Raw genomic sequence first — 144179 nt, 5'->3', positions numbered from 1 at the left:
GAGGCGTTTTATCTCTAATCTTTTCATGGAGCTCTGTTTTATGAAAATCCTGAAGTAGAAGAATCCAGAAGACAAAACCACTATAATGCATGGTCAGTATTCATGGTATGAGGATTCTCTACTCTGCAAAAGGTTTTGCTGCAGTGTTGTCTTGAATGTGTTCCTAGTGTATTTTACAAATGGTTTTATATTAAAAAATGGCATGCACTTATATTTCCAAAATCATCTGTTGCACAATCTAAAAACACTGTGTGAAGATTATACCAAAAATCTATATATTATGTTTATCATACAAAAAAAATATGACCACTAACTGCCAAAAATTACAATAAACTTTCCAGAGAACTTGATAGTTTTTCATGGAATAAGTAAATTGAGATATGAAGAAAATAAGACAGGTTTACATATATAGGTAGAAGTTTGTTTTCAATGAAATCATCCGTTCTGATCAGATAAAAATACTAACCAAGGATCCAGTTTCCAATCTCTAATAATTTCAAAGGTTATTCCATTAAAAATTTTGTAACTTAGTTCATTAATTATAAATGATTATCAAAGGGAATAAACTTTACCCTAAATACATGGAATATAGTTAAAAATAAAAATAGCTCTTTTACTGAAGGAATTGACACTAAAACTTCAAAGAAGGGAAATACAAGCACATGATATGTGCAGAGAAAAGCACATGTTTGCAAATCATGTACCAGTTATTAAATAAATGAGGAAATACCAGAGAAATTAGAGCTTAAAAGTTGGTAACTACAGTATATATTATGCCAAAAGAAAAAAGAAAAGCCAAATCTAACTGTATCGGTACGCATGAGAAATCATTCTCTCACAGTACATCTGTGATTACTTAGAGCACAATTCTTTGTGAGTCTGAGTATCAAAGATCATCCAAAGCTAGAAAGCAGAGCAGGAACCTTGCGAGCATTTGCTGTGCTCTCAATGATGAGGCCTAAGTCTGGCTTAGCATTTAAAGTTGAATTTCAGAATCTCTAAATTCTGTTCCATTTTAAAACTAGAAGCAAGTCATCTCACTCAATGACCACTTTCAACATGAAGGATTAGGCCCCTCCTGGAATGAAGCAGTCTTCTGCTCTCTTTACGTCATGTTTCCACTCTCCACATACAGGGGATCAGGCGTGAAGTCATGCAAAAGCTGTCTGATTATGTAAGAGCTGCAGTCCACCACAATCTGCGGCTGACAAATGGTGTCCATCCAGGTTCAATGACAACATAATGAAGGGCTTAAAAGGTACACCTATCTGAAAAAATGAGGCTAAGTGGGAATAAGTAGTGAGATTTTATTTACTTTGTTAATGTCAGGACTTCTACCTCAATAAACAAATTGTTTTGGTTTGGTTTTTATTTTAAATAACCTCAATTAAATTTCTCTCAAGATTTTCTGAGATATATTGCAATTTGTCACTTTCTCATAAATCCTAAAGCTTCATTTAGAAGGTTGATTTCAGAAAGGAAAATTTCCACAACTGGCAAGCGGGTTGTAAACCTGCTCAGAGAATTGGGGGTCATGAGCCAAAACAGCAAAACAGGAGGCAAGGTCTCCCATGGAAGCACAGTTATGTTTGCTGCGTCAAGGCCTGAGTGGATCAGAAGTCAAAACATGGACAAGACAGGAGAACACGCTGCCGGTAGGGAGGAGAACGCTCAGGAACCCCTAACAGCTGACCCCTTTCATCCATGAGGAGGGCCTCCTCTCTCTGACCTGAGGAACCCAAGTCTCTCCACGGACCAGGTTTAGCAAGGCGCAACCAGCACTCCGCTTTCTACACGCCCACGTGTGGACTCGCATGTGCATACTCAGTCCTGGAATATATTTCCCAAGAGCCTTGATGTGTTTTCACCTGCTTGAAGGGAGCTGAGCTTCTAGAAGACTCCCACCAAAGAACTGAGCGAAATTCTACCTTCACCTTGTGTCACCCCATCCCAAACCCAATTTATCATCCACAGGTTAACCCTACAAAGTGCACATTTGATCACATTCTTCTGAGTTTGAAACCTTTCAAAGCAAAAATTTAAAAATTTGAAATTTTTGTCAGCAAAGCCTTCTGCTTTGCCCTGTTAGATTGATTTAGGGGCCCTGGGTGTAACCCTAAAATACTGGCTATAGTTTATTATTATTTTTGTTAAAATTGTTATTACTGTTATAATGATTAATTTTATTATAATTAATATTATTATCCTTCTTATTATTTTCCATCTTCCTCTGCTAAACTATCAGCTCTGTAAATCACTGCTTGCTCAATGCTGCTTCCCAGCGCAGTGTCCGGCATCTAGCAGACGCTCAAAAATAGTTGTTGAATGAATGAATGAAATGTACTGCTCTCGGCTGTTGTTGCTCAATTCTGACAGAAGGTCTATTTTGGAAGAGGGGAATATTTGCCCTGGCAAATTAAAGAATTAAAGAATTTCTTGCTCTTGGATTGGAAGAATTAACACAGTTAAAACGTCCATATCTCCTAAAGCAATCTACAGATTCTACTACAATCTACAGATTCAGTGCAATCCTGTTAAAGTCCCAATGATATTTTTCACAGAAATAGAACAAAGAATCGTAAAATTTGTATAGAACAACAAAAGATCCTGAATAGCCAAAGCAATCCTGAGAAAAAAAGAACAAAGCTGAAGGTATCACACTCCTTGATTTTAAAATACAGTACAAAGTTATAGTAATCAAAACAGCATGGCACTGGCACCAAAACAGACACACAGATCAATGGAACAGAATCAAGAGCCCAGAAATAAACCCACACATCTACGGACAGCTAATCTTCAACAAAGGAGCCAAGGGCATACACGGGAGAAAGGATTGCCTCTTCAATAAACGGTGCTGGGAAAACTGGACCGCCACATGCAAAAGAACGAAAGTGGACCGTTATCTTACACCATACACAAAAATTAACTCAAAATAAATTAAAGATTTGAATGTAAGACCTGAAACCATAAAACTCGTAGAAGAAAATATAGGCAGTACACTTTTCAATATCGGTCTTAGCAGTATCTTTTCAAACACCATGTCTGACCAGGCAAGAGAAACAAAAGAAAAAACAAACAAATGGGACTACATCAAACTAAAAAGCTTCTGCAAAGCAAAAGAAACCATCAACAAAATGAAAAGACAATCTAACAATTGGGAGAAGATATTTGCAAACCATATATCAGATAAGGGGTTAATATCCAAAATATGCAAAGAACTCATACAGCTCAACAACAAAAAACAAACAATCCAATTAAAAAATGGGCAAATGAACGGACGTTTTTCCAAAGAAGATATACAGATGGCCAACAGGCAGATAAAAAGATGTCCAACATCCCTAACTATTAGGAAAAAGTAAAACAAAACCACAAGGAGATATCATCTCACACTCATCAGAATGGCTATTATTAAAAAGACAAGAAATAACAAGTGTTGGAGAGGATGTGGAGAAAAGAGATGTACACCTGAAATTTATATTATAAACTAATGTTACCTCCATAAAAACAATATTAAAGAACAATACTTTAAAGACTATTTTCTTTCACATTTACATATAACATAGATAAGACACTATACTATATGTAAGAACATACACAGGTAGAAAGATTCAGGACTGCTGGGGCTCTTGCCATCTGTACATTCAGAGGACACCAGGGCCTTTCCCTTCTTGGCACTGTGGCCTCATGAACTCAGCACAGTAATGTAACCTTGGTGTGGTGCTACCTAGGAAAATGAAGCCAGTGGGACTGCCGCAAATTACCCCTGGTGGATGAATGTTCACGTCTTTACACCATAAGAAATAAAGAGCATTAGAAGAACAGCATAAAAACACCCTTGCTTAGACCTTTCTTTAAATGTTCAGAGGTTTAAAACACCATGTTAGGGGCAGATGCAAATTATTATTGGCATTTGTCAGCTTTGCATTTCAGCTCTCCTCTTCCTCATTACAATTTCAAACTAAATTTTTTTTTTTTTGGATTCTTGCCTACACCACTCCCCAAACCCATTATTGTAGGACAAATCGATTTCCATATGGTGCCTGTAGCCCCCAACAGGAAGACCTTCAGCTTCCCTGGGCTTTCTGTGTTTTCCTGATTGTTACAAACTACCCCAGTGAACTGGAGTCCCTTGACCTTTAACATCTCTCTTCCTGGTCTCCGAAACAGAATCACTTACAGATGAAAAATTGCAAACATTTGGGTGCTAAGAAGGCTGAGGCTCCCTCCAAGGTAGTTTTGTGGATTGTGTTTTCTCATCATCTGTTTGATTTTCAGCCCTGACCTTTCCCAAAAGTCACAAAAGGAAATTGAGGAATTTAAGGTTAAAAATTGATTTTTTGTTTTTAGAAAAGGAAGAAATCTTATTACATCAAAATGCTTTATTTTTGAAAATTAATTCACAGGCACCTGCATATATAGACCTTAGAGTTCAGGTCTCAAAAAATCCTATTCTTATAGAAAAAAACCTCAATAATTTAATTAAGTAAACATTTAAAGGGTACCTAATTTGTACAAATCACTAGACTAGGTACTGTGTAAAGAATGCAAAATAAATAATACATAGTTAATGCTCCATTGAAGATAGAGTCTAACGGTGGAGACAAATACACATATGAAAAAATTTAATATACTACACTGAACAAATGAACATTTTATAGAGCGCTACTATATAGCAAGCACGAGTACATATATATGTACCCACACACACATAGATGTGTATGCACTAGTGCATGAATAAAATTTTCTGTAATTATCATAAGATCCTTGCAATACACGTTATCACTAAACAAGGAAGTTAAGAAATTTGCCCAAGGTCACACAACAGGTAAACCAGTGAGTGACAGGGCTAGACTTTGAAGTTCAGTTTCTCTAGTACTAAAGTCTGTGCTCTTCCCGCCAGCCTCCAGTCACAAGCAGGACACCTTCTAAGAGCCCAAGCGAAGGGAGATGAAATTACAGGAGAAAGAAAGACAAATAAAAGAGGAACAAGCTACTGTCAACACAAAGAGTTAGTAATTGATGTTTGTGACAAACCAAGACACACACAAAAAAATCTTTTCAATCCCAAGTTTTTATCTTTCAGCAAGTGAGTTATAAAACTTGAAGAAGGAAAAAGGGAGTTGTTCTCACCTCACACATTTCAATTTAAACTGAACATAAGCTGGCCCCTGAGAATTGTTCTCTCAGTCATCATCCCGTTCTTCATAACTTAAATTATTTGAAATTTCACCATAATTTAGCCTCTCTGACATAATATGTAACCTGGGCCTAATATAAATTATACTGGATGCATATGTGATATGATTTTATGTACTAAAATACTAAATATTCCAATGAATACCATGTTATTCATCTCTCTGATAGATGCACTGAGGACTCCAAAAATTAGACAGCATCCTTTTTGATATTTAAATGAGGCCCACCAATAAGAGAAGCCATAACATTTCCTACCACAAAAATCAGGTCTCTGCTAACACAGAAAAGTTGGGAATTGAAGCATTGACCTGGAAAATTCAAGGTGCTCCACTGTGACCCGAATTGAGAGCCTGGGGCAGAATATATCATAAAGACTAGGTTCAAACCCATCTCAGCTGCATGTGTACATGGGTCAGACTCTCAAGACCTTCAGGGTTCACATGGATTCTCAGCAGGGCAATCTCCATGTGGCCACCTTCCAATCACCATCAATCACTCCAAATGAACATCTACACACTCTTTCCAAGATCACAACTGCCTGATCAACCTCAGAAGAGAACAAAAAGCCAGGGCATTTAAGAAGTTTGAAAATAGTCTTCTAAGACCAGAGACCATGGCTACTTGAATCCCCTAAGATTAAAGTTCTGAGTATTGATCTCTCAAGATCCATAGGGTAAAAACGATATGTATATTTAATTTGAGTAGCAATGGCTCAGAACTCTAGAAGCCACACTGAATGTTCCCAAAGCACCTATTTGGCCACAAAGAACCACAAGGTGAAGGGAGAAAAAAATAAATTCTCTACATTTCCATTTCCAAAAATTCACTTTTGAAAGCAAGGATTCCCCTCAGAGCTGTACCAATACACTTAAGAGCAAGTGCGTGTTATGACCTCAACATGTGATGTTATCTCATGTTTAAGCTTCCCCCAAACACCTGGTTTTGTGTTAGCACTAGTTTTCCTTAAATGAAAAGCCTCCTGAGAGAATGTGGAACATGGCAGCCACCACGGTCTCATGGGAAGATCACCTTGTGGAGAAAACCATATAAGGCTGCTTCCTGGCATCTCCTGCCAGCAAGGGCTACAGGGCAGGCCACATCCCAAAGAGATTTTATTAGTCACTCTCTGGGGCTTCTACCAAGTTGACTTGTCAACACATGTGTCCACGGATATCAAGGAGCGCCTAAAGTACAGTTTTACCAAAAGGGACAAGTTTGTCCCCTTGGACCGGGCTGTAAAGTAAAAGCGTAAAGATAAACCCGCATGGATGCATCATAGCCTACGCCAGAGCCAGGGTTTCAGAAAAATGAGAGGATTTATATTAATGAAGATAAAATCCCCCTCGAACATCTCCCTTCCCCATTCAGGGCGCATCCCCCAAGACAGCCACTGCTCCCAGCTTGGTACAGATCCTCCCGAACTTTTTTCTATACATTTGCACACAAAGATGAAATCACAGAGCAGACACAATCATTTTAAACAAAGATTGCATCATATTATTTATTCTTAGTTAATGTACTCTTCTTTTTTAAAATTTTTTTCAAAATAAATATAGAGTTGTCCCATAACTTTTTCCCATTACATTGAAATGCCACATTTATCAAATATTAAATTTTGCTTTACACATGGTCTTTTTTCAGGATTCTGTGGTATTCCATTGATTCATCTGTCTGGCCCCACACTGCTTTGATTATTATTAACTCTTTTTATGTGTTTTGGTATAGAGTATGGCAAGTGTCTCTTTTGTTTTCCTGTTTTTAAAAAATGCCTATTTTCTCTTCCACGGCAGATTCAGCTTGTCGATTTGTAGGGAAAATTACTGTGAATTTTTAATATGAATAATATTTAACTTAGAGATTAATTTTGGGGGAATTCACAATTTTCTCATGATTGAGTCTTCATATCCATGATCATCATATGTCTCTATGTTTATTTAATTCTGCCTCTCTAAGCCTCTATAAAATTTACTTTAATTATTTGACTAATTTTATTCATTTATTTTCCATTGTTAATATCTGATACAGTTAATACCTACTAAGCTATCTCCTACTACTATTACTATTCTTTTCCAAAAGTTTCCTACCTCCTATTGCCTATCTATTTTACTAAACAATGCTTAGCATACTTCTATCTAGTTCTGAAATAAAAGCCATGTTTATCTTCCTTATTATGAAAGGCACTTATACTTCAAGTAGAGGTGGGAAAAGGGACAGTGGGGGTAGTTTTCTGTTGTTAGCGCCTTTGAGTGGATTCTGACTCCTAGTGATCCTGTGGACAGCAGAGCAGAGTCCTGCCCGGTCTTTGTGTGCCATCCTCTCACCTTCCAGTGCTCCGTCAGGCAATGCTCCACTGCTATTCGTAGGGTTTTCAAGGCCAAGTTTTTCAAAAGTGATTGTCTAGGTTCTTCCTCTTATTCTGGAAGCTCTGCTGAAACCTGTCCACCACAGGTGACCTGCTGACATTTGAAATCTCAGTGGTATAACATTCAGCATCACAGTAACATGCAATTGCCACAGGATGACAGCCGACCGACGGGTGGTATGGTTCCCTGACTGGGCAGTGAACCAGGGCGTTGGTGGTGTGAGCGCCAGATCTTAACCCCGAGACCACAAGGGCTGGCTGGTTGAGGGGAGTACATTCCACCAAAAGGAAAAGCTTGTGCAGAGACAGAAAAATAGGAAGCTGCATGGTATGTTTGAAGATTTAACTGTGACGTTAGGAGCATAGATTTGGGGGTGGCAGGCAATGACGGGAGGTCAGACTAGAAATGTAAGAGTGAGTTGCTCATGGAGGACTTGTGTGTTGCAGGCTTATAATACAGGATTTGACTATAACTCTGGGATGGCACAAATTTAAACCTAGAGTTCCATCACTAACATGAAATCACCAGATCTTTTAGATGGCATTTCAAATATAGAGACTCCTAGCATAGACGAGGGATGCATGCTCACTGACAGGTCAGTCGTGTTCTGGGTTAAGAAGTCCATCTTAGGAGGGATGTGTAAAATCAGTAAATGAGCATCATCAGAAAAGAGAGACTGAGTCAAGTCAGGTGGATAGATTTTTCCTTTTCGTTGTAGAAATTAGAGAAATAAATACCCTAAGGATTAGCAAATAAATATTATCCCGATCAGAAAAAGCAAATGAATTTTAAAGAAAGGGGAGGATGAATAATAGGAAGGTCAGGGAATGTGGCAAGAGCAGAGGTTTCTAAGAACCACAAGGCAGGTAGAAAAGGCAAGTGTGCTCAGGTAGCCTCTGGCTTGTGCTTGGTCCCTCAGGTGATCTTTCCTCCTCTGTCTAGCCTCTGTCTTCTCCTGCATCCACTTGCTGTTTGCCCAGATGCTGCTGAAGAGAAGCACCTTTCTTGGCTTCTCCCACCGAGAGAGAAAAGTCTGGATGACAATAAGTGGTCATCTACACAGTCGATGAAGAGATCCTCCTAGCGAATGATTTCCCTCTCTGCTGCTGCTTCTTGAGCACTCTTGTGGCTTATCTCAGACCAAATGCCCACCTTCAAAGACTCCAGAAGACAATTTTCGTCAGGGCAGCTTTTAGCATTTCTATAACCAAAATAAGCCACTCAGTAGAGTGGCCCCGGTAGGAATTTTTTGAGCAGAAATGTTGTCAAGAGGGGAAAAAAAAAAAAAAGAAGGCTGAAATCTAAGATGCTGTCTTGCCTAATTCAGGACATCTGGTTACCTTATACGAATGTAGTCAGTACATCAGAAAAATGGAAAACACAACATACTGATGGCCAAGTTAACTCCGTCATATGAAGCTTAACCCTGGAATTTCCTGTATTTGTATTTCAATTGTAATTCATTTTCTCGATTTATTCTCCTCATTCTTCCTGAAAAGAGGTGGGGGAGGGGGTTGTAGGGAGGAGACAGGGAGGACGACGGAAAGGCGAGACAGAGGGGGAAGAAGGAAGCAAATAGAAAAAGAGAAAGTGTTCAAAAGATTTGTGGAGCTAACATTTAAATGATCATTCCCTCCCACAAACCAGAAAAAAAGTCCTTAGCCTGGGCAAGAGGTACTCTGGGCAGACATTTAAAGAATACCAGCATTCAAAAGAGGTGTGAGGCTTCCGTGTTTTGAATATAGCAAACACCATAAAACACTTAAGTGAATACTCTCGTAAATAAGACTATTAAGTCAGCAGTCATCAAGTTTATCTTCAGAGTTTTTTGACAGTCTTTTGACAGGAATGTCAAATGCCAGAATACTAGTTTTAGCTGGTCTTTGTCATGCACATAGAAATAAGGCTCAATTCGGACCTAAGGGTAAGGAAAGAGATTTGACTATGCCAAAACATTACCCAAAGGTGCGCCCAGGTCACATGGCACAGCCCATGGGAGTAAAGTCCTAGCTCTCAGGTTTCTTTTCTTCAAAGCTGTAAGAAGCTGAACTGGCTTAGATGTGCAGGGCTGTCTTCATTTAAGAGCTGAGCAACAGGACACTCTACTTCTCGTGTTGCAAACAGTCCAAGAACACTCTCCAATTTCACGCAGGGAGATCCCTGACATACACAATTGTGAATGAAAATTACACTATTCTTAACGATCCGGTGGTAAAAAGCCTTATCAAAAGGGAGTTTCATCTGGATCTTAATCTGCTTTGTACAGAAGGTTATTCTTAATGTTCTGAAGTAGGCAGGGATGTCTGTGAAATTGCTGGGCTTGCCTCACTGAACCTGAGAAACAGGCATTTTGCTTTGTGTTTATGACTCAATGGCCCTGAGTTCGCCATGTGGTCTTTGTCTTTCTTCACTCACATAATGGATGTAATCAGTGGTGTGCTAGAGCTTGCTCATGCTGGCTCCTGAGGCTGACTGTGGACATCTCTTCCCAATTCCACATACAGTAACCTGCGTAGCCTGAAATTGGCCATGGTGGGAGTATTTACACCACAGACATGCACAAACACAACAAAAGTCAGAGCTTTTCTCCAGAAAGCCGGCTATTAAACATTTATCAGTCAACTGAGTATAAAGTATGGTATCCATGTATTCACAGTGTGCTGAGAAGTTTTACAGACTTGTTGAAAAGTTGAAAAGTGTTTGATTTTGCTATTTCCTACATGGATTGTAACTATTCTGACTTTAAACATGATCACCAAAGCAGTGTCCACATGTTTACTTGAGCATGGTTTATTATAAACCATTAAAACCATTATAGAAAATCATTAATGAAGAGCTTGATTGCTCTTTTTTTTCCTGAAGATGAGTCACACTGAGCTAACATCCACTGCCAATCTTCCTCTTTTTTTTTTTTTTTTTTGTACATGAGCCACTGCCATAGCATGGCCACTGACAGACAAGGGGTGTAGGTCTGCACCGGGGAACTGAACTTGGGCCACCAAAGCAGAATGTCCCGAACTTAAGCACTAGGCCACCGGCTGGCTCTCCCTGTTATTTTTCAAAGCAACCAACTTTCAAATTGGGATTGATCCCAGTCTACAGTTGAACATGAAGTGACGTGTGCTTGTTCATGACACATCTGGCCCATCACAAAACTCCATTTGCCTCTCAGCATAATGGGGATTTACTAATGGTGTCATTAAAGACCTTCAAAAGATATCTCACCCTGTACCTTTAAGGGTTGGTTAGAGCTGCCAAAAGTTCCAGAAGCAAGGAGTAGGAAGTTTGTAGTATAGTCTGGAGTTTGGGTAATTTGCTTCTCCTTCTTCGGTCAGCAAGGATAACAGAATGGACCAGACCAGACTGAAGTGACAGAACCTTTGTGCAGAGATAATGATGTTTCTCTTATGATCAGGGCAAATCTGTCAAGAAGGACTCCCAGAAGGAATTATGCACTTGCAAAACCACAAACCATGGACTTGAGTCTGTTTCTATTAGAGAATTCTTTCCCAGACATTATGTCACTTTATTTTTCTTTTAATGTTGTTTATGAACAGGTCTGCAACTATAGCACAGGAAATGTGTTGATTATACTTATCACAATGAAACTGTTTTCCAAACACTTGAAAACTTTCGAGCCAATAAAATAACTTGGAACAGCTTAGGCAGATAGACAATTTATTCGTTAAATAGCGTATACATTCATTTCTGAGATTGTTTTCTATTTCAAACATGCAGATCTCATAACTAAACTATTCTCTCCCATGGGATTGAAGCAGTCATTTTATCTAGTTAAGAAACACACACACACGCAAAAAAATGCATCAATTTTTCAAATGAATAATTAAACACTGAGATATTTACAAGTTGTTTTCTCAAGCTGGAGAAATACATAGCTAACATTTCCTGAATTTTCAAAGAAATATCAGCATAACATATTTACATACAGTATATTAGCAATACAGAATCAATGGCCTTATAGACACAAAGGATGAAGCCTTGAAAAAAATCAAACTACAGAATTTAGAAACTGGAGTCATAGAAATCACGTCTGATTCTTTAATGTAACAGATGAAGAAGCCAATTGGTGAGATTAAATTGTTGATGGTTGTCCATCTGGTAGGTGGCTGCAGCCTTGGTACTAAACCAGACATTCTGATTTCCAACAGCATTTTCCATGGCACCATAGTCTTCCCAAGATAGGCAGTCAACAGTCCAACATAGCGTTTGAGTGTTACAATTGTGCCTCCATTTCTCCAGAGGAACTTTAGTACATTTCGAACAAACTAGTTTGTTTGGTGTCTTCATTTTTAAAGTTATATATTATAATGAAGCACCTTTACAATGCATATTTTGAAATATAGAGTTAACTCTTCTAGGTTAACCGTGTTATATCCTATTTTATCAGAAGTAAGCACTGTATTTCTCGACACACGTTCTGAGTCCAATATAAGTCAATATATTTCAGTAAAAATTATGATTCGCAATTAGAGAAATTAAGGCAAAAAAGGTTACTAAACATATCCAAACCACAGAGTCATAGTTAGAGTCAGGTCACTGCTTTTTTTTTAAATTAGATTGCTTTCCACTTAACTACACATCAATTTAATTTTTAGTAACAGAGGAAAACCACAAGAGCAGCCCAGTGGCTTCAATTACCCACAGCAAACACTCACTTACAGATTCCTCTTCAGGGACGATAATAAAGACTCATTCTGGGGAAAGTCCCCAATACAATGGAGATATCACCCTGGGAATTCAGCCTTGAGGTGGGAAAACCCTGGGACTCGCTAATATGGAGGTCATCCTTTGGGAGTCGATTCTTTCTCGTCTCTGAGCTCTCCCCAAATCTCATATTCATCGTGTGTGTGTGACTTTTTATGTGTAATGTTCACATATTAGTTAGATACTTTGAAAGCTGAAGAGGGTCTGAACGATCCTGCTTCATGCCGGGATTCCTCCATCACTGCAAACCCTCATCCAGCTTTTGCTTAAATACATCTATTGAGAAGGAATACATGCATTCCATTGTCAAAAATCTCACAAAGGCCCTATTGCGAGGCAACAAGAAGGGTATATCATCTCTGTGGTATACTTCCCAAAATTCATAACATCCATCTAAGTATAAGAAAACATCAGATGCACCCAAAATGAACGACATTCTACCAAATACCTGACCACTGGTTTTTTAAGTGTCAAAATCATGAAGCCTGAGAACGTCACAGACCAGAGGAGATATGATGACTAAATGCAATGTGAACCCTGGACTGGACATGGGTCAAAAAATACAGAAGTGGAATAACTGGGGGAAGCCAAAAGTTAATTTCTTAGTTTTGATGAATATACCATGGTTATGTAAAACGTTTCCATGAGATATTGCATTACACAGATGTTAACATTAGAGAAGCTGGCGAAGGGTATATAGGAAGTCTCTATACCAACTTTGCAAATCTTCTCTAAGTATAAATTATTTTAGAATAAGGTTAAGTAAAAAGAAAAATCCTAAAGAGATATTATTTCGATTTTATGGCGAGGAAACTGACTGACTAAGACGTGAGAGTTAAAGAGCGAATTTTAACCTTCAGCCTGTCTCTTACCCTTTTTATTTGTGTCTTAATCATCAACACTTTGCTGAGAGGCAGCATAAGAAAGAGTGGTTGGAGGCTCATTTCGAACTCAGTTTCTGCCGCTCACAAATCTAGACAAACGTCCTGGGCTATAAAAGGTCATGGTGATTGGCACAATGTATGAGCTCAACAACTATTAGCCACCTACTGAATACCTAGTGAAAGCACAGAAAACTCTGTAGCTAATATCCAAGCAGCAACATTAACAGCAGTCTCCAAACCTGGTTCAGCATCAAAATCAATTGGAAAGCTTCTGAAAAATATAAATTCTCAGGCCCCATTGCATTTTTATAAGTCTCCCCAGGTGATTCAAATGTGCAGCCAAAATTGGGAGCACTGTTCTTGAGTACTCAGAGACTCACCAAGGGGGAGTTCTTTATCCAGTGTTCCTTGAAAGTCAAGAGTTTAAAACTAAGCCTCTGAATAAAGAAGCAACAGATCCTTTATAACAGGTAACATTATACAGAGTTCTACCTTCCCTGAGGGAGCATTGGAAAAAGGGCATTTGTGCGTTATTTAAGGAAAGGTATAACCGCAGGAACTTAATCTCCTAGCCAGTCCTAAATGCTGTTACATATTTATGTATTCTCATTGTAATCACTTTGCATTTAGTCCTCTTGCTTTCATTTTTCAGTTTGCTAGAGCCAGGAACACGGCCTTTCGTTTAGCTTGAGTTTGCTCATTCAGTTACTCAGCTGTCATTTTTCAGAAAATGGTCATGATAAATTTGGGCCCAGGTGGGACAACCTGCCTGGGACACAGGACAGTAAGATAACATTGAGTGAAAAGAAGGAATAAAGAGGGGACATTGAATAATGATTTACCTTCTCACCTGGGAGTCAGGCTTATTGGTTAATGAAGACAGCATATATTTAAAATATCCCCCAATGCACGTGTTTCTGTATATATGTATACACATGTACATATATGTAAATATATATATGTATATAGAAACCTAGATAAAGCCGTGTAGATGGTTTTCTGACTTTTCGAGTACAGGGAAGAACAGAGAGCAAGACAGAACCTACCAGGGGCAAGAAGAGAACAGCATGGTGAGTAAGTAAGATTGGGGTTTGGGGACGGGACTGATAAGGCCAGGATAAAAGACAACAGAGAAGTGCTAAACAAGAAAATATCAAACAGCAGGTGGGTTCCCAAAGGAAGCAAACCATATTTTCAGCTACTGAGTCATTCCTCCACCACTTTGGATCTACTCACTTCACTGGTTCTGGCTTCTGCTTCAGGAATTAAGATGTTTGCAGAGGACTCATTCTGCCTTTCGTTCATAACGTACCTTGAAATTCCCACATTCATGAAAAATACTGCTTATTTTGTTACTTCATATTCATGTTACAGAGTGGTCTGTAGGAATTGTGAATAAAAACAACATTGTGTGTTGTGACTTTTAAGCTTCTGAACGTCCTTTGCAATCTTTGGCCTAATTTCTCTTCTTGCTGTGTCCTCCTAAAAAGCTGCTCTGAGAACACAGCTTATTCAAAATCAATAGGCAATCCATGTGTGGATTAGCTTCAGGGGTTTCTTACAAACATCAGGCAGTGGCTTATGAATGAGCAAAGGTCAGGCTTGAGTTAGAGAATGGTTTCCCCATTGCTTAGCCCCCTGCCTTCTCTCATCACATCATAAAAGCTTCTAAAATGGAGGTACTCCCATTAATTAACTTCTAAAGAAAATTTGGAGTTTATTTCTAGATGTATTTTTTCAAAATTGACCTACACTTGTTCTAATTTAGAAAAGTGTGGCATTAAAATGTCTTTATAGCAAGCAATAATTCTACTTCTAGAAATCTATCCTAAGAAAATTATCAGAAATGCTAACATTTATGTAAAAATAGCTTCATCCTAGCATTATTTATAATATCAAAAGTCTATAAACAAGCTAAATATCTCACTTAAAGGGAATAATTACACATAAGAGGACACAGTCATATAATGATGCATTAGGTGACTAAAACTATGTTTATGAAGAATTATTAATATGGGAAATCCTTATAATCATAAGTTTGTGAAAAAAAGCACAATGTTACATTGTTCCTAAACTATGATTTAAATGAAATATGAATGAGCATGTATGTGAGGCAGCAGAGAGTAATAGTTAAATGTTCAGGGGCTGGCCCTGTGGCCGAGTGGTTAAGTTCATGCTCTGCCTTGAGGGCCCAGGGTTTCGGCCTTTTGGATCCTGGGCGCAGACCCAGCACGCTCATCAGGCCATACTGAGGAGTCATCCCACATAGCACAACCAGAAGGACCCACAACTAGAATAGACAACAATGTACTGGGGGGCTTTGTGGAGGAGAAAAAGAATAAAATAAAATAAAATAAAATAAATGTTCAAACTCTGGGGTCAGACTGTTTGGATTTGTGTTTTGACGCTCCACCATGTTACTCTGCGCTCTCAGGCAAGTTACTTAACCTCTCTGTATTTCAGTCCCCTGTAAAAGGGCAACAGGAATATTATCTACCCCATAATATTTTTGTGAAGATCAAATGAGGAAATTTATGTAAAAAACATAGAATATATATAAAGCACTACCTATGTGTTTATTAAATTGCATCTTTTGATAAATTCAATAATAAATTATGACTTTATTGGTTCCATAATTCTCAATAAATGTTAGCTGCTGTTATAATTACTATTATCATTATTTTTATTATCCTATTATTGTTATTATTAACATTTTTTTAAATCTAGGAGAAAAGAAGCCCCAAATGTTTACAGTGCTTACCTCTACATGGTAGGTTTAACATGGGACTGTTAGTTTCTATTCATATTTTTCTGGTTTTTATAAATTTAGGACAAGATGCATGCAAACCTTTTAAAATCAAAGAAAAAGAAAATCACCTAATGTAAACACACAAAAAAATATAGCTCTGACAATTTTCAAACCTTGAAATCCCACAATGTCTGCACTATGTGATTCCCACTGCAAATGAGGAACGCACGTCACACACTAAACTTCTAACTCGCTAGTGTTATTTCTAAGTTACTGACTTCAGCTTCTTAGAAGAAGGGTTTCCCCAACTGCTGGGCTATAATTTTAGCCTGTTCCTGCCCACATAATTGTTAAAGGGAGACCAACCCATGCCTAATTGATACACTTTATTTATGTCTTGTCTTTGAAGGAATACCCTTAAATACAACATAGTCAGCAATGAGTATTGGTTTGTTTTGTTTAGTTATGCTCCGTCTCTATCATCAAAAAATATCATTCCAATGAAAGACAAGATCCACGGAATAGAAAAGAACTTCCAATTCTGAAACAAAATTGCATCAACCCAAACTAAATAAGTAGGGCTATTACCACAGAAAAGAGTGGAAAGAACTACCATGGAATTTAGATACCAACGGTGACACATCTTAATTCGTTATACATGCTGCCATCCTCAAGAGTGTAAATAAGATTTGATAAGACCTATAAGCTTTCCAAGACTCTGATTTATTTGTCCCTTCAGTCCAACCATCTAACACTCTCTGGAGAGCTCAAATTTCCACTCTGGGAATCCCACGTCATGTTTAATTCAATTGACACATGCAGAACCTCCCCTTCTAAGAAAACCTTAAAGGCTCAATTTCAAAAGAATCTTTTCATATGTTTTATATTTAAATCTATAAAACTAGAACGAACCAAATTCTGGAACAAATAACATATCAGTTCTAGGATACGTTTGTTTTTATTTTTATTTTCTATTACTTATGCCTTATTCAGGATATGGTACATTGTACCACGCAAATGTTAAAGCTGAAGGAGTCCTCTAAATCAATTCTCTTGACAAAGAGAAGAATTGCAAAATAAACCAATTATAGCTGGTTTATAAGATCACAGTAGAGGCAGCAAGCGGAAACAGTATTTCATTTATTGGGCAGCCAGATCCTGTCACATATGGAGGGAGAAAAACTTTCAAACAGACCCACATTAGATCATCCACAGTAATAAGAGGATGAGCCTACTGTTTGAGGCCAAATACAATAAAGTATGGGTATACATTTAAAGAAAAAGCAGTGAAAGAAAGCATCCCCACGTTTAATGTCAAGTGCTAATTGTATGCCACCGATGAAGCTCTAGAATTCAAGACAGAAAATCTCAGTGGTAGCTTCTGTTGTGTTCTCAACCAGCTTTACGACCCAGAACAAGTTACTCCAGATCTTAGTTTTTTTCTTCATTCTGAAAATGAAGGTTTGAGGCAATATATGCAAAATATGTGCTATATGCGTAAAATATATGTAAATGAAATTAGCTTTTTCTCTAGGGCTGCCTCATGAATTAAAACAAAAACCAGCCAGGTGGATTTTTACCACATTCGGAGAACCTTTTGGGATGATCTGACTTAAGATATAAGCTCCATGGAATATTCACTTTGGAGGCCTAGTGGCATCTCAAGAGTAAGACAGTCTCCACTGCCCAAGGACTGAGACAAAATGGACCATTCCAGTCAAAAGGGCAGAAAATCCAAATTTCAGGGGTTGATTAGTAATGGAGCCACTCCTGACCCAGGTAATTTCAAGATCTAGCTCAAGGGTGAAGAGTGGTAGGAACTTATTAATTTAAAGATTGCTAATTATTTTTCTCAACAGTGCGAGTCCAGTTGTAACATCGATTTCAGTTGGCATAGAGAAAGAGAGGGAGAGAACCGTGGCTTTCACGTGAGTTTGCAAAGCACTTCAGGGTGGTCGTCTGAGAGGAGGATGTACCCCTCTCTTCTTTCTACGGCCAATCCTCTCCCACTTCACTCCCTAACACCCATTATCTCCATATTGAAGTATTTTCAACCATTCTTTCTTCTCTGTCTCATTTTCTACATCCTAAAAACATGCCATGCTTCTTTCCCCCAGTCTAAAACACTCAACACCTCCTATCTACCAACATTCTTAAGAGAGTGGTCTGTCTTTGCTGTCGCCACTCCCTCACCCCCATTCACTACTCAACTCACTGCAATTGGACTTTTGATCCTGTACCCTGACCGAAGTACCAATGACTGTCCCTACTGCCAAATCAGCGGCCACCTCTCAGTCCTTGTCCTGGCCCTCTCTGTAGCATTTGATGCTGTTTGACCTACTCTTCTGGGATATGGCACCCATTGCCATCCTTTTCACCACCACCTCCACATTGGTCTTTACCACTGGCCCTAACCTCTCTAATGAGCTCCAATCAGATCTACCTGCTGACTGGCTATTTCTCCCTGGATGTACTGTAGACATTTGAGACTCAAAATCTAGATCCATGAATTTTCACTAAATCTGCTCATCTTTATTCCATTAATCAGTTGGTGACAACACCATTCATTCCTTCACTCAAACCAGTAGTTACCTGGGAGTTATCCTCATTTCCCTTCTTCATCACCTCTCTAACTCAGTTTTACACGTCAATAGTTTTTACTTTCAGTGTGTAACTCCATTCCCAATGTCCTCAATAACTCACAGAAGAAATGCAGTGCTAGCCTCTGAAACTGACTCCATGCCCCTAGTCTCACCCGCTCAAATCCATTCCTTCCTCTGAGTTTCTCAGGGTTCTGTCCTTGGCTCTGTTTTCTCTCTGGAATCTTTTCCCAGGCCATCTCACACCTCTCAGGGTTGCAGTCATTATGCATCAGACAGGTAGCTCCCCTGTGATCATCACTCCCCTTAACTTGTATTCCAAACACCAGTATAAAATTATCAGTTGTCTGGTGGATATTCAGCATATAACTAACCTGACAACAAAAATTTAACAGGTTTTCTTCTCCAAAAATCTCCTCCTCTTTCTCCTGCATTCAGTATTTGGGCTAATTGCAACACTCAACAACATCTAAACTGAACTCAATTATCTTCCTCCCCAAATCGCTCCTCCTCTCATCTTGGAGAATGTGTGGCACTCTTCAGAAAAACTGAGAATCTTCTTCAGCTCCTCCTTCCTGATCATCAGCCATACCTACAGGTCAAGAAACTATGTTGATTCCAAGCCTTAAACGTCTCTTTCAAATACATTCTTGCTTCTCAGTTTCAGTTTTCTACTTATCATTCTTTTCTATTATAAAAGTAACTTAACTACATTACTTAAAACTCATAAGAAGAGAAAGAAAACATCCCATCAACTTGACACAATCGCTTGTTAGCATTTAGTGTACTTCTTGTTTTTCTTTTTTGCAGACAGAATTATAACATATATGCAACTTACATTGCACATATGCCAATTAGTGTTTTCATCGTTTTTCTTCATGATACTACACAGACTTGTGTTATCATCTTAAATGGCTGTGATAACTAACCTAGTGCATATTCCCACATTTATTTCACAGCTTCCCTAAAATGAACTCTTTGGGGACCTCTTTATTCTGGTATCCTTGCTGGACTTCTATAGGCAGTTAGAAATTTGACAGATAAGGCCTTATTTCTTATCAGATCTTTCATATTTACCACTGGTCACCCATCCACACAGCATAGGTATTGGCACTATATTTTTAAATCAAACTGATTGCAAATATTACTATCATAACATAAACAAACACTTATTCTTGGTATCCCAGCAGAATCTCCTACACTGGGAGTTGCTTAGTCTTCCTTACCCCAGAACCATAGTAAAGGGTTTAAAACATGAGCTTCGGAATCAGAGACTTAAATTCAAAACCTCACTCATTCATTTACTTAGCTTGTGACCTCAATCTGATTTATTCAGCTTCTCTTGGCCTCAGTTTCCTCCTCTATATCATGGTGATAATAATGGTAAGTTGTATACAGTGTGGTCAGGAGGATCAAGAGATAGTATAAGAGACAGGAAGTTCTTAGTCAAGTGTCTAGTGGATCACAAGCACTAAAAAGTATTGACCATTATAATCATTTCTCAGTCTTGTGGAGTGAAGATCAGACTCTGTCAGTTATGTTCTTATTGCTACGGAGTTAATAATCCTGAGCCTACTTCTCATTTGTCACTTCATTCACTACACTCTCTTGGGTTTACCTGTCTATCATATTCCTCCTTCCTTCATCACTGAGAGACAGTAAACGGTTGTAGCGAACAGGGATTCCAACTCAGTCCATGGCTTCCATATCTTGTGCCACCCTCAGAGAGAGCTGCGGGCATTGCAACCACTTGATATATTTTTACCATGATGGGTAACTATCCTCCCAAACCGACATTAAGGTTGACTTCTTGCTACACAACTCTCAGAAAGCAAAACATGCTTTCATGTGATTTATTTTGCCTAAGAAGTTACTTTGACTAGATTTTACCAAGCTGAAACAATTTTTCAATTGCGATGATTGAACGTACCCATGCCTTTAATCTAGATAAACATTGCTTTGGTTGCCACCTATTTTCTCCTAGTTTTGAAGGAAGTCATGAAATATTGTTGTTAAATTTTTCCAGTGAATGAGTTCCTTGGCAAGAATATCTCTGATGTTCCATGTGTATTTGTTTGATCTTTTCCTTTTCTCATTATTTACTCAGATGGACATATGAAAACCTACATAAGAAGAGAGAGTGAGTGTAAACAATTATAGTTAGAAGGGATCAACTTATCCCCCTACACCAACCAAGCCCCCCAAATTGCAAAGACGAGCTACATCTTTAGGAAAACCTAGTCTTTCCTCTTATGTAAAACACACACCTACAAATAAAGCCCTGTATATATGCTAGTTTGGTGATTAGTGACTTACTATTAAAATATTACAAATATGACATTAACAGATCCCCTGTTCGATCAGTTTGAGAAAATTACTAGAGAAACTTTTCAGGTTTTCATAAAGAAGCAAAGTTTCTGCTCTCTTTGTCTTTATTTTAAATTCTTTCCGAAGTTAATTTCTTATAGTAGCTGTGTATAGCCCCAAGTGTTAAACAATCTAATTCAAAAGTCAAGTAAGATTGAAATAGTATCTCCATAAAATATAATTAATAATTTAAAGGCAATATTTCAGGTTTCACCTTGAAGGCTGTATGTCTCCCAAGGCAAGGAGTATTTTTAAAATCCATTCATGTAGTTAAGACATGACTATTGTTCTTACTATTAATCGGGGGGGAGGAGGGGGATTTTTGAACCATTAAGGGTTTAATGTACCCAATAAAAAATGAAGGAAGAAATTCAACTATTATCGGTTCAATTTGAGTTGAACCGATAGGCAATTATCAATCAATTACAGGCAAACGATTTAAATTGTTTACTCCAAACAGCAAGTCTTCTTTCCTTCATAAGTGCTCTCACTTTCTTTCCATTTACTCCCTCTATCGTTTATTGTAACTGAGCTCCCCACAGGAAAGGGAAGCTCAGAACTCAGAATTTAAATGCACGTAAGCCCAGCTTTTACGCATTTAGCTCTTGCAATTGGTTAGGGGTGAGGTAGGTATGTTCAATTTTTTTCTCTAAGGACACACCCCAAATTACGGAAAAGTGAGATAAGCTCTATGAGAGCATAACTAGCCTTACTCAGTGAATTTGCCTTTTCCAAAGTCATTGAGAGAAAAGCAAATGTATCAAAGTATGAGCTAAACTAACCAATTGTATCAGTCAATGTTTCTTTAAAGCGATGGAGGAAAACAGCAAAGAGCAAAGCCAGGCGTTGATAGTTCTACTTGTAAAAACATAAGCGTAAATAGATCAAGATAATTAGAAAAAAAAACCTTAGTTATTTCTTAAAAAGACACAATTGTTCCTAATTATATTTTATATCATTATATTCTACCTGTCTGTCATTTACCAAGTTTTTATTGCGTGCTATGCAATGCAGTCACCACATTAAAAACACTGTTTAATTCCCACAAAAACTATCTGAAATAGAAATCATTATACCCACTTCACAGATCAGAAACTGAGCCGTAGAAATATTAAAACGATTGCCAACCATCACTCAGGATTTGAACTCACGATCTTAACCACCGTGGTAAGTGGATCACATTCCTCCCTACCTTTTCATATTCTAAGCAGCTCTTTGCATGGTGCCAGGCATTTGGTCATTATTCATTAAATAATGCTAACGTGATCTATTCTTTCATTATTTTATGTCAAAATGAATGTTGCTCAACTTTCCTTGGGAATTTTTACAACAAATTTTTGGGTTTTTTCTATTTTGTGTTTGTTCCAGTAAACACTTCATTTAGGCTCTTCTGGGGGCAAAATTGCATGATTAGATCACTCAAAAGTTCTTCAATAGTTTTTTCCTCACTTTCTTATTTTCACCAAGTGCTTAGAAAATAAAAAAGAGGCTCAAATTGTCAACAACATCAACACCAAAGGTATTCGCTAGGCTCATCCATCCTTCCCATCACCTCTACCCAACACCTTCACATCTGTACCTCAAAAAGTCTCTCAAGTTCACTCTTTTCTCTCGAATCACATGACCCATGCTCCTTGTGCTTGGACTACGCTAATGGTCTCCTAACTAGTCTGCCTGATGCTTCTCTCCTCCTCTCTGCTTAGTCCCGCATACCCATACCAGAGTAATCTTCCCAATTACTTTACTTAATCACACACTGTAGTTGAATTGATATTTTATTACAAATATCACATGGACAAAGGTCTATAAAATACATAGTTAGCATTTAAAGAATAAAGCAAAACCAACACCCGAGGATCCATCAATTGGGTTAAGGAGGAGAAGAGCTTCACTACCTTGGACGCCCTTGTGTGGCCTTCCCGGATCACATTCTGTCCGTCCCCCAAGCGGTGAACATTGTCCTGTATTTTGTATCAATCATTCTATTGCTTCTCAATCTAGTTTTGTCACCTGTATGTGATTCTAAAAACAATATTGTTTTAGTGTTGCCTCTTTTGAAGTTTATTCAAAGGGGTTCATACTCTATGTATTCCTCGGTAGCCGCTCCTTTTTCTGAACACTATGTTTTTGAGATGCCTCCATGCGACTGCCTCTAGCTGTGCATCCATATTCTCTATTGTCTAGTATTTCTTTGTATGAATACTTCAAAAGAAACATGCGTGTTATTGATGATATACATTTGAGATGATTCTAGTATTTTCCTATTAGGAAAATTCTCACACAGGCACGTGTACACAGGCAGGGGTACACGTGCTGGAGTTCTACATGTGAAAGCACGGATTGTGCAAGGACTGTTCTAGGAGATAATTCCCAAAGGTTTATATCAACTTATGCTCCCACGTGATTTCTCTTTCCACTGCATCAGGGGTCAGCAAAGTACAGCCCATTGGCCAAAGGAAGCCTGCTGCCTGTTTTTGTAAATAAAGGGTTACTGGAGCACAGCCACCAATTGGATGCACATTGTCTGCAGCTGCTTTTGTGATAAAAGGGCGGAGCTGAGTTGTTACAAGAGACCTATGGCCTGCAAAGCCTAAAATATTTACTACCTGGCCCTTTACAGAAAAGGTTTGACAGTCTCTATTCTATATCCTTGTAAACACTTGGTATTTTCTGACTTTTAAAATCTTTGCCAATTTGGTGCATATGAAATGGTCTTGTTGTGGTCTAACATGTAAATACACTAAATTGAGTTTGATTTAATTACTAATGATGTTTACCATCTTTTCATATGCTTAGGAGCTCTTCCTGTTTCCTCTTCTGTGAAATGTTTATTCATGCCTTTTGCCAATTTTTCTATTAGCTTTTGTTGGGTTTTCCTCCTGCCTTTTTCAGCCATAGTTCTTTATGCATATAGTAGTTAGCAATCATTTTTCAGTGACCCATGTTGGAAATATTTTGTCCCGGTTCCTGGCTTAGATTTTACTCTTTTTATTTATGTGTCTTTTGCTAAACAGAAGTACTTAACTTAGATGCATATTAAATATCTTAAGAGACGCTTCCATACCCCAACACCAGAATATAAAGATATTCTGTTATATTGTCTTCTCAAAGTATTTGTTTTAAATATTGCATTTCACATTTAAGTCTTTAATCCATCTAGAATGAATTTTTATGTATGAGATGACACAGGGCTCCAACTTCACTTTTTCCACAGAGATTATCACTTTTCCCAGCAACAGTTATTACATTGTTCTTTCTTCTCCCATTGATTTACAATGCCTGTTCTTCCAAAAGTCAAATTCCAACTCAGACAGGATCTGTGTCTAGGTTCTTTATTTGGTCCTGTTGGTCTAATTGTCTTTCTCTATGACAACACACACTGTCAGAACATCTGGTGGGGCAAGTAACACCCCAATGATCATCTATGCTCTTCCATATACATATATTTTAGAATTAGTTTATTTAAGTCCGTGACCTACTAAGTTGGAATTACTTAGAATTTTTATGTAAAATTTGAGAGAATTCACTTCTTCGTAATATAGGGCCTGAGCACATGGCATATGTGTCTCTATTTAGGTCTCATTTAATATTTTACAATAAGATGTTATAATTTTCATAAAAGGCATGTGTATTTTGATAGGTTTTCTTTGTTGGTGGTGGTTATTGTTATTGTTGACTTTGGAGATACTAGAAAGAATGCCTTTTTATGTTTTATTTTAATTACATTTGCTGATTTTACAGGAATATGAATATAGAATTGAGTTTTATATTTTGATTTTGGCGTCAAACTTATAAAACTCTCTTATTGATGTAACATTGGTTAGAAGCAATGATAGTGGGCATCTTTGGCTTTTTCTGGATTATAAAAAAATACTTCTTACATTTCACACTGGGTATCACCTTAACTGTTCACTTCTCCGTATGACTTTTTCAGATTCAAGAAATTCCATTTTATTCCTGGCTTGCTAAAACCGTTTATCATGAATGAATGTTGAATTTTGTCAAGCGTTTTGTACTGTATTTATTAATATAATTAAACTTTTTTCTCTTTTAATCTGTTAGTGTAATAAATTATACTAATTGATTTTCTAGTATTAAACCACCTTGTGTTTCTAGGATAAACAATCTAGTTTATTGATTTTGAGCCTATTCTGATGAAAGCATCTAAGGTTACAAAATTCATCCCAAAGTTTGCTTTAGTTTCTATGCACAAGTTTTGTTTTCTGTTTTTGTTTTTGTTTTTTAAAGCTTGGCACCTGAGCTAACATCTGTTGCCAATCTTTTTTTGTTTTTCTTTCTGCTTCTCTTCAAAGCCCCCCAGTATATAGTTGTATACTGTAGTTGTGAGTGCCTTTGGTTGTGTTGTGTGGGACGCCACCTCAGCATGGCCTGATGAGCTGTGCCGTGTCCACGCCCACGATCCAAACCAGTGAAACCCTGGGCCACCGAAGCGTAGCGAGAGACCTTAACCACTCGACAATGGGGTTGGCCCCACAAGTTTTGTTATGTAACATTTTTGTTACCATTTAGCTCTACTTACCATTTCAATTACGATTTTTTTTTTTAAATCTATGAGTTCTTTGAAAATGAATTTTTAAGTGTTTCATCCTCCTAGATTCATACTTGTTTTCAATTTCTAACTTCACTCAATTGTGTTTAAGATATACGAGCTGTATGATATCAATCTTTTGAAATTTGTGGAGGGTATCTTTATGCCCTCAAATGTAGTCAGTTTTCATAATGTTCCCTGTGTGTTTGAAAAGACTATTTTCCAATTGTGGAGTGTAGTATTCTCTGAACGTTAAACAGATCAAACTTGTTAATTGTACTGTTCAAATTTTCTATAGCCTTGGTGATGCCTTTGTCTGCTTGACCTCGCAGCTCCTGAGAGAGGTATTAGAAGATCTCCTACTGAAATGTGAGACTGCACTATTAGGTACATATAACACTAGATCTGTTATATCTTAGGGGTGACTTGAATCCTTCATCTCTAAGAATGCCTCCTGACAAAGTTTACTTTTTCTGATAATAAAATAACTACACTAACTTTGTTTTATTTACCACTGAAGGATAAACAAATTTATTTTGTCCTTTGACTCTAAATCTTTACCCAAAAGTTTTAAGCATATGTCCTGTGAACAGAATATAGCTGGACTTTTGTATTTGTTTTAAAATCCAATCTGACATTGTTTTTAACTGGAGAGTTCAGTTGATTTACATTGATTGTGAATACTAACATATTTGGATGATTATTATACTCTTTATATGGGATTTCTACTTTTCCTATTTCTTTTTCTTAGTCAGGGAAATGGGCATTATTGAAACTTTAAAAAATAGAAAGAAATTTAAAAATTTTTTACACAGGCAAACTATACTCATTGTAGAAAATAAGAAAACACAGATAAGGAACAAGAATTTTTCCAATACAATCAAACTTTCCATATTCATTACTTTTGTGTATACTTGTCCATATTTTTTATTATTTTTCATATATTCAATTAGATTGGGTATAATGAGATTTGTACACATACATAGTGTTGAAGATTTTTGAGAATAAAAATTATACTATAAAATAATATTTAAGGAGATTGCCTTAACAATATAGGATAGACTGGAGGAACGAGATTAGCACCAGAAAATGCAAAATACAGAGGTTGCTGTGGTTTTCAGAGGATAAGATAAACGCATGGTTAAATGTGTATTTGAACACTCAGTATATACTTGTCCTTGATAAATATGTCACCAAAAGAAAAGCCAAAAGAGTCACACTAAGTTGGAAAGCAAATCTTCACATCCCCACCATTATTAATGTGAGACATTGTTTTAAGTCATGATTCAAGCTCAGTTTAAAGTCATTGGACCTTAGCTCTTTAATGATATCATAAATCTCAGTTGTGTGAAATAGAAATCAGCCCACTTCCTCAACATCTTGACAAGTGATTGAAAGGTGAATTAGTTAATCAAAGGTCTGTTCATCTACATGTCATCAAATTAAATTGAGGTGATCGTTTCACTGAATTAACCCATTGTTTAAATGTTGCATAAATATAGCCTTAGTTTTAAAATTAAAAATTGGCAGCATTTCGTTTGAAGGTTGCCAAGTCTGTGGCTATTTAAGTTTGTCCCATCCTGAGAACTTTCCACTTGTAGCTGTCAAAGATCTTTTTTCTTAATTAAGCCAAAATAGCTTGATGTCTGAGCTACTTCCTGATTACAAATTAAGTGTCTTTGGAAACCATTCTGTATCTTCCAGGCCTAGAGGCCTATCCACAGTGCTCTTAAGATTTATGTAGTAGGGAATGTGGAGGGGATACATCAAGCAAAGAAGGCACTAGGCCGTGGGGCAGGTGTTACCACGGGAGGAGACGTGGCCATTGGGGGTTTGTCCATGTCCTGAACAGTTTCTGTAAACCGTCAGGCTAGCCTTGTTTCCACACTGTGAGGAGCTTTTAGAAAGACATCCAATGTCCTTACCTTGTGGAGTTCACCATCTTAGTCCTGAGCACCCACACGGATCTGTCCTGAGTTCAACCGCCTAGTCCTTCCAGTTCAGGGATCTGTATCGTTCTCTGAAAAGGGCCACATACGGCTTTTCAGTCCTGATACTCAGCATCATTTTCATTTCCCACTTTGTCTCTTCCTTGTCCTTTTATTCATTTCAATACACACACAACCCTTTTGAGCACGTAGAATGTGGAAGGTGCCCGGCACTTGGCTAGGTTCAGCAGACATTGTGATAATTAATTTAGAAATAATTTATGCGTTCTTAGAGCTCACGAATCCATGACCTCAGAACACAGACGGCAAAGGCTTTATCCACATTCACTCTTGAGCCGTCAGCCATCCTGGATGACCATCCTTCCCCATCCAGCCCTAACCCAGGAGGCTTTATTTTTGCAATGACTTGAATAAACAGTCCTTCTGCAAAATGTGTCCAAAGAAGACCCAGACAGATGTCTTGGGCAAAGGCCACAATCTGCTCGGAGTCACATCCCATCAGATCTGGGCACACAGGTGAAGGACTCAGAATATAAGGAATGACTTCACTTCCTCTATGCTAAAGATAGCTGCTTATTTTTAGTGGCTGGGTGTTGTTTTTTTTTTCCATTTTGGGAAACTCTCTTCAATGAAAATTCAAGGGTGAATCATCGAGACCCCACAAGCAGAGAGTTGTTCTCCGTGGAGGACACCTGGGGAGAGGGCCACCATGGCAGTTCCCGCAGACTGGGTCTGCTGGGCACACAGCCATCCCCCCCAGGCCGGCTCTGACCCAGGTTACAGTAATGCTAACGATTTGCTTTAATCCAACCAAAATAAGAGCAGGCAATCTTAAAGCTTTTAAAGAAAAAGAAATCTAGTTCTACCTTTGACCCCGGCTATTTTTCTTCAAATATTTGAAGTTCAAAGGCACTGCGTGCTTGTGCTTTTATATCAAACCAGAAAATCGCCCTCATTGTGTCTGATCACTCCTTTACTTTAATTTGCAGATTCGCTTCATAATAAAGCATGGGCTGGACTTTAGCCTAATTTATCATGTGTATAATAATATCAGAACCTTTTTCTTTTTTTTTTACTTATTAACTAGTAAATACATCAAATACTGACCTTGTGGGTAAACGTCTCTTGCATCCATTTTTACTCATTATTATGTTGCTAAAGAGTTGCAAGAGTGAGGTTTTAACATGGCTCCTGGGAGAATTAGGCCAGTCTTTATGGAACACATTGCTCACAGCTGCGGTGAAATAGCCGTCACTAAAAATCGCAGCACTTTTTATTCCACGTCAATGACATCACTGGTATAATTTAACTATAATTCACATGTGGGAAGCAGTTGTCTACCAATACGAAATTATCCTCAGACTGACTCTAATGAGGGGAGGGGGTCTGTAACATACAGCAATTTTATGATTCTGTTTGTATTTACCACGAATGTCATTTTCCAAACATTTTGTATAATACTGTCAGAAGCCATAACTTCTCCTCCTATGACAGCAGATGATATTTTTCAGATACTTCTTAAGATATTAGTAGGAAAACACCTTTCTGTAAGACCACTGTGCTGCCCGAGATGCCTCAGCTTTTCAACCACGCATGTTCTGAAGTGCTTGTTCCATAAAGCCTTTCTGTTTAGATATGTGACAGTGGGGCAGCGAGTGCCTGAAACCTAAATTGGTGTCCTCTGAGAATCTGATGAAGATTCTGAAATTGTAATGGGAAGAATACGAGGAACAGGTGGATTATTATGGGGTATTTAGGTTCTCAAAGGTACACAGAAAGGAAGAAACAAGTGGAAAAGGCCCATTACCAAGTCTCTGTTGTCTTATCTCTGATACTGACTTGCTTCCTGATAACTTGAATGTCACCCTATAGCCTTCGGTTGGGCAAAATTAATTTTCTGATTATTTTACAGAATGAAATAAGCCCCAAATTACTTTTTAGTTAACAAGAACTGGGCTTCTCCTTGACTTCTTTCATCCAAATAGGAGAACATAAATCTGTTCCGGTGGGAGAATATGATCAAGGAGGCAGAGGGAAGGGGAGTGCTAGGAAAGAGTGCACGTTTGCAAGGGGCACACTCTGCTCAAGGGGAATATTTGCAACTAGAAACACAAAGCTCCCAACAGGCGCTCATTTAGAACTCCAGCCCACTCGGACAACCTCTGATTACTTGACAGCTCTGGGGATTCAGACAATTAGTGAACTTTCATGATTCCTACGCCACGGTTCTAGGCATGAAGTTTCAGTGGAACAGGACCAAGTTCACAGTCTGCCGGGGGGCTTACCTTCTCCTGGAGGACATAGCAATCATAAGAATTTTTAAAAATACTTATATAATGTGATTTCCGGTAGTGATACTACAAAGAAGAAAAACGAGTAAGGTAAGGGCCAGAGACCGGAGACCTGCAGGGAGCAGGGAGCAGGAAGCAGGGAGGGGAGAGGGAGGATATTTTGAAGCTGTGGTGAGGAAAGTTTCCCTAGGAGGTGAAATGGAAACAGAGACCTTAATGAGGCAAGGATGAGCTACGGGGTGATCAGGAAAGCTCGTTCCAGAACCCCGGCCAGATGAACAGCAACGGAAACTGTCTCAGGTGGGAATAACCTTGGGAAGCTCCAGAAATTAAATGGAAGGGAGCAAGTGTGGTGCTGCCAGCCAGAAGGAGAGCGGTACGGGAGGGAGCAGAGTAGGGGAGACAAGGTTGGGCAAGTCAGTGGACACTGAGGGCCAAGTAGACCACGGTGACAACTTTGGATTTTATTGCAACAGTGAGAGAAACCACGGGAAGATTTTGAGCAGGAGAGTAGAGGAATCTGGTTTATGTTTAAAAAGAAGACTTGGGCTGCTTTGTGGAGAAGCGATTAGAAGAGTTCAAGACAAGCGTCAGAGATTGGGTCACTAGCTTTTCCATCAATCCAGGTGAAAGATTATGGAAGCTGGAGTAGGGCGGTGGGAGCGGAAATGCTGAGACTGGTGAGAATCAGATATATTTTGAAAATAGAGCTGACGGGACTTGCTGATGTGGAAGGCGGATTTTGTAAACTGTGAGGGAAAGAGAAGAGTAAGGGATAACGTCTAGGAGGTGGAGTAAGTGACTAGGTGAAAGATGCTGCCATTAGAGAGCCGGGTATTCACAGATCACTAAGACAGTCCCTGGCCTCAAAGAGTCAAGGAGCTCACATCATGGGGAAGAAGCCAACACACACTCACTCACACACACACATACACACACACTCCTGACAAGTGTTGTAATAGAAATACACTCAGGAATTTCCTAATCTCTAGATTTTCCTTAACTTTTATCTAAGTGCTTCTTCTTTTGCCTTTAGCATAAATAGACAACTGAATAGTGTGGCCTGTTGAGATGTCTGGTGTTTCAGCGCTGGCTGATTGCACAAATTTGTTTGTACAGCAGCATATTCTTTATTGTTGCATATCCTATAACTGTCTATTGCTTCTCACCACAGAATGTATTCTCCTTGTCGATGTAAATATATGGGAGAGTGTTCCTCTTTATTCTAAATTTCCACACTGGACCCAGGCAACCGTGATTACTCAAGATAGAATCATAGTGTCTTTTTCTGTACTCCGTAAGATTTGTCTGTATTTGACAGAGCAAGGGGGAAAGAGAGGAGTTTCATGTGAGGTTTTCATTACCCATGGAAAGAAACCACAAGGAAGGCTACATGGTAACAGGAAAATTAGTCCCTTACAGTTCCAGAGTAGCAACTTGGAGATTCTCAAAGTTTGGAGGGTGTGATAATTGTAGACCCTCCGTCTCACCCATCTGTAGGATTCTTGATTCAGTAAGTTGGGAAAGGGGCCAAATAGTTTTTTTATGTATTAATCCTCCCCGGTGTCTGACGCTAGAATTATACTGACCGCCCTTGGAGAAACACTATCATCTCTCAGTTGTTTCACTTTATCCTGTGCCTTCTAAACAGTAGACAGAGGAATCACATTCAGTATAAAGTTTTAGAACTAAGATGATGAAAGATGAGAGATATTTTAAAGATTCTCTGACTTAAACCTCCTTTTAGTCTTTTAAACATCAGAATTTTAAGAAGCTGATTGCTCTTAATTTCAGATCTAGTCACATATAAAACACATCTTAAGGAAGTAGCTATAGTTACCAAATATGGATTGCCTTAGGATATTTTAGTTATTTTTAATGGAGGCAAGCATGCTACATTGGAGTGATTTCATAAAAGCTGATTAAAAATTTTCTTTTTTTGCCCAGGGCAAAACTTTTAGAAAGAGCTTTTGTGACTGCAATCAGTATGTTCAAATTATGCATAATTTTGTTTCCAACATTCTCGTCTTGGATCACAAGAAGTCAAGCATAATTACTAACAAGATGGAGAATTCTACCCTCACCTTCAGACAGTTAGCATGTACTCTCATTAACACTGTAGGAAAATATCCAAAGTTACAAGGGAAAAACTATAGTACATTTCATTGTTCCCTTCATAAGCATATCAATTTCAGTGAATAATCACAAACTTCAGGAAAACGCTCATCAACTTCTAATGCTATAGAATCCTTTTGGGACAGACCCATCAACATTTAACATAATTAATTATTCATGTTTCTATTAACTTCCTGTGGTATGCTCCCATTAGGTGAAATAAAAGTTTGGTCCAAATTCTTGTTTTTAAGATATTCCTGGGCTTTTAAAAGTTTTACCACTACATTAAATAATTTAATGTTCTAGGACAAACTGTTCAAATAAGCTTTATTTTTAGTAAGATAGTTAAGAAATATCTGAAAAAATCAATACTTTTATATGAATTATTTTTGTGTACAGACTCATAAAATCATAGATGAGAGCTCTTAATATTGGATGATAATAAAAACTCAAAAATGAATTTACAACTTTTAACACAGGGGAGCTTGTGTCTCTAGCACTTTCTTTTATAATATTAGAAAGTCTAGATTTTTATCAGAATTCTAGTAAGTTCACTTTCATGATGTCTGCTATATTATTCATAATAGAAATTATTTGTCATAATGATGAATGGCTTAATAAGTATAAATTAAGATAATGAAAGTTACTCTCTTCTAACTTGAGTTGGGTCTTTGAATGTGAGAAAGACTCAACCTCCAGCATCATTGAGAGGACTTGGGTAGAGTCCCCTAAAGAGGAGAAGCCTCAGAGATGTTCCTGGGGCAAAAAACTTGAGGGTAGCCTTAAAAAAAAGCTGACTGGGAAGCTAGAATTTAAAACTAGACAATTTGGGACACTTTAAAAAAATTTTCTCCTTAAACTCTACAAGCGTTAGAAAAGCACAAAAATTAGCATTAGGTAATAAACCAAAAGCTAAAAGAAAATTCTGCTACCACATAGAAAGTATCTCAACAGTTGAAATATAATCTCTAGTATTAGTATTCCATTTCTCTGGGCTTCTTGGCTCACATGTATCCCATTCGTGGCTCCCCTAATCAGGTGCAGCCCTAGACAAAATTGTAATGAAAGCAAAGCCTGTATCCCTTTCTGCATCTTTTTCCTCTTCTGATTATCAACCACCTAGGTTCTCCTGCAAGCTGTATATAGTTTTATAGAACACCAACCCTAACATGCCAGTGACACCTTATGCAATGCTCCTGGAGAGAGGGATATATCGACTTTGCAGAAGAGAACGTTAGGGAGACAGTCATGCCTGAGCACATACAGGTAATTTCTAATGGTTAGATTTCAAGCACCGCTCTGATACCTAGGCAAGGATGTCAACGTTACAAATCAGAAGCAAAAAGGGACTGGTTCATACATCCACATAAGACAAATCTTTTTCCCTAAACTTGGATCAATGAAGAGAGAAGGGGAAAAGGAGGGAAGGAACGGAGAAGGAGCGACTGCAATCACCACTATCAAGAATTACCAGGCAAGTGCCACGCATTCCTCATTGATCCAATCTAGTGACCGGAAATCCCTTCTCTTGAGCATGAAGGAAGACTTCAGAAACCTTGCTTCTTCTGACTCTACTGGAAAGCAGTGCAGCATAGTGGCTAAGAGGGGGCGCTGTAGAGTCAGATTAACTGGGTTTGAATCCCAACTTCACCATAGGCAACTTCTTTAGCATCTCCATACCTCAGTTTCCTTATCTGGTAACCTGGGGATGATACTTTACAGGGTGCTCATGAGAAATCAATGAGTTAATACGTATCAAACATTCAGAGAATAGTAAGAGCATGACAAAGTTGAATAGCATCATTTGTGGAGTTGCAAGAGTCTCTCACTTCCACTTTACCATACTCATCTGCACAAGGCAAATAAGCAGACAAGAGACATTCCTGATCCTCATGAGGGTGTTAGATAGGGAAAGAGGACTGCTGGTGAAAAAGTGTTAAAAGAATTGCATTCATTTACTTTGCAACGAGAAAAGCTAAGGAATATTTTTGGGAATAGCTTCTATTTTGTCCAGAAAAAGCAGAAAAGCTCAATTGGCAGCAAGAGCAAGAGGAACTTATTTATGTGGGCTGTAGAGGCGAATGCTCTCACTGAAAACTTGTCCACGTCTGAGATAACTGCCGTGGGAGTGGTGGAGGCTGCTGCTGCAGACACGGTTGTGCCTGGGGCAAGTGGATGAGCAAGGTGCCCTTGGAAGCTCCTTCATGCTCTGTGTCATTATTTCCATGGAAATCTTTTTGTATGAATGTATGAACATAATAGAAGTGTGAAAAGCTTTGGGCTAAAAACTTAGATTTTAGCAGGAAAGTATTTGTTTCGTCTTCACTAAGACAGGAGCACAGTGTCATGTTGAAACTGATCCCACATAACCAAAATTCTTCTTGATTCTCTATTTGAAAATACTTACCCAGAACGATGTTGTGAACACTGTAGCTTGACAGTGACCCTCATACTTAGGAACAGAAGCAGAGTTTTTAATGCAGGGAACTTGATTTTGAGAATATTCATGACAAAACCACCTTAATAATTTGATAGTCAGGCCTGGGTAAATATCAAATGTGTAAGAGGATGAAACTATAAATAAAAGTAATGAACAACTCATTCATGAGCACTCTTATGGTTTGGAAATGCAAATTAATTCTTAAAATAGTGTATAGGCCAACTGTTCATCCAAGAAGTAGGAGAAAAATATTCTGCAGAAAAGTTCCCAGGAGGAATACACGAGTCCTTTTAGAAAACATGCCTAATGATTCTTTTTGACCTCGTGGCATAAATCATAACAAATTGAGTTATGCAGTAACTTTTTGAGACGGCATAATAAAATTCCTACTAAAAATCTCAGGATGTGTATAGGATGCTGTCATCACGCAGAGCTCAAAGGTCTTATATTAAGGCTGTAAAATGTTTTTTTTTGTTTTCTATTTTAAAATAAAGTATTATTGTCCTCATTTCATTCAGGACTGATAGTTGAGTGTTTACTTAATTCCAACATTCCATTGGTCAATAATCCCAGCAGCAGAATGTTTCTGTAGTTAACTCACTTTATCTCCCAGAATAATGAAAAGAAAACAGCAATCTGAGACGTAAGTAACAGGAACTAGAATCTATATGGGACTTTAGAGTGACACAATACCACTGTGCAGCCATGTATCATTCTTCACCCCATTTTACAGGTAAGGAAAATGTAGTACAGAGTCGTTCCGTGAGCCAAAGTTACAGGGCTCATGACCCCACTGTCAGACTTCTGACCACCGGGCGTCCTCTATAACAAATTCTCAATCATTTGGACGTCCGCATTTCTGACACGTAGGCTATTTTTTGTGTGTCGAAATTCCCAGTGGAGTCTTAGTATTGCTTCTGGCTAGAGAAAAAATTGAGCAGGGATTGGAATAAGAGGAGAAAGAGTGGAGAAACTGGAAATCGCTGAAAAGATCTGTTGCTGGGGAAGGAAACTCACCACTCAGAAGAATCTGGTGGCGGTCAGAGCCCCAGAGCCTTCACCCATTCCCCACCCCCACCTGGGGGCTCCCAGCTCCCAGAAGCTCCAGGCCACACCCAGGTGATTTCCGGAGGACCCACGTTTATCCACAATACAAGTTTTCCTCAGAGCCTACATGATTCCTTAGAGACTGACTTGAGAAATGAGTAAAATAAAAGACAACATATGTTTAATTTGTGGTTAAGTGAATGTTCAGATAAGGCTGTTTGTTTTCAATTCAAGGAATATCGCACAGTTGGCCAACTTGAGAGAAACAGATGGGTGGCTATCTTCATTTTTCTAAATATTTTCTAAAGCGTTAAGACACGTTCATAGCAGGGGTTTTGTAAAGTAAGTTTCTACCCTCTTGCTGTCTAAGTGAAGCATTGCATTTTTTGTGAGAAAAGGGGGTTATCTCTTTCTTCTAAAATGCCTTAATGAATGGGCAAAGATACGGTTAGCTTACAGAGCACAGCAACATTTGCTTTTGGCATCATTATCTGGGGATTTTTGTGCTTTTTTTCCTCCTTTGCCTTATCTCTTTTCCCTTTTCACAGTTCACACTTACACAAACTGTGTCATTCATTGTAATGATAAAGCAAGGCCTGAGTGTTTAGCTTTCATTCTTGTCCTTGGATGTTAAAACTGACAGCTTAGCACCTCGATTACTTTTTATCGGTGAGTCATTGCCCTTGCCAGCACTCAAGATAAGAGAGTCTCACACTTGCCAGAGGGAGAAAAAACTGAAACCAGGAAAACTGAAAAGAGCACTAGGCTAGGTTATACTAACCACAAAATGGACGGTAGGACGCTGTTTTGAAAATGGATAGGCCTTGCTATTCACCGGGACAAAGTTATAAATGAGAAACTGTCTGCTGTGCTGTAGGTGATTTCCAAGGGAGAGTCAATTTTCAACTACCTGGTTAACCAGTGTAAACCTCTGGAGGAGGAGAGAAATTCAACACTTTCATTTTAATTCAAATGTTAAAAGACCTCCAGTCAAAATGAATCTGACTGCCTAGCACTAAATCCTTATTTATGAGAGATTAGCCACAAGAACTAAGAATCAACATTTGATACTACTGAACTCTGTGTGTGTGTGTGTGTGTGTGTGTGTGTGTTTGTGGGTGCGCACAGAAAAACTACATTATGAGAGGATCAGAGAATTCAGGGACACATCAACACTATTTCTGGGTCACTGCTGTTCTCTGACAAATTTGGGGAGAGTGAAACAGAATTTCATGTTCCTTTTTTCCCTCCAGTCCAGACCCTCTTCCCTGGCACTCTGCCTTCTTTCCTACTGTCTACATACTACAAAAGAAGCTGCACAGGGCTTTGAGGGACCTCAAAGACTTTCCACCCCTGCCAGCTCAGGTGAATACCCAGTGAAAGTTCTGCCCTGTGGTTCATGAAGGGTTTGAGAAGTCTGTGAAAATATTACACTGAGTTAAAGTCCCCACGTGAGACTAGATCCTCTTTGTCTGGACTGCTTGGCTGAGAACATATTGAGATGGAGAATAGCCATATTTAACGTGTGCTACATCCTTTCCACATCATCCTAGTTTGCTCTCTCAATGACCACGTGAAGTTCTGAGTAAGCATAAGCCACACCATAAAACATCCTCTGCTGATTGATTCCCAATCACGATTACTTTAGGTGGAACAAGAACTGAAAGACGCTTGCAAAGCACTCTGTGTGAAGAAATCCCCTAAATTTATAATTTCTCCCCAGTTTTTACAATTCTCTTGCCCATATCTAATCTGGTAGCATTGTGTTTTAGTGATTGCATTAAAGAATCTTTCCCAAGCTTCAAATTCATTATTACAGAAATGAAGTACTTTCTGGGTGCGCTTGTATTTATTTGATTTACACAATATTTAACTTAATTGTGTAATTATAGATATGAACTTGGAACTACTATGGATCCACATCTGACTGCTGGGAGCAAACATGCAAAGGGTGTACTAGGGAGGGGCTGGTAGCCTCTAGATTTCAGCTAGTCATGGGCATTAGTCAATAAATCTTACAGAGGGAACAGAGAGTGACAGCTAACCTAGTGAACTAATAAATGGAAATCAGACAAGAAAGTCTTTATTGTATTCCCAATTTACAGATGGAGAAATTGAGGTACTGAAATTTTAAGTAACCTATCACATTGCCACTAAAACTCCTAAAGGATACATGATTATGTGCAAATTCTAAGCATCATCTAGGCAGCAGTAGAGTAAAAATGGCCAATTATATTCCAGTGAATATTGGGTGTGCCGGGAGTGCCCTGGAGGGATAGCTAAAGCAAGACTCAGGGAAGCCTTCTCCAAAAAGGGGATGCTTAACATGAAGCACAGATCAACCAGGCATAAGAGGGGCAGAGTATGATGTGGACAGAGGGACCAGCATGTGAAGGAGGAAGACCAAAGGTAAAGAGCATAGCATGGGATGCAAATTGCAAGTAGTTCCTAGAGTAAAAGGGAGATAATTAGACAAAATGAACTAAAGAGATAAGTAGAGGCCAAACACATAACAGGTTGCATATGTCACCCTACAGAAATTAAATTTTGGTTTGAGGACAACAGAAGCCCTTGCAAAGAAGGAGCGTGTTGAATTACAGGCTCAGATGTGAGCTTTCGAGCTATCACTTGACTTCATTGTGGAGAAAGGACTGGAATGTCAGATAGGAAAGAGGCTGTGGCAGTAATCCAAGCAGAGCTGATGGTGGTCTGAGTTTGCATAATGTCCACGGAGAGAGAAAGGAGATGCATTTAGTTGCTGGAGCTTCCACAGGACTTGCTAACTGACTGAATGCAGAGGTGGTGGTGAGAATGAGGAAATCGCAAGGGTGAATCAGGCTTCCGGGGCAGGGGTCATCTGGACAGGCGGAGGTATCACTCTCCGAGAGAGTGAACTCAGGAGGTAGAGCAGCAAGCCTCAGGGATGAAGAAATCCAATTCTAGACATGTGACATTTGAACATCCAATTGGAGATGGCCTATGAGTGGTTGAACACATGGGTCTAGAATTTAGGAGAAAGATTGGGCTAGAAATATGGATGTGGTAAATATCAACATATGGGTGTAAATAGAATTCACAGAAGATGAAATAATATAAGGAGAGTATAAAATGGGGAAAGAAAATGAGCCAAATCTCCCCAAAATGGTAGCCAATGTCTAACTATCTCTGTCATGTGACAGGAGTATAATGGCATAGTTCTTCTTTTTAGAAACTCTAATGCATTGCCTGGTTTTCCTTATATGAAATAGATGAGGGAGACTGAGCTGGAAAATGCATAGCATGACTGTGGCATGTCTTGACCACTTCTAAGCAAGCAAATTGATCACTCAAAACCGAGGTACCATCATCATAAACATTTTCTAATTGCACATCATCAAAACAGCTGGCGGGGTTGAAGCTAATGCTAGCTGGAAAGAAGAGGCTGGAATATCATATCTAAAGCAACGTGCTTCAACTTCAAAGTGATCTTTTCCCTCCCCCATGAATTGGCGTGCTTACACGGGTGATTTGCTATGGTGGAATTCAACGGGCATTAGAGTCGGAGTTAGAGTCTCCACTCTACAAGCCTTCACCTTTTCTCAATCACGAGCAGTTGAAGCAGCCCCAAGGAATGTTCTGGCACATAGCATGCAACAATGACTGTAAAACTGGAAGTTTAAAATAAGCTTCCAGTTTTTGCCACATACAAATGAGTTACCCTCTCTGGGTCTGTTTCCTCATCCAGAGGACGGGGACGTTCGCAGATCACCTGAGGTTTCCATCAGTTCCAAAATCCTGTGGCCGCAATCACCCGCAGGAGTAAGCCAAGGCACAGACTGCGCTGGGAAGTCCTGTAAGCCTGAATCCACCACCGCCTGAGGAGGCAGACGAGTACTTGTAGCCTGTAGCATTCTCAATCAACATCTGTCATCACTCAAAGCCCAGGTGGACCATGTGCATATATTCATTTTTCCCTCCATGGTCCTGGTTTTCATTTGCTCTGAAATACTAGTGTGACTACTTTTATCCCTAGCTATTGAATACAATCTAGATTGCCATTCTGGTTTATTAGAAGGTCATTTCCCATAATTTCCCCCCAGCTCTATCAATGCACTACGGCTGGCCATTTGTAACTCAATATACCATTTCCAATACCGTAACTTTTACATTTTAATATTGTTTTTAATTATGGAGCACACATATGGGAAAAAATGATGAGCATTAATGTAAAGAAAACTATATTTTCATTGAAACCATTGTTTCATCTGTGGGTGGCAGGATAACGTACATTTTTAAAACTTGGAATTGAAAGGTTTGCTGATCACAGAGCTAATTTAACTTGACTCCCCTAAAGTTCCCCTAAATACCTCCAACTCCGAGAGCTGGCCTAATATTTGCTCATTTGTTTCTTCACTCCCTTTTCCTCTTCAACTCCATTTGATGTATGTTTCCCAGGACGTAGCGGAGACTTCTGGCCAGAGAAGCTGGAAAATGTAACTCCGAATTTCCTACAATCTCAGCTCCACTTTCTCCCGCGCTCCCGCCCAGGGGCTGGAGCTTTGTTATTGTCACGTGGCCCGGGTGGACGCTGGCGGCCAATGGGCGCGCGCCGGGCCTCGCCGCCCCGCCCCGAGCCTCGCCGCGCCGGGACTGCGCGCTCCGCGGCGGGGAGGAGGCGACAAAGTTTCTTTTGCGGGCCGGAGGGGGCTGCGCGCCGGCGCCGCTCGCCCTGCAGCTCCGCCGCGGCCGGCCGATCCTTTTGGCTTCCGTCTCGCTGCTCCGGGGCATGCAAGGGCCCCGCGGCTCGGAGTGAGGGACAGGAGCTGCCTTGGGAGTGCGCGCGCACGCGGCCCGGAGCGAGGCGGCCGCCCTCGGCGGGACTTGGGGACCCGAGTGCGCAGCGCCGGGCCGAGCGCGAGGCCGCAGGAGCGCGATGGGCGCGCCGAGGCTCCGCGCGCCCGCGGCGGCGCTGGGGCTGCTGCTGTGCGCGGCGCTGGGGCGCGCGGGCCCGGCCGAGGGCGGCCGTCGGGGCGGGCGCGGGCCGCTGGGGAAGCCTCCCGGCGGGGCGGCCGAGCGCCCGTGCCCCGCTCCCTGCCGCTGCCTCGGGGACCTGCTGGACTGCAGCCGCCGGGGGCTGGCGCGCCTGCCCGAGCCGCTCCCGCCCTGGGTCGCTCGGCTGTAAGTATTCCTGGTGCGGGCGGGGGGCGAGGGGCCGGGGCGCGCGGCAGCTTTTTCCGGGGCAGCTCCTCGTCCGGGCCCAGGCCTCGAGCGGCGCTCCGTGGGGCTGGAGAAGGAGCCGTCGGGGCCCCAGGCTCCCTCCCCCGGGGCCTGCGGGCCGCGCAGGTGGGCGCTTGGCGCGCCCCGCCTTGCCGCAGGTGGGCGAGGGGAGGGAGCCCCTGACAACTCCAGCGGAGAGGCGACCTCCTGCGACTGGAGCGCGCCCCGGGGGTTTAGATGCGGCGGGAGAGGTGGTCGCCGGCGGACTCCGGGCGTTGGCAGTTCTGCCTCTGAGGGTGATCCGCTGGCTCCCCTAGACTTCCTGAGTGGTTCAGGGCCCTTTCCTGCTCCGAGCTAGTCATTAAACGCTCTCCTTTGCTCTGGGAAGGCCCCTCAACAGAGTTCGGTCACTCTCCAAACTATGGTCGACATCTTTTGTTGTTCCCTTCCGTGTGCTTCATTTCGCATTAGAAAACTCCATAAACCCCCCTCCTCGACCGTTTTGTGACACCTCCTCGTTCTGGTAAGGAGTTGGGAGGACTGATCAGTAGGTGTGGAAGGGAAGGAGTTGGAGTTTTCCGAACCAGGGGCGTGATTTCTGTAGCTTCTCAGCGCGCCCAGACGGTTTAGGAGAGAGCGCTGGGTGCTGTTATGCAAGTTTTTGGACGCCAACTGTGAAGTCTGAAAACCTGAGATCTCTGCCAACTGCGTGGAAGAACAAGGAGGAAAGTGTAGTTTAGTTGAAAAGGCTGATTCTCTCCAAGTATCGTCTCCTTATTCTCTTCCAGAGTTAGTTTTGTTAAAATTAGAGGACTCGTGTAAACTTGTGTTTCTTTTTTTCTTTTCTTTTTTTTTTTTTAAATAGTTACCCTGTTTAAAAGCAATAAAAGTGCAGTCCATCTTTAATCCTTAGATTTGGGCCTGGCGGAATCGCAATGGAAATTCTAAGTTCTTCAAACAATTCTGGTCAACTATCCTAACGCCCTCATAAGAGGGATAGAAAGTTTGGTCAGTAGTTTAAGAAACTGTGTTCTTAAATCGTTGTGCTAATCAGAATCTTTATTTGTGAATTGTAGGATTGTTGGCCACCAAAAGCGTGTTCTTCGTGTTAATAAACTTTAGTTTAATCGAAAGGTAGAATTAGAGAGTTTTAGAGTGGTGTTTAATCTCCGATCATGGAATGTCTCATTTAGTAGTTTTTATTACAATTGAAGAAAGAGATAAGAGCTTTAACCTAAAGCAGGAAGACTTTCAATTAGTTGTGGCTAATTCTGTTCAACTGCCTCTAGTGGAGGTCATGCTGCCTTATTCATGAAATGTGAATGGCTCTATTGACAACATATGGGACTGAACGTTTGAATGATTGGAGGTGAACACCTATGAGTAATAGAGGGATGAGAAGAAGAAAATGAATCTAGTACTTCCTGGGGTGTGTTTAGAAATGCTGGATCATTCAGCAAATCTACCTATATTCAGTAGTTTCTCAGTATCAGGTGGCATACTGGATCCTGCCAGCATGCAGTATGCTTTTTTTGTGAATTTGGATGTTTTTAAAAAATAACTGTATTGCTCTTGATTGGAAGTTGAGTTAAACCAAAAGGGGTTTGATACCTATTTCAACATTGTCTTAAAAGTAGCTGGCCTAATTAGGATTTTGTTTTGCAGATAATTTGGTGGCACACTAAAAACAAATTACAGTTTATTTGGTTAGCACAATCTTTAATTACATTTCCGCTAGCAGTAAATTGTCTTGATACAAGGCCACATTCCTTGAATGTATGTGAAAATAAGTTCCACTTGTATAAATAAGCTCTAGGTTTGTTGTCAGAAGCCCCACTGTGATCACTCATCGGACAGCTCTGTCAGTCTTGTGCTTGTGTGACTTTTAACCAACTTTGTAGTTGTCACCAAGCCATGTGGCTAAATTCTTTATCGTAAGTGTTTTTTCTGTTTGTGCCTAAAGTTCTAGATGTCTAGTCTCTCCACCTTGGGAAGAAGTGAAACACCTGGAATTGACCTTTAACTTCTCTATTCCTTGGTGTCTGGAACGGGAGACATAAGAAAGCTGCTGCTTAATTTTGCATAGTTAGAAAGGCTTTTAAGTCGACTGTTTCCGAGTTCAGAAATAAGTAGAAAAATGCATATTGTTCTTCGCCGTATCTCAACTTCCTTTTCCTTAGGTAATGAAGATAGTGAAAGTTTGCCTTACGATTAGTTTACGAGAGCACTGTTCAGAAAAAGCTTGGTAGACCTTTTGTGCTACCAAAGACAAACAGAAGTGTATCTTTTGTTCTATTTGTTGAACTTGCAAGTTAAAAAATCGGTGTCTCTACCTATGATACATGTGTGTATGTGTCTTTCACTTTATTCAGTTGTCGTTTATTGCCATAGGAATCCCATGTGTGAAAAGTTGAATAGTTTGAGCTGTAAAATAATAACATTGTAGTTAGTTCTCCCTTCAGAGTAACTTCTAGTACTTTAAGGAAAGTGGCTCTTAAAACAGCAACTATGTGAAGTGTTGCTTACAACTGCCTTTAAAGGCAGACTTGAGTTTACGTTTAGAGTTATGGCTTGTGCTTCCCAAGAGGTCTGAATCTAGTGGTCCTGAGAATGTGGGACTTCGCCAAAAGAGGGAAAAGTTACTCAGTTGCCAATGAGAATTTCAGTATTATTAAAATCTCACTGAAATTTCAGGATTCTTTATCTTATCACATAGAAATGTTTGAGTGAGCTGAGCTCAGGCGAGAGTGCGGAAGGTACACACTGCTGGTGTGGCTCTTTGGTGTCTGCATGTTATAAATCCTCTGTTCAGTCCCCCAACTGGGGCTGGGGTGGGGAATAGTCCTTATGGTTTTCACAGCTGCTTTTCTATATTTTCCAGACTAAAACTTGAACATAGCAGGCTGATTTATGAGTCACTTTGGATCCATGTCTTAAAACAGCTACAGCCTGCCGTCTTGTTTTTCAGCTTTCCAGATTTCTGCTGAATTAGCAGCTCCTCAGGCCCCACTGGGATTGATTAAGAAGCTGGGCTGGATTTGCATTTTACAATTGGACTTGGAAGTCAGATTTCCAAATGCTAAAAGGAAGAAAATGAGAGCTGGAACCGAATGTTGTAAATGAATTATTTTCATAGATATTTGTTCTCTTGCTAATATGCAGGAAGAGAGACTGCTGTCTCCCACATAGAGTTTGATTTTCAAGTATTTGGCCAGCTGAGTTCTGGGTAAACAGTTAACACCTCCCTCCGTCACCTCCTTTCCCATTTATGAAGCTCACTTCAGAAAACTTTCTCAAAAGGTTTTCTGGGGAAGATAGTCAGTGTTGGACATTTAAAAGTGAAGACTCTGCCTTCCTGATTGACTGTTCTTATGGGTTTAAGAAAGCATCGATATTGTCCAACTTGAGTTTGTTTTTAATGGTCTAGCCGTAAAAACAATATAAGGAAGATTTAGGAAAATGTGACATCCTTTAACTGGAGAGTAATCGTTTCTGAAACGTAAACTGTATTAAATCTAAATTTAGGTGCATTAAAAGTTTCATGGCTTTAAGTATTTAGCAGTAAAAGTCACTTAAGGGGTGATTTTTTTTTTCTCCCACATATAATGTGGTTTTAATAGTACACAAAACTCAGGAATGGAAGTGTGTTGCAATAACTGAAATATTTAAGGTTGCCAGCTCCTGCTTCTGCATCCGAAATAAGTGGCCCCCAGCACGTGCACTGTTCTCTCAAGGCAGTTTCTCATTTTAAAGGCCTTTTGTTGGAGCTCTCATCCCATTACTGTTTGAAAAAACAGTTAAGCACTCAAATCTCTTTTCTCACAGGCTTGCCCTGTGAAATAATCCTTAAAATGAAGTGGAGAGTGCCGTCTTAGTTTTTCTAATTAAAAAGAAAATCACCTGTATTAAATGTAAATGCCAGATCGGGTCCCCCTTTCCTTTTAAAACTTGAAACAATGGGAGATGCCGTGGCATGTTGGTTCAGTGTGCTTTAGTTGAATGGGTCCAAGTGAGCCTTTCTGTTGATTCAGGCCACCTCCCAGGTGAAGGACTCTTTGCCTCGGTTGTTTTTTAAACCCTGTGGGAAATCTGTGACTGTCTGTGGTGCAGAAAGCACACAGGTTTTGTTTGAATCCTAACGTGAGTTGTTGGGCTCACGGCTTCCTTGATGAACTCCAGATGGACGTGAGCTGGGCTGTGAGGGAAAGTGTCTGGCTCCAGCGTGGTGAGTATGCACAGCAGTGGTTGTAATTGCAGGATTTTTATAGTTTAAAGACTGTGCCAGATTTTTTTTCGTGTTATAACTCTACCAGAACAAATCTACTCATGTCTGTTACTGTCTGGTAGGTCTTTAGGCAAACATGTTTCAAATAAAACCTTTGCAGATTTTTTTTTAGGTGAAATAGAGAAATCCAGGTTTATTCTCAAAACAAAAATTCAAAGATGAAAGATCTCTTATTTCTAATTGTTAACTAATGGACATGCACTAAGGCATACTGCCTCTCTGGATGTGATTTCCCTGCCTTTCTCTCTTCTTTTTTGGGCATACTTATGTGTATAACAAATGGTTCGTGCTTTTCTCCAATCCAGTTTGGTTATTTAAAAATCTTCATTTCTAAACACTGAAAGACTTAAATTAGTAAGGGTTAGTTAATCTCTTTCAGTAGGAGAGCTTTAAGACATACTGTGTGTTGGCCTGTTTTTCAGTAGCTGTTCAACCATTTCATTTCATTCACCATTTTGAAGGTACATATTCAGTATGTAGACTGACACATAAGGAATATAACAAAATATTTGCTGGGTTTTGTTTCATATTTTGAATCTTAAATGCTGAATGAGATGACTTTCCTAGCCTAGATTATTTCACATGTAGGAGTTTTGTTTTGCTTTTTCTGTTTTAAATGATGTCCTGTGGAAATTGTTACTAAGTTAGATTGAGTCTTTGAGTAAGAAGCAGATTTATTTTAATGATTGAAAAGAAATCTGATCACAGGTTTCTGTACACTCTGCTTAACTTTGTTAGGTGGTTGATGTGGTTTAAATTATACATTACATTGCCAGATAGTGAGATTTGGGAAAGTCAGGAAAGCAGAGGGTTCAGGTTATTTTCAACGCTCTCAACACACACACACACACACGCACACATGCACACATGCACACATACATACATACATACACACACATGCACGCACAATGATACTTTGAATAATTTGGTGCCTTAACCCAGGGAAATAAATATCTGTGAAAAGCAATTTCTATTTTGTTTGACTGTAATAAGGACACTGGTGCTTAATTTCATGATAATGAAAAGGTTTCTTTAGAGGTTTTAGTTTCAGCAGCCTGCCTAATTAGCCACTTTTTGTAAGCCATGACTTCATCATATCACGTTGGGGGTGAGGGGATGGTAGGGGATGGGAGGGTGAAGCGAAACAGCCAGTTCACAAAAGATCTGTTCACCCTGTGCCAAAACACATCTCCGAAAACGTTTGTGGGCTGAAAGCATTTGAATCTGCCAGCCTCCTAAACTAATTTTGTCCTCAGAGTTTGTATTTTTGAGTTTGGTGTTTGGGTTGCCATCAAGTTTATGGAACAGGATAGACCGGTTATTTCTTATGTTGTCACTAGTGTTGATAGAGATGTTTCGTAAACCCACTCTGTCCTGCGCATCATTAGGGACTATTAATGATTTTTGGAAACTGCTTATAATTTTATTTTTGTTTTCTCACAGGGATTTAAGTCACAACAGATTGTCTTCCATCAAGGCCAGTTCCATGAGCCACCTTCAGAGCCTTCGAGAAGTGTGAGTCTTAGTGATTTTCTCTTTGAGGTTTGAATAAAATATACAACCCATCACACTGTTTAACTGTAAAGAACATTTGCATTGTAATAAATTATTTAAAATTTTTAACTTGGGAGGTATCTTTAAATAATTTTATAAATTTTTCACCTCTATGAATTACAGATTACCTAATCAGCTTTTTTTCCCTTTTTTGGCGTTTATAGGAAACTGAACAACAATGAATTGGAGACCATTCCAAATCTAGGACCAGTCTCGGCAAATATTACACTTCTCTCCTTGTAAGTGAATGTTGGCAGGGTTTCTCACGTGTGTTTGCAAGGACTGCGGGTAGCAGTTCCATCTGGTCTAGAGCAAAGATCTTATGAGCAAAATATGAATGCTTCCTTCAGTGGATAACGGAGAAGCATTCTTTAAATGGGTGGACTTGTTTTCCAGCTCTCTCTTTCTCCTCAATTTTAAGTATCGTTGTAACAGCCTGCTTTCACACTTTGCCATCATTGCCCAACTGGTCTCCAAGATTCAGAGAAGCCGCCCTTGCCCATTAGAGATGTGTATTTGGTTATATTCTGTCGACTAGGACTTTAATTCTGGGGTTACTCAATGGTTGGCCTGCAACCCGTGGATTAGGTAGGACAGAGTTCCTACTGGAGAATGAGCGGAGTTGTTTTGTAGGAGAAATGGGAGCTGCTAATAAGACTTGGGAGTATCCTCTTAAGTGCGGTGCCCGCAGTGGAAGCCAAGGTGCAGAAAGATCAAGTCAAAATAGCAGCTTTATACAGCTAAAATTACATTTTGTGATTGAAGTTTGAAATACCGTTGATGGCATTTTGCAAATAGGAGCTTTCAAATAAAATTAAAATTGTGTTAAGTTTTCTGTATTTTTAGGGCAGATAACATGTTTATATTCATGCATTGGAGATGTTTTGGAATAATTTTGACTTCCAGCATTTAAAGGTAGTATTTAGAATGTGCATGTTTTTAATTTCTAAAATTAAGTAGCTTACCTTAATCTTGAATACTTAAAAAGTATGTTTAAGCCACTAAAGTTAAAAATGTTTTTATCTTGTAAACAACTTAAGGAAAAACCCACCATTGTTAGTTGCTTCTGGGAAGGCGTTGGGAGGGTTGAAATTATACAGTAAATTTCAGGAAAGCTGTTCAATTAATTAAAGTGATCACTACCCAATTGCTTACATCTGGTGATTTATAGAGGTTTGTTTTTACTGAGGGCCCAGGTCAGCTAAGTCATGGGTGCAGCCGCTGTGTCTGCTCTCCTCTGTTTGAATAAGAACTAAGTGACATTTGATACTGATGTGGTTTTTGCAAAGATCAGAAACAGAAAGGAATGAAAGAAAAAGCAGTTGGTGTTTGACAAATAAACACTGAATGTAAAAAACAGTTTTATTCTAGCATTAATACCTGTTTTCTTTGTCTTTGACAATTGCTTAAAATTTTGGAGTCTAGATGGAGTACTGGTTTTGGTGTCTTAAACATCTTTAGCTGTTCTAATTTGACCAGTGGGGCCTTTTTACACCCCGGGGAATACTACCTCACCCTTCCGTCCTTGCGTTGTGTATTGGCAGATTCTGTCAGCGTGTTCAAGAGAGCCTTGAGGGTCCTTGCATGCTTCCCGGCTGAGAGGGTCTGCAGTGGCGTTGGGGAATCTGAGTGGGTGGGGAGAGCAGTCTTCTCTTTGGCATGGTATAGAGTTGGAAGCATGGGAACTTGTAAGGAAATTAGCAAGCTCTGTTGGAAATAAATGACCTTGCTATTTTATACTTTAAAGCTATAATTTGTCCTTAGAAAACTGAAATGAAATCTGGAAAGTTAGAAACCTTTGAAATTTGAACTCTTCTCCATATTTCTGTATTTCACTCTAGCGAGTGCTGAATTATCTTTACCGAACTTGAATCATCTCACTTTCTTTCCCCTTAATTTCTTTCAGTGCGTCTAACCAGGGATTGCTTTGTTCATCTTATGTAACAATAGATGCTATTTATTTATTACCGCCTTACATGGAATCTGGGAAGGGTCATTTATGTGATGGGCCTGCTTAAATCTGGATAGTGAAAAATTGCTTGCATGCCTATGAAATGTCTTGAAAAATTCACTCTCTGGCTGTTTTCTTCTACTCATTTTGTTTTCTTCTGTAGACTTCTTTGGATATTGCAATACACAGTTATTGTTTCCAAAGCATTGTTAATTTCTGTCTTGTGCTGTGTAGGGTAGAACATTTTCTTTTATACAGAAGTGCTTGAAAATCGTCAGAGCTAAAAGTCAGTACTTAAATACATTTCTGAAATTTCAAAAAAATTTGTTAAATGGTATAATATGATTCGGATTAGAAGCGTGCTGTAGCACCACAAGTAAGTCTTGTATCTTTCAAAGGAGTTTTCAGGACTGATTGACTTTTATTCTATCAAGACCTTTTTTTTTTTTTTTTTTTTTTTACATTTTGTGGAGGAAAACATTTTTATGAGTAATTTGCATAAATTAAATAACTTGAAAACATGTTAAAGAAAAGGAGAAATTAGGGCCAGCCCCATGGCCTAGTGGTTAAAGTGCCATGTGCTCCATTTTGGCGGTCTGGGTTTGCAGGTTTGGATCCTGGGTGTGGACCTACACCACTTATCAGCCATGCTGTGGTGGTGACCCACATACAAAATAGAGGAAGACTGGCACAGATGTTAGCACAGGGCTAATCTTCCTCAAGCGAAAAAAGAGAAAGATTGGCAGTGGATGTTAGCTCAGGCCAATCTTCCTCAGCAAAAAAAAAAAAAAGAAATAGTTGGAGTCTTGAGCATAAGATTTGATGTCAGTGCTCCATATTGTTGCTGCTCTTTATAGTAGGGACTCCCAGCTGGAGGAGCTGGACGCAGAGAAGACAATATCTGGTAAGACCTTCCTCTTCCCGCAGCTGCAGGAGCCCAGAGCTAATATTGGGTCAGAAGGCACCTCATGTCCAGAAATGAATTCATTTAGGCACCCATCCTGATAATGTCAGGGAAGCTTGGCAAAATGCCAGTATCTTGGGTTGATGGCTGGGTGGGTTTTGGACTTCCTTGGGAATAAGGCTCCTCTCTAGCGTTTTTCAGGATCTTTCAGAATGTAGAAGACCTGCGTAGACTTGCTTTTCTTTGAATCCCACGCAACACTAGCTGAGCAGTCAACTGGCATGCTAAGGGCGAGACATGGTTTGTGTTTTTTGTTTATTTTTCTCTCACAATTTCCTAGCTGTGGCAGGAGGTGTATTTTAAGGGAAGAAATGGAATAATCTTTGGAATGAACATGTCTTGTAGTAAAACTGTTGACCTGGCGTTAACTCAGTTGATTTTACCAGATGTGGTAGTTCTGGCTTCCTGGGATTGGCATGAGCTGCCCAAGCATTGGGGTTTTTTTTGAAACCTATGACCTGGGTTTGGGCAGGTTTGAATCTGTGAGTTCTAGAACATTATTATTGAACAAGAGCCATTAGTGGTCATTAAACAGAGGTAGCTGGGTCTGAGTCTTGACACTGCTGGTTTATACAGTATTGCCAACATGCAGATACTTGCCTGGTGTCTTAGAGTTGAGAAGGTTTGGGTCAGTGAATGTCAAAGGGGTACTTGTTAAAAATGTAGATTGCCTGACCCATCCCTAGGGATTCTGAATTAATGGGTTTGAGTGGGGCCTAGGAATATCCATTTTAATACATCTACCCTGCTGATTCTGATCAGATTGTATAAATATTTCTGGAATTACTGATAGGATCCAGTTTATCATAATCAAATAAGCCTTTTCTCATTTCTTATCTCAAAGGGATAGCATTTCTCTCAAGTCCATCATTTTCTTCATAAGCTGTCATTTTCCCAGAGATGACATCATCATTCTTCTAAAGAAGTTATTATAAATATTGGTCACCTTTGCTGGAGGGACCAAGCACTGACGTGTGTTCTCTCTATGGAAAGCCATTGAAGAAATTTAAAGCACAGCGAGGGGGTCAGATTTGCTGTTTGAAAGTGTCACTCTGGCTTTTGTGTGGAGAATGGCTTGGAGGTGTCAGGAGGGCGGTTTGTGGGGGGAGATGAAGAGGAGACCAGAAGTGATGACAGCACTGTCCCGCCTCAGTGCAGCTCTGTCATGTTACTCAACGGTGATCAGAAGCAAAACTCAAGTCAGATGGCTTGCAATCAATTGCTGGCTCTTCCTTTTGCTAGGTTTGTGACCTTGGGCAAGTTTCTGTTTGTCTGTCTGTGTTTCCTCACCTATAAAATGAGAATAATAGTAGCAGCAACTCATAGGGTCCTTGTGAGGCTCTGGAGAGAGAATACACGTAAAACCATCCGGGATACACTGAGTACTGGGTGACCCTGAGCCGTGGTCGTGGTGGTGACGATCATTCATTCAGCTAAAACTTAAGGAATAAATGAACAGGGCCAGCTCTGCTTTAGTGCTGGGAACGCAGCAGTGAACAGAGCAGGCAAACTCCCTCTTGTCATGAAGCTTCCATTCCATTGAGGGACGAGAAAGACAAATGAGCAAACACTTGGAAAGGAGAGAAGACTTGAGCTTGTTGATAAATGCTGGGAAGAAGGATGGACAGAGGGGTAGAGCAGTCTGACGGGGGCCTTGGATGCTGTCAGGAAAGGCTTTTTGAATATTTCGCAAATCCTGCCATGTGCTGGGTACTGTTTTAGAGTCGAGGTTCAACGAAACAGACAGAAATCCCTGCCCTTGTGGTGCTGACACTCTTGTGCAAGGAGAGAGATAAAAGTAAAACGAGGGCTGTGGTCAGAGGGATAAGTGCTGGGAGGAAAGGAAAGCAGAGAGTGCTGTGTGTGGTGGGAGACGGTTCACAGTTTTCAGTGGGAATGTGCCAAGGGACGGACGCACTAGGAAGGCGACACTTGAATCAGGGCCTGATGTGGGGGAGGGGGTCATCCCCTTAAGCCTCGCCAGCCCTGTCCAGGCCCGTCTTACCTTGTACACGTAGCTGTTACACGGTCATGAAATGATTTTGTTTGTATTTTTCTTCCGAACTAGACTAGAGACCTCTGTGGCTGAGCCCTCTTCTCCCCGGCATTTAATGCAGGTATATGGCATACAGTTGGTGTGTAATTAGTGAACGCATTAAAGAATATTTATGGAACAGCCACGTGCACTTAGCATAATTCAGCCTATAAACTGAGTCTAAACTAATGGCTAAAGATTTACAGTGGGGACAAAGCATACTTACGTTTTACTTGTGTTCAACTGTGTGTGCTTGGTAAAAAAAATAATAATTAATTATAACAATAGCAATAATAATAATTAAAAGAAAGAAAAAAGACCAAGAGAAGTAGTTTAAGTAGCGTCAGGATTCAGCTCTCCACTCTAGCCAGCGAGCACATGCCCCGGAGTGTGTGGGAAATGAAAGTGTGTGGGGAATAAAAGCCCCCTTTTCTATTTGCCTTTCTAAGCGTGAATGTCTCGGCCCACCAAGGATGACTTTGGTCTTCAGGGAGACAGGATTTTCATAACCCTTGTGCCCAGCACACATGTGAACTACTTCATCAGGTCCTGAGCTAAAAATTCAAAATACGAAACAGCAAGAACATCAACAAAACACTGAAGGAAAAACTGGCCCTATAGAACTCATTGAGAAGAGGGGAGAGGGAGGGAGGGAGGGGAGGAGATGGGGTGAGAGAGTATGTCCATATAACAGTATGTTGCCAGTGTGTTAATGGCTCTTCCAGGGTGTGTTCATGATAGGTGGTTTTCCCCCATCCACTGGCTTTGGAACCTAATGCCGTGTGGGATGTGGTTCTGTGATACCATGTGCCCTCCTGTACTGGAGATGCTTTGGGGGTGCAGGAAAGTATGAGAGTCACGCTCTTCCCTCAGAGGTTTGTATGCTCCTGAGAATTGTCCTGGGTGGTAGGCAATTCATGTGGCATGAACAATAGTGTAAAATTCTGAGAAGGGTGGTGACTTTTCCTTTCTTCGGTTTTGAAACTCCCACAAGTACAGTGTGTATACTTCTCCCATGGCATTTGTCACAAGTCTCGTTCCAGGATAGGACTCATGTCTTACTGAGCTTTTGGTCCCCCAGCAGCCCAGCCAGTCTCTGGCACATAGGAGGTGCTCATTAAATATCTGAGTGGACGAGAGATCATGGGCCCTTGGGCGCTAGTGGAGAGATCTGGGCTGGGGATGTGTCTTGTCTCACTCTAATGACCTGTCTGACCTCAGGCAGAGTTAATTAGCTCTCCTTTGTTTATCTGTAAAAACAGTGTAAGATGTCTGCCCGGCTATCTCCTCTGGTTCCGGTGAAGGATCAAATGGCATAAGGTACATGAAAGGGCTCTGAAAAGTGTGAGCAGCAGCAGCTGCTCCTGTTACACTTGCCGTGGGCTTAGCAGAGGAGCCAGGACTGGAGGCAGTGGGCCAAGGAGGATTCTTGAACAGGAGGGTTGCAGGAATCAGATACATTATCCTGGCGGCAGTAGATGAGGGACGGAGGAGAACTTTGCAGTTGGGGTGAATTTTTAGGAAGACTTTTGCTCTCTGCAAATAGTTCAAAAAGATTGGTGAGCACTCATTTATAATTAATAACTGAACAACCTTTCTAGCCTGAGGGCTTGTGTACCCTATACAGTGGATTCTGAGCTGCTCACAGTGCCCAATGGACCACCTACTATGTTAAGTGCTGGGGAGCAGATTAAAATAGGACTTGGCCTCTGCCCTCAAGGGGCTTTGAGTAAAGAATAACAGGGGAAAACAGGCCATGGAGAGATGCTCCCAGTGGGATGACGCTCTGGATGCTAGTGAGATGCCTGGGGCTGTCCTGTGCAGAGGATGGGTGTGGTTTCAGTGTGTGTAGAGTGTGAGAGTGAAGAGAAGGAAGGAGGCTTGGGTAAGCTGCTAGGGATCAGCTTAGGTGGTTTACATGTTTGGAGAAGTAAAGGACTTTTTCTTTAAGCAGGAGAATGAAATGACTACATTTCAATTAAGCACAGCATCAGCTTCTGTCCTTTTTTCAAGTAGTCATTAAACAATGTTCATTTTCCAAATCAAGTGCCATAAAGACAAACAGAAAATGTAATTTTGGTAATTAACAGTTATTGGCTTGCCACATACCTGCTATCCATCCGTCCTTAGAACTGTTCTGTGCTCTGAGCCCTGCTGTATATTAGTGCCACGTCTCTTTTTTCCACAAAAGGAAACTGGCCGTGGGGTGGTAGTCCTCTGAGCGTTGACTTCGGTATAATGAAAAGAGTGGGGTTGAATTAGTGGTTAGAAATTGGATCTGCAGTATTCTGTTACCTAGATACTGAACACAGCACCTTATTAAGTGGGAATTGCATTCTTAAGCATACATTTCTCATTACATTCCAAAAATCAGACTATTAAAAAAATAAGTTTGGGAGATAGTGATTTCAGAGACTGTTGCTTGTTGCATGGCATAGAGTTTATTTAAATAACTCATCAAACTCAATTTATAACTTTTAAAACATACTGATATTTTAATAGGTCACAGCTCGGAGACAAAGTTGCACATAGGGAAGGCAAATGTTACATAGGTTTTCAAGTGATGATGTAGCCAAGTAATTTCATAACCAAGCAGTAAAGCTCAGTTAGTTGCTTTTTTTAAACCACAGCATATATAAGTCAGTATTTGAAAGGAGGTCACCAGCTTGTCACATTAATTAAGGAAGTTGGGAAGAAGCTTTCTCCAAAATTGGAACTAACGTTTCTGGGGAATCAGCGAGCTTTGTTCTGATTAAGTGGACACAGACCATATCCCATCTTTACCCACATCTGGGTATAGATGTGCCCATGGAACTTGACCACCTTACTGAAAAAATTGTCCCAGAATGTATGTTCAACTGATATGGATAAATGCACTAGTGTCTTCAGACGCAAAGGACGTTGCATTAGGGGCTACAGCTTAACCAGTGCAAACAAGCCAGATGTTATTCTGTTTAATGAAATACTCTCGTGAAGCGTGAGTCTTACAAAATAAACTCGTAAACATCTTACTATGATAAGTTATCGTCTTGTGTTGGATTTTAAAATGTTTATATATGATTTGCACATAAAAGAGAGTTTACTGTACACAGAGCTGTATTTGTGACAAACAAACTGTCTTAAGTTTATTTTCGCATTTAATCATAAACCGGTCCCCAGAATACAAGTTTGCGAGGCTTTTGAATTCTCCATTCATAATGACTGTATTCGAAACCCAGATTTGTGATCATGTCACAGCTCTTTGAACCCGTCAGGAATTTCCCACTGCTGTTAGATCAGGAACAGAATCCTTCTCGAGACGTGATGCCCTGCGTGATCTGAGTCTTCCTTTCCTGTGGAGCCTTCTCCAGACTCAGTCCTCACTGGTAGGAGTGTGCCAGCTTGTTCCTGCCTCGGGTCCGTTTGCGCAGGCTTTTCCCTTTGCCTGGAATTCTCACTCCCCCAACTTTTGTTAAGTCAAACTTAGCTTTCCCCCCAGACACTTTCATGTGTCCTTTATTTATGTCATCTACTTATTATCATACACGCAGTCACATTTTTCAGTGGCATATTTGTGATTCTTTAATGTCCATTTTCCCCTCTGCAATGAAACTTCATAAAAGCTGACATCATGGCTGTTTTTATCCCATTGTAACCCCAGCAGTGGCACAGAGCCTGGCACATCGTGGACACAGGATACGTGTTTGTTAGGTGAATGACCGCATGGATAGCCCAGTCCAAATTAGTGTATTTACCTAATTGTAGGAAAAACTGTTCAGCTAACCTTTCTGCTCCTGCCCCTTCTGGCACACTTAAAATTTTCATTAATAAAACTTGCTTTTTCCAAGGTAACAGCATTCTTAGATTTGGCTCAGTGAGCACTGGGCAGCTTTTTTCATGGTGGTTCTTGGAGCCCATAAAGTTGACCCTCATCCCTTGAACTTGAACTTGCAGGATCGCTTGTCACAGAAACTCCTGCATTACCAATGTTTATTCTGAACCGACCCCATCTTTCAGCCTTTCCCTTAACTTTGTTCTAGCCTTTGAAGTATCAGGTACAACTTCTGCCAGAGACTTCTCTGTGCAAAGTGAAGCTTCTGCTGCCAAGACAGACAAAGCAATAAAGTTACAGCCAGTTGCTTTTCATGATCCGGGTGGCAAGATTCAACATGTGTCTCTGTCCTGGCCTACTTACTTGTCCTCCTTCTCTTCCTTGTTTGAGTATCTCTCCTATCTTGCATAGACCAGAGGTTCAGGGCTCTAGTTGGGTAGAGAGACCAAAAAACAAGGAAACAGGCCTCTAACCAGTACCACCCCTTCTTTCTCTGGCTGAAAATTGCTTAGGTACTAAATTCAAACCATGAAAGGATAGGCAATTATAAATACAAGCACCTCCTTTCTAACACTTCACGTCACCTGCCTGGCGGCCTCCCTCCCTCTCTGCGATGCTTTGGCCAGTGGACAGAGCAGTCTCCGGAGTGAGGTTGAAGGCGCAATGAAATAGTAAGGTAATGTGCATGCTGCAAGTACCGTACAGCGCAGGATAAGCATATCATTCGACTGTCAGTTTTACTCTACATGAGCAGTTTTAAATGTTTTTATGATAAAATGAACATATGGAGTAGAGTCAAAATGAGCATAATTTTTTAGGAAAAATAAGGTACTTGTTGAGGTTAGTCACTGTTTGCCATGTGGTCCTGCGTGCAGCATCGGCTAGGAGTAGAGAGCTGTCTTCCTTAAAGGTGAATGGATCTTCAGAGAATCGAGAGGGTAGCCGATTGATTGGTCAACCCCTCTTTCTCCTCTTCTCCTCCTCCTGTCTTTCTTGCTTTCTCTTCCTCACCACCATCCCCATGTAAGTATCAAGAAAAAGGTGAGGGGAATTAGAAACAGCTTGCTGTATTATATAACTGGTCATAACCCATCTTTTGGTTAGTTTTGACTGTCTGCATGCAAGCCTAGTAACTTAGAATCAGAAGAGATGTTTCTCTCTGTGGAGAAATCTCTGGAAGAGAGGTTATCCAGCCTCCCCTGAGCACTTACAGGGACAGAAGCTCACTTCTTGGGGAGGAGCCATTCCACTGTGAGGAGTTCTAATTGCTGGGATTTTTAATCTGTTAACCTGAGCTCTGCCCTTCTGCATCTTCTCCCTGTTGTCCTAGATCTGTGTGCTGGGGAGAACAGTGCCTTCTATTTTCTGCATAATAATACTTACAAGTCTTAAAATATAAGGTTTTCTTAAAGCCTTCTCTTCTCCTGGCTCAAATTCCGTATCCCATTTCTTACGTGACATGGGGTCTAGACCAGTGCAGTCCAGCAGTACTTTCTGCGATGATGGAAATGTTCTGTATCTGTGCTGTCCACTATAGTAGCCACTAGACACATGGAAAGGGAACCCTTGAAATGTGGCTGGTGTGACTGAGGAATTGAATTTTAACTTAATGTAAATAGCCACATGCCCCTGGTGGCTGTTGTCCTGGACCCTGCGAGGTCTAGATCCTCAGTCTTCCCCTCACACGCCTCGCCTAACGTGACAGTGTAAAATATGGGGCCCAGAGCAAGATATTTGAGATGTGGTCTAATACGGAATATGAAGGCATCATCTCTCTTGACCAGAAGCTTGGACATTAATGAAGTTTAAGATTATATTAGCATTTTGAGGACCCTGTTGTATTACTGGTTCATATTGAGTTGTGGTCAGCTGAAATCTGTAAGTCTATTGTCGTTTTCATAAGAATTACTTTCAAATAGGCCTTTTAAAATGATTGATTGAAAATTGAAAACACTGCCTTATTCCAGCTTAATTTTTCTGATTGCTTCTAGACTATCATTTTACGTTGAGAGGGTTGGGATCATGATTCATCTAACGGATGAGTTATAGTTCTGTGGCATCTGCACTTGGTTATTCGTGTCTCTCTCCATATTCCTGCAAATGTTGACAGCCCAGGGCCGCAGGCAGACCCAGCAGCAGCTTCTTCCCTGAAGTTCCGTGCCAGGCTGTGAATAAAGACTAGGGATGTGAACTCAACTTGCCTGTATGACCATCACCACCACCTTTTCTATGTCTTATTCCCAAGGAGAAGTTAAATACTTGATGAAATCAAGACATTCTCTGTCTGTGAGGTTCTTAGCCCATTGGTCTGTGAACCATATCGGAGAATAAAATGGCATTAATTTGGCCTGATGTGTTCGCACAGAAGTAATTCTCTGTATGATTACTATTTATTAATTTGAAGTTCAGAATAATGATGTCATGTTTTCTGATTCAAACTATCACCTTAAGTGAAAATTCTTTATGGAAGCTAATTTGCGGTTAAAATCTCATATACAAATCTAAGTTGGATGATTTTTCAATTAAAAAAATTACAGTAACTTTTTTGAGGGAAGGTTTTGCAGTTTATTATGGATTTTGGAGAAAAATTGATTTTATTCATTGATTCGATTTCTGTTGAAGACTTCTTATTAAGCATGGTGAACTGAATGCACTCATTTGACTCTGTTCCTCCCTAAAACCCCTTAAAATACAAGTAAAGGAACAAAAAAATGCACACTGACAGGAACAAAGGAAATAGGAGAGGAGACAGTCCAAACGAAAGATGTCGTAAAAATTTTGCAAGCAAACGGATAAATTGTGACTGACTTGAAGGAGAGGAAAGTGAAGTGGATTGAAGCGGAAGCAAACAGCGTTTTGCTGCAGACGCTCGGGCTAGTTTGGGACTTCACGGCCTGTAAGGGTGACGGAGCAGAGGAGGACTGGAAATGGGGGCTGGGTTCAAACTCTTTCAGCACGATCAGTCAGACCTCCAGCTTCCTCCACCGGGTTCCTCCTCCACAGCTCCGAGCCCAGTGACTGCCCCCCAGAGGCGGGCAGAAGACTGGAGAGTCACTCCCTGGAGAGCTGAAACGGAAAACCCCTGGAATTTGGGCCACAGGCCCAGCTGGGTAAGGGGTAGGGATTGAGGGCAACATATTCTGCCATCAGGGAAATTAAGTCAGGTCTGAATACTGAGGGCCACCCCTGCCCCCAGCTGATTTTCCCGTTGGCCCTCCCAGACACCGGCAGTTACGCTGACCCTGCTAGACAGGACATTGGAGGGTTTGACTGAGAAGATGTAGAGAGCCCATCATGAAACAGGTCCCCGCTCACCACCTGGGATGAGAATCACCAGGCAACACGTCCGTTCCATGCACAGCCCTCAGTCAGCTATTGAGGGCTGCTTTTTGTTAACTGTGAACAAATAGCCAGTGATCGCCAGACTTTTAAAGAAGTTTCTAACAGCGAAGTCAGAGTCTGAAACATGAGCAAAGGGAACCAGAGCCAACGGAAGGAGAGGGAACTTCAGAACCACCTAATATCTCTGGAGAGAGAAGAGAGATGTTGTAGCTACAAAATAAGAAAAGGAAGGTGAAAAATAATGATAAAAAGGAATATTCAGAAAATAAGGAGGAACTCTTGGAAGTTAAAAATATAGCAACAGACACTTCAAGAAGGTCATAGAAGAAGTGTTGGAAGAAAGTTGAAAAACTCTCAAAAGAAGAACCAGAAGACAAAGTGATGGAAAACCAGAGAGGAAAAAAATGAGAAAAGAGGACGATCAGGTGGGAAGTCTAGCGCCATCTAATTGGAATTCCACAAAGACACCTGTGGAACTAAGAGGGAGGAAATTATCAAAGATACCAAAAAATTTCCCAGAGCCAAGAAACTCACGTTTCTAGGTTGAAAGGCCCTAGGGAGTGCCTGCAAATGAAAAAAGATAAGACAGACTACTGTGCAACTTCAGAATAGCAGGAGCGAAGAGAAGCTCTGAGAGGAGGAAAAAATTAAAACACAAAGCAGGTCCCCTGGAAAGATTGACATGCTTCTCCAGGTGTGCCCCCAGCAGTGTCAGCATCACCTGGGAACCTGGTAGAAATGCAGATTCTCAGGTCCCACCCAGACCTGCTGACCGAGGAACCCTGAGGGTGGGGCTTAACAGTCTGTGCTTCAGGAAGCCCCTGCCCTTCAATTCTGATGCCAGCTGAAGTTTGAGAAACACTGGAATGGAGAATCAGAACGGCCTCTGCCTCCTCAAACTTACACCTGTGAGTGCTGTGACAGAGTGAAACAATGTCTGCGAACCACAGGGGAAAATCATTTCTAAACTCTGTATGCACGCAAACTGTCAATCCTATAAAGACATTTCCAAACATGAAAAAAAAAAAACCCACTTCCACGCTTGGTTTCTTGGAAAGCTAATGGAGGATACGCTCCAGGGAAATGAGAGAGTAAACCAAGGAAGAGGAAGACTGAGCAGCCAGGCAGTGGGACTCCAACAGAAGAAAGAGGTGAAATCCCTCCCAAAGTGAGGCCAGGTTCTGGAAGAGGCTGTAGTTTTTACATGATGGTTGTATGAAGCCTCTGGAGCAAATCTGGTCACTCGCAGTGTTTGTCATCCAGTTCCAGAATCACAACTCCTTAGAGCTGAGAAATCATTCCATTCCATTTCCTCCCATTGACAGATGAGAAAATCAAGATTCACCAAGTGTGGTAGATCAAGACAGAGAACCAGGAACAGAATCACAGTCTCCTTGCTGGGGAGCTGTGGTTTGAATTGCTGCTTCAAAGGGATCCTACTTTTAACGAGTAGATTAATGGAATCACAGTTTTTTGTAGCCTTTTCTGGATGGCGGCTCTAATGACCATAGCATTTTCTGATGTACCTGTGTGTCTTGAGCCACGGTTCAGATAACTCCTTACGAGCCAATCTGAAGCTTGACCTGGAGTTCCGGGACTAATCAGGATTCCTTAGTCACTTGAGGCTCTTGAGCCCATTCATTGAATCCTGAGTTCTGGGGGACCTAAGGTGAATTAGAAGTTCTCTCCACTCGCAGTAAATCACAAGCTAGTGGGGACAATCAAACCCACAGCTTCACCACAGCAGCTGTCTGGCATGTGAAAACGGCCCTGGAAGGCTCTCCCTCGAAGGAGAGGCAGGGAACATGTTTAAATCTTACTAAATTAGAGTAGAGTTAGTTTTTGTAAATAATTAATTTATTTCAGATTAAAAGGATTGTTCAGTAAGGATCTTCTTTAGCGTCCTAAATTAAGGGACTTCCACATAAATTTCTCTTTACATAAAGGACTAAATTGAATTTACACTTGGGGATCAAAAAGGGTTGTTTTGTATGTGGTATGAATGGATTTTTAGCCCATATTTCTTTTTGTGTTTTTAACGTGTTATAATTGGCACATAAATAGGGACTGATTCTTGTAGGACCTCTGTATTAAATCGTTGTGGCCATTTTTATCATGATTCTGATCCTAAAAGATCATCATATTTTATGTTGACCTGGCTTTTACCAGAAGAACTGACTCATTGCCCCTTCCAGTGGCTCATTTGCTGCTTAGTTAGTATCATTAATTCTTAATCAAGAATCTTTCTCCTTGCAACAGATTCCCCAATTGGCTTTATTCTTTGATGCCACAGTAGCAGTGGACCAGTCTAAACATGTGTTCGTTTAATGAAACTTCTTAATTATCTTTTTAGAAAAAAGATGAGCAGAGACAGTTTATTTTTATCTGCTTGGGAGAGGTTCTGTGCTTGCCAAGTCTCTCTTAAAAGAAGCCTAGTATTATGGGGTGTTAGTTATTCCAGCCAAGGTGGTTTTCAGGGAAGCTTTTTTGGGGGAGTGGGTTATTGTTGGAAATGTAAGCGACCTTTAACATGTTTGCAAAATGCAGTGTTTTCTTTAACAACTTCTAATTCCTTTATAAGTGGTGCTCAACTGGTTGCTTGCAAGTTATATCTAGAAATCAGTATTCCCTTGGGGCCCGGCCGACGGTCCCAGTCAATACGGTTAATATGCCGGCTCTTGGGTTGTATGGAATGACCACGGATTCAGCAATTTGTTAGCTGCAACAGCTGAATTGACTTAGGGGATGTGGTTACAGTAATGCATTCTGAGAAAAGAGGGCATTGCAACATTTAAAAAAATGGTTTCAAATTAAATTTCACTGCACACACCATCTCTACACGGAAAATGCCACATGCACATTCCTTCTCTAAGTAGCCAAGATTGCATGTCTTTACACATCACAGCTGCAAAGCCTTAAGCTACCTGTTATCTTGTGCAACAAGTAGAAGACAGTGCAAACTATTGACAGGTATTTCTTATTCTTCAAGAAGCTGCAGTTTAATTGGTTCAGGAATTCCAGTGTGAAAAAACCTGATATTCTGGTTCCTCACTAACAAAGAATATTTCACTCTGTGACTCTCCTTCCAGACTCTGGAAATAAACTAAGACCATTTATATATCCACTTAAGAGTGCATGAAGTTCTTTTGAGACTCTCAGGCTTTCTGGAGATCACAGTGAGTCAAAAAGTGGAACCGCTCGTTGTCATAGCAAGCAGTCCTGTCACTAACCTCATAAATTATTAATTTAGCCCAGGTTTACATTTAGTGCAGGTGTTCAGAGTATCAGAACAAACAAGCACATTTCTTGTATATGGGAATAACACATTTGTCCATTTTCCTGCTGGTTACAGACACATGAAATCGTCAGTACTGAGCTGTTCTCAGGAGCCATCTCACTCCTGAGCAAGAGGGAACCCTAGTGTGCGCTCCGCGCTTTGGAAGGCCTCCTGTACCAGCGACACACAGCACAGTGGTGACAGAGGGAATGGGACTCCAGTAGTGCTGAACTGGGTCCCCAGAGGCTGCAGAGCTGGAAACTGAGCTTGTATATTGGGAGGAGAAGAGCACAGTGTGCGCCCTGGGAAACCAGAAGAAGAGTGGTGCTTCACCCCAAAGTGGGCATCTAGGCAGATGGTCACCATTACCCCGACGCACCATCGTCTGTCCTCTGTGCCTCCCAGATGCTCCTGCACCTGGTCTTGCCTGCCCCCTTCCCAGTCTTTCCCCTCACTGCCGCAGCCTTTCTAAGATGCACATCTCTACAGTCACCCCACCATTTGAAATCCTCCATCCTCCTCCCCTTACTTAATCTTGAGATAAAGCCCAGATGCCTAACGTGGTTTACAGGGCCCCACTTGACCTGCTCTCATCTCCTCCCAGCTCTACGCTATCTTCACACTCTGGGGACCGCTCCCATTTGCCGGCTGGTTCTCCTCCACTAGAATTTAAGCTCTGTGAGGTCAGGGACCACATCCTTCTTGTTCATTGTTAGATCTTCAGCACTCTAAAGAGCAAATATTGTTGTACGGAAATGGCAAGTCATGTTTGCTGCTGCATTTTAAAGGTATTTGGCAAAGAAGGCTGAAGAGTGAAGTTGGCAACCAAGTGAAACCATTATTGTTGGGCCTGAGAAGCCAAAGCTGAAATACCTGGGAATCCTGTTTTTTCTGTGGCCTCATAGAAACCTGGGGCAACCATCTTCATTCCTACTGACCAAGCTCCTGGGGACAAGTCCACAAGGGACTAATTATGCTTGACCTCAGCAATGATTTGACCGTGGAACACCTTGTACTGTCAACAAACATAGATGACCAAAATATTCGTAGTCCTTAAGATTGATTTGCACAAGGCTGAAACGCCTTCCAGTACATACAGTACCATATTGTGATGTTTGAACAATGGAAAGATGGCCTTTCCACATTAACTTAAGTTTAACGGAAAAAAGTATTCACACAGTTTTGTTTTTTAAAGCATTGCACATTTCCTGCCAAAACCATTAATTAAGTGCAATACTTTTAATGTATTCATCAATTTTGGCATTTATCCATATTTGGAGAAAAATGAAAGCTAGAGTTGAATTGAACCTTTGTCTCCTAGAAGTAGCTATTTATGACCCATTCTGTTATGAAATATGTTTATTTTGAGGGTTTTAGGTGATTAAAAAGATTGTTTTATCTAATTATTAATGTAGTTGTATCCTTTTATTTTTAACCCTTCTTTAAAGGGTTTGCTTTTGATATAAAGCAAATTTTTTTAAACTGGTATGTATCAGGTGGTTATCTGCTAGTTTAGTCTGAGAGCTAATATGAGACTGGTATTGGGTTTAATTCACTTCCATTAGGACAGAGTTACCATTTTGTGATACAGGGACTGTTCTCCTGGCAGTTGTAAGGGATTTTTGTGCTGGGAAACATTGCTCACAAAGACGGCAGTGTCCACGCTCCATCGCTAACTGAGCACTTTCACACTGCAATTTAGGAGGTGTGCAGTTCAGGAAATTGCTGGCTTTGGCTGGAGCGTACTTTAACTGCAAGGAAAATTTTATTCGTCACTCAAGTAATTGGCAGTTTTAATACCTTGTTCATAATTACCTTATAAACAAACGAATATATAAACCAAAGATTGTATGGCCTGTAATCTAACTCGTAGCCTTATTTGACCAACGTGATAGACACCTGTGGGTCTCCGGCTCCCTCTCACAAAAAACCAATTTGCTCCATTTATTGCAAAACCTATAGCTGAGCGTTTTCTTTTGTTGTTGTTAAATGTAAGTGTAGCTGTACTCGCCCCAGACAGCCTTGGGGCCCAAACCAGATGCCGAGTTTGATGGGAGGTAGTGGCTAGGGCCGGGGGGCGGGGGCTGGAGAGGGGGGTACTTCAGGGTTACTCTGCTGTCTGTGGGAGGACATCCTGGTAATGCACACATTTGGGTTATGTAGTTAAGAGAACATTTTTGTCCCCGAGAGTGTGGTTTTGTTTAACCCACACACCCTGACCCTAAGGCCTTGTGGCTTGTCTCTGGGACTAAATCCATCTCCGGGACCTAGAAATTGACTAATTGTCTCACTTGCATTACCCTGTACCTCACAGCTAGATCAAGGAGTTTAGACACTGGCGGATCCAGATGTGGGAAATGGTCACAATCAGAGGTCATGGCTGACTTGACTCTAAACAAAGTCTGTAAGGCTTTATGGGAATCTGAGGGGCTTGATATTTGTGACTTGCACATAGGATTGCTAACCCTTTTTTGTTTTTTTAGCCTTACTATTATCACAGACAAATTTGCCTCTTAAGATATATATTGCCTATGCTTGTTACCTTGTGTAGGATTACTTCAAAAAATGGGGTTAAGGTTCTTGGATGATTTGCATCAAAAAAGATGATTCCCCATGGTCCTTAAAAGTAACCTGTGGAGGCTTTTAATATTTTGAGAAGTTGTGTTAGTTTGTTGTTGTTTCAATAGAAAACGTACAGCCTGTTTTCTCCACTCATTGTTCGTTCTTGTGGGGAAAGCAGCGCCTGACGTTTGCACACGTTTAGGAAGTCAGTCTTCTACTCTGGTGGATCCCAAACACGTGCAAAGCCCTAAGGGTCCCTCTTATCTACCTGGGGTGTGAGCACAGACTGGGGGACCCTGTTTCCAGGGCGCCCTTAGTGTTGGCATATTGACGGCTCAGTGAGCCACTGTGTATTCCCACGCTGGTGTGAAACCAGAAGGTCAGCGTTCTTGCAAGAGCGGGAGGTGGCAGGCCTTTCTGGAGGTGCATCTCCACGGAAGAACTTAATTTCCAAAGTATGTTTGAAACGGAATGCTGTGAAACAGCCTTCATGGATTGCTTTGGGACCAAATGGGTACTCTGCGAGGTGGCTTGGGAATGCTTGGACTCATTTGGTTAGAAGCCCTAGTTTCCTGGTGTTTTGTACTATCTACACCAGAGAAGTGTCCTTGAGTAAATGGCATAATCTAGGAAAAATGCTGGGCACAGGGCTTGGGGTCTAATCTGTCCTCAACTTGATTAGATTCCACACAGATTCTGAGCCAGAGGGGCGGAGACCTCTCCCTGCTTGGAAGGGGCTCCCAGTGTGGCGGGAAGACTGCCAGGGTGGGTGCTGTGTCAGGATGCAGCACAGGATTTTGTGAAAAGCCTAAGAGTGTACCTAACTCAGGAACCTCTGAGATGGTGAGAGGCCTGAGAGTTATCATAAGGCAGACGAGCTGGAGAAACTCAACGCACCATAGAAATCCACATTGGTAGGGAAGGAAACACGTAGGAGATATATTTATTTTCTAAGTTTTCTCATTAAATGAAGGTTAGCTACATTAAACTAATATCAGTTTAATTCCTGTTTGCTAGCAAGATGCTCATTTAATGCTGAATTTCCCCTTGGAAGCTGTTGTATTGATGACCTTTTAAGGACCTTGACATGGCCCCTTTTTTGTTTTTTCCTTTGTGGTCTAGTGGAGTGCTCACCAATAGGACTTCCACAATGGCGGACATGTTCTGTATGTGCACTGTCCCGTTTGACAGCCATGAGGCGTATGTGGCTATTAAGAACCTGAAATATAGCTACTGTGACTCGGGAACTTAATTTTAATTAATTTAAATTTAAAGAGCCACATGTGGCTACAATGTTGGACATCATGGTCTGGTGTTTGACTGTTAATGTCAAAATTATTAAAATCTGGTTTCCCCTGGGGTTATTTAGACTGGGCTGCTCTTATGTAATACTTTTATAACGTTCAGAGCCCTGGAGAGTATCCACTGGTTTTGAAGACTATGGCGATGCATTGGCACTTTCTGTTTCTGAAAGAAATATTTGTGTATTTCTTAAAGAAAAAGCATTACTTTAAAAAAGCCCCGATCTGATGAGTATGTTGAGTTCATTGGCACCTGTAGTGTGGTTACTTTTCAAGAGAAGAATTAGAAATAGATTAGGAATCAAGAAGAAGGAATAGGGAAGTTACACATCAGTGCCTGGAATGCCAACTTGGCACTAGGCATTTCACATACTATTCAATAAAATGATAAAGAAGAGGGACTGTTAACAAAATCACAGAAAGAAAAATCAAACCGTTTAAGTGCATAGTGTTTATAATAACCACAGCTGTTCAACACACCCATATTTATGTAGGAATATTTTTCACATATTCTAATTATTTACTATTTAATGCAAAATCAAAGTGAGTAAAGAGTTGCTATTTAACTTTTAAAAGTACTGTTTAGAGCAATCAGTTTTCCGTATTTCTGAAGAACAAGTGAGGAATAGAAAATATTTTTCATGTTTTGGATTGTTGTACCATGAACCCTGTTGTGACCTGTGCTATCCTTCAATTCCAGAGCTGGAAACAGGATTGTCGAAATATTACCTGAACATCTGAAACAATTTCAATCCCTCGAAACTTTGGACCTGAGCAGCAATAATATTTCAGAGCTTAAAACTGCGTTTCCACCTTTACAACTCAAATATCTGTAAGTCAGGTTTTCTTTAACAAAAATTTTCACCTATGCTGAAAATACCATGTTATAATAAGAAAAATCAACTTTAAGATATATCAAACTCTGCCTGTTTTACTGCTGATGGATCAAAAATGTGACTTTCTTATCTTACTGACTTGTAATTTGCTGTAAGCCTGAATAACTACAGTCTTCATTTTATTCTTACACTTTTGAATTAAAAAAAATTAGACATCCTTTGGTAGAAAAACTATAGGGTGAAAAGTGCATCTTCTTGAAAAGTAATCAAAATTAAGCCAGTTGTGTTTCATTAATAAATGAATTTCATAAAAAGTGGATACGTATCTCTAACAAATGTTTGTCACCTTCAAATATTCCGGTATGTGTGGATCATACAGTATTGGTCCACAAGGATCTAAAGAGTAATTATTTTAGGTGTCCATCGTTACAAATGATAGGTTCTCTGGAGATTCTTTATAATACAGAAAATGCACGCGCTTCCACTTCCAAGGAAACCAGAAAGAGACGCTCATCTTTAAACTTCCAACAGGTATATCAACAGCAACCGAGTCACGTCCATGGAACCTGGGTATTTTGATAATTTGGCCAACACGCTCCTGGTGTTGAAGCTGAACAGGAACCGAATCGCAGCCATCCCACCCAAGATGTTTAGACTGCCCCAGCTGCAGCACCTGTGAGTAAAATGCCCTCTTAGATGTTTCCTCACCTCCTCTAAACATTTGGAGTCTGTCCCCAAAAACCTACAGTGTGGCAAAAGGAGTTTAGAAGCAAGGACGTGGCCGGCTTCCCTTTGAGAGCTGGAGTTGTGGAATCTCCGAATCAGAACGAGCTTTGAAAGTCACCTAGTGCAGGCTCCTGCCTGACGAGGCACGTTGGATTGTTACTGAAAGAGTCAACAGTGTAATCATTGAACGGTCTCCGTACAAAGGCGTCATTGTGGCACTGAAGAAATTATGGGGACTCTCAACAGCTGTGGTTTATGAGAATAATACTGACAACTCCAGGAGGCTCTGATAGCTTAAGTGGCTGTAAAGAACTGTCTCGTTAATAATGGTAGAATGATCTGTGAACAGGCTCCTGCAGTATGGTGGTTTTCAACCTCAGCTGCACATTACAGACACTTGGGGAGCTTTCAAAAATCCCAGTGCCCAGGCCACACCCTAGAGCAATTATATTAGACCTTCTGGGGGTAAGAGCCAGGCTTCAGTAATTTTTAAAATGCCCCAGGTGATTCCAGTGTGCAACCAAGGTTGAGAACGACTGCCTTAAAGAGAAAGTATTAAACATAAGATTGTGAAAAGGAGGAACCACCTTTTGTAAGCAGCTGGAACAGGATAAACTTGACAGCCCTACTCTTAAATAGACCTCATGTTTTAACAGGACTTTCACTATTCTCATGCTGGATAATTTAAAAACAAATATTAATTCATTTGCTTCTATACTGATGGACACCAGTTTAGAAATTAAAGCATAGAAATTAAAGTGTGGTTTCAATATTTTATTATTCCAAAAATACGTCACACTTTGCAGAAGGAAATTTACACTGCTAATAAATCGAAATGCTTCTCAGTAAAAAAGTTTAGAAATTCAAAACATTCTGTGTAATTTAACACTGGCTGGTTTAACTATATTATAGTAATGTCACATTTTATTACCACCTCCAGAATTTGTCATATAAGCTGACCGTTTAACTGTAATTTTCAATGCAGGGAGCTGAACCGAAACAAGATTAAAAATATAGATGGACTCACGTTCCAAGGGCTTGGTGCTCTGAAGTCTCTGAAAATGCAAAGAAATGGAGTGACAAAGCTGATGGATGGTGCTTTTTGGGGGCTGAGCAACATGGAAATCTTGTAAGTTGGGTTCTCCCAGTTCCTGCTCAGGTCGTATGATCGTAGATGGCTCAGTGAACATTCAATAGCTTTTATTTGAAATTCTATGTTAAAATAGCATCATTTACCATCTTATTTATAATTTAATATTTAGTTTTATTTCATTATTTAATGTGACTGAGAATTTATAAGCACCTGGTATTTTTTTGCTGATGTCTTTCTGTAACAAAAGCTAAGCAGTCACAATGGGAACATGGAGTAGGTTGTAATCAGGTGTCCCCTTTGAAGAGAAGGGATAGTGAACTTTTGATCCTGCTTTTATTTCTTATGGTAAATGTAGGCAGCTGGACCATAACAACCTGACGGAGGTTACCAAGGGCTGGCTTTACGGCCTGCTGATGCTGCAGGAGCTTCATCTCAGCCAAAATGCCATCAGCAGGATCAGCCCCGATGCCTGGGAGTTCTGCCAGAAACTCAGTGAGCTGTGAGTTGCCTTTCTTCTCTTCAGGTTTGAGAGCTGCGATCATGCCAGAGCATGAGCTTCTTGCCACTGATCTGTGAAATTTTCATAACAAAGTTTCCAAGGTGACAGCTCTTTTCACATGCAACCCAGTCATATTTTTATTGTGATAAGTTGAAGCCAGCTCTGCTGTTTCAGGTCTGTGGCACATGGGCTAAAGCAATGACGGTTATTTTCAAAGAAAGAGAATGTTTTTTATTTAATTACCAGGATTAGTAATGTTTACCTGTGTGTTATTAAGAAGGCAGTCTTAAAATAAGGATTATTGTGGTTTACATATATTATCTGTTTTTTGGAAAACAAACTAGTATGTTGCACTGTAAAATAAAAGCTGTTATTTGTTTTTTGTTCCTTTTTTCTTTACAGGGACCTAACTTTCAATCACTTGTCGAGGTTGGATGATTCTAGCTTCCTGGGCCTGAGCTTACTAAATACACTGCACATCGGAAACAACAAAGTGAGCTACATCGCTGATTGTGCCTTCCGGGGCCTTTCCAGTTTAAAGACTTTGTAAGTTACACATTTTTCTCCCCATCCATGAACCTAATTGGTTCCTAAATGTGCCCACTTTTCTCCCAGCAGATTTCCTTTGTTGTGAAGGAAATGTGTGCAGCCTCAGAAGTAGTGTCTTAATCTTTCCCAGATCAGTTTGATTAAAATCCGTCCATTTCATCCATATGTGTTTCTTAAAGGGATTACAAAGGACAGTGATCAGATTGTTTGGGTGATTACAGTTGGCCTTCTCAGGATCTCCAGGAAGTTGGTAACTGCTCAAGAGGGAAGCAGTTTCAAATCCACTAATTTTTCTTTCTAAAATGCAGATTAAAAATTACCCCAAGTGAAATGATATACAAAGGGCAGCAGAGGAAGATGGCCGTTGATCGTACTGGTTATATCCAGACTTGATCTCTGTCCTGAGAAAGAAGAGGGAATTGGATTAATTGACCTTGGAGAAATCTCTCCAATGTTCGTTTTAATATTGTGCAGTGGGCCCTTGATTTCTGCACTGTCAGAAACTTTTGCTCCGTTCCCTATTTGAAGCATTACATAATTGAAGGACATGCTGTATGCTTTGGCCAACTCCTGCTTGTGTGGTTGGAGCAGTGGTTTTAAAGTTTAACGTACTTTTCAGACTATTCAAGTCTTTCAGAATTTAGTCATGTTGATAGAGGAATTAATAGGGCCAGAGTCAACTGTCCTGATTTGGGGTAAAACCTTGAAATGTTATGGGGGGAGGAGGGCAAGGGTGTAAGAGGTATGTTGGAGAGAGAAAGAGTTTTCTATTCTTTTGAAAGGGGTGGAGACGATGTGGGGAATTAGGAGGAATTTATTACAAATTATATGCCACCTGGGTGGTGATCTTAGACTTCTGAGCGTATCTCTAAAGAGAAGGCTTGTGTCTTGTGTTCGGTACCTGGTACTAGTTTCAGTAACATTCCTCTTCTTAATTAGGGACCTGAAGAACAATGAAATCTCCTGGACTATTGAAGACATGAACGGTGCTTTCTCTGGGCTCGACAAACTGAGGCGGCTGTGAGTATGGCCTCACTCCCTGACCTAAACGTTTTGTTTTGTCATTGGAGTCAGTCCCACAAGTTGATGTCTTGAAGAGTTTAGAAATAGGTGCTTAATCTGGGTGCTACCCTTTGTCATTTCCCCAAATGAGAGCTGTTGTCTAGGAGGATGGCTTTTCTCCCTGGGGTACAGTGGTTTTCTGCAACACTTTGGTTAGGTTAAGCTTATTTTAATAGCGAGAGAATTTTAAATTGTTCTGAGTGCTTAGACTGTTGGGATTATCATTTTGTAAAGTTAGTGTACCTACTAAGTTCAACATTCTGAAACTTTCGATGTTGCCTTCTGCTCAGAGGAATTATTAAATGAGGTGATCCAGTGTCCGCTGATAATACTGCAGTAGGGTTCAAGCAATATAAGGTAAAAATATGCTTATATTAGCCATAAAATGGCCTCGTAGATGACTGGATTCTGGTCTTCCAATTGACTTACACATGGCCCTAAACTCCTGTGGAGGGGAGGGAGGGCAAGGAGAGAGTCTCCACCATGATCTGCCTGTTTCTTAGAGTTCTGAGACAGCTTTCTTGGAATAAAGTTTCTTCCTCCCCCTAAAAAGACTGAAGATCAGTGCCTTAGTTTAGCCATCAGAGGAATTTATCGAATACCTATTTTTGCTGTGTTCTCTGTTGAATGCTTTGAAAACCATGCTGCACTGTATGACTGAAATGGACGGCATGGGTATGTTTTTACAGGATGTATCGTTTAATTGAAGGAAATAAAATGATTCACAAAGGATTTAAAAAGCAGTGCTTTTCATGAGAATTCCACCTCAGGATGGCTTTTTAACTGTTCCAATGTAATTTTCTTTTTTTTCTAGAATCCTCCAGGGAAACCGGATTCGATCTATTACCAAAAAAGCCTTCACTGGTTTGGATGCATTGGAACATCTGTGAGTAGCTGAATTTAGTCACCCTAAACGTTATTAGAGATTGTTATCGACTCGTGTGATAAAAGATAAACTAGAATGTAGTTTTATTGGTATCCTCTCAGTACCATAAATTATATTTACACGTCTACCTGTCCTCTACCTACTTAGCTCCCTACCTACCTACCTACCCATCCATCCATCTATCCATCTACCTACCTATCCATCCATCTATCCATCCATCCATCTATCCACATCTGTATGGAAGGATGCAGCTACATATTTTCCTTTGCATTTAAGGACATCGCTACCTTGCATTATTGGGTTTTCCTTAGTTATTTTTCTCAAGTAGTGATATATTGAGAAAGAACCCTGTCAGTTACTGTGCATCTACCACATGTCAGGCATTATGCCAGGTATTTATATGTATTGTCTCATTTAATCCTCATGAGAAAACTATTCAACAGCTATTATTACCTTTATTTTAAGTTAAGAAGTGGTCGTTCTGAGGGTTCGTTGATTCCATTGGACACTTAAGGAGACTTAGATTTTAAAGATCAAAAAAAGGCAATTCCCACAGTCCTTGACTGTGACATTAGGAGGGTACTAACACTACCTGGAGAACTGTTGTTCGTTCTTTGTTGCTGTTGTTTATAAAACAGGCAACCAACCTCACCCCTTTGTTCTTCTTCTTGTTCTCTTTGCTGATAACCCATTGGTTAGCAACTGGCCGGATCAGCCTGAAGCCAGGGCTGCCTCTGCTTTCACAGTGTCCCTGCTTCACGCGAGCTCAGGTCTCACAGGCCCTACCTGCTCCCCTCGGTAACTCTGGCACACATTTTTGAAATGACATTTAGGGGCTCAAATATTTTCAGCCCCTAGCAGAGCAAGCTAGCCGCCCTCGGTAGGAGTCAGTCCTGCATGAGCACCGAGCCAGCCAGCTGCTCAGAACCCTGGGCATGTGTGTTACACTTGTACAGTGAAGGTGCAGAGTGATGTAAAACATAGGCCCTCTGTATTAAGGCACGCTTGCAGCCAGAGATTTTAATATCCATTAACTTGGATGAAAGAAGGTCTCATGTAAAATACGTATTTGGTTTGTACCCTGGCCTGAGCTGTTGTCTCCTGAGCTGTGGCTCCCTTGTGTCGTGTTCTGCCGTGCCTGTCAGTGTGAGGGAGGCTGGGATTGTAGACATACGGACAGTGCGCCGTTCAGGTGCTGGGGAGATGACTCTGCAAAGCGGCAACTGGCAGGGCGGACCTGTATTGCTGGACTTTCTGAAACAAATTATTTTCAAAGGGAAACGAGCCAAAAGGGTTTGTCATCTGACCCATTCCATTTCTGGGAAAGTGGAATTAGTGTATCAGTGGAGAATTAACCTCTGCTTCAATTTTCTAAACCTTCTCGACTCTGGCAGCCTCTTTCCCTGCCCACGTTTGGTACCTCATTCTGTCTTCTGCTACTTGTCTCACTCAAAATCCCTTTCTGTGCTCTGACCCCGGTAAGGAAGAGCAGAGCAGGAATCATGTGGAGAGTCCTTTCATTCACACTGCTTGTAACTCCTAGTTAAAAATAAAATTGGCCCAGAGTATTCTCTCATTTTATAAATGTCCTGCCTGAAGTGTTTGTTTGTTTTAACAAGTACATCTTGTCTGAACACCTTACTGCCTCTCCTGTGTGTGGCAGAATAGAGTAGTGACTGAGGGCATGTTTTTTGGTTTTCTTTTTTTTTTTTTTGAGGAAGATTAGCCTTGAGCTAATATCTGCTGCCCATCCTCCTCTTTTTGCTGAGGAAGACTGGCCCTGAGCTAACATCCATGCCCATCTTCCTCTACTTTATATGTGGGACGCCTGCCACAGCATGGCTTGACAAGTGGTGCCATGTCTGCACCCGGGATCCGAACTGGCGAACCCCAGGCCGGCCACCAAAGTGGAATGTGCTAACTTAACCGCCACGCCATTGGGCTGGCCCCATGAGTTTTGAAATTGAAAGTAATTGAGTTCAAATCTTAGTTGCTCCTTTCATGTCAAGCAAGGTAGTAATACCATCTTCTTTTGGGTTGCTGTGAGGACTAAATTTAATAATATGTATGTAAATATGAATCACTTAGCATAGTGCATATCATAAAAGGTATTTATACATGATGGTTTTTTAAAAGCATAATTACGAGGAATTTTATTTGCATATTTAGAAGTTAGTAATGGTTACTATTTTGAATAATGAGAAATACAATAAAATAATACAGCAGAACACCTTAGGCCCTTATGCATCAAATAACCTGTCCATGGTGATGAGAAGGGAATCCATCTCACTGTAGCAGAGCCAGCCTCGGGTACAGATATCCTTGTTCTTCAGTCAATCCAGGCTTCCTTATGGGTTCTTGCAGAGTCACACCATTTGTGTGTTTCAGCACATGGAGTATTTGGTGAATGGGTTTGGCAGTGTGGGCCCAGGCTTTGCCTGAAGGCACGCAATGACCATAATTTGCTCTAATGTATTTGATTTGGTTGTTTTTCAGAGACCTGAGTGACAATGCAATCATGTCATTACAAGGCAATGCATTTTCACAAATGAAGAAACTTCAACAATTGTAAGCTCTTTTTTTCCTTCCAAGAGTTTGAAATAAAGCATGGAGGGGGAAACCATCATGGGGTGTGTCATCCTAGATTATCTACGACAAGGGTCTAACATATTCTTAACATTACTTAATCTTTATGCCAGAAAGCAAAAGGAGTTGGTTATTTGCTCTCTTTGCTGAAAAGAGGAGTTCCTTTTTCTTTCTGTTATGAATTTGCAATTTGAATTTGTGGGACCTAGTATAGCGCGGTGCCTAATCCTAGCGACGCGTTTTCAGTAGACAGGTATTTTTGCTATGTCAGCACTTCCAGCTCAGTAGGTCGGTAAGAACCACAGCAACAAGCCGTGCGAGTTGCATTTCTTGCATTTTAAGATGGACTCTAGCGTATTTATTACATGGGATGTATGTATTTGGTTTCCACATTCATTGCTTTGTTAATATTTACTTGACTTTAGTTTACTTGTAGAAATCTGCATTTCATACAAAACAAATTGAATGTAATTACTCTCCCCAGGCATTTAAATACATCAAGCCTTTTGTGCGACTGCCAACTAAAATGGCTCCCACAGTGGGTGGCGGAAAACAACTTTCAGAGCTTTGTGAGTGCCAGTTGTGCCCATCCTCAGCTGCTGAAGGGAAGGAGTATTTTTGCCGTTAGCCCAGATGGCTTTGTGTGTGGTAAGTATAACTATTGCCTTTGCCTTTTATTAAGGCCTCTTTTTTTTTTTTCTCCCATTTGTACAAATAATGGTTTTGAATAAATTTATATTCTCTTAATAAAGCTTTTATTTCTGCAGAGGTAGATGAAAATGGATCTGTAGTTGGCTGACTGTTTTAATTTTACAGATGAGAAAGAGAGTTTTCTAAGAGTTTTTCGTCTTTGTTCTGGCATCAGGGTGGTTTGCTGGAAAGAGAATGATTTTGGGTCTTGGGAGGATTGAAGGACAGTCCAGCCCTTCTACTTAAATCCCTGAAATCTCCGCCTCTGCTCCTGTGAAATGGGAGCTCTGCTCTCCACTCTTCCCAGCTCCGAAGGTTGTTGAGAGACTCATGTGAGCTCAGTGAAGAGACCTCACAAAGCCCTGTGCACATGCTGTTTATGTGGAGTAGAAAGAGACAATTACTAGCCGGTGATTTATAGGCTGCTAAAAATTTTACTATGGGTGGGTAAAGCATTACAAGTAATAAAGAGTTTGAGTTTATTATAAATATATATAAGGTCCATCATCTTAGCATCCAAGCCTCTCAGCATTTCAGACCTGCTCACCCAGCCTGCACCCAGCTGGTGAACAGACATGGACTGAACCCCAGCGCTCACCTCCCGGTGCAGCCTCCTGTCTCGTACATACCCTGCTGCTTCCTGGTCACTGCCGTGGAGACGGCTGTACAAACAAATGTGCATCTAGGACGTGAAATCAAAATATGCTTGAATTTAAGCATATGTGTTAAAATATTACAGAACCTAATTTTACATTGGCCTTTAAAAAATTTGTTTGTCTGTTTTGCCTACAATTGGTAAGTACAAGAAAAATATATTTTTTTAGATTGCAGTATTAAACAGTGCCAACGGTTTCTGGAAACAAAACATCTGGTGTAGCTTTTGGATCTAAATAAGCTTTTGGCATCCATCTATAAGGGCCTGAGCTGTGTCTTTCCCAGGGTCCTTCTTTTAGTTTTCTGGTCCCAAAATATGAACTCTATAACTTTGAGACATTTGTATAGTACCTATAGACTTTTCAGTCCCTCCGTTGTGAATCTGAACGTCGATTTACCAGGTGAGAATTTTAGAATAATCGTACAGAAGCAGCAGCTGTGTTGCTGGTAACATGCAGGCTTGGCGTCGCAGTTATCAGAGCATCCGCCACGCCCGTTCACACACACGTCACTTTTTCAGAGCACCCAAGTGGTACACTGCTGTAGATCTGCGATGTTTCCTTCTGGTTTTAGATCATCTCTGAGAAACTGAAGTTCAAAAAGGTAACTTTTCCAAAAAGTAACAGAGAACCAAAAATAACTGTTTGGAATGAAAGAGTTGCTAAGCTCTAATTACACTGCAGCTCTGACAGTGCAGCCCAGCGGCCTGATTGATTGTCCGCTCTGAATTCCGGGCTGAAGCCAGGGGCTCACTGTGAGTTTCGGAGATGGTTTTTCTTTCACTACAGGGTTATTTTTTTTGCTCTACCTAAAAATTACTGCTCTTTAATATGGCTTCTGCTTTTGGGAAATGGGGGTGTTCATTGCTGTCCTAATGATAATTGATTATCATTACTGATGTTTCTTTCTTAATTTTGCTGCTCCTTATTTGTGGAAATTTCTGGTTTCTCATGTATTTATATAAAAAAAAGCACAAGGGGTCTGGAATAAACTATATTCCAAAACAATAGTCCCCTCTCAGGTAACGATTGATAAGTAGGTCTCAGTCTATTTGAAATGAATGGATTACTTTATAAACACTCTCTGGGGCCATCATCTCAATGTTGGGACCGTGGGCCCATCTGTGAAACATACCCAAGGGTAAACCCTGAGCCGCTGTTTGTTTGGAGTTTCTTGGTGTTCAAATCTGGGCAGCATTTGGACTTTCAAGACTTCAAGTCGTTTTCTTTCCTCCTCTCCATTTTGAACAGATGATTTTCCTAAACCCCAGATCACGGTTCAGCCAGAAACACAGTCGGCAATAAAAGGTTCCAACTTGAGTTTTATCTGCTCGGCTGCCAGCAGCAGTGACTCCCCGATGACGTTTGCTTGGAAAAAAGACAATGAGCTCCTGCATGATGCTGAAATGGAGAACTACGCACACCTCCGGGCCCAAGGCGGCGAGGTGATGGAGTACACCACCATTCTGCGGCTACGCAACGTGGAATTCACCAGTGAAGGGAAATACCAGTGTGTCATCTCCAATCACTTCGGTTCGTCCTACTCTGTCAAAGCCAAGCTTACAGTAAATAGTACGTGGTCTGACTTCTCCTTTTGCATTTAAAGACACCTTTAGGAAACAGAAGGCTGGTTTCCTCTCTTCCTCTTCCTCCTCACCCCGTCCTCTGCTCTCATCATTCTCTACCTAACCTTTCCTTTCCCTACCTCACACTCCACAAAATGAAGATTCTTGGTTGTTTGTGTCTAAGCAAGCAGTTACTGTGTTGAAGACACCATCGATAGTGTGGTGCGTAACCAGAGATGAACCAGATATTTTCAGCTCTGGGAGTTCACACTGTACTGGTCTGATGTGGGAAGCCATGAAGTATGGTGTCAAAAGCACACCGCCTCCATGCAGACATCTGGGTTTGAATTCTGCCACTCCACTCAAGGCTCTGTGACTCTCAGCAAGTTACTTAACCTCTCTGTGCCTCCATTTCCACAACATTCAGTTAGGATTAGGAATAGTAGCACCTACCGTATAAAAGTACGATAATAATTAAGTAAAATAAATTGTGTAAAGGACTTAGCAGAATTCAGGCATTCGCCTGGCATATAGTAAGTGCTCAGTAAATGCATTAAGTGTTAGCTACTGTTAATAAAAGTATGTCATCGTTTGCTTTGTGTGGCAGGTAGGCCACACAGTAGGATCCTTGCCACTTTATCGCTTAATCATTTGTGTCTTCCATGGTGGAGGATTTTGTATGTGATTCGTTGGTGCATTCATTCAGCAAATGATGCTGAGGCCTGACACTGAGAACAATTTTGAATTTAAAATTGTAGGACAGCACCCATATCTAAAGTCACAGAATGATAGAGCCAGGAGGGACTTTAAAACAGAAAAGATGGAGTGAATGGTCAAGGTGCAAAGAGATGAATTGATTTGCCCAGGGTCTAAGAGATAATTATCGAGGAAGCTAAAAAGTGGCTGGAAAATAGCAGAGAGCCCATCAGTCTGCAGATCCGGTGACCTGGGTTTCATCCCGACTCCATCGTTTCTGGACCTGGGTAACCTTGAGGGAGTCACTTGATCTCTCCATCTCAACGTGAGATTCCTTGTCTTGGGATCGGAAATGACCCCTGCCTTACCTGTGTCGGCGACATTTGTAAGTATCAAAAAGAGGAATGAAAATGAACCTCCGAAACTCCATAGCTGACACCCACATTGTTTTCGGATTTCAGTGCTGCCTTCGTTCACCAAGACCCCCATGGACCTTACCATCCGTGCGGGGGCCATGGCACGCTTGGAGTGCGCTGCCCTGGGACACCCAGCCCCACAGATAGCCTGGCAGAAGGACGGGGGCACAGACTTCCCTGCGGCTCGCGAGAGACGCATGCACGTTATGCCTGAGGATGACGTGTTCTTCATCGTGGATGTGAAGATAGAGGACATCGGGGTGTATAGCTGCACAGCTCAAAATAGCGCGGGAAGCATTTCTGCAAATGCAACCCTGACTGTCCTGGGTACGTGGATAATTTCAGATTCGGTGATCTAAATCTGTCTTAAAGATCCTAGCTCACCCGAGAACCCTAAGTTTCACACCCTGTGATGGGGAGAGATGATTCGTAGGACACTGCCGTTTCCTGGAGAAAACAAATGGCTTCTCAGAAGCTTTGAGTCGGGAGGGCATTACGTCTTCCTGTGTCCAGTCAGATGACTCTGCTCTGCCCCATCGGCAGAGAGGGGAGGTGATGCTCTGAGGGTTCCCTTTGCGGGAATCACTGTCCTCTGTGTTTCCCCTTGTGCAGTCTCTACCCCATAGTCCTGACACTATAAAGAATATGGAAGAAAATAAGCATATGAACAAAGCAGGAGGGAGCTGCTCTCTTTTTATGTCTACCATGCCACTCTGAAAATCAGAGTTCGTCTTTTATCTTTTACCTAAACAGATGCTTTTAAAAAACATGAACGTGTTAATCAGACATGTATCTTTGAAAGAGTTAATCAGAGTAACCTATGAATACCAAATAATAAAAGTGAATTATTTTCAGGGTTTTAATATAGGCCTGGTCATCTAACACTAGAAAGTTTCCCCTTGAAAATTTAGACGTTCTGATTTTTTTTCATCCATCAACCCACCTTTGTGCTTGAAATTATTTTTGTGCATTTTCTATTTCTAAAAATTGAAATGTTTTGCTTTGCCATCCTTCCTCCATACCCCCAGCCTTGTCAAGAGTGAGGGAGACTGAGATAAAAAATAGTAAATATTATCCTTAAGGGGCACTATAAGTAAATGACAGCCAGGTAATGAAATGAAATCCCAAATGTTGAGTACCTGTTTAGGCTCTTAAAGAAGCCTGTGCATAAATTGTGGGAGAATACAATTTTAAGTTCCAGTTTGAATAAGGTCAGGGGCTAGATTTGGTGATATGCAAAACCTAATTTCATTTAGGAGATTAAAAATGTAATTTGTCGTGGGCCGGCCTGCTGGCACAGCAGTTAAGTTCGCACGTTCCACTTCGGCGGCCTGGGGTTCACTGGTTCGAATCCCAGCTGTGGACATGGCACTGCTTGGTAAGCCATGCTGTGTCGGGCATCCCACATATCAAGTAGAGCAAGATGGGCATGGATGTTAGTTCAGGGCCAGTCTTCCTCAGCAAAAAGAGGAGGATTGGCAGCAGATGTTAGCTCAGGGCTAATCTTCTCAAAAAAAGACAAAATGTAACTTGTCGTTTCAGAAACACCTTCGTTTTTGCGGCCCCTCCTAGACCGCACCGTAACCAAGGGAGAAACGGCTGTCCTGCAGTGCATCGCGGGGGGTAGCCCTCCTCCCAGACTGAACTGGACCAAGGATGACAGCCCTTTGGTGGTCACTGAAAGGCACTTTTTTGCAGCAGGCAATCAGCTGCTGATCATTGTGGACTCTGATGTCAGTGATGCTGGGAAATACACGTGTGAAATGTCTAATACGCTCGGCACCGAGAGAGGCAGCGTGCGCCTCAGTGTGATCCCCACCCCCACCTGCGACTCCCCTCCGATGACCGCCTCGGCGTTAGATGATGACGGATGGGCCACTGTGGGCGTGGTGATCATAGCGGTGGTTTGCTGTGTGGTGGGCACCTCGCTTGTGTGGGTGGTCATCATCTACCACACTAGGCGGAGGAACGAGGATTGCAGCATTACCAACACAGGTGTGTCAACAGAAGCTTGGCACGAGTGCGCTAGTCGTGTGTTTGTGGTCTCGTGGTAATTTTCTTCTAGAATGTGTGTCTCACAGTCTGAGGCCATGTCAGAAGCGTGACTCATTTGTTTCAAGCTGCAGAAATATGGTTAGCTAAAAATAACAGCCCAGCCCAGAATAAAGCTAACGTTTAAAAGTTAATACTTTTTGTTAAAACCTCATGAGAGTATCCTGTTGGCTGTAAGATATAGTCCAAATCAGAGTAAAACACTCCTTCACAGGATGGTGATGGAGAGCCAGGAGCCATCCCTCAGGCATGAGATGCACCCTCTGCCATAGTTTTTGTTTTGTTGTGTGTGCATAGATGTGTGCAGGCATGTAGAGAGGATGCTAGTATTAGTGGGAGAGGGGCTATGGCTTGACTAATATGTGCAAACACCTATATCGATGAATGATGCTAAGTCGGCACAGGGCCGAAATCAAGCTTAAGTCAAGAGCTTATATACTATGCCAGGAAAATTCCTAAGCCTTTATCTTTTTAAACATTTGTTATTTTTGAAATTCGGGAGGAGCATCTCACAGGCAATAAAATAGAAAACCAGCTCATGCTTCCCAGAGCAGCAGAGCCCTGGTTCACCTTACCTGCATCCTGCCCCATCAAGTTGGCTTTGCAGGAATGGATTTATTTGATTTATATGGAAACCAAAACAGTATATACCGTTCATCAGGGAAGCTGTGGGGCGTTGACGATCCTTCTTGTTAACAGAATGCTGTTGTTTGATTATAGATGAGACCAACTTGCCGGCAGATATCCCCAGTTATTTATCATCGCAGGGGACATTAGCTGACAGACAGGATGGGTACGTCTCCTCCGAAAGTGGAAGCCACCACCAGTTCGTCACTTCTTCAGGAGGCGGATTTTTCTTGCCACAACATGACAGTAATGGTAAGTGTTTAAAATGAAGATGGGTGTATTGTTTTGAAATAATCCGAGGGGAGGCTCAAATATAATATTAGTTTTCACAAGAAATTGATACACTGATATATAGGACCTGGCCCAAGATCAGTAGCCAAGCTGAAATTAAATAGTTTTTTGCACGTCTCTTAAATACTAGAAAAATCTTTGTTTCTGACACTAAAAGAAGACAAGTAGGTTAAGTAAAATTTAATTCCTCCATGCAATGTAGTATTTCCATTACCCTGTGAATGTTCTTTGTCCCTGAACAATCTCTACTTAAAGGACATTAACTGGTTTCATGCATAGTCTTAGAAGTCAAGTAATTTAAAACCATTCTATTAGAGAAATCTAATTCTGACTCTTGCTTTCAGAACTGTATGGTTTTAAGAATAGTAATAATAGAGGCGACACAATTCAGGAGCACAGGCCTGGTTCAAGAGCACTTCTGACACTCACTCCCTGCACATCCTCGGGCAATTGCAGTCCTTCCCTATTAGGTGTTGTAAAAAATAAAATGATAATGGAGAACTACCTGGTGTTTGGCACGCATTGCGGGCTCAACAGGTGGAAGCTATTGACGTTATTTTCAAACATGTTGCCATCTTTTCCCACAAGCATGTCTTGAGTGTCTGCTGTGTGGCAGACTCCACAGTTGGGCGGGAAGAATATTTGTTTTCTGTTTCACAGTTTCATCAGTGGTGAGACAAAAAATTTCAGCAAATGATTACAAAGTGCTTAGTAAGGCAGTGATGGGGGGTGTGGAGATAGAAGGGAAGATCTGAGCATAAAAGTGGGTCTTCCGGTTAGATTCATTAGGTTGCAAAGAGCAGAGAACCAGGCTCGTTCAGATGTAGCAGGGTTTACTGAAAAGACCTTTACAAAAGTCTAAAGGGACAGAGCAGGAGTATAATAGCGCCGTGTCGCCCGGATGCTGGGCTGGAGATGGTCAGCATTTGGAGCAGCTCTAGAGACTGCAGCACTCTAAGTCTCATTTGGGACCTTTCTTTCCCTCGGAGACCCCCCCCACCCCCTCGACTGCCCAATTTCTGCTTGCGAGGCACATGGCTCCTCATGGCATCTCTAACCCTTACAGTATCTCTTGTCTTTCACCTGCTGTGTCCACTGCTAACTGGCCTATCATTTCTCGGTTGTTCAGCTCGGATACTCACAATAGGACGTTTTTCTTTTGGCTGAGCTTCTCTATGAGCTGAGCATTAGGAGGTTTTTGGTTAAGTGCCAATCCCTGGTCCTGGTCATCTGTGACATTGTGGAGGAAGGGAGCAGTGCTGATGGCATCATGTGGTTTAAACCATGGCTGCTTTGTCTGTAGTATTTGCACACAGATCATTTTCTCTTGGAAACCAGTTTGGGCCGGCAGCCGGGTTCACACATCCAGTACAATGGTTATTCAAGTCTATTAGAGGTCTCGAATTTCTTCAATTACTAATCTATAGGCCTCAACAATTTTTTTTAAAACCCTAATATAAATTTCTGCAGTTTTTTCTTTTATGTGTTATTCTATCCAAAATTTTCATCTGTAAATATGGAAAATACCAAAAGTGGAGAGAACATGGAATGGTACTTGAATAAAATGGGCTCAGTGACTGAGGTGTCTGTTTTAAAGGGACATGCCATGTTGACAACAGCAGTGAAGCTGATGTGGAGGTTGCCACGGACCCGTTCCTGTGTCCCTTTCTGGGATCCTCGGGCCCTGTGTATTTGAAGGGGAGCGGACACGGCTCAGGTCCTTTTGAAGCCTATCCTACAGGTATGTGGCTCTCTTCTCTGAGTTCTGTTTCCTGGACAGACTCCTAGAAGCTCTAACTCTCTCTCTTTCTGATGCTGTCCCCAAATGTAAAAGGTTGTGGTGCTGACCTGAGAACAGCTTTAATGGACCACTATGAGCCCAGTTACATAAAGAAAAAGGAGTGCTACCCATGTCCTCATCCGTCAGAAGAGTCCTGCGAGCAGGGTGTCGGTGACGCAGGATGGCCTTTCCACGTGAGGAAGTTCGTCAGCTCCACCTGCTCTCAAGGTGAAGGACCCGGAGTGAGAAACGTGCGTCTGAACAAGTCCTCTGTAGATTTCAGTCCAGGTCCAGAGCCAGCATCACTTACTTCGAGTAATTCTTTCCTGGGTAAGTTTAGGAAATTATTAGATACTCAGGACTCGTATTCTGAGTTGCTTGTGGGAGAGCGATGAGAGCTTGGAATACCAAACTGGTAAAAAATGTTTTTTGTTCATTAGTTTTGAATGATGCTGTCATGACATCCTCTTAGTTTGTACACATGTTTCTAAAAGCAGAGTCAGACATGGGGGATTCTACTGGCTTATGGATTTAATCCATATAAGCCTCGGGAGCTTTCTGGGTACCCCTGTGTGTGGCATCACCCAGGAGAGTTTCGGGGTGACTTAGAAGCTCAGTCTGCGAGCTGTGTGGAAAAAGTGGTTTGGGGCTAGAACAGGCTTTGGGCTGGAGTTGTGTGCACTGTGTAATTGTGGTTTAGGATGTCTGGTGGCTCATAACTGAACCTGCCGTCAGAGGCTGGACGGTGTCCTACCTGGCCAGCGCTGCTCATTAGCCAGGCTGAACCTCGTTCGGAAAGGACACCGTCAGTGGAAGACACTCGCTGGCACTAAGATTCCTTCATGGGTTTTTTAGTCTAGCGCGTGAGGACAGTGGGGTGGAGATCCTTTAAGATATGAGAAAATGAACCACAACTGGTCTTGCTTTTATAAAAAAATAGAATTTTAAAATATTTTACTCAGCTTTTAAGAAATTTTATGTTTTGTCGTAGTATAATTACTGTTATTCCTTCTTGAAAAGTGGAAATACCTTTTATATAACTGAGGCAAGAATTTGAGTCAATTGAATATTTTGCTACTAAAGAAAGGGCAAGACATAAGGATATTTGGGCGGAAACTTTCTGTATTCCAGCACAAGTTACTCATACGTTACTATCCAAACGCCCTTCATGGAGCACTGAGGGATCTCAAATACTAAAGCCAGGATTTGGGAGAGCTTATATTGGGGGACGTCGTTGCTCAATGATTAATATTATTTTAGGTCATGAGAAGTGATAAAGAATGGAGCTTGTATTCACTAGGTAACAAATAAGAGGGGTGCAAATATCTTCAGCTCCTTTCTGTGAGTACTCTCTCCATAACACAGTTATACATATACCTGAGTACCGTAGTGTGCACTTGTAGAAAATGCTGATTCATGTTCATGGGGTAAGATGCTCCTTCGTTTGAAATGTGTTTGATTGGTTTACATGCCAGCAAAAGGACCCGTCTGCTCAAGGGGTTTCTTTCTTTCAGGAACATTTGGAAAGCCTCTGGGGAGACCTCACCTGGATGCCTTTTCAAGTGTTGGTCACCTATCGGATTGTCAGCCGAGAGCCTTTCACTTGAAAGCTCGTTCTTCCCTGGACTTGGACTCTGAGTCAGAGAAAGATGGGAAAGAAAGGACAGATTTTCAGCAAGAAAATCACACGTGTACCTATAAACAGACCTTAGAACACCACAGGACTCCAAATTTTCAGTCTTACGACTTAGACACATAGACTGAATGGGACCAAAGAGAGTTCTAACATGCTACCTCAAGTGGACTTATATTTAAAAGAGAGAATCCTATGTTTTTAAATGGAGTTATGAATTTTAAAAGGAGGAAATGTCTTATTTATACAGATGGACCAAAATTACAAAAAGTTATAAAAAATTTTATACTGGGAGTAACTTTCATATAAGAATACCTTTTTAAACTATTTTATAACTTTGTTTTATGCAAAAAAAAATCTTATGTAAATTAATAGTATAAATTCATGACTATTTTATGTATTTTTATAATGCCAGATTTCTTTTTATTGAAAACGAGTACTAAAGCATTTTAAATAATACCTGTCTTGTACCTTTTTTGAATAGAGATCACTTCATTTTATTTTGCACATTACATTTAATAAAATATGTCATTTTGACCCCAAGCCCCATCTATACAATAACAATTTTTATTGTTTTCAACACATTCTAGGTTCATTTCATATTATCACGTCTCAATTGATCAAAATTATACTCAGTGCATTAAAATATATGTAAAAACAGGAGCATTCCGCCTACCTCCCAGGGTTGTCGTAATGCAGATTCAAATCAGATAGTGTCTGAAAGCACATAGTAATCGAGAAGGAGCTACAGAGATTTAAGATACGTTAATTTATTTCTAACTCTACGAACAAAAAAAGATTTGTTGTTGTCGTCTGGTGTAATATGGTACAACTCCATTGCTTACGTCACTGCTCAAGCCATGTTCCCTTAATTACAATAACACCTCGTGGTCTCATGCATTGTGCTTTTTCCAAATCGTTTCCCTTTCACCACCCCTTTAATTATAACAAAAGTGTTTTATTGCCCATTTCTGTAGTTAGAATGGCTGCAGCAGAGGTGAATTTTCCTCCGTTCTTCAGGTGTAATGGGATGCTGATAGACTGTCCTTGATTTTCTGCCGATGAGCAGTTCTTTCAGAAAAGAAGCTTCTAAACTGTTCTGAAACATTCATTAAGAATTAAAATATTTTTCCAATTTGGTCATCATAGTTCTACTTCTTTAAAACTGAGTATCAAATCTGTTACTCAAACACAAAACTATTTAAAATATTTGCTTTAAATAGTATTTAGGTGAAAATGCCATTACATGGCTGACATACATACACAAAAATGAATATCATCATATTTTCAAAACTAAGTGACAGTGTGAAGTAATAAAATGAAGCAAACTTAAGCTTAATAATTCAGATGATGAAACTGGACTTTTTTCTTTAGTAAATCCTGTTCGCATGTGTACTTTAAAGAAAAACTCTCTTGCCCGAGATAAATTGGCATAAAAGGAGTTAAGACAGCACATTAAACTTTAAAATCTCCTAACCTGGTGAAGGTGGGAATTTATGCCATGATCAGGTCTTTGAACTAAATTCAAAGCAGCTCTTAGAGAATCAGACCCTTCTCAGAGGATTCAATATGCTGGGGGAAGGTTCCACTTCTTGAGTTTACAGCTTTGTTTTTTGTGAGCCAGGAGCCTGGAACCCAGATTGCAGTAAGATTTTCCTCCAGTTGAGACAGCAGAGTCCGAGACAGGAAGTTGATCCGTCCTTGGACCACCAGTGACGAAGTGCCAAGAAATGATTTCATATGCTTTGGCTTTATCAAAGCGCCAGATTTTCAAAATCTTATTGTTAATTTGTCTTCATGATTGCCAGATGTGATGCAAGCCTCGATAGAGGCCCATTCAATGGTTATGAACTTCTTGTGAAGGATTTAATTTTTCCAGATTTAAGTACAAAGGTTTAAATCATTTATGCCTGAAATTCAAAACTTAGACTCACTGTACGTCAACGTGATTTTCCCCCTTTTCCCTGCTTACATGCTGAAGCTTGTGGGTTGCTTATGATCTCAGCTGTCTAGAGAAAGAGCTCAGTTGCTCTTTGACGTTTGCATGAAAAGAGTATATAGACTTTGTGACTCCATATTGAATTAGCAAAATAAATCTAGTAAGTATTAAGATATCCTAAAATAGCCTAGAAAAAAATGTGGATAAATGTCAAATCGCTTGGCTTATTTATGAGGAGAAATGCTTAAAAATTTCAATTTAATCTTCCTTTGCTTTCTGATGCAAGACCAATTCATGTACAACGTATCTTAATAGATGTTCATGCAACTTTTGTATCTTTTTTCTTAATTCCACTATTGACACTAATGATAAGATAGTTACTGTGTATATATAATCTGTTTTTTAAGATATCGAGAAAGAAGTAGTCCTTAATTATGGTAACATTTTATAAAAGTTAAATATCTGTGGAACATTTATGATTTATTTTCACAGTGTCCCTGTAGAAAGAAAGCAAGAGTCATTTCTCAGAATAAAGGCAATGGCACTGTTTTTTAAAGATTGATAGAAAAAAGAAGTGATTTGATACTTGTACACATTTGAGGGGTTTTAGTCATTTAGATTTGGTGTGATAGGAAGTAATTTATAACCAGCATTACAGTAGATGTGTGGCACTGGTGTTTTTCAGAGAGAATGAGAAGCAAATGTCATTGCAAAATGCCTTCTCTTTCCCTCCCACTCTTGGAATCTGCAGTAATTGGACTTGTGTAATAGGATAATTTAGAACTCACTATTTTTTAAGATGCTGTTCAATTAACACATTGAATAATACGATGTCCTGCCAAAAAAACCATTAGTCTTCAAAGAGGGGTACAGTTTCTCCATGAATTGAATAATTTCAATATTCCAGAAATATCCAGTTACCAGAATTTATCTTTTCCATGAGGCATTTCTTAAACTAATGGATAATAAGAGACTGAAACAATCTTAAGAGGTTTCAGATTTGACCTAAAATGGCACAGAGGTACTTTAGTTGGTATTTTCTTTTAATAGAAAAGAGGGTTTGCCCACATATTGTATTTACTGAATTATCTCAATATTTTTGTACATTTGTGGGTTTTTTTTAAAGAAATCTGATAAGGGTGGAGTGTCTTTTAATAAAGATGTTTCATGTTACTTGAGGTATGTTATCAAGATAAAACATACAAGAAAATCAAAATTATAGATTGAAATATAGACAGCTTATCAAATACAGTCTTACTATTGCAGAATTGCAAGTTCATTTTCCATTCCTATTCTGTTTAATGTCAAGGATCTGAATTCTATATTCTGAATTCTGTATCCTCCCATATGATGATTGATATTCATGAACACAAGAAAATATAACCCATGTTACATGCAGCTTATTAGAATTGCTTGTTTTTAATTATAGAATTTTTGAGAATACATTTTAAAGAATAAGGCGAAGCAATTCACAACTGTTAGAATTCATTCTCAGATTTCTTCTACAATTATTTTCTCTTTCATACATCTTTGCTGGGTTCCATGGTTGGTTTTGGCTTTTAACAATTTTAACTTTTTTTTCTTAAATCAAGTTTGAACGTAACACCTAATATCTCTATGAGAATCTTGTCCTCGTTTTGATAGTTGTTTTATGTTTCTGCATATGGCTTTATGTTGACTATCCTACAGCTCAGAGTAGAAATTTAGTAACAACACCCTGTCGGTTGTCAAACATTTTTTAAATACTTAGTTGTGTATTTTGCATAGGTGATGTGAAAATGAATACAATGATCCTGGTCCTGATTATCAGAGGGACAGGCAGAAGATTCATAAGGGGATACTTAACAGGATGTGTTCAATGCCATAGCTTAGTAGGGCCCCTGCAGCTGGCACTCCTTTTGTTTCTAATTCTAACTGAACGACCCAGAAATGGTACGTGCACTTCACTCAGCATGTCCTAGAACAAGCTGATTCTCTGGTTTTTTCCACCCACATCCCAAAACTGTTCCAGTTCTGGTACTCCCTTTCTTGTTTAGTCATCAGTAATCACCATTCCTGTTGATTTTGCACCTGAATTTTCTCAGGCTGTTTGTGCCTGCCCTCTTATCCCATTGCCACAGCCAGGTTCACACCTCATCTGTCTCTTGAAGTAGTGTCTTCTTGTCCCTTGTCTGTCTCTTACCCAATTCATTGTTTCACTATGACCAGCATTATTTTTCTAAAATAGATCAGAATCGGTCACTTTCCTGTTAAAAAACCTTTGATGGCTCAACTTTAAATCCTAGCTACGGTGTATAAGACCTTTCATACATTGACCCCAGCTCACCTTCTAAGCAGACTCCTTCCCCAGCCCCACTCCCAGCTTTTCTGTAGCCCTTGACCAGCCCCTGGGCACCTCTATGGCTTTATTTTGGCTTATGAACAGCTCAGAGTTGAAATTTGGTGACAACCCACTGTCAGTTGTCCTTGTGCATATTTTCTCGTCTTCGGTTAAGCAAACATTTTTTGATGGCTCTTGTGCTAGATGCTGTCATAGCTGCTTGGGCTACAACACCATTAAAACAAATATTCTTCCCCCAAGAAACTCCTGGACAAGTGACTAAATTATTGCTCTGAAATACTTTTTCCCTTTTCTCCTCTGGCAGAATCCAGTTCCACTTCAAAACGAAACGTTTCCTTTTACCCCCAGCATCCCAACTTTTCCCATAGCCTTTCATGTGGGCCACTGTGAGACAATCACAGGGAGGCTATTAGTTACAAAGCCCGGTGTGATGTGTTGGTATGAAAACTACTGAGAGCAGTTAACTTGTATGTCAATGGGACATTTTCTAGGAAGAAATAAAAAAGTTAAAAAATCTGTGGTTTTTTTGAACCAGTCACCAGATGATTTGGTCTAGCACTCAGCAGGAAAATCAACTCCTGTTCAGTTTACTAAAGGCAAATAGGTAGCCAGGTGTGTCAACAGAGTCTTTTTTTTCCTGTAGGAATGGGCCATATGGCTGCCTAGCTACTACTCATTTCTCAACCACTTTGCAGTTAGGGGTGTCTGTAACCGTTTGACGTTTCTTCCCAGTGGAATGTGAACCAAGGTGTTAGGGGCTACTTTCAGGCCTGGTCCCCAAAACCTTCACACACCACCCCCACCCCCACCCCTACCCGCCGTGTCCTTTTCCTGCAGCTCTCTGATTGGAGAGCCATGGCCCAGAGCTACCTTCCCTCGAACTCACCTGTAGAAGAGCCTGGGTCTCTGAATGACTGTATGGAATATGGTCTCCCCACTAACCTGGAATATTCGCTTTGAAGCCTTACTTGCTTAAAGAGGAAAAAGTGTTTATTGCACTTGAACACTATATTTTAAGTGTACTTATTATAACAGTTTGTACTGCCCCAACTTAAAATAGTAATTTTAATGTGAAGAATTGCCCAAGATGCTCATTGACTTTGTTCTTTATTAGTTTATTAAGCTCCCTTTTAAAATGAACAGCTTGGCCTCAGTGAGCAGGCCTAACACTGATGTCTAACACTGGTTCCACTGTTGAGGCGGGTCATTGAGCAGCTGACTCTCACTGGCATTTGCTGAATGCCCTCTTGAAGGAGTACATCCTGCAGCTATTACAATATCCTATTTCCATCTTGAACATGGGTACGGGTTTAAAGGAGGCTTCCCAAGTATATTTGGTCATTAAGCTTTTTACAACTGTTTCAAGGACTCTCTACTCCTAACAACACATGAGCACCAGCAATGTGATAGACTCGGGATATCAAAAACGAATGAGACATGGCCTGGATCACAGAAGGGTTCTTCCCTTGAGGGAGTCACACCCTGATGAAACAGTGATGATTTTCTATGGTAAAAGTCATCATAAAAGTAGATATTAATGTGGTCATTTAATTCGTGGATGTGATTTGCCTTTCTTTGGACACAACTGGTTATAAGCTGATCATTACCAGAAAAAAAGAGCTGTTGCCCACACAGCATAGCTCCTTTGAGTGGCCTCATAAAGTTACATATCATATTACACGAATGCTAATATCCAAGAAGCTCTACGCTAATAGTGGTAACAGCAGTATAGGAAAAGAAAAGCCATTAAATCTATGCAAAATCTCATTCTGATCAAAAGTTACAATTTACTCAATAATGTTTAAATTTTATAGCTATGCATTTATAACTTAAAAGAGTATTATTGACCTTTATTTTTTTTAATCTGAAAACTACTAGCTCCTAGCCCTCTCCTTATTTTCCTCTTAAACATAATTATTGTTGAAACAATGGTTTTGAGACATTAGACATTAGGCATCACAGGGTAGTGATCCCCAAGAAAAGGGAAACAAATGAGGTGAGTCCTATGACTCCAGATGAGCCCTATGATGCCAGGTGAGTCCTATGCTGCCATAGGCGAGTCCTATGCTGCCATAGGCAAGTCCTATGATGCCAGGTGAGCCCTGTCATTCCATAGGTGAGCCCTATGATGCCAGGTGAGCCCTATGATGCCAGGCTGTGGCACAGGGACGGGGAACCAAATAGAGCCCAGTTATCTATCTGAGGCAAGGAGACAGAGCTGGGAATCTGGGAAGACCACGACACTAGGGTGCTACATAAGAGAGAACTGCACAGACAGAGAATTCCAGAGATCTGCGCCTGGAGCCTTTAGTTGAGTACCGATCAGCACATGCGTGTGAGGCAACTACCCAAGGCCAGGGAGCGAAGAGCCATCTAAAATTCCCAAAGCTCACACAGGAGCAGTAGTTGTTCCCACGAACCAGAGTGGAGAAGCTCACGGGTCCAGGGGCCACTAGTAGAGTCCTGAGGATTTTGCCTCAGCAGTAGGGTGAAATTAGCCCTGAAGACTGCTCTGGAACCGTCTAGAAAGGCTTCAAAAACACCTCAAAAGGATCGAGCTCTTTCTCAGTAACTTAACTGTCTTTCAAAACAAAGCTCAAGAATATTTATAGGAATACAGAAATATGCAGCACTCCACAGGGTCAAATTCACAGTATTTGATATACAATAAAAGATTACCAGGCATGTAAGGAAGCAGGAAAATATGACTCATAATGAGGCAGGAAATCCACAGCTAGAAACATACCTAGAAATGACACAGATGATAGAATTAGTAGACACGATGTTTAAACACTTATAATAACTATATTCCGTATATAAATAACACATTTGTCTTGGTACAGAAGTACACACTGTATTTACAAACTCAGTGAATACAATGGCATGAGGATTTGGTTCTCCTAGGAGATGTCAGAGAAGATTTAACAGAGGAGGACATATTTGAGCTGAGCCTAAAGGGATGAGTAAGAGGTAGCCAAAGAGGGATGGGAATTCTAGGCCCTAGAAACAGGAAACAAAATTGAAGAGAGGTGAAGGTAGGGCTTATTCAGGGAGCACTGAGTGGTCCCACGTAAAAGAGAATGTGATTGATGTGGGGACTAACGAGATGTAGCTAGAGAGAAAATTTGCTGCCCCTCTGTCTTAATCTTTTTGTTCTCAACCTATAAATATGGCTATAGGAGTCCTATAAAGCAATATTCATCTTCCCTTAACCTCACCTATAGACTGTCCTCTCTCCTATTTTTCTCATTCGAACTTTTCAAAAGCATAACTCCTCTTCAACTTGGGAGATAAGAATTTGCTCAAATTCAACTGAAATTGCTTTTGCCAAGATCACCATTGGAGATCACAAATACTCCTAACTTCCAAATTTGATTGTGTGTTTACAGTCCTTAGACTGGGCTAATATGTTGTTGCATCCTCCTTTCTTTCTGAATCTCTGCATTCTTCTGGTTCTACTCAGGTTTTACTGATCCTTTTTTCTTAGTGTCCTTCATTGATGCTTCTTTCACGGCCCATTCCTTACAAAGCAGTGTTGCTAAGGACTTCACCCCATGGAGTGTCTGATGTCAATACAGCCTACGCCAACTTGATTTTTCATTTGCTTGATGTATTTTTTCCAATCCTGTCATTTTCAATCTTTTGGTGTGATTTTTGAAGTATAATTTTATATATATGGAGTATCTAGAGTAATCAAATTCATAGAAACAGAAAGTAGAACGGTGGTTATGTGTCTTTTTTACCACAATAAAAAAAAAGGTGTATATTATAATCAGAATGTTCCTGAAATTTTTCCCAACATGGTAAATGTTGACCTTCATGAGCAGCTAGGTCTCGGCACCTTCCCAGCTCCACGTTCAACCCAGCAAAGTGCGGGGCGAGTCCAGCAGGGGTGATAACCGCCCCCCAACCACTTGCTTTCCTCAATTGTTTGTTTGCCTCAGTTAATCTTAAAATTTTATTTTGCAAAGAGGCCATTTTAGACTCCTGATAACTCCTGATAGACTCCTCAACATACCAATCAAAATAGGCGTTCCATTCAGTTTTGGAGATTTCGGATCTATGGTTGTTCAATTCAGTTTTAAGAAAAGTAAGTTTGGGGAGTTCAAAGTTCTTCACAATGGCCACTGATATTCTAAATTACTTTGGTTAAGTCGGTCCATTTAGTTAGAAGTGCACATGAGAAATGATTGTGGTTTAGGCAGTCTTTAGTTTTTAATAGAGGAGTTCAAGCTGTTACCATTTGAGATTGCTAATGTATTTGGAATTATTTCTGCCATTTTATTTTGTTCCATTCCCCATCCTTTTTCTTTGCTTTTTTAATTTTTGTCCCTGACTTGTGTTATACTGCTGAAATTTTTCTTGTTCACTTTTCTTTACCCTTACGAATTTGGAACCTATTGGTTATGTTTTTATGCCTTTAGGAAGTTACCACTATAATTTTAACAGATATTTATCTCTCTCCTCTTTCTTTCTTCTGTTTCTTTTTTTTTTAAGGATTTTATTTTTTCCTTTTTCTTCCCAAAGCCCCCCGGTAAATAGTTGTATATTCTTCGCTGTGGGTCCTTCTAGTTGTGGCATGTGGGACGCTGCATCAGCGTGGTTTGATGAGCAGTGCCATGTCTGTGCCCAAGATTCAAACCAACGAAACACTGGGCCGCCTGCTGTGGAGCGCATGAACTTAACCACTCAGCCACGGGGCCAGCCCCGTGTTTCTTTTTTTTTAACAGCAGGTAAAGCTTCTCATCCTTCTCTCAAACGATTAATTACTTAGAACATTTTTCTTATGCACTGGGTCCCACCACTTCCTACCACCCCCACCATTTTCATTGATGAGTCTAGAATTGTTTTTTCCACATGATTTATTAGATCAGCCAATATATATTACCATTCTTTCAATAAGTTTTGTTTCAATATTTAATTTTATTAATTTTGGTTCATTTTTCTTTTTGATGAATTATATTCCTGAGACATACTTTTAACCTGTTGAAAGCTACATTCTCATGGCTTTTATGGGTCTAAAGATATCTTCATCTTGCCTTTACTCTTGAATTATGGTTTAGCTCAGTATAAAGTGTTAAATTGGCGATGCTTTTCCTGGGGAATTTCAAAGATATTACTGCATTGTTTCCCAGAATCATTTGTCAAAACCTGCCCTCATTCTCACTGTCATTCTTGTGCTGCTCACCCATCTTTCCTCTGCGGTAACTTTTAGGACTCTTCACATTATCTTTCATGCTTGTTAGTTTCACTGTGATGGGTGTAGATGTGGGTTTATTTTATTTAATATACATGACACTAAGGATGCACTTTTAATCTGAAAACTCTTCAATTTTGGAAAATTATTTTTTAGAAAACTGCTTATCTGTCTTTCTGTTTGTTTTTGAATTTTTAAATCCCTTTAAGATGTGTTTTGGATCCTCAGATCATCTTTCATATTTTTCATTAACTCTCCTTCTGTGTTCTTTATAGGCAAGTGCTCAGTAATATTTGAATTCTCTAATTCTTTAACTGTATTCTAGAAGGTCCTCATTTTTAAAGTCAAGAACTTTATATTATATATGTATACATAATATGAATTATATAGAATATCGTTATATATATATGATTGCTAGTTGTTTGTGGTTTTAGCCATTTCTTCTTGCATTATATCTGCCAGTTTGTGTTTCACAAATTACTTTTTCTGAGTGTTACTTTTTTGTGTCTCTAAGAATCTTAAAATGATTTAAAATCGTGTAGAGTTTGTTCCATTATTTTTATTTTTTCAACGTCGACACAATCTTCTGCTTGTCACTCTTGTTGACTGTCTCTCTTAGTGTTAGTGTGATTATGGTTATGTGCTTTGCAACTTTTCTTTGCAGGTTTATGCTTTTGTTTGTTCCTTTTAGGACCCCTTTTCCTTCTATGATGGTTTTACGGTTGCCTTGGGGCATCCCTGGAACCTGGCCCGGAAGCAGGTTTTATGTTAGGAGCTGGGGATGACTTGGGGCTCTTATCAGATTCAGTCACAGGAGCTGGCAGGCAGCTTGGTTCAAGTGCAGCCTGCCTCCTCCAAGCACCACAAGTGCACAGATTGACAAACACTGTAGCCCCGGGCAGTGGTCACTGCTTTTTCCCTTGTATTCCATGGGCAGAGAGCCCTGCCCCAGTGTCCAGTGTCACGTAGTGAGCCTGCCCTCACTCCCTTTGGCACTTGGGGGAACTTTGGCTCTTGGTCAAACTTCTGGTTCTATCTGCCAATTTTCTGACTTAGAGCTTAATAGAGCCATGACTTTAGCCTCTGCCACTGCTGTGTGTGTGTTGTCTTTTGGTTATTTGAGACTGGTCCATAGACATGTTCATCTCATTTTTGAGTGTCACCATGCCATATGTATATGACACACACAAACATTCTTATGTGTATACATAGATATTTATATTTGCCAGGTGAAGATTACAACAAGAAATCATAATGTCCTTCTAACCAGAAAGAGATCTTCTTGTTCAAGTTGGAATTGACTGTGAGAGAGAAACTGAAGAAGGTACCAATGTTCTAGCTTTTGTGATTAGATGGATGGTAGCACCAGTAACTGAGATAGAGAACATGATAAGTTTAGAGATAGATGATAATGAATTTTATTTTACACAATTTGAAGAACTTATTAGACAACAAAGTAGAAACTTCCATAGGCTGTTAGAAAGAGAGTATAAAGCTCAGGAGAGTGAAAAATGCTCTAGATGAAGAGATGCAAATGGTAGCATGTAAGCTAGTCTGCGTCCTGAGAGATTATGAGATGAAGAGAGTTTGTAGCGTGAGTAGATAGGACAGTCAAAAATGTAGGGGACAAATAGATGAAGTGGAATTAGCAATGGAGCCTGGGAAGAGTTTTTCAGAAAGGCAAAGAAAAATAAAGAGCAAAAGAGAGATTTAAATAATATTAATTGCTTAATATTCATCCATTCATCCAATAAATATGTATGGAGCACTTTTTGTATGTCAAACATTGTTCCACTTGCAGAGAAATGAGGACAAACAAAGCAAATAAAAGTTGCTGCCCTCATTGAGCTTAGCGTGAAAGACACATAATAAGCAAAATAAAAGAGTTAAATATACAGTCCATTACATAGTGACCAATGCTTTTCCAATATCTTGTAATTTTTTAGTGGGTAAGGAGTTGACTAAGATGGAAAATAAAGAAAGAGGCGTTAGAGATTTGACACCAGCACAGTGGGAGAGTGATGGTAATAAAAGGCACAGTGTGGAGCCTAAGCTGCCCTCAGGGGCTGCTTGAGGTTGGTCCACATTTACTGTACCTTTTTCTCAGTCTTGTTCAGCTGTGCAGGTGCAGGCATGGGGAAGGCAGAGATCTGGGTTTATTCAGTATTTGTAATTGTGTCATGTGAGACCAATGAAGTGAGGAGTATAGGATTTGGAGGTGTATGCAAGGGGAGACCTTTAGTGATTAACTGGAATTTAGCTGGGTAGGAAGAGGAGATGAGATCAATGGTGTTACTCTTAAGAAGGTTCTATGATGTTCCGAGTATTGCTGGAGTTGGAGACCTACAGGAAGTGTCATTAGAACCATTAACAAGCCATGTTATTCAAAGTTTATAATCCTTCAGGGTTGATGATGCTTTTCCCATGTTACAAATGAGAAACCTGAGACTCAGAAGAGTTAAATGGCTTCCCCCAGGCCAGAGAGTACTAGAGGATCCAAGATTTGAATGCATTTCTTTCTCACATTAACATCAATGATAGATTCCTTCAATATCAATTACAATGGAGAGCTCCAATAGAAAGCAGACCAACAACGGTCTTTTTTGGGGGTATTCATATGGCTCTGTCAGAACAACCTCAGAAGAGCAGTGATGATAGAACCCAGGTTGTGGTGAGACAGATAGGGTAGTTTGATGACAAAGACAGCGAGGGTAGACTGGGTTACCAAGGAGTGTAGCAAGGAAGGGAGGCTGAAAGATGAGTTTGTACTTTGAAGGTGGGAAGGATTGAAAGAAGTTGCTCTTAGGGTGGGGTAGACTTGAGTGAGTTTGTAGACTTAGAAGAAGGAACCAATGAAAATCGTTCTTAGCAAATCTGTAAAAACTTTGGCTAATAGGGAACTGCAGTATCTCAGATGGATTTTATAATTGAGTGAAATAAAAGACTGTTTAAGAGATTAGGTCATGGTAGGTACGTTGTGACTGGAAGTTGTAATTCCTAATCCTAGATTGAGTAATTTTCATAGTTTGAACTTGTGAATTCTAATGTCATTTTTCTTCACACACTAGGTCCCCACCCTATGTCCAAATGTAACTCAGACAATGCACATCCACCAACACAGTGCTTTCTAAAAACCCAAAGACATGGCTCATAAACTCTGGATTCCTATTGGCCACATTTTAAAGATTAGTGTATGAGAGGGTAAGCCAACTCTTTAATGATGTAATTGTTAAATGATCAAGTTACTACTTTGTGACCAGTTTAATGCATACTGGTAAACGTGGTCAAATTACGTATCTACCTTTCCATAACCAAGAAGTCATAGCAATTTTCTGAGAGGACAGTTGGAAAGAAATATATGAACTAAACCTATCTAATGTTTTAATATTCACAAGTAAGTTTATTTTCAGGGAGGCCATGTTTTTGGAAATATCTAGGAGCATTCACTAGGGAATGAGAGAGAAGTGTGTTAAAGGGTGAGAATGAGAGATAAACTTCCTAATATAGACAAATTAGACCAGACCCAGCCAATGCTTTTCATCTAACTGTGGAATAAGCATTCGAGAATATTACACAAATAAGACAAATGTCTATAATTTAATGAGGCACGTCAGTTTAGTGGTGAGGTCTCAGGTTAGGGAATCAGACCTCCTGCTCTAACTCAAGATACATTAAGATGTCAATTATTTAATAAGTCTAAGCCTCAGTTTTCCTATATGTAAACTGGGGATAACACCTACTTTCCAGGGTTTCTGTGAAGATTATAAGTAATACAAAAGAATATGGTTCCAAGCACATGGGTTAAATAAAGATAGTTACTATTATTATTTATTTTGATCTCTTACTATTATTGAATAACATGGAGCAAGTAGGAAACTTGGCTTCATTTCCACCAGTGAAAATCTTGGACAAATTCTTTCTTTGGAAGAATCAGACCTGCTCCTATGCTTGTCTCACTCTGAAATTGTGGGTTAAATGAAAAGCCATCTTCATGATCAGATGTTGGAGGACAAAGATGTTGGCTTCTCCATTTGACCTGAAACTATACTTTAAGTGATTCTGGAAATTAATTTTTATTTCCTCACTTGTAAAATATGGTTAATAAAATAGGTACAGTCCTGGTCACAGGAATGTTGTAGAGATCACGGGAAATGACATATATAAAAGCACTCGGAAAACTGCAGTGTTCTGTAAATGCTGGGTGTAAGGACCCAGGACCTCACAGGTGAATAAGAACCTGTGTTCTTATTGCAGTTGAGCTGAATATTTTTTTAATGTTCCTGGGGCAAGTCCTTTAACTGCTCTTGGGATCAGAGATATGTCTCTACTGAAGAAAGAGGACCCAAAGTTGGCCTTGAAGAGAAGTTTTATTCAACCATAATGGGCCAAAGGATGTTGTGGAATCACCCTCTTTTCTGTTCTTCAGAGTAGTAGCATCACCTGATCTGTAGGAGATTTTGGTTCCATTTCAACATGGAGGAAGACTAATGAGAAAATGATTGCTACTCTTTTTTGCTAGGCTGTATGGATTTTATTCAGGGATGAGGAGAGTGGAGTTGGCTGCAGATAACTCAACAAAGGTTCATTGAGTTGTTTGAGGAGGAATGTGTTGTCATATTCTGTTGGGGAAGGAAAGGCAGTTTTTAAAGAGACAAGGATGAAGAAGATAAAGGGACAGACTCCTGCCCTTCCCCACTGCTGCCTCAGTGTGGTCCCTGAGAGTGACCAAGTGTCCAGAAACCAGGGGGAGAAGTGATTGATTCTGACTGGCAAGCATCTGGCAAGATGTCCCAGTGGTTGTGATATTGGAGGTGGGTCTTGAAGAATAAAAGGGTTTATTTTCCTTAAAGTAAGTTAATTAGAAGAACTTTGAAACACAATATAGAAGTTTACAAATAATAAAGAATAAAAGCAGACTGTAATACCACTACCCAGAGGAACTAATCATTAGTGTTTAGTGTAAATCCTTTTGCTATCCTTTATGTGCATACATGCATATTTCCAAAATGCCCGCTTTAACATTCTAGGGCACAAATTCTTTTACCATGAATATCAACATGGCCTTGAATACTTATCTTAGCAGCTATATGGGTCTCTCTTACTTCACTTCTGGAATCCCACCCATCCCCTCCACCTTCCGTGAGAACACCAATACTCTTAGGAGATTAATTGTAATTACTATTACTTTAAAAACAGAAATGGCATTGTAGCCACATCATGCTGTGACGCAGATGAGCCATGATCCAGGCACACAGTGACCCAGGTGTGCAGTGACCCAGGTACATGATGACTAAGGCATGCTAGGCACTTTGTGACCCAAGCACATGGAGAGAGAGGCCCACAGTGACAGAGAGCTGCTGCAACCCATCCACATAGACACAGGGAAGTGAAAGCAAGTATACTTTGGCCACACACACTATGACCAAAGCACATAGGTGCCATGACAAAGGTATACTGTGTCAGAAGGACTCTGGGACCAATATGCTGGGACCAAGGAGCACTATGGTCCAAGCATGGTGTGTGACCAAGGTGCATTCTGACCAAAGCGTGCCAAGTCTAAGGCAGCTGTAGCCGAAGTAAGTTGTGATCAAAGCCCACGGTGCCGAAGGAGCACTGTGACCCAGGTGTGCTATAGACAGGGTCTACTGTAACCCACACACGTGGAAATCAAGAAACACTGGAACCAGGTCTGCTGTGGTCTCTGTGTCCCCGGCACACCATGACATCAGCACCTCTGTAGACCAGCCAGTAGTTCTCTAGGGGCAGTAGAAGGAGGCAGCCCCTTTTCCAGAGTTACTCTCAGCAGCAGTTACCCCATACCCAGAGGCCCAGATAAACCTAAGTACCTCCTTTCTCTCATCATCTAGCTCTATAGTCCCCACACTCACACCATGCCCATCTTCTATCATCCCCTACCCCTTGCCCTACACCTCTTGCAGAAGCTTCAAGATTGTAGTGTGTAAATCACTGCAAACTCACATACCAACAGAGGCCATGCACATAATCTAAATGTGTAAACTAGACCAGATATGCTATGTTAGGGAGTGGCAGAGACTGTGGTATCCATCAAGGAAGCCAACAGCTAAAATCCTGTTGACCAAGACACTCTGGGAGGGAGCTCTACCATTTGGCAGCTCTTGTATAAACCGTTTGTGCCCGAGAACCAATGTTGTAATGAATGAGCATCTTGGGCATTCTCACCCCTTCTGCTGATTTCTTCAGGTTCCCTCAACTTGAACCTAACCTCAGACCAGGTGTTTCTAAATGAGTAATATAGATTTATGTTTCTAATCCAGGAGGAGTGGAATCTAAGTGTAAAAAAGAGCTATTAAAACTAACTACTATTTTTTGTAAATGAATGCTGTCGGAGGAAAACATTTTGAAGGTGTTTCTTGGTTTCTTTATTTGCCCTCCCCCTAGGGGAAAATGAAGCCCACCTTTTAGGGCCAGGTGTTCATTACAGTCCGGTGGTAGCATAGCAGGGAGAGGCTAAGCTCACTCAACTTTTCACAAAGTAATAAAAGTTTATGCTGGGTTTGTTAACATCTGTAATTTTAAACATGTTGCATAAAAATAAAGCAAAAAGAAAAACATGGTGTCTATGTTCAAATCTGCTTGCAAATCTCTCATGTCCACAGGAAACTCGGCAATTGGGTAGTCTGAAGTGGGCCTGGGCTCACCCCTACCCTCACCCCACCTTGTTCCTACAGATGCTAATATAAATCAATTAGGGGCTGACACAGCAATTGGCCGACTGACAAATGTTCCATAATAATGCAGCTCAAGAGAATGTGGAATTTCTGAGGTGCTGGTTATAACGCTTTCGATATAGCTGTAAATTCCATGCCATGTCAGCACAGGTGGAAAGCTGAGTCGTAAATAAAATGTTTCCCCAATTCCTAAAGAACTCCCTAGATGATTGACCAAAGCAAGTTGTGATTTAATTCAACCACTTAAACTTTCAGGGAGTAAAAACCAGACCTTCATCAAATTCAGACCAAAAAGGGAGGAGAGAGGGGAGAATGCGTGTGTAGAGAATAGAGGAGAGGAAGAAAGGGAAAGACTCCTGGCAGCCAAGTATTAAAATGAGCAAGAGCTGCTCCCGCTGAAGCAATTACAGTACTCATTATTTGGAAAATAGTAAAAGAAAAGACCATGGCTAGACATATGCTCAGTTCCATGGGAGTAATTAAGGAGGCACACCACGTCTCCCCCTCTGTGGACCACAGCATGTCCTGCATGCGGTGACTTAAATTTTCCACTGTATTCTAACGGCTAATGATGGAAGCACTCATGATTCACGTGGTTCTACTAGGTCCCTCTTCCGTGTTGAGGAGCCTCGTGGACTTAAGCCAATTACCTTATTGGAGTCGGGGATGAAGGGAGAACCATAGTTCTCGTGAGTTTTCTCTGGGAATCTCTCCCCAGTCTCTCTTTCTTTTAGGATTCTCTATGGCTTTTAGCATAACTCTAAGAACATAGTAGACCCACCAGTGCTACAGTGAAGAATGAATAAAATCAAAGGGGTGTCCTCAAAGATGCGTTATTTCAGGACACACAAGATAAGAAGGGCATTATTAGCAAGTTTAGCTGGAGATCTAAAATTTGAAGCTACCCCGAGTGTGACTTTTTAAAAATGGAGTCTCATTACTCTGTCATTTGCTTTTAATTCTCTATAGTTTTAGATGCCATTATGTCCAAGTATATTTTGATTGTTTATGGGAGGGATAAAAATCTCCTAGAGATATAAGTGTCGAAACATATTACTATGTGAATTGATGTTAATACACACTCTTCTTTTCACAGAGATGGCTAAGTAGGGTGAAAGGACTCTTATTGCCAAGATAGTAATTGCTTTTATTTTTATGTTCCTCTATTTCACATTTTGTCTAGCTTCTCTGCGAAAGTTATGAATATCTATGTATGTGCATAGATGTACGTTTGTGTAATTCTGAGTATGCTCTTAGGATGCTTCTACTAAAAATACTAAGTATCATAAGTATATCATTAAATTCCTGTCTGATGTAATAGCTATAAAGATATTACAGAAGAACTGAAGACGATATCTATTTTCTGTGAAGATGAATACTTTTCATATTTGTGAATCGCAGTTATGCTTATTTTTCTGTTCATGGGACTAATTGTGACTTTCACTGGGGACTTCAGTCATTCTCAGTGTATCTGAATTTCACGAGTATTTATAAATTTCTTAACTCTGCAAGGCCGTATAGGATCTGGATTACCCTCACTGCTCCGACACCATCACCCACTATATTCTTTCCTCCGTCACATGGACCACTCACAGCTCCTGCAGGGCATCAGCCATGGTCTCACCTTGGAGCCTTTGCCCTTGTGGGGCCCTCCGCTTCTGCTTAGCTCTCCTTCCTCTTCCTTTCCCTCTTTTGAAATGATCCTACCCTTAATATTCATCTGGTTCACTCCCTTCACTCCATTGGGTCTTTCGTCAAATATTGTTTTCTCTGGCAGGCTCCTTTTACTCTATTGCAATCCCTCAGCATTCCATGCCTTCCTTCCTGCTTTATGGTTCTCTTACAACTTCCCACCCTCTAACCTACCTTGTATTTTATGTATTCATTTTTCTCTCTTCCTTCACTAGAATGTAAGCCCCACAAAATCAGGGTTCAGTAGGTTCATGGCTAAATCCTCAGTGTGTGTGGCAGCACCCTCCACGTAGTAGACCCTTGTAAGTATCTACTGAGTAGCAGCACGCTGCTCTTCCCTCATCGCAACATCTGCCATACTCCAGAATGAATGCTTGTTAAATGGCTCTCTCCCCTACCTGAGTGAGCAGCTTGCTAGAGCAGGGTAAGAGTCTCTGTTCTTATCTGCAGTATCCCAAAAGCCTGACAGAGCGGTGGCACAGAATTAGATGTTCAATAAACATTTATCAGAAAACCAAATGCAGGGCCAGCCCAGTGGCCGAGTGGTTAAGTTGCCGGGCCCTGCTGCGGTGGCCCAGGGTTTCGCCGGTTCGAATCCTGGGCAGACATGACATCGCTCGTCAATCCATGCTGAGGCGACATCCCACATGCCACAACTAGAAGGACTCACAACTAAGAATATACAACTATGTACCGGAGGGCTTTGGGGAGAAAAAGGAAAAAAATAAAGAAAAGAAAACCAAATGCAATTTTTCTGTTATCTACATGAGTTACTAATTTATGTGCTTTTATATGAATGATTTGCTAGAGTTTAAATGATGTCAATGGGAATGTTGGCTGTTGACTTAACCCAGGACAATCACAGCCTCTGCTTGGGTTTCAAGAACCGTTCAATCTTGTTAGTTACAAATACATACATTAGCAAGGTTTGGGTTGGCACTCATCACTTAGATGAGGTGCAGTCCTAGAGATCATGTCCCCATTTACCATGTTAGAATTCAAACTATGTGGATATCTAAAAGCAACGTCCCCTAAATGCCTATTGCAATGTTTCTCCATTCTCCACTCCCTCTTTGTCTTTTTAAGGAAAACAGCACACTTTTATTGTTGTTGTTCTTATTATAAAAGTAATCACTGTAAAGCTTCGGAGATAATTGTTAAGAAAGAAAAGAGGGGCCGGCTCCACGGTTAAGTTCACGCGCTCCGCTGCGGCAACCCAGGGTTCGGATCCTGGGCGTGGACATGGCACCGCTCGTCAGGCCATGTTGAGGTGGCATCCCACATCCCACAACTAGAAGGACCTGCAACTGAGATATACAACTATGTACGGGGGGGTTTGGGGAGATAAAGCAAAAAAAAAGAAAAGAAAATTCAAATCATCTGTCATCCATCTGTTTGGTGATAGCACTGTGTATATACCATATTCACGTATTGTCTACGTGTAATCTGATCACACCTTTATATCTTATTTGCCATGTAAAAACACATATATAGAGAAATATATGCAACATTAAATATTATGTATAGATGTATCATATATATGTAATACAGACATACTTCTAAAGAATATAACTAGACATTGTGGTGATCATTTCACAATATATACAAATATCAAATCATTATGTTGTACACCTGAACCTAATATAATGTTATATGTCGATTATACCTCAGTAAAAAAAGAATATATGTAAATCATAATTTATTTAACCATTTTCATATTGTTGGACATTTAACTTACTAATTTTTCCCTAATGAAAATAGCACATTGATAGTGTTATCATTTGCTGAGAACAAATATCTAGAAAAGGAAATATTAGATCAAAAGTTATGTACGTTTTAAAGCTTGACGTATTTTGTTCTATTGAAAAGCTGCATGAATTTGCACTCAACTAGCAGTGTCTGTAAGAGACTGATTTCTCATTCCCCATCAGAAGTGTTATGATGTCTATAAATGTTTGACAATCTGAGAAGTGAAACGTGGATTCTCATTGTTATTTTAATTTACCTAAAAATTCTTTAGTGTTTGCTGTATGCCAAGCACTTTCAGAGCACTTAAGATGGATTACCTCATTTGATCCTCACAGTAACCCTCTGAAATAGATACTATGAGGTAAGGCCTACAAATACCATCCTATTACAGGCAAGGAAAATGAAGCACAGAGAAGCTAAGTACTTTTTCATAAGATAAGATGTTAAACTAAACAATTTACCCTAGGTTGTAGCAAGCCTGGATTTGAACAGACACTGTCTGACTCTGAGCCTAGTTACTTAATCCCTATGACAGTGAGATCAAATTTCTTATGTTTATTGGTTATTTCTTTTTCTTGTTTTTGTGAATTATTATTATTATTACTATTTTTATTCCAGACGTTTTCCTATTGTTCTTTTAGAGTGTTCACCTTTATTTGGTAATTAAGAAATGTTTATATATTAACTATAAAAATACTTTGTGACACAGTTTGCAAATGTTTCTCAGGTGTGTCGTTTGTCTTCATTCTGTCTACAGCAATTTGGCTTAAAGAAGTTTTATATTTTATGTCATCAAGTTCGTCACTTGCTTCTTTCATGGCTTCTGCTTTGCTGTAATATTAACAAGTCATCTTCATACCGGAGGTATAGAAATGGCCACCTATATTTTCTTCTACTTCTTTCAGGGGTTCACTTGTTGCATTTAAATTATTGGTCCATCTGGAATTTATTTTGACTCGAGAAAAGGACTTAGCTTTTTTTCAGACGATGAAGCAGTGTTCCAAGACCATTTATTAAATCATCCATTCCTTTTCCACTAACATGAAATGCTTCCTTTATTATATACTAAATCCTTATGTCTTCTCAGATCAGTTTTTGGATGTTTGACCTCTGTTAATTTTTGGAAGGCATATTTCAAAGTGCCATTTTATGGGTTCTTTAATGTGATTTGGAAAGAACATGGGTTTTGGACTTACTAGATATGTAATTCTAGGCAAGCAATTTCTTTGGTCCTCTTTCTTTTGTAAAACAGGGAAGGATCATAATATTTGTCCAACCTATAGCTAAGTTATTGTGCAGCAAAGGTGAATTTTTATGAAAAAATTTTTAATTAACCAAAAAACACCATGCAGATGTTTTTCAGTTGCTATAGTATGTGATAACTATTGAATCATTATTTTAAAGCATTAACATTAGAAAATAATTTCCTTACTTAACTTGAAAATAAGAGAAACTATTTTGTCAATTCGCATTTAGTTTATAGTGCTACTTCTAAACCAGATCAATATTTTCATTCTTGTTTTTTTTTTAGATTGGCACCTGAGCTAACAGCTGTTGCCAATCTTTTTTTTTTTCTGCTTTTTCTCCCCAACCCCACCCCCCCAGTATTTAGTTGTATATTTTTTTTAGTTGTGGTCCTTCTAGTTGTGGCATGTGGGACGCCGCCTCAACATGGCCTGATGAGCGGTGCCATGACCGCACCCAGGATCTGAACCTGGGCCGCCAAAGTGGAGTGCGTGAACTTAACCACTTGGCCACGGGGCTGGCCCCCCAATATTTTCATTCTTTCTAAGAGAGGAGGACCCTTTTGACACACAGAGCAAATCTTCCCTTGTGTCTATTTGATAGTCAGTTCTCTCTCCTCAAAAATGAACGTTTTCTTTGAAAACTCAGTGGAATACTTTTCTTTTGAATATGAAAGATGTGTACATTTTTCCCAAACAGATAGATACTGATACCAGAAGATCAGTATGAGCTCTGAGAGGCGCCTGTGCAGACTCTCCCTCCTAGCGAGCTGAAGATGCCGTGGTTTCACCCACCTGCACGACTCCGAGGCCCACAGATTTGCTCAAACAGCTTCAATCCCCTGTCCACAGTCAGAGAGCGAAGGATTCCCAGCGCTCCAGTCAGTCCAGTCAGACAGAACCGCAGTCACCTGACGAGAAAGATGTCAAATATCCTGGAAATAGTCCTCACCTTAAATATCTCCTCAATTTCTGGTCATAGGGCCTGAAATGGCACCACCTTTTGAGTTTGACAGCTCCTTCTGTGCAGAGAATCTTCAGAAGAGCTCTCAAACCCAAGCGGTGGTGCCGTTTCAGGCACTATGACAAAGAAGCTTAGGATATCTGTGTGCTGATGCTTTCAGCCAGATGCAAATTCTTCCTTGTCTAAGTCCCATCTCAACTGAAACCTGTCTTACACAGATAAGTATATGCTGCCCTAGATTGGACTTATTTGTGTTCTAGGTCTCTATTTTCCCAGAGCAAGCTCTTGAATATAGTTTCATTACCTAGCTGGTGCCTTTCATAGGGGAGTTACCCAGTATATGTGAGTTGGTTGGAATAAACTCAGTGATTAAAAACCGTAGGAAGACAAACTCTGCAAGCACAGAAAGGAAAACAAAAAATATTTTGTCATCATTCTGGTTTTGGCTCACAGAATCCATTAAAGTAAAATGTATTTATTATTACTCAAGATTTTCCACAGTTACTGCCCCAAATTGGCTTCCGGTGTCTATCTGGTGTCTTCTGTTGCATTATTCTGCAGCAATTTCTAAATCCCCTTTAGCACAGCCCTCATGAACAGAAGTTGTAGGAGCCTATCCCTCAAAATCGATTTCTTCTGAGAAGTCATATATTCTTCCTCACACAGTTGTCCACATCCGCAGCTGTCACGCTCTTTGTTACTCGTTTGAACCTAATTTACTGAATGGTATTGCCAGTTGCTTTTTACATGTTTATGTTCTGTCTGTATAGCTGGACAATTAATTCTTTGAGGGAGCATACTATGTCTGGGCCTTTGAAAATCATCTTTTGAAACCATGCCAGGGCTTCAGTTAATACTAAATAAATATTTACTTAATTAAATTGCCTTCCCAGCACACATAGTATGTCTAAGTCTTGATAGGCAGCTTAAAATCTCTCTCTGGAGCCTGCCCTTCACTTTATCATTCATTTCTCCTTTCTCTTCTTTCTGTTAAAGCTTATTGTACCCAGGGGCTGCTCAACAAATGTTAATGGTCATGATCTCTTCAATCAGCAATTTGTAAAGTGGGTGATTATTGTGTCTAAGTGACAAGGGAGACACTATTTTCTGTTCATGCTAATAAAAGACTTGAGTTATGAAGACAATATCTACAAACAGTGAATGACAAAACTAAACTCCTTAGGTCTTCCAAAGCAATTAGGGTCCAGATTCAGGAGGAAGAGTGACACCCGTTGTTCAGGAGATGCTCATTGGTGTTTCCTGTTGTTACCTCTTCACGCCTGTGTCAACAATATGAGCTGTAAATAATAGCATATCTATCACGACGTGGTACTTGCCGGCCCTGTGTAGCATTGGACATCTGATACCAGCAGCGTTTGGTTTGTCAGGTTTATTGGCAGTTCACACATTTGGCAGCGGCTGTATTTTAATCCATGCCCGTTTAAACAGCAAGTCATTAAAGATGGGAGACCAATGATGTGAAAACACGACTAAGGTGCCTTTTTAAAATTACTAAGGAAAACCAGAAATTATGAAGGAATAATTCCATTAAGGGTGCCTGGTGAAATATGACTTCTTTGGATAAAGTTATAGCTCTGTAATTTTAAAGGAAAAAATGAAAGCTCTAAGTTTTATGTTACGTGTGACCTATATAAAAAATAACTTCTCCTAAAAGGTCAATGTCAACAGCCAAGAGGACACTGATTTTATGTGGTCAATTTGTTGGCTTGTTTTTTTTCTTAAGATGGGGAATGGCCCAGGGCTGTCATCCAGCCTCAACTTCAACACCTCCAGGGGCAGGAATTTGCTATACTTTGAGGCAGATACAACAATGTAACATGGAAGTAACTGCCTTAGCTTCGTTAGAGCACTGTTGAACATGTCCAATGGTAAAGTGTGTATGAAAGCATTTTGAAATGTGCACAGTACTCCTACAAGGCATAATGAATACAGAGAAAGCCAGTCTTTCCAGAATTCTAGAGGAATTAGTTAATCTGTATAACATAACTTTTAAAAGTTGATTATCCCTTTAAATATTACACAATGTGTATTGCAAACTGTGCTGCAGATTGGTATTTCCAAAGTATGTAACCATCTTTGGAGTTGTTCAAAAAAGTTTTCCCCAAAATTAATTTAATTTCCATAAATGGCTCACAATCAGCATTTTCAATGAAGACTCTCATTTATGTATTTTTTTTTTTTTTTTTTTTAAAGATTTTTTATTATTTCCTTTTTCCCCCAAAGCCCCCCGGTACATAGTTGTATATTCTTCGTTGTGGATTCTTCTAGTTGTGGTATGTGGGACGCTGCCTCAGCGTGGTTTGATGAGCAGTGCCATGTCCGCGCCCAGGATTCGAACCAACGAAACACTGGGCCGCCTGCAGCGCAGCGCGCGAACTTAACCACTCGCCACGGGGCCAGCCCTCATTTATGTATTTTTTATAAATTACAAAACTATATTATTCACATTTAACACAAAATGAAGTCCATACCCTCAAGATAGTCTTAAAATGAGTTGATTTTAAAACAATGCGGGATGAGCAAATTGGAGAACAGAAAAAGGAGCATGTAGGCTCAAAGTTGCAAAAGACATAATGGAAAGATTCCCAGAGGAACTAGTAACATAGAATGTTTATGTGTTAATCAGGTAAAAATGGAGGGGGCAGGGTGAAGGGACAAGGATAGGAATTGTAGGGAAGGAAACGGCATGAGGCAAGGCACAGAGAATAAGCTATTATATAAGGATTGCCTGAGAAGGAAGGAGAGAAACAGCTGAAACTATGGTCAATGGATGTTTCTGGTTTGCTTTACCATGTTGGAGATGGAGATAATGTAGCAGAAGGAATGAAATCAAGTCAAGATTCAGAGTTTGGTTTTAAAGATGAGAAGGGATGCCTTACATTCTGAGCCTGAGGGAAGAAGGGAAGAAGAACAGATGAAGTCTGTGGGAAAGCAAAATTCAAGGAAGTTCATGTCTTGTCAACTCTTAGGATATTTGTCATTTTTTTCCATTTCTTCAGCTTTACTGAAGTATAATTTACATATAAAATCGCCGATTTTAAGTGCATAATTTGACGAATTTTTACTAATGTATACAGTAGTGTAATCGTCACTACAATCGTGGCCTAGAACATTTTCATCACCCCAAAAAATTCCATTATGAGTCTTTGCAGCCAATCTCTCCCCTCCACCCTTTGGCCCCAGAAACCATTGATCTGATTTCTGTTGCTATAATTTTGCTTTTTCTAAAATTTCTTTTAAATGGAATCATATGGTCTTTTGTATATGGCTTCTTTCGCTTGAGATTCAACTGTGTTGTTGCGTTTCGGTAGTTCATTCATTTTATTCCCGAGTAGTATCTCTTGAGCCAGCCGTGCTGGTCTAGTGGTTAAGATTCAGAGCCCTCACTGCCGAAACTGGGCTTGTTTCTCATCAGGCAACCACACCACGTCTGTCAGTTGTCATACTGGGGCAGCTATGTGTTGCTGTGATGCTGAACGCTCTGCCGCTGGTATTTCAGATACCGGCAGGGTCACCCTGGTGGGCAGGTTTCAGTGGAGCTTCAGACTAAGATAGACTAGGCCACCCACTTCCAAAAGAATTGGCCATGAAAACCCTTTGAATAACAGTGGAGCATTGTTTGATACAGTGCCAGAAGGTGAGGGGATGGCGCAAGAAGACCAGGCACGGTTCTACTCTGCTGTGCACAGGGTTGCTAGGAGTCGGAATCCACTGTATGACACTAATAGCTAGTGTCTCTTTTATGAACACACAACAATTTGTTTATCAATTCATCAGTTGAGGGAAACTTAGGTTCTTTCAAGTTTTAGGCTCTTAAAGTTTCAAAGAACAATCAAATACAAGTATTTTTGTTTACATAGATTTTTATATTTCTTGTGTAGATAACCCAGGATTAGAATGGCTAGATCAGATGGTAAACGTGTCTACGTTTTTAAGAAACTTCCAAACTGTGTCCAAAGTGATGGTAGCATTTGACATTCCACTAGCAGTGTATGAGAATTCCAATTGCTCCACATCCTCCCCGATACTTGATATAATCAGTCTACAGTTTAGACAGTTAGGCGTGTAGTGATATTTCATTGAAGTTTTAATTCTCATTTCTTGAATGATGAATAATATTGAGAATCTTTTCATATGCATGTTTACCATTGATATATTTATTCTGGTGAAGTGTTTGTTCATATATTTTGGCTATTTTATATTGGGATATTTCCTTTTATTATTATTAATTTTATTTTTTTGAGGAAGATTAGCCCTGAGCTAACATCTGCCAATCCTCCTCTTTTTGCTGACGAAGACTGACCCTGAGCTAACATCCATGCCCATCTTTCTCTACTTTATATGTGGGACGCCTACCACAGCATGGCGTGCCAAGCAGTGCCATGTCTGTACCTGGGATACGAAGTGGTGAAACCTGGGCTGCCGAAGCAGAGCGTGCACACTTACCGCTGCACCACCGGGCCGGCCCCTGGGATATTTCTTTATATATTATTGACTTTTGGAATTCTTTTTATTTCTGGATACAAATTCTTTATCAGATATGTGATTTGCAAAAATTTTCTTGGAATCTGTGGCTTAACTTTTTAATCTCTTAATGGTATGTGTATTAAAGAGCAGAAGTCCTTATTTTTAATGAAATCCTATCCCTCAGTTTTTTCATATATGATCATATTTTTGGTGTTATATCTAAAAAATATTTGTCTCACCCAGGGTCACAAAGATTTTTCTCATTTGTCCTTTGTACAAGTTTTAGGTTTTATATTTTGGTCTATGATCCATTTTTAATTAATTTTTGTATATAGTACAAAAACACATTGTAAACATTCTTGTTTTTTACTTCTTTTTTGGCTATGGCTATCCAATAGTTCCAGCACCATGTGTTAAAGAAATCATCCTTCCTCCACTGAATTGCCTTTGCAATTGAAAATCAATCGATCCTATATATCTGGGTCTATTTCTGGACTCTGTGATGTTCCATTGATCTCTCCATTAATCTCTAATACTATACTGTCTTGGTTGCTATAGCTTTAAAATAAGTCTTGAAGTCAGATAGGGCAAATCCTCTGAAGTGGGCTGAATGGTGGTCCCCAAAGGACATATCCATGTCCTAATCCCTGGAACCTGTGAATGTTACCTTATTTGGCCAAAAAAAAGAAAAAAAGAAAAAAGAAGAGACGTCTTTGCAGATGCAATTATGTTAAGGATTTTTAGATGAGGATATTATTCTCGATTATCTGAGCAAGCACTCAGGCCTTATAAGTGTCTTTAAAAAGATACATAGAGGAGAAAACAGATACAGAGGAGGAGGTGATGTGACCCCGGAGGCGGAGATTGCAGTGATGTGACCACAAGACAAGGAATGCCGATGACCTCCGGGAGATGCAAGAGGCAGGAGACGGATGCTTCCCTCAAGCCTCTGGGGGAGCACAGCCCTGCTGAGCCCTGATGTCAGACTTCCAGCCCCCAGAGCCACGAGAGGATGAATTTCTGGTGTTTTACGCCCCCCAGTTTATTGTGACTTGATATGGCAGCCACAGGAGACTAATGTGTCCTCCAACTCTGTTTTTCTCTCTCAAAGCTGTTTTGGCCTTTCTATGCACTTTGCATTTCCTTATGAACTTTAGAAACAGCTTATTAAGAGCTAAAAAATTAAAGATAGCAGGAACTTTGATTGGGACTGCATCGACTTATAGATCAATTGGGGGATAATTAGCATTTTCACAATTGAGTCTTCCAACTGACAAGTATAGTATGTGTCCATTCTTTTTAGTTTTCATTAAGTTTTCTCAGCAATTTTTTGTAGTTTTCAGGGTATGTCTTGTACATCTTTTATCAGATATATCCATAAGTATTTCATACTTTTGATGACATTGAAAATGCTATCGTGTTTTAAATATTCAATTTCTGATTGTTCGTTGGTATCATCCAGAAATACAGCGGATTTTGTATACTGATCTTTTATCCTGCAACCTTGCTAAACTAACTTGGTAGCTACAGGAACTTTTATAGATTATAAAGAATTTCCTACAAAGTCAATAACGTTGTCTGCAAATAAAACAGTTTTACTTCTTCCTTTCTAAGATGAGAAAGATGCTTTTGATTTCTTTCTTTCTTTTTTTGCTGAGAAAGATTTGCCCTGAGCTAATGTCTGTTGCCAATCTTCCTCTTTTTGCTTGAGGAAGATTGTTCCTGAGCTAACATCTGTGCCAATCTTCTTCTATTTTGTATGTGGGTCACTGCCACAGCATGGCTGCTGACAAGTGGTATGGGTCTGCCAGCAACCAAACTCAGGCCGCCAAAGTAGAGCACACTGAACTCAACCACTAGGCCATGGGGCCAGCCCCTTTGATTCTTTTTATTGTCTTATTACTCTGATTAGGGCCTCCAGTATATGTTGAGTAGAAGTGGTGAAAGATATCCTTGCATTGTTCTCATCTTTTGTTGTTAGTGTTGTCCAGTAGATTCTGACTCCTAGCAACTCTGTATACAGCAGAGCAGAGCCCTGCCTGGTCTTCTTGCACCATCCTCTCATCTTCCATCATGATATCAGACAGTGCTCCGCTGCTACTCATAGGGTTTTCATGACCAATGTTTTTGGAAGTGGGTGGCCAAGTCCTTTTTCCTAGTCTGCCTTAGTCTGGAAGCTCTGCTGAGACCTGTCCACCATGGATGACCTGCTGGTATTTGAAATACTGGTGGCATAGCTTTCAGCATCACAGTGATACACAGCCACCAAAGCTGTAGGTTTTTCATAGATATCTTTCATCAGATTGAAGAAGTTTCTTTCTATTCATTATTTTCAGAGATCTTTTTTTAAAATCAAGAATGGATGTTGAAGTAGACAAATGTTATTTCTGTATCTGTTGAGGTGACCATGAGCTTGTTATGGTTTTGTTTTTGGTCTATTAATATGGTAAATTGCATTGTTTGATTTTCAAATGTTAAACCAACCTTGCTTTCCTGGAATAAACCCTATTTGGTTATTATGTATTATCCCTTTGATGTATTGCTGGATTCACCTTGCTAAAATTTTCTTGTAGAATTTTTGCATGTAGAAATAAGTCAGAGAAAGATAAATATCATATGATCTCATTTATATGAGGAGTCTAAAAAGAAAATATGCCCATTTAGGTCAAAATACTTCGAACAGATTCGTGGTTGCCAGAGGCAGGGGGTGTGAAAAATGATGAAGGGAATCAAAAAGTACAAACTTCCAGTTATGAAATAAATAAGCATGGAGATATAATGTATAGCATGGCAACTATAGTTAATAATAGTATTTATTGCATATTTGAAAGTTGCCAAGACAGTAAATCATGAAAGTTCTCATCACAAGAAAAAAAAATCTGTAACTACATACAGTGACGGATGTTAACTAGACTTATTTGGGTGATCATTTGCAACATATACAAATATCAAATCATTACATTGTACACTTGAAACTAACATAAGGTTGTATGTTTATTATCTCTCAATTAAAAAAGGAATGTTTGCATCTATAATCATAAGGAATGTTGATCTGCAGTCTTTTTTTGTAATGTCTTTGATTTTGATATCAGAGTGATGCTGGTCTCAGAATGAGTTAGGGAATCTTTGTTTTTCAAATTTCTGGAAGTGTTTTTGTAGAATTGACATCATTTCTTACTTAAATTTTGGTTGAAATCACCAGTGAAGCCATCTGGGCCTGAAATTTTGCTTATTTATTCGTTTGTTATGTAGAAAGTTTTTAAAGTATAGATTAACTACTGTAATAGCGATAGGATTATTCAGGTTATCTATTTCTTCTTAAGTAGTTTTTGGTAGTTTGCGTCTTTCAAATAATTTGTCAATTTTGTCTAATTTGTTAAATTTATTGCCATACTTTTTTATGATATTTCCTATTTTTTTAAAAAAATAACTACAGAATCTGTAGTGATATCAGCTCTCTCATTCCTAATACTGGTAATTTTTGTCTTCTTCCTTTATTTTTGATGATTTTGTCTAGTGATTTTTCAATTTTATGGAGCTTCTCAAAAAAACAACTGGAGGTTTCCTTAATTTTCTCTAATATTTTTTCTTTTCTATTTTATTGATTTCCACTCTGCCTTAACTATTTCTTTTGTTTAGCTTACGTTGCTTTTAGTTTGCTCTTTTTCTAGTTTCTTAAGGTGAAGGGACATGTCATTGATTTCTTCTTTTCTAATATATGTATTTAGTGCTGCAAATTTCTCTCGAAGTACACTTCAACTGTACCACACACTGTAATACATTCTATTTTCATTTTCATTCAGTTCAAAATACTTTCTAATTCCTTTCTAATTCTAATTAATTTTTTCTTTGACCCCCAAGTTATTTAGAAGTGTGCTATTGAGATTCCAAATATTTAGAGATTTTCCAGATATTTCTCTGTTATTGATTTCTAGTCCAATTCCATTGTGGTCAGAGAGCTCAATTTGTCTCATGTGAGGTTTGTATGACCTGAGACTTGTTTCCTGGGTCAGAATATGATCTCATTTGGAAATGCACTGTGGGCACCTAAAAAGAATGTGTACTCTGATAATGTCAGTGGAGTTTTATAATTGTCAATGAGCTAAAGATTGTTGACAGTATTGTTCAGGTCTTCTATATTCTTGTCTTTTCTTTTTTTTTGTTCTACTTGTTCTACCAGTAATTGAGAGACAGTGTTGACCTCTCCAAATATATTTTTGGGTTGTCTATTACTCTTTGCAGTTCTTTTGGTTTTGCTGCATTTATGTTGAGCACAGTCCTTAGGAAATTATTTTCTTTTTCCCTGATAACTTACTTGTTTGAAATTTGCTTTGTATGATATTAATGAACTCATTCCGACTTACATTTGTTTGGTGTTAACAATATATTTTTATAATCCTTTTACTTTTAACCAATTCTGTCTTTATATTAAACTGAGTTTCTTATAAGTGGAATATAGTTGGGTCTTCTTTCTTATTCAGTCCTACAACCTCTACCTTTTAGATATTTAGACCATTAACATTTAACGTGAATATTGATATGGTTGGGTTTAAATCTGTCATCTTTTCATATTTTTTCTAGTTTTCCCATCTGTTTTCTTTTTATTCATTTTTATGATTCCATTTTATCTTTGTCATTGGCTTACTAGCTAGAACTCTTTGGTATTTACTTCAGTGGTTGCTTTGGGTTTATCATATGCATTTTTGACTTATCACACTCTCCCTTCAAGTAAGAGTGTATTACTTCATATGTAGTATATGACAGTAAACTTCCATTTCTCCCCTCCTAGTCATTGTGTTATTAGTTTGCTTTACTACTACATATGTTATAATCCCACAACACACTGTTATTATTTTTGTTTTAAACTGTTGACTACCTTTTATAGACATTTAAATAATAATAAAAGACTTTTTATTTACCCACGTAGTTACCGCGTGTGGTGCTACTCATTCCTTTGTGTAGGTTTGGGTTTCCATCTGATATCATTTTTCTTCTGCTTGAAGGACTTCCTTTAACATTCCTGGTTGTGTAGGTCTGCTGGTGATGATCTCTTTCAGTCTAGGGTTAATTTTTCCCCACTACTGATCCAATACCCCTCTTAATACTTTAACCTATTCCCTGCCAGTTGTGAATTTCCTGCCCTGGCTATTGGAGACAAACACTATTCCTGGAACAGTGTTGAGCACTGTTCTCTCTAATTCTTTCAGGTGGTTCTTTTTTCAGCCTTAGGGAATTTCCTCAGACACTTGAATACTGAATACTTGAGGAGGGACCCTGCAAATTTCCGGGGTTCTTTCTCTGCGCAGCAACTTCTTCTTTGATATTTTGCCTTGTGAACTGTAGTCATCTTGGACCCTTCTTTAACTCAGGGAGGCCATCAAGCTCTGCCTGGGTTTCCCCTCATTGTGCTGCTTCCTGGAAACTGGTTCCAAGCAGTAAGCTGAGGAGATGGTAGGGCTCACCTTGTTGGTTTTCATCTCTAAGGGATCATTTTCCTTTGTTGCCTGAAGTTCAATGTCGTGAAAACTATTTATTTCATACATTTCTCTGGTTGTTCAGTTGTTTCAGTTGAAAAAGTAAATCTGGTCCTTGTTACTCCATCTTGTCTGGAAATGGAAAGGCACTGAATTTTAAACTGTATTTAATTTCAACTAATTTAAACTAAGTGGTCATATGTGGCTGTCTTGAACAGCACAGAGGGTGCTGATTACAGAAGTATTCACACCGTGAAATTTCATTGAACTGTGCACTTACGATTTACATGCTTTTGTATATGTTTAACACTTCAACAAAAAAAAATGTTTGAAGAACTAAAATATTTTCTTAAAACTTGCTCATCAGAAGCATCTCTCTCTCTTTTTTTTTTTCCTGGATCACTGAAGAAGAAAACAGACAGAAGTTTTGGGGGCTTTCTTTAATCATAAAATTTTAGCAAGGAAGAGGCAACCAAATAGTGCCCTTATATTTTTTCCTAGGAAAGATAAAAGGATGAGTGGGAAGTAAAATATGTCTACTTAAACTAATATACTGCATTCACATTAGAAGATTAAAGATGGTGTCATCTTTAAATCCTGGTGAAGTTAAACTGAGTGATAAAAGATCTATAAGGTATAAGAACTTTAATATCTTATACCTGATTTATTCTTTGTTCATAGTTGATTTAGTGTAGTTTAAATTTTTACCTTTTAAAAAGTTTTTAAAACACATACATAGCCCTAGCTGGCTCTATTTGACTCATTCTTTGTATATGATAGAGATCTGAGAAGGGCATGTATATTTATAGTCTACACAGAACTATAAAATGGGTTGTGTTTTCCACTTTTTGTGTAATGCTTTATTTACTTCCAAAGTGGGTGCTTTTTTTTTTTTAGTACAAATTGAATTCTTATCTAAAATGGAGTAAGGAATCATAATAAAATACTAATTTCTAAAAGCTGAAAAATACCACTAACTTGACAAAATCCAGAAAAAAATGACAAAACGTGTTCACTAGTGAACTGCCTAGCACCTCTATAGTATTTTTCTACATTTTTAGCTGTGTCTTTACAAGAAAAAGCTTCTTTTATAATCTTTCTATAGAGAGATGAGAAAGATAATTCAATCTGCTGGAAATTTGGGTTTCTTTGTTATTGATAATTTAGAAAAGGTTTTTTCAACTTTCAACTCATTATAACGTCATGTAAAAGTTTTAGAGTTTTGTCAAATTTGAGATAAACCCTGTCTAGTTTCCTTCGTCCATGAACTATAAGTCACAGCATTTCAGGTTCCTTCTGCAATGGCTAATTTGATTTTTTTCCAGCTTTATTGAGATATAATTGGCATATAACATTGTGTAAGTTTAAGGTATACAGCATGATGATTTGATATACATATATATTGTGAAATGATTACAACAATAAGGTTAGTTAACACTTCCATCACCTCATCTAGTTACCTTTTTTTCATGGTAAGGAATTTTAAGGTCTGCACTCTTAGCAACTTTCGAGTATACAATACAGTATTGTTAACTATAGTCACCATACTGCGCATTACGTTCCCAGAATTTCATCTTATAACTGGAACTTTGTGCCCTTTAGCTTTACCCATTTCCCCATCCCTCTGCTCCTGGCAAACACCAATTTTTTTCTCTGTTTCTATGAATGCCTATGAGTTTTAGATTCCACATATAAGTGAGATCATACAATACCTGTCTTTCTTTCTCTGACTTATTTCACTTAGCATAATACCTTCAAGATTCATCCATGTTGTCATAAAGCAGGAGTCCCTTCCTTTTTATGGCTGAACAATATTCCATTGTATATATCCACCACATTTTCTTTATCCATTCATCCATTGACAGACATTTAGGTTGTTTCCATGTCTTGGCTATTGTGAGTAATGCTGCAATGAACATAGGAGTGCAGACATGTCTCTGGAATAGTGATTTCATTTCCTTCAGATATATACCCAGAAGTTGGATTGCTGAATCATAAGGTAGTTCTATTTCTAATTTCTTGAGGAACCTCCATACCATTTTCCACTGTGATTGTGCCAATTTACATTCCCACCAACAGTGCACAAGTGTTCCCTTTTCTCCACGTCCTTGCCAGCACTTGTTATCCTTGTCTTTTTGATGATAGTCCTTCTAACAGGTGTGAGGTGATATCCCTTTGTGGTTTTGATCTACATGTCCCTGACTGGTGATGTTGAGCTCTGTTTCACATACCTGTTGGCTATTTGTATGTATTCTTTGCAAAAATGTATACTGAGGTCCTTTGACCATTTTTTAAATAGACTTTTTGGGGGTTTTCTGCTATTGAGCTGTATGAATTCCTTCTTCAGTTTTGGAGAAGTTGAGTTTCATGGAAGTGAAAGAGCTTTGTCTACTTTGATGTTCTGAATAAAAAAGTGTTTTTTCACCACTTTTATTACTTTTAATTAGAAAAACAAGAGGATAGAGTGGAAACTCTATTAACTGCTAACTAAATTTTCCCTTATGACACAGACTGATCCAGACATTTTATAGACACGTTTATGACAAAATTATTGCTTATTATAACAATTCTTATTAGCTTAAATTCTTATCAATGATTAATTTCTTTTTGTTGGTCTTGAATGTCTTGCAAATATTACAGAGTGTCTCCCTGGTTAGACACAGCAGACTTTGCAGTGTGACTACCACTTATGAGCTGTGTGGCCTGGACCAACTTACTTAGTCCAAAAACCTGTTTCTTTTTCTGCAACATAATGGTAATAATATAATATAATATAATAATAATTGGGTTATCAAGTTTAAATGAATGTATGTATTTAATCTCAAATAGAGATTAAGAATGTACATTGCGACTGCTGTTCTTTAACAGTCAAAATCAGACTGAGGAATAGATAAAATTAGTGCTTAAGGGGAATTAAAAAAAGAATTATTTTCATGTAAGAATATAACATATTTCTTTAAGCTGCGTTTACTACATGCTTCAAAATCCCTTCTTAAAAGTACATGTGTCTATTTCTCCCCTTTAAGAAAAATAAACTTTATGAGAAATTAGACAAAATACAGCAATATAAACAGTGAGATCCAAATTTTGCAGTGTGTGTTGAGAATTTCACCTTTATTTTATGGTTTTTGCACCTAGTAGCATGAACAATTTGCCCCTAACAAAACTAAAAGTGCCTTCAGGACTATCACAATTACATACTGGAAGAGAATTTGCCAGCCAGAATTTTATCATGAAATGGGGTTGCATTGCGAAATACTCGTTTCAGCTACAAATGGGAAAATAGCTTCAATTAGTTCTCTGAGGAAGCTTGATTTACGTAGATTAGGTGGTGAACCAAAGGAGGTAAAGGGACTGGCTTTAGTAAATTCAATTCAACGTGCTACTTTGGGATAGCGCATAAAATGCTTCGCTCAGGAAGCATTTATTAGTAAGACAAAATGAAATAATCACTTTATGCTTCTGGAAACTATCATGATTTTATGCTATTACCAGGAGAAAATAAAATAAAATATTTAAAACCTATATATAAATAATATAAATTGAAATCTGTAACTGTGTTGAAAATTTATAGAAACTAGAAAACCTGATACTTGTGGTGTTTGCGTTTAAATGCTATCTTTTTTTTTTTAAAATCCTCAAGTAAAGAAAGCAACTTAGAGAAATTGTAAAGAATCCAGACAGACGTATTTCCTTACTTCTAAAGCAAGACTTTCCTTCTGTGGTACTAATGTTCTAGAAGCTTTCAGCAGACAAAAGGACTCAAATAGGAGCTGGGACAGACACGGTGTGTAGTTCTGAGAGCATTCGATTCACAGAAATGGCCTCCCTTTTTTAAAAGGTGAGGATGTAACCAGGGCAGCCCAGTCCTACGACAGTGTGGGAGAGAGATGGAAACAGAGACCTAGTTTTTCTTACCTCTCCTTCTGCCGGCCTTGCTGTTGGAAGCAGAGTGGGGTTACACTTAGGAGACTCGGAGCTGTGTGTAAGAGAAGCTCAGCTCGAAATGATTTAAGCAACAAGGAGCATTTATTATCTCATGAAACAAGAAGTCTTGAGGGAGAGCAGCTCCTAAATAGGCTAATTTAAAGTCCAAATACATCATCCAAGAAGCACCCCCTTTCCACACTTCCAGACACAACACCTAGCAGGGGAAAAAATTGTTCCTTTCAAAGGGTGGAAACCTTTCCCCAAAGCCCCACATCAGGCTTCCCTTCACATCTCACTGGCAATTATTGGCCATATGGCCTTTCCTAAACCAGTTACTGGCAAGTGCAATGGGATTATCCTCTTTGCCTTAGACCATGGGTAAATAATCTCTCTCTGGAAGGGGCAAGATGGTAAACATTTTAGGCTTTGTGGGCCATCGTCTCTGTTGCACTATTCATCTTTGCTGCTGTAGTGCAAAAGTGGCCTCATATGACATACAATGTACAAATGGCCATGGCTGTATTCCAACAAAACTTTATTTATAAAAGCAATTGGCAGTAGAGATTTGTCCACCGGCCATAGTTTGCTGAGCCCTGCCTTAGACCAACTGGAATTTACTTCTGACAGTCTCTGAAACACATGAGAAATCTGTTTGGGTACAAACATTTCTCTTTTGTTCTTTTGCTCCAGGGTCATGCCCAAGAATTTAAAGATCTTCTCTGAGTTCTGAGCTTCCTCCTAAACACTTATTTGTGTCTTGCCTTTTTCCACTAGAACGAGGCACTGGAGAATCCCAATACTCATTTGCCCATTTTTCTTTCCCAAGACTTTTGTAAAAAATTATGCTTGAGAGTTCTTTTAAGGAAAAGCTCTCTGCTTGAATAATCTCTTTTACTCAGTCTATAATTCCACCAATTATATACATTTGGATTAACAACCATTATCTCCTCCCTTCCTCTCCCTGTTTTGATACTACATTAAAATGAAAACAATGGAATAAAAATGTTATCAATCCTCAGCAAGGAAGAGAATGGAGAGAATTTTTGGCAGATAAAGACATGATCAAATTTCTGGAACATAGATTAAAAAAAAGCATTTACTGATGAAGTAGAAAAAAGGAAGCTAGAATTACCCCAACATGTGAAGAAAAGGGCTATAGGCTGAGAGGGTGCCCATGTGCCCAGCACAGCCTTGGGGAGGCCTTGCAGTTAGGCATGGTGGGATGGTTGGTATAATGAAGACCAGAAGCAACAAGAGGGGTTGAGAACAAGGGACAGAACAAAGATTGATGGAGAACCTTGACTCCTCCTGATTCCCTTTAATCGTCTTTGTGTTCATAATGGCTGAGCACTTACCCCAGGCTGAGCATGGAGGATTCATCTCCTTCCCCTGGGCTGTTCACCATAAAGCAGAGCTTTTTCATCAAAGCTCTTCCCATACTCAAAATTCTGTCGCCTCATTCATTCATGCACTCTTTCACTTAATTTCAGCAAATATTTATTGAGAGTTCAATAGGCAGTGGAAAAAACAAAACAAAGTCTCTGTTTTCATCTAACTTATAATATTAAAAGGATTACCAGACATGTGAGAAAAACCATGACATGAAAGAGGAAGACTAAAATTTTTTAATAACCTAAAATAAAATGCACTCTGCCTGGGTTCTCTACTCAGAGTATTACAAGACTTGGAATCAAAGTATTGGCCAGGTTGAGTTCTTGTCTGGAAGTTCTTGGAAAAAATATGCTTCCAAGCTCATTCTTTTTTTTATTTTGGTGAGGAGCATTGTCACTGAGCTAACATCTGTGCAAATCTTCCTGTATTTTGTATGTGGGACACCGCCACAGCGTGCCTTGATAAGCAGTGGATAGGTCTGCGCCTGGGATCCGAACCCAGGAACCCCGGGCCACCAAAGCAGAGAGCATGAACTTAACCACTACACCACCAGACGGCCCCCCAAGCTCATTCTTATTGGCAGAATTCAGTTCCTTGTGACTGTAGGACTGATGTCCCCATTTTCTTGCTGGCTGTCAGCTGGGGCTGCTCCCAGCATGTAGAGGCCACTGGCATTCCTTACCAAGTGACCGCCTCCATCTTTAAGTCAGCAATGGTGCATTGAATTATTTTTGTGTTTCCAATCTATGGCTCCCTTTTCTGTGACCAGAAAAAAGAAACCTTTCTGTTTTTAAAGGGTTCATGTAATTAATTCAAGCCTCTAGTAATCTCCCTATCTTAAAGTCAACTGTGCCTTAAACATAACCTAGTTAATGGGAGTAAAACCCATCACATTCACAGACCAGGGATTATACACGGCATGTAGATCAGGGTGGTGGGAAATCTTGGGAGAGAGCGCATGATTCTGCTCACATTAGACCTTTCTTAGAAAATTTCGGAACAGTAAAGTGATTAAAAGATTCCAGAGTAGAAAAAGCATGTCACATACCGTGGAATGAGAAACAGACCAGGATCAGATTTATTATCAGCAACAATGGCTTTTGGAAGATAGCAAAACACTGCTTTCGAATTTCTAACAGAATTCTTTTACCAATCCAAAATTATATTTCTAGCCAAATCATCACTCAATATATAGGCAGAATAAAGATATTTTCAGATACCCAAGAAGTCGCAAATTTTACTTCCCATGTACCCTTTCTTAAGAGTTAAAGGAGAGAGAAAATCAAGAAAGAGGATGACACCAGATGCAGCATAGTGGATCCCACACAGGAGAGCAGTGAAGGGGACGGCCAAGATGGAAGCTGCTTGGCAGGTCGAGATAATCACAGTCTAGACTGGAGAAAGGAAAAAAAACAAGCTTCAATAGAAGCTAGATTTCTTCCATCCTAAAATGACCATAATAACAGTACCTACTTCATAAGGTTGTTGCAAAGACAGAAGTTAACATTTGTAAGTGCTTAGAGGAGTGTCTTCCATTTAGAAACACTTCCTAAGTGTGAAGTAGATTTGGAGGAAGCATTAGGAAAAACTAATGACACAATTGTTCATAAGAGATGGGTCAGGGTTTTGCTTTTTATTTGAATTCTTTCTTTTCCACATTCGACACAATTAAAAAAAAAGTCTTGCTGGCCAACAATATCAACTGCTTCAGGTATGTTAAATAAGAGAATGTCTAGGATGTACTCACTGTATTTAGCAGTGAAGACGTAGTTGGTATTTTAGCTACAGCAGTTCAGAAAAATGATAGGGATTTTAAAAAGAGAAAGAATTTAACTAGTTTGAGAGTAATAGATTGTGATGAGTAGTATAAATTATTCTTTCAAAAATTTGACTTTGAAAGGGAGAAACAAACCAGCATGGCAGCAAGAGAAGGAAGTAAAGTTACAGGACATGATTTTTATTTATTTTGTGTGTATGTGTGTGTGTGTGAGGAAGATTGGCCCTGAGCTAACATCTGTTGCCAATCTTCCTCTTTTTGATTGAAGAAGATGGCCACTGAGCTAACATCTGTGACATTCTTCCTCTGTTTTGTATGAGCGGTGTGTAGGTCTGTGGCCAGGATCTGAACCTGCAAACCCTGGGCCACTGAACCAGAGCGTGCTAACTTCACCACCACCAGGCCAGCCCTGGGACATGATTTTTAAAAAGTTGAAGATACAGGGAAAAAGAGAAAAAACTCAGTGCCTCACCCCTAGTCATTCCCATCAATTCTCTCGTCAGCCCAAATAAAAATAAGGAGAATATCATACTTTGATATAGACGATGAATATTTTTTTAAATTTTACTGTGTGAATAAAAATATCTTCAGAAAAATTGCTATTTTTGTTGCTCTCTAACACATAAGCTAAGTAAAGACAAAGAACTTGCCACGTCAACACAGCTTTGAGATGGGGTCTGCAGTGTGATCCGAGAGTTCTGAGCCATCACCTGTGAGAGCCCAGGTAAGCAAGATCCCTGGAGAACTGTGCGACCCTGACTGCCCTCTTTGTTCCTGCCTCTTCAGGCTCCGTTTCACCCCAGCACATGGAGAACAGAGCCACACAAAGATATGCAGACCAGTTGTCTCCAGAACAAGAATTGGCTCAGATCCTTCCTTTATACCAAGTACTAACCAAATGTTGTCATCTCCTAGAAATGTTCCTTGCATGAGGGTTGGTGTGAAGGCTGAGTGACTGACTGACTGAAAGAGGGCTCAGTTAATCTTTCTATTCATTTTGAAGCATGTAGGGGTCTCCCACATATGTTTTTCTGGTTTAGGGACCATCAAATATATATTCATTGGACCAGTACTTCAGTAAAATGCTATTCAAAATGTGGACCGTGGACTGATGTTGGCCCAGGAACCATTTGTTACCAGTCTGTGATGGTAATTAAAGGTAAGCATTTATTTTTATAGCAATTTGACAGAGTATCTTGATATCTTTTGAACTTAATCCTAAAATATTTGAGTCTGCATGTTATCTTGTGTTTTTTTAAATTTTATTTTCCTAGTAAGTCTTTTTTTTTTTAACCAATGCATCATCATAGCAAAAGTGACAAATAGAAATTTAAAAGAAAAATCCTTCACAGTGGATAATTCCAGAAACACCTCTTTAGAGCACCTACCACAGGGAGCCCTGGCCTTAAGAAGATTTGGGTTCCAGCTCTCCATCTGCTGGCCAGGGACCTTGGGGAGGCCACTTAACTTCTCTAGGACTTTGTATCTTTATCTGTCACATAGGGGAAATAAGTCATACCTCAGAGAGCTGCTGTGGGGGTGAAATGAATAAAGGGGAGTGGAAATAGATTGGTTCCCTGTATAGAGGGAACGATTGCAGGTGGACCGGACGCCATAGTTGTTCTGTGTGTGATTAAAGAAAGAATCTCAGCCATTCCTATGGGAAATAGTGCTTCATAAAAATGTTTTGTGTTTTGACTCATTTTCAGGTTCTTTGGCAAAGTCCCTGGCTCCGATGTCATTTGTAAGGAGCTGTGCAGTGACAGGGTTCTTTCCAAGCGATTAGCGAGCAAGTCCACTGCTTGGGCTTTTATGTCCCTCCGCATTGTCTTGCATCTTGTTGGCAGAGCCTGGCATTGCTAATTTAGTGGATAATGAATGAAATATGGTTGGCAAACCCTATAATGCTGAATTATAATATCATTAATCTTTCACATCCCTTCTGTAGATTCTGCTGCTCCTATGCAAAGCGAATGGACCTGCCTCACCTTCCGTGACTGAACAAACTACCTGAGGGAATGCAATTCCTTTAGAGATCTCTTTTCTGTTTTCTTTTCATGCATTTTAGCAGCTGATTGAGACGGGATCCATGCATGAGAGGTTTACAAAATTTTTATCCAATTAACAAGGGCCGCTTTACACTCTGCAGTTGTAGATCATTTTCTGTAACTATCAACTGTAAATTTGCATGAATTCATTCTGTCTTAATTCTTCTCGGATTTTGTGTTCAGGATAGAAATTGCCCTTTTCAAGAAGTTTTACCTGGCTGGATGTAAATCTGTAATATCTTGGCAGTAACAGAGCCCCAGAGGGATAATTTTGTGCAACCATTTCAATTCTTATACCGACTAAATTGGTCTGATCCATCTCACCATCATCACACAGAAAGGTTTCCAGGCCATCTCCTCACCTCTTGCTTATAGAAAACCATCAGATTTATTTGGCGCTCCTCAGATTTAAGATCATTTATCTTTTTTTCAGAGCTGTAGGGCTTCTAATAACAAAAAGGACTGAAACAAACCGATCTTCATGACTGCCTTTCAATCAATACGTAACACACTTTCTGTTTTGTCTTCACCAGAAAGAAATTGAGCTTTAAATCCCTGCTCTCCTTAAATATGTCAACTATGTGGGATACGATCTCATCTCTAAAGTGGAAACTTCTTGAGACGGCATTGTGAGGAAGGCTTAGAAAAAAGTATTTTGCAAGCCTGTAGCATCATTCTAGAACAGGTTTTATTGCCTTAGAAGATACTAGCATCTTCCTGGGATTAAGAAATTGCTATATTTGCTGTATGAATGAGCAGGCAGAGAGAGAGTTTTTGCCGATAAACTCTAAGGTGCTTTAGAAAAGACAGAGTAGCTTTAAATATATAACCTCCTTTCTTCGCTGCTAACTGTCCAAATCCTCTCCCTCCACACCGTTGCCCCTCCTTCTTCCTACGTACGGCTTCAGTTCCCCTTGGCTCTTTGTGACACACCTTTAGTAATATCCACGCAGTTGAGTCACTTGGAAAGACATCTGCTACTTTCACAAGAAAACGAGCGTCATATACAGAGCGGATTTATTGTTTGGGAAGGCCATGGAGTTTTGTGTGTTAACTTTTAGGGACAAAAGAAACATGAATTGTGGCTACCATTTATGCCATGTGATGTACTCCCTGCTCTACACTTCATGCTTAATTAATTGCTTTTATCAGTTAGACTCACCGGCAGCGTTTTACCTCTTGTAACAGCTGCTCATTTTCCTGACAATTTTCCCGGTTTTCTTTAGCGCTCTCTAGGGGGCACTCTTCTTCTGATGTGACAGATGGACATACCTTTACAAGAAAGTGATTTAGTCATTAACATCCACATACGTAGACTATTCTTGCTAAGAAAATACCTTTAGTAAGAAAACAGCTTCTGGAGATACTGGATCACCAGAACGGAGCTCTCATTTCTCTCTCGGCTGGATATGGCTGCTTCTGTTGGAGAGCCTATCAATGTCAACTAGCCATATTGATCAGGCTTGTCCTATGTCCATTAATTCCTCCGGTTCCAGGTCAAACCTTATCCCTTCTCTCTTTGAAAGGAAGCAGGTGGTACATCCTCACTGCCATGAAGGACATCATTAAACTTATTCACACAAATAAAAAGACTCACCTTTGTGTGGGCCCATTCCTGTAATTCTGTGAATCCATTCTGAGTCATTAAGGTAGGCATTCCTGAATTGTATTCTTTGAGTGGCTACTAGGTGCCACTGGCTGACTCAGGTGGTAGGAAATGCTCCACATCTGATCTCGGAAAACTAACAGTCTATTGTGATAAACTTAGACATTAAAGGAGAAATGAATTACAATTTAAAATGTGAATTACAATCCCAGCCATAAATGAATGCACCTCATAGTGAGTCTCTTGTGTTGAGGAGAGTGCTTTCTTTTGAAGCTCTTCTCTTTCGTAATATTGTTTTTTTGTGTACAACACAAAAATTGAAATTTTCAATTTTGCTCGTAATGGAACTAAAACAGAAAAGATGAGATGATTTCCCACAGTCTCCCTTGTACACACTTCTTGTTCCATGTCCTTAAGACGTATATGCTTCTTTAGTATCACTATACATAGTAATTTGGTGATGTTGAGTTAAATAATTAACCCCTACTTCCTACTTTGTAATACATAGTGGAATTCCATTTCTTATGATTCAGATTTACCAATATGCGGACATGATGTTTTTAAAAAAATTTTTAACAGAAGATTTCAAAAAAATAAAATTACAGGAAGTTCTGAGTGGTACAACACATGAGGAATATAGAAAACTAGAAATGAGTTAATTAAAGTGATAGGTAATGAAGCAATTAAGGTGAGAGGACAGAGAAGGTAAGATTTTCTAATTGGAGTGATGGACCCTGAAAAACAGACAGCTAAGAGATGAATCAGTCTAAAGGCACATATGGGACCCTTAAAAATGCCTCCTAATCATATCCTTTTTGTTTGGTGCTTACGAAATTTCTGATTCTTCAGGTTACTTTTTCTTCACAGTGACCCTGCAGGATGGTCAGGGCAAGTATGGCCCGCCTGCCTTCATAGGGAAGTTTAAGTCTTGCCTAATGTTACCGAACTAAGAAGACACAGTGCTGAGACTCAGACTCAAGTCTTCTGGTTTCAAGGCTACTATGAGTCTATCACACAACAGTGTCCTTCCCTTCACCTGCTACGTCTAAATGCATTTGACGGCTCCCGTGGTTCTCCATGATCGACGATCAGAAAAAAGGAATCAACTTCACAGCACCAAAACTCTACTTTCAGAGGGAACTTAAGAAGTTTTGCAAAAATACTTCATGTCAAATGCAGAAAATTTAGAAAATCACCCATAATTTCATCAGTCACACATAACAAGTTTTAAGACGTACGTATACATCCTCCCAGTCTATTTTCCTGCATCTTATTTTGTTTTTTACAAAAAGAGTTTATATAACACTTCCACTTGGCAAACTGCAGTTTAAGGTTAGCAATACATATTTCATACATTACCCCATATTGATATTTGTCAACTGTGTGATTTTGAGGCTGTAATATTTCTTTTGTAAGAATGCACTTTGATTTATCACTTATTTACCCGATCTCCACTTGTTAGGTACCATTTTCTTTTTCTGCCAATATGTATATGGTGGCAGCGGTACACTGATGTGCTTCTCTCAGCAAAAAAGGAAAGCCCTAGTTTGTAATGTTTGCCAAATTCCATAGTGTAAGTAATTCCACCATGGTCAAATCCAGGTTTCCAACTGTGTAACTGGCTGGCAAATTTCCTAAAAATTCAACAATAGCTTGTAAGCGCTGGCTCCAGCACACCTCTGTATGGCTGGGATGGATATCCTTTTAGCTAAACCCTTCTTACAGCTTTTTCTGTTTGTTTTTGATTTTATGAAGAGAAAATACACAAAAAGTTGTTTAATGATAAATATTAGAGTGATATACGTAAGCGTATTTCACTGTTAATGAAGATTGGTTATCACTTGTGATGATTATTGATATTCACATATGTTTTCAGTTACTTTTTCTTAACCAAATCTTAAGTAGTGTTTTTCTCTCTCTCTTTCCCTCTCTTATTTGTGTTTAAAGATCTAAGGAATCTAGGACAATCATTGCAATATATGTAAGCTTTAGAGGCTGCTTGAATTTGTAAATTTAAAGTCATTCTCATGACCAAGTACAGTAGTATAATAGACAGTTGGGGATTGGGATACCAGCTCTACCAATGAAATTTAGGCTATTTGCTAAATTTAGGCTGTTTACCCACTGCTGTGAGGCTGTTTCCTCATCTGCAACTCAGAAACAATGATATTTATTTCACAGGGTTATTGGGAGGCTGTTCTATAAGATTTAAAGACTCTTTTGATGGCGGGACACAACATGATGACACTCAGATAGGTGGAAGGTGGAACTCTTAGTTGCTTACAGGAGTCGGTCCAGCGGACAAGGGAACAGCCAGCTGAGCTGTGGAGGGCAGCTCTTGACAGGAAGCCGGTGGGGTTAGCTAGGTTTCACAGACTTTCTGTGGATTGGCTAATTTGAATAATTTTTCAGGCTTGAGGGCATGGGGTTTGTCCCTTAGTGTCTGGTATCCGGTTTCAGGGACGGTTAGGGCTGATGCATAGTAGGAGAGCTGAAGGGAAGTGCATGGGATGTGGACTCAATCAGCTGCTAAAGAAGAGGAACCAACCAACCTCTAGCCAGAGCCTCAAAACTGGGTCACAACAGCATTGAAATGTATATATGAGTAAATGAATGAGCTAATGTGTGTGAAACACTGGCAGGGTACCTGGCCCAAAGCCTACTTTTCTCGTCCTTCGCCCTCATTTAAAGCCTCTCAGAGGGCAGGAAAATGAACATTACCAACAGAAGCTGTCACAGAGTACTTTTTAACCTTTGTGGCTTCATCCGTAAATTGAATGTTGGGCTAACAGTGGTTCCTAACATTCCGGAGTCAAAGGCTCATTGAGAATCCCTTGAAAGCTATCAAAAGCCTCCCCTGAAACGTGTTAAGACTTATATACAGAAAATTTTGTCGCAGTTTATTTTGTCGCTTTAGAACCTGCATTTTACAGAAGCATTTATTTTGGTATTAGACAGCTCACCCTGCGTCCATTTTCTTTTCTATCGAAGCAGCTTGGTCAAAGAGATTATAAGCCTTCAGTGAAAGCATGTTAGTTACTGCAGGGCGCTGGAACAGAAAGTTACAGCATTAGCACAGCCAAAATTGTTCCCCAAACAATCCAGGTGAGTAATGAGCCCACCTCGTCAAACTGCTTAGAATGGGCTTTCTTTAATCCTCAAGAAAAGCGAAACTTCTTCCTCAGGTTCAGTCAAGGCCTTTGAGACTTGTCTTCTGGAAAATCATAGATTTTTGCACATAGTGAGAAAGAAATTTATGTTCTGTTTCCATTTCTTATATACTTCTTAAAGAAATTCTATTTTTCATGAAAGCGACAACATCGTAGCAGGAGGCAAGGCTTCTTTCAAGATAATTGGCAAAAATCTTTAATGTCATTACGTTTGGATGCATTTGTAATAATTAATATAGCAAATATTTCCTAGGCACCAGCTCTGTATCAGGGCCTCTCTTGGGCTTTAAGGATATAGCAGGGACCAGGAAAGATAATTACTGCAATGACCCATGAAGGTGTGGAGAGCTTCTATCTTCAGCCAACAAAAAACTCCAGATGTGCAGCCAAACGTTTCAAATGCCCTACCTACCCATAATGTCTCAACATCTTTCTTCCAGAGACATCGTACTTTTTTATAACAATCCAGAGACATCTATTTCCTTGAAGTTTCCAGAACAGACTTAAAATAGGAACATATTTCTGATGGAATCATAATTTCCATATTCAACAAATATATCGAGTACCAACTGTATGCCATTCACTGTGGATGCAGCAGTAAACAATATGGACCTGGTCCCATGCCTTATGATGCTGTGAAGGAAGAAAGCTGGGAACTCTCTGCATTTGGAGACGTCAGTGATCCCATCCAGTTTATGCTGGAGGAAAATGGCACATCTGCCATGTTCTGTAAGACCTCCTTCAAATATTAAATGAAATATCTGTATTTGTGGAGTGGATGATGTAGACAGCGGCACAAACCACTTCTCCTATTTGCAACGCAGATTCCTTGAAGCCTCTCCAATTTGTGTCACGTCGTCACTCAGCAGTACAATAAAAAGCTCACAGAGAACTTTAGTTTTTGCATTGGGACTTGAAGTGAGAATTTATAGTATCATCTGTCTATCATATATTTTCTAGAAATTCTTCTTTCCTGTAAACATATAGTTGAACAGGATCTACCATGATTCTGTAACACAATCCTATTCAATGGGCACAGCCATTAAACTATGAGATGGACACTTGATCCAGACAGGACAAATAATTCTTTCCTCTGAGGAATTTGGATCTGTAATTAAGAACTTAAGAAAAGCATACATTTAAGAAAGGGATATCAGAACTCCCTAAGAGAGCCTATTATCTTAGGTTTAAAATCATAAATCAGATCCTCTTTCTCCCCTGATTAAAATTATACAATGACTTGCCAGTGTGCAAATAACTGCACGGCTATAGCTGCATGGCTCTCTGGGACAGCCTCTGCCTACGTTCTTGACTTTACTTTTTGTCACTCTACTCCTCACTCAGCCTCCCTAATCCTTCTGTGTCTGAAATATAGCATGCTCAGTCAAGTCTCAGAGACTTTACGCTTAGTCTCCTCCCACAAACCAAGATAATCGTCCTCCAATTTTCCCATCATGGACCCCTCTTCGTCCTTCAAGTTTCAGTCTTCCTTCACGACTTCATTAAAGCAGCCTCTGCCCCAAGTCTCTTTGATTTGCTTTACCCTTTTTCCTTTCCTTTAGCATCCTTATAATTACCTGAAGGTATATTCTGTTGGTGTATTTGTTTACTTCTGACTTCCTTTCCCCTTAATTAGAATGCTCTCTTCTAATTGATTTGTCTGACCAGTTCACTGCTAGAGCCAAGGGCTGTAAGAGTACCTGGCACACTGTAGCAATCCCTATCAACAAATATTTGCTGAACAAATGAAGGACTGAGTGATCCTATAACATGTAACAATTAGGAAATGCTGTCATCTTTGTTTCCCGCTGGTTGGACCTGAGAAGTAGAGGAAGGTACAGATTGGGGAGGAAAGTGAAGCAGATGTGCTAAGATTAGCTTTAGTGGGAGACTGAGAGCCTTCCAACCCCTGGTTCCAATTCATTCCTTAGCCTTATATGCCTTCCTCTTTTCTTCCCTGAAATGTTCTCAATTCCCTAAAATCAATCCCTTTTTTTACTGAAGCTAATTTAAGATCTGTTACCTCTAATGAAAACAAAGTTTTTTTAAAAGAAACTGAGGCATGATTTACATATAAAAAAATGCACAGATCTTAAGTGTTCGGTTTGATAAGTTTTCATATTTGTAAGCATCAATGTAACAACTACCCAAAACATGATCTTGAACATTTTCCTCGCTTCAAGATATTCACTTGTGTCCCTTTCCAGGAAGTTCTCCACCCCCAACTTAAAGGCAGTCACCTTGCAACTGCTATGACCCATAGGTTTGTTTTGCCTGATCTTGTAATTAAAATATACGAAATCAAGCAGTGTGTGTTTCCATATCTCACATCTTCTATTCAGCATAATATTTTTTTTTATTGCAGTAACATTGGATTATAACACTGTATAGCTTTCAGGTGTACATCGTAATATATTTCGAATTCTGTGTAGGTTACATCATGTTCACCACCCAAAGACTAATTACAATCCATAGCATAATATTTTTGACATCCACACTTTGGCATCACTGAGTCAAGGCTTTGTTGGTGCCACTTTTTTATTGCTGAATAGTATTCCATTGTATGGATGTACACCACTTGTTTATCCAAGAAAGAATTTTAAACGCAGACATTGCACATTGGCCAGTGAAAGTCGGGTGGGGATGGTGAGACTCCCTCATCCAGGACCAGGAGGAGAATTGACACAGCTGTGGTAGCAGAGCGGTTGGTTATCCATCTTGTTGTGTACCTTGTATCTAGGATTTTTCCAGGGGCTTGGTGGAAATGTCAGAATATTTTAGTATGTCGGCTGTTTCATTTAGGCGTCACTGAGTGTTTTTCACTCAGGAATAATGTTCACTTTAAGATGGCTCAGCTGAAATCAGCTCAAGGACAATGGCACATATTTGTAACCTCTGCCTTTTATCTGCTGAGGTTCAGATAATCTTCTACCTTGCTGAATTGCAAAAACCAAATCCTCAGTGTCATGCTATTCTTGAAATTAAAACAAGTAAATTTGATTCTAGAATCAGGATGGGAACATCGGGAAGGTCCCAGAAAACTTAAGTTGCCTTCCAAAGCACCAGTACTGCAGGGGTGGACACATCGATGACCCCTCTCTTTGTAAAGCACGTTCAGCTGGAGCTGGAATACAACCTGGGATTGGGGGGCTTATTACAGAATAAAGGCACAAACTTCTCTGTCCCGACCTATTTTCCATCCATGAGAAGGAGCCTTAAACTGAGAAAGAAGGGGATGAGAAGAATCCTGAAGCCTGCTGCTATGAGGCAGAATCCAACAAAACAAGACCCAGTTCAGGCTAGAAAGTCAATCAGCACAACTTAATAATATTTCTTTCATTGGTTATTTGAAAAATAGAATTATTTCAAATGAAATTGACAGACAATTGACCGATATTTTGTAGAAGTTCTGTTCCCAGAAAACCCAGTAAGGCGAGATCTAAGTACAGGCATGTTCATAAGTGAATTACAAAACTGATTTGGCCTCCTACAGAGAGATCCTCCAAAATCCCAACCTCGAATGGAGCTCCTGAAGAGCACTTATCATAGGACACCCTCCCAATCAATGGATGGAATAATCAAGAAATTCACTTCACTTCCAAAGAAGAGAGAGTTCACAAATGGATGCCCAAGATATTTGTTCATTTTGTAATTTACCTAATATCCCTTTACATTAAGATATGCTCTGAATCAATGACCAATTTACATTGCAACTTTTTTCATTCTTTTAACCAAATATGAGTTTTATTATAACTATATTGCTTTTCTTTCCCACCATTGTCTATTAGATATGTTACATGCTGTAAGGAACCATACTAATAAGTGATTGAGATGGAATAGAATAGGACTGGGTAGCACTCAGAAAGCCTGGATTATCTCATTATGTCAGAATGCAGGGCAAGTGTGATTTGGGATCAAAACCCCACCGTTTGCGTTTTCACCTGGGAAAGGTGGAGAATTTTAAGTGGGACATTTTTGGAGTTATGTGTGGAGAAGAACACTACACATGTGCTCTGGGGGGCCAAGGCCGTACAGTACCTTTCCATGAAGTAAGACTAAGTAACACCAGTACACTTTCAAATCCTTGCATTACCTCTTTCATCCACTGGTGGCAGCAGGAATAGCTATGTTCCTACATATTAACCCCAACCACAACTGACCGGTCTGTGGGTACACATCTGCCCCAAGCTGGGTCAACTGGATCCCTGCCTGGGAATTTTGGAACTGCTGCTGTAGGAAAAAAAATCAGATGCTTTCCTGGTTGCTGAACTTATTCATACTATGAAAAACTTGAGTATGTTGGGGGCCATATTTTCTATCTTGTAAGCTGTAGACCAGAAAAATGGTGGAAGCTGATCTGCAGAGACAATAGAATGAAGTAGATAAGCAGAAATGCACACAGTAAGAAAAAAAGTGTCCAAATAGTGTTAATTTCTCTCGTTCTAGTTTCTTTCTGGGGTCCAGGTAATTCTTGCCTTTAAGTTCACTGAGGCAACCTAATACCACAGTAGTGATTTTCTTTTTGTGCTTCAATTAGTCTGAGTTAAGTTTCTGATGGTTGTAAATGAAAAAATGTGTGAAGTTACAATATTTTCAAATTGAGCTTTCTTCCCCTGAAACCCACATTGTTTACATACGCTGGAAAGGTGCTTAGTTAATTTTATGCTTCTTTTGGCAAAAGAGCTACCACTACCCCAAACAACACTGTTTATGTCCCCCAGCGGTGGGTGATGAAAGCAAAACCAAAGGATTTGTAAGTTTCATTGTACCACTTTTTTCTTTGACATTTTCTACCTTGAGTGGTGCCTTATGTGAACAATCTATAATGAGATATTTACAGTGATAATGGCAGGATAAATTTTTCCTAATGTTTATCAAAGAAAAATGACCCTAGACTTCATAACATGACAATAATGACAAGCATATGGCATTTAACCATCTACAGTAGTGCCTCAAGCCATTAGACAGTTGTCTTAACAAATACTTTAATAATGTGACAATTTGTCCAAAAGACAATTTTCAATGTAACAAAAACAAAATGAAAGAAAATTCACATAGAACAACCCTGAATCCTATCCTTGGACCTCCTTGGAGGCTCATGTTCCAGGACTTAGCGGATGTGTTTTTCTGTCATTACTCAAGCATTCATCTTAGATACCTATTCCCTCTCAGCCCAGAAATGAGTTGGCTCTCCAAGGCAGACAAAGTGGGCTGCCACTGATATGATATATTAGTGAGAAATGAGGTCTGTGGGATGGAGGAAAGGGTCCCCCTTGTGAGTCATAATCTCCCTCTCCAAGTGCCAGATATACACAAACCATAGGGTACAGACTGTATCAGGATCTCTACTGCCACCCAAACTGTGGCATGGTTTCTTGTCTAGTCCTATGTATTAGCTTTACTATATTCCAAAGTTTCATTTTTAAATACATGGCTGCTTATTCCAGCCTGGGGTGCGAGGAAAGAGCACTCCACTTTTTCATGAATGATTCCACGTACCTCTAAGTGCGTTAACGGCAGTGCCCTTCATATCTGCCTTTTTCTCAGTTCGTTTGTGTTTTAGCCAAAACATAACAAATAATCATAGAACATTACAGCTAGCAGGGCCCTTACTGATTGTCAAACACCCCCCATCCTTTCACAGCCCACATAGCTGAGTTTCAGAGAGGTGAATGCATTTGTCCAAGGACACAGGTGGTTAGCATGGGAAGTAGGGTCTTGTGCCCAGGACTCCTGACTCTAAAATCATTGCTTTTTGATGACACCAGATAGCACAGAGGGGAGGAATTCCAGTTTCTTTTTAATCTCAGAAATCAGCCATGTAATATTTTTCTAGGAAAAATATTTTATTCTAAATATTTTCTTTAATATTTTTCTCTTACCCATTGCTTTTTTCCTGAAATTTTAAAGTCATTCTCATGAATTATTCAAAGCACTTGGAAATCAGGCATCAAAAGAGAAAAACAGAAATAATAGAACACAAAGCTGCAAGCAGGTGCTTCTCCTTTAAATGGGGGTGTTTAATTTCCAATTACTGATCTGCAAAAAGACATCCAAAGTGTCTCAGAACTAGTTCCTATCCAATATGGGATCTTCCCTGCTGCTTCTGGAGCCAACGTTTCATTTCTTCTTGTAACCACCTCTGTATTTATATTTTAAAAAATCCAGGGAGCGACTCCTTGTCCTGATACTCAATTCTTGGTGTTGCTGCATTGAGCAAAAATGTGTATCCTGTCCCTGGAACGTTATTTTTTGCTTGTACTCTTTTTCTTTGGCCTGAGTTGAGGTACGGGGAATTTCAGTCACTGTAAAATGGAAGGGAAACACTGTTTTCATGTTAAAAAAGATGAAAACATGAAGCAGCTCCCTTAGGCAAGATTAGAAAGCCCCAAATGAGCAGAATATTATACAGTTAGCTGACGTTTTCAGGACTACACTATTTCTCCATCTTCCAAAAATTAGACTTTCATATTTCCTATCTGCTTTAAAGCAATTAATAAACAACGCTGTCCTGATCAATCCCTGGGACTAATCTGCTACAAATTTAAATGTTGTCAGAAGGTGCAAACTGACACATGAAGTTAAATACTCATAGGAAATAGAACGGATGGGTTTATCAAGTCTGATTGGCTTTATCCGTCAACCTTAAGGTTTGGAGTCAGGAAGGGTAACTCCAGGACCTCCCTACAATGTCCCTTTCTGGCATCATCAGAAAGTCAGGACTAAACTGAAGGGTCAGAAGGCCTGTCAGCAAGCCATTTTCCAGTATGTACTGTCATTTTCCATTTTCATAAAGTATTGTTGCATCATGGGAGAATAATAAATTATTGCACTCTCACTAATAGGAATTGGTGTGTACTGCCAAATTATTTTTGCATTTGCATGATCAATCTCAGTTCATCTGAAAACTGAGGAAAAGACAACCTTCTTTGCATCAATCAATCTTTATATTAACCCCTGAAAATAATCCTTAGGAAGAAGAAGCAATTGGCTACAATAAAAGCAACGGGGCAGATAAAAAGAGATGTGACTAAGGCAGCAGCAAAACTCTCAAAAATAGACTTATTTCTGACCTAAAAGTTGCCAGGGAAGCAGATTCCTACATGTATCTTGGGGCCTGCAGCTGCCAGGAATGTTTTCTAGGTGGTCACAGAGCTCATTAATCACTTCTCTGTGTTCACTAGCTTGGTGGCAGGTTGATGTGCAGAAGCCCACAGGAGTGGGTAAACCTGGCAGATCTCATCATTTTATTGGCCTGCCTAAATCCTTTCAAAGCCCAAACTCCTTTGCATGGCATATGAGGCATTTCCTGAGGTAATCCTAAACCCCTCTTCCACATCATCTCTCACTGTTCCCTTTGTCCTATCCTAAGCTTTCGTTTTTGCTTCTATGCCTTTGTAAATTCAGCTCCCTTGGTTGTAACACCCTCCCTCCCCTGTCGGCCTGGTGAGCCGTAGAGCTTCAAAACACAGCTCAAGCTCCACTCACCACGGGCAGTTGATTACTTCCTTGTTTCATCCTTGTCACACAGTTTTGTAACTTTTTGTTTACCATTGTAACCATTGTTTACTGTTGTGGCTCCTGTTTATTACTGTAACGATTGTTTACTATTGTAACTATTCTGAAAGGGCAGGAACCAACTCATGCATGGTCTTATTAAGCACATAGCACAGTGCCCGGCCCGTGACTAGTGCTTAATGATTGTTTGGTGAATCAGTGAGTGGATGGGTCCAACCAATGCGTGTCTAGATTGTGACCAAGAGTGCCAAAGTTAATGGAACTTTTACTGTAGAATGAAACTATCCACGAAGTTCAGTGTTCTCAGCCTTAAGGGTCTAATATTTGGTTTGGAAATAAGGTCAAAAGACAGTGGAAATCTAGACAGATCCAAAAGCCAGGCTGAGTATGGAATTGGAACAAAGGTTGCAAGCCAGAGATTGGCTTTTCCAGAGAGAGAGAAAGAGACAAGGACATGAATCCGAAGTAGGACTGAAAATGGGAGAGTAGCGCAAGGAGAATGGGAAGACGACAATGATGGACAGCAAATAGCCCAAACCATGCTCAGGTCCCAGGTGTCTGACCAGGTAGGGCAGGGTTACAGAAAACTTACTTTGGGTTCAGGAACAGAAAATTCAGTCACCGAGGGCAAAATACAAATCCAGCCTGTAAATATGTCAGAAACAGGGAAGAAAATCTAAGAACTGAGGAATAGATCAACATGAATATCTCATGCCAAGTTGTTTGCTTGTGTGTTTTTACTTATATTTTTCCTGCTAAAGACAAACCCCAATCACAGAATTTCAAGAAGGGTTATCCTTACCAGTGGAGAGGCGAGAATAGTGTTTAATAGTTAAACTGTGGAGTCAGACTGCCTGGGCTCAAAGCCTGAGACCATCACTTTCCAGCCGGCATTAGTCAGTTACTTAACCTCTGTGAGCTGTAAAATGGGGCTGAAAATAGCACTTACTTCATAGACCTATTGGGAGGAGTGAAGGAGTTAATCCGAGGGAAGAACTTAACTCAGAGACTGGAAGATTCAGAGCAGGTAGCCAGGCGGTTAATTACACTTTGAGAGCAATTCAGGGTAAGAAACTCATAATTTTTCATGTAGAACTAAAATAGGTTCCCCTTCTATTTTCTTTTATCAAAAAATTATCACAATGTCCTTTAGAAGGAAAAAATCTACCAACTAAAAAAGATATCCCTTTGAGTAGAAATAAGAACAGAGAAATATATAACTGAGCTAAAAGTTCACAAAAGAAGAGTTTTATTTCGTAGTTGATGTATTAGTTCAAATATAGGTTTGGTTACAGTTTTTTTAAAAAGGAGACGTTTAAATAATATGACAATATAAAATATTTCATTTTGTGAATACAGGCAATTAAGAACTAGACCCATTGTTCTGCAGTCTTCTGGAGTTCCAGCTTTCTGTTCCACCATCCCTAAAGTGAGCTGTCATGGTCCTTAGAGTTCAAGACAGAGCTCCAGTCATTACGTATGCATTCCAAGGATCAAAAATGGAGGAAGAAGGGGATGTGCTTTCCCTTTAAGAATACATCCCAGAAATTGCCACACCACTCACGTACACTTGCTGTTGGCCAGAACTTAGTCATTTTACCACAACTAGTAGCAGTGAACACTAGGAAATAAAATCTATGTTCAAGTGACACTATACTGAACTAAAAATTGGGGATTTTATTCGTATAGGAGAAGCGGAGACATTGGGGGCAACTAACGGCCTTTGCGAGAGCTTTTACGTTCTCCATGTGGACTGGGGCATTAGTTTCTAACTCTACAACGAGAAAAGCATTTGTGTGAAGGGAATTTGTTTACCTGTTAGTAACTCATTACATCAAAACTGGACTTTCGTGCGTTTCTCCATATCCTTATACTGTCAAGGTAATAAATATTTGTCAGTTGTTTCCAACTAAAATGAATTCCTCTTGATGCAGAACGAGTTCTCAGGCTAAAAGTCTAATTTCTAGATCAGAAGCAATGTTTGGGAGATGTTTATTCCAGATTGAAGCCACAGAAACTCCGGAGTATTTAAAACTGTATCATAAGTGTATTTTTTCTTGATCAGCAGCCCTTAGTCCATGCTGTTCCCATTGCCTGTAATTATTTCGTTTCTATACTCATTCTTCAAAACCCGTCTTAAACTTTCCATCTTTGTGAAGTCTCCTCCAATTCTCCTGGGCACCTTCAGCTTTGCCTTCCTCTGTGCTCCCACAGCACAATGTGTTTTACCTCTGTTATCACACTTGGTGCATTGTCTTCTGACTATTTGCAGTTTTGAACTCTCAAGTCAACTGTGAATTTGGGGAGGTGCACAGGTGTTCAGAAATATTTGTTTAATGAATGAATAAATTGACTCCTCCCCCAATGGAAGATGATTTTTATGGCATTACTTCAGAGAAAGTTTTTTTGATTAACAGAAATACAACATAAATCATAATAATCACATTGATAATAGTGATGCTGGTGGCAGTGGCAGCCACTATGATTTTTCTTGAGTGTAATGAGAGTGGCTAAGTGTCAGAAATTTGATATAAAATATGTCAAATCTCTATAAAAGCTTTAAAATTAAATATCGTTATCCACATTTTACAGCTGAGAAAGTCGAGGCCCAGATGTATTGCGTAGCCCGGAAGTGGTAGAGCTGTCTACCCCAGACTCTGCTGCGAATTGTTTCTGTCTTAGCCCTTCATTCTCTAGGGTTAGGCAGAGAGCACTCCCCTCTTTGGATGCCTTCTTTTTGAATGCCGTCACTCCTGGGAGGCGCTGTCACTCGTGTTCCTGGCTCATAGGTGGGCTTCCTTTCTTAGATCCCTCTCGTTATGACAGAAGGAGCAGAAGAGGCACAAAAGCACTGAAGGAGGCGAAAAGCTTGGAAACGAGAGTGGAGAGGCCCGTGTTCCGGGCTCACAGTCTAGCCTGGGGTTGGCTTTCTCCCAAGGACTGGCTACGCCAGTTCATTTCCCCCATCCCAGCTTACTTGAAGACCTGCCAACAAATGCTTTACTCGTGTATTCTCTTTGGTGTCATTTCATGCACACATTCACGTAAGGCACATACGCACACAACCTCTTCTCCTACTTCACAGAGAAAATAAAACCAGCAGACTGAAAAAGGCTTCACTTTTCTGCCATAACATCTGTAAATCTTCCTGCACCCTACCACTCCTCTCTTTAGCCATCATTCCTCCTTTCGTTCAGGAGATAACCCTCCACCCGTGATATAGCTCCCACATCCCGCATACTTTCCCCCCAACCTCACGCCATTCATTATTGGTTTATCTCTTGTTTCTTTAATTTCTTTCTATTGCACTTTTCCCATCATCATTTAAACATATGCAATTCACTTTCATATTAAAAAAGAAACCACCATCTTTGGACTCTATTTATCTTTTGATTGTTGCTGTATTTTCTTCCTCCTTTACAAAGCCTTGAAAAAGTTGCCTGTACGCACTGATTCACCACCTGCCATTCCCTCCTCGCTCCCTCCAATCTGTGCTCCTCTCCCACTCCATCCACAGGGCTGCTCGCAAGATGATTACCAGCGAGTTCTCCGTCAGCTAAGCCAATGGGCACCTTTCTGTTTTCCTGTTGTTTGACCCCTCAGCAGCATTTGAGACTGTGGACTACCCTGTCTTTCTTGAAATGCTCTGCGCTGGGCTTCTGTACCACCAAACTCCTCCTGTTTCTTTTCCCTCTGGCACTAATTCCTGTCAGGATCCTCTGCTGGATCACTGTCCTTTACCTGGCTTTTAATTTTGAGGTATGCAAGGCTTTGAACTTGATCCCTTAGTTTATATTCTCTCCCTCATGATTTTACCCATGCCCACATCTTTAGTTGCCATCCATATTATGAACACTTTCAAGTGAGGATCTCGATTCCAAACTTCCCTCTGAGATCCAGACGCATCTAACAAATTGCCAACTCAGCATCTCCAGTTGGAAGTCTCAAATTAACCACAAGTTTAACCAGCTTAACCATACCCGTAACTGATCTCATGATCTCCTTCCTCAAACCTAGCCCTTTACCAGTGTCCTCTTACTTAATAAATGACATTACTCTCTCTCCAGTTGTTCAGAGTGGAAACTCAGGACTTACCATTTTCCCTCAAGAAAAGAATGAAGTTCTGTGTGGTTTGATTTCCTATCAGCCTGGGGTAACTTTGGCATGTTGTGGTAGGCAGTGTCTAATGGCCATCAGGAGTCCTGCTCCCTGGTGTTCTCACTCTTGCGAATTCCTTCTCCTTGAGTGTGGTTGGGACTTGATGATTCACTTCTAATAGATGGAGTATAGCAGAGGTAATGACGTCACTTCTAAGATTAAGTTACAGAAAAACTGGCTTACATCTTGCCTTCTCTCTCTCTCACCACTTGTGTTGGGGAAAGCTAGCTACCACATCACGAGGTCACTCAGACAACCCTGTGGCAAGGCTCTTGCATCAAGAAACTGAAGATTTCTTCCAAAATGAAGTAAAAAAAGCATCTCATTATTGTCTTATTTTGTGTTTCTCTGATGACATATGATTTGAAGCATCTTTTCATATGCTTATTTGCCTTCTTTGTATCTTCTTTGGTGAGGTATCTGCTAATATCTTTGGTCCATCTTTTTAATTGGGTTGGTTTTTTTTCTTATTATTTAGGGTTTAGTTTTTTTTTTTCTGAGGAAGACTCACCCTGAGCTAACATCTCTTCCAATCTTCCTCCTCTTTATGCATGGGTCACTGCCACAGCATGGCTGAGGAGTGGTGTAGGTCTCTGCCTGGGAACCAAACCCATGAACTGGGGCAGCCAAAGCAGAATGCGCCAAACTTAACCACTATGCCATGAGCTGGCCCCCTTATTATTTAGTTTTAAGAGTTCTTTTTATGTTTTGGATGATAGCCTTTTGTTAGATGTGTCTTTTGCACATATTTTCTCCCAGTCTGTGGCTTGTCCTTCCATTCTCCTAACAGGTCTTTCAGAACCCTGCCGATAACCATATGAGTGAGGCTGGAAGGTGATTCTTCAGCTCTAATTAAGTCTTGAGGTGGCTGCAGCCCTAGCCAATGGCTTGATTGCAACCACACGAGAGAATCTGAACCAGCTAAATGGTGTGTTGTTTTAACGTGCTGAGTTTTGGGTAATTTGTAATATAGTAAAAGATAACCAACATACATTTGAAAGAGAACATGCTCTTGTGGTCTTAGAGGAACCAGATGGCTCCCTACTGATAATAACTTTATCATTTTGCAGAGATTGCAAAATAGGCTTACGTAGAGTATTGCATAGATATTGACCCAATTAAAAACAATTCATCTACATGTCTTCCTATAAAATAATTTATAGCAAAAATTGGTTTTTAGTACTATTTGTCTTTTTAAAAAGACTTTATCATTTTACAGCAGTTTTAAGTTCATGGTAAAATTGAGAGGAAGCCACAGGGATTTCCCATAAGCTCTCTTCCCCTACACATGCATACTTTCCCCCATTATCAATAGCCCCCACCACAGGAGACATTTGTTATAATTGATGAACCTACACTGACACATCACAATGTGACAACAGGTAACTTAACGTCTGTAGTTTACACGAGGGTTCACTCTCGGGGTTGTACATTCTGTGGGTTTGGACAAATGTATTATGAAATGTGTCCATCATTATAGTCTCGTACAGAGTATTTTACTGCCCTAAAAATTTTATGTGCACTGCCTATTCATCCTTCCTCACTGTATTTCCTGAATTGTTTTTTGCTTCTGAAAAACCTTAACTGTTACACACGTATAAAAAAGATGACGTTAAATATCCATGATCCATGACTGCTCGGCCTTGGTCAAATAACCTGATAAAGCTAATGCAACCCATTATTGACCCATCCTCACCTTCATATCTTCCGTTGAAATGTGAGGTGGCAAGTTTTCTATTAGCTACCTGAAGAATTGTGGGAACCCCCTACAAGTTCAGCACATATTAATATATCCCATTTCCCGTGTATGGGTTCTTAATTCAGAGCTAAGACTGTGAGATATTTTCACTTCTCTCTTTTAAGTGAATGTAAACAAGTTCTAGTTTGTTTGACTCGCAATCCCGCTTCCTCATTCTCCCTCCTTAACACACCTCTTACCTGCTGTTTCTTTTCTTCCACTTTTCTCCCCAAAGATGCTAGTCATTGATTCTTCGTTAATTTTATACCCAATCACAAAGTGTGCAGGAACCAAAGGCAAGTAGAATATAATAAAATACAGTAACATGGGCAACGACTAAAGTCAAAGCTTGTAGCTTAGGGAAAAGAAAAGATGCAAGTTTTAGATCATTTCTTCTCTGAGAAGAATAACGCACTATAATAGTTTTAGTCCTCTACTCAGACTTCAAACAGAACTCTCTGAGAAGAGCAAATGCAGGCATCCCAGAGCCCAAATAGAAAACACAGCTTTTGAAAGAGACAATAGTAGAAATATTCATATGGTTGAACTAGATATAAGAATAAAAATTTCTCCACAATAAATATTAGGAACCCAAACAACTTAGTACCAAAATTTCCACATGGATAAGTAAAAATAATTTAGTTAAGAATGGAGCATGATACATAATTGTACATAAGAAAAATGTTTTTAAAATATTCAATCATAAATTGCCGAGATATCTTTGTGACATTAAAATTTTGCGTCAACTGATAGTATCTTTTATAGAACTAAAATGGCTATGAGTCATATTTCTTCATTTAAATTTGATGCTGAAAATAAAGACTATGATTATTTAAAAAAGAATCTTCTGT

The 144179-nt window shown here is 39.9% G+C and overlaps 1 protein-coding gene across 4 annotated transcripts; it reads left to right on the top strand.

Moving 5' to 3' along the window:
* Positions 1 to 39900: 39900 nt before the first annotated feature.
* LRIG3 (leucine rich repeats and immunoglobulin like domains 3) lies at positions 39901 to 85336 on the top strand. 4 transcript variants are annotated; one of them, XM_070619645.1, is made up of 20 exons: positions 39901 to 40100; positions 40272 to 40432; positions 46200 to 46271; positions 46475 to 46549; positions 66254 to 66385; positions 66921 to 67064; positions 68101 to 68244; positions 68564 to 68707; positions 69110 to 69253; positions 70196 to 70276; positions 71133 to 71204; positions 73701 to 73772; positions 74275 to 74438; positions 76385 to 76705; positions 77856 to 78137; positions 79353 to 79805; positions 80583 to 80741; positions 82378 to 82521; positions 82615 to 82890; positions 84075 to 85336. In XM_070619645.1, the coding sequence occupies exons 3-20, from the start codon at positions 46243 to 46245 to the stop codon at positions 84317 to 84319; spliced, it is 3081 nt and encodes a 1026-aa protein (XP_070475746.1). In that variant the 5' UTR covers positions 39901 to 40100; positions 40272 to 40432; positions 46200 to 46242; the 3' UTR covers positions 84320 to 85336. The 4 variants fall into 4 exon arrangements, with proteins under 4 accessions (XP_070475746.1, XP_070475744.1, XP_070475745.1 ...); XM_070619643.1 differs by having other exon boundaries at positions 40051 to 40432; XM_070619644.1 differs by lacking the exon at positions 39901 to 40100 and having other exon boundaries at positions 40147 to 40432; positions 76385 to 76666.
* Positions 85337 to 144179: the final 58843 nt, after the last annotated feature.

Source organism: Equus przewalskii, chromosome 5, assembly GCF_037783145.1.
Source record: "Equus przewalskii isolate Varuska chromosome 5, EquPr2, whole genome shotgun sequence".
In the NCBI taxonomy this organism is placed as follows: domain Eukaryota; kingdom Metazoa; phylum Chordata; class Mammalia; order Perissodactyla; family Equidae; genus Equus; species Equus przewalskii.
Note: the sequence above shows the minus strand (reverse complement) of the source record. Positions and strands in the feature narration are given on the sequence as shown.

What these genes read in the sequence shown, in the direction of transcription:
- LRIG3 (XM_070619643.1), top strand. Translation starts at nt 40,188, where the DNA reads ATGGGCGCGCCGAGGCTCCGCGCGCCCGCGGCGGCGCTGGGGCTGCTG. An exon ending in AGCCAAGCTTACAGTAAATA is followed by an intron (nt 76,706 to 77,855) that starts GTACGTGGTCTG and finishes TTCGGATTTCAG; the next exon opens with TGCTGCCTTCGTTCACCAAG. An exon ending in GCCACAACATGACAGTAATG is followed by an intron (nt 80,742 to 82,377) that starts GTAAGTGTTTAA and finishes TCTGTTTTAAAG; the next exon opens with GGACATGCCATGTTGACAAC.